The 121,896-nt window shown below is 36.9% G+C and overlaps 2 protein-coding genes across 2 annotated transcripts; both read left to right on the top strand.

Annotated features, from left to right (window-relative positions):
• Positions 1–12,104: 12,104 nt before the first annotated feature.
• hrh1 (histamine receptor H1) lies at positions 12,105–18,844 on the top strand. Its single transcript, XM_048173657.1, has 2 exons — positions 12,105–12,378; positions 16,798–18,844. Exon 2 carries the CDS (start codon positions 16,841–16,843, stop codon positions 18,479–18,481), a length of 1,641 nt encoding a protein of 546 aa, XP_048029614.1. The 5' UTR covers positions 12,105–12,378; positions 16,798–16,840; the 3' UTR covers positions 18,482–18,844.
• A 5,408-nt stretch (positions 18,845–24,252) lies between these two features.
• Positions 24,253–121,377, top strand: atg7 (ATG7 autophagy related 7 homolog (S. cerevisiae)). Its single transcript, XM_048172227.1, has 20 exons — positions 24,253–24,867; positions 25,690–25,867; positions 30,358–30,412; positions 32,227–32,344; positions 33,379–33,456; positions 33,544–33,660; positions 34,178–34,324; positions 35,686–35,774; positions 37,869–37,990; positions 41,949–42,039; positions 42,111–42,255; positions 43,191–43,349; positions 56,330–56,524; positions 58,042–58,195; positions 60,349–60,425; positions 60,675–60,790; positions 69,296–69,371; positions 80,757–80,837; positions 89,277–89,399; positions 119,735–121,377. The coding sequence occupies exons 2-20, from the start codon at positions 25,720–25,722 to the stop codon at positions 119,765–119,767; spliced, it is 2,124 nt and encodes a 707-aa protein (XP_048028184.1). The 5' UTR covers positions 24,253–24,867; positions 25,690–25,719; the 3' UTR covers positions 119,768–121,377.
• Positions 121,378–121,896: the final 519 nt, after the last annotated feature.

Genomic DNA, 121,896 nt, shown 5'->3' on the forward strand with positions numbered 1-121,896 from the left:
AGTAATTAATGACAGAATTTTCATTTTTGGGTGAACTAACCCTTTAATACTGAAGCCACTTTTTCAAAACTCTTCACACATTCTGCATTACCAAAATGAATCTTGGCCAAACAGTTAGTTTTTTACGATTGCTTACACACTAAAATTAAAAATAACACACAGTTAGTGAAACCCTTCAATCAAGGAGCAAAACCTCAGCCCAGATCTGCACAACTTCACATAGCCTCACACTTTTTGCAAAACACTAAACACACTTAGACACAGAAATCCATCATGATGTCACTTCTTTGCCATTTCAAGACAAAATACCACACCTATGAACCAACTGACCAAACATAGCCGTCAGGTGTGCAGACACTTAGGTGCTTAACTGTAAACTCAACAATCAGGTGTAAGTATTATAAAAAAGGCAATAGGTGAGTTTATGTGTCTTCAACAAAAATGCAATGTTGCAGTAAGAGGGAGAGGGAGAAACATCATTGGTCACAGAGCTATTTTAAATGTCCTGGACCAATGTGGTGGTCACATCACAATGTGCGTTGCAATCACGCAGAATGGGGTCCTCCACCGGCATGCCAACTTAGGCCCTACAACACGGCCCACACGTTCACATTTTAGACAGACTACACAACATCATCACAGCAGAAGACCACATGGATGCAGAGCAGATCTTGTCACCTGGGATTTAATTCCTGCAGAATCATTCTGATCTGAATGTGCTTTTATCAGTTTTGAAAGCAGTGTGTTAGCATTTGAAAACTGTGCTGCAAATATATGTTTGCAGATGGTGAAGTATGAATGACAAAAGTGTTCATGGATTTTGACAAATGTGGTTATTGAATGCATTTTGTGTGAAAGCAATGAAAAATTATTCACAGTTTGGTTCGCATACTCCATTGAGGGACACTGGAAGCCATCAGAGACAGAAGGTGTTGGAATAACTCCTCCATATTGAATTTGATATATTTGTTTACTGATTTGTTTTGCTCTTTAAAGGATTAGTTCACTTTCAAATAAAATTTCCTGATAATTTACTCACCCCCATGTCATCCAAGATCAGTTCATGTCTTTCTTTCTTCAGTCGAAAAGAAATGAAGGTTTTTGAGCCCACATGGAAAGAACCTATATGTGGATATATGCGCATATATGAAACCTATATGCAGTGTATATGTACATATATGCTGCATATATGCGTATATATGCCACATATAGGCAAAATTGAGGTGCATATATGTGCATATACAGGAAATATAGGTCTCCTGTATTGCTTCTTCATATCCATATATATGCCCTATACATACAAGATATGTCTTCTATATAGCTAATGGCAGGATCTGGTCATTTTGTAGCTCATATCTCATTTTTGACTGTCATACATGATGCCTAGCTCATATTTTCTATTATCAAGGCAAAAACTAAGAATTAACGAAAAAAATTATGCAAGAACTTATGTATGTGCGAATGTAGCAGTTATGTATTTAGACAATTATTTTGTGATTCCACTTGCCATGACCATATTTGGGGTTTCCTGCCGCCATGCTGACTTGGGGTGTTGACGCACTTTGCTGCTTCCCAGTCTGCATGAGACATCACAGCGGTAGGTCGCACAAAGTTTTTGCGGTGATTCAATTAAGGCCGTGTTTCATGTAACAGCTGAATTCACATGATATATTTGTATGATTGTAATCCAAAACCCCTCTGTGATGTACATTCAGATGTTTCGTTGATTATTTTTCTTTACTTAAGTTACTTTTAATATCTCTCTTTCTCAGCGTTGTGCGTTGCTGCCGCATGCTGTTTGTATGCTGCACAAGTCCTCATATATTGCCATTTGTGTTATACAGAATAAAGTGAGGACCTGATGGCAAGATTTTTCGCAGTCTGTCTTTGATTACGACACAACGCAGAAAACACACCGCTACACGAACACGTGAAATTGGTCCCACATGGAAAAAACCTATATAAACATATATGTTTCAATATAGGTTTGATATAGGTTTTTAATATATGTGACATATAAAATTGGCCGTTTTCCTATATTATGTGTACATATATGTACATATATGTGTATATATATATATATATGTGTGCATATATGTGTACATATATGTGTGCATATATGTGTGCATATATGTACATATATGTACATATAATATAGGAAAACGGCCAATTTTATATATGTCACATATATTAAAAACCTATATCAAACCTATATTGAAACATATATGTTTATATAGGTTTTTTCCATGTGGGAGGATAACATTCCAGGATTTTTCTCCATATAGTGGACTTCACTGGGGTTCAACGGGTTGAAGGTCCAAATGTCAGTTTCAGTGCAGCTTCAAAGAGCTCTACATGATCCCAGACGAGGAATAAGAGTCTGATCTAGAGAAACCATCGCTCATTTTCTAAAAAAAAAAAAATTAAAAATTATATACGTTTTAACCACAAATGCTCGTCTTGAAATCTTCTTCTTTATTAGAATTCTGGCAGTGTAGACACTGCTTAGTGTATTACTGCCCTCCACAGGTCAAAGTTTGAAATAATTGTTATATACTTGCACTATCATATTGTATATGACAATAAAGTTCAAACTTTGACCTGAGGAGGGCAGTAATACACTTAGCAGCGTCTACACTGTCGGAGACCGTAGGGTGTCTTTTTAAGTTCCAGAAGGGTGCTCGCGAGTGATATGCGCCCTCAATGCACACTTTTGCCGGGCTGCACTGAAGCGAGCTCCACAGCAAACTTCTACTCAACAGTAGAATGCGGAAAAGTAAGTATACCTGGGCCTCTACCCCATATTGACAACATGCCCCACTGCTGTAACCTGTCTCTTTTGTCCTGGTCAAGCTTTTTTGTTGTCAAAGACTTTAAGGTATGTGTCCATACGGATGTGGACTAGTCTCAGTCTCCTCTCAGTAGGCTACTCTCATACAGTGACTATGTTTATCCCATTAGATCTAAAGTAAAGTTGATGAATAGTGACATGTAAATCAGCTGATATATTACAATAAAAAACAAACATCTACAAAATATATTTTTTTGAGCATTACACACTAAACCAGAGTCAAATTTGTGAAATAGTTCAGTTTCAGTATCCTGTATAACTATCCGTAGTAAGTCATGGAGACCCATAGCAAACGAATAGTGCTGTTTCCTGAGAATGACCTCGGCTTTGAAACTTTGAAATGCACATTTCTGAAACAGCTAACCGACCTTCAGATATGCTAAGCAGCCAGATCTAGAACTGTTTTTAATGGTGCATGCATACAATGCCAAAGACTACAACAACAAATGCAGGGCTGGAACTGGGAGGAAGGAAACTGGGTCTGGGGAGGGAATTTCAAAGGAAAGATGCATTCCATAAAAAAGCTAGTTACATTTTTTAGGGAAATTAAAAGGCTTTCTATCCTTTTATCTATGTTTTATCCAATCAATAGCCTACAAAATCTCTGCACAAATGTAGAGGGATTGTCTGTATCTGTTTGAAGGAAGATCTATTCTGCTTTTTCCATGTTCATGTTGCTGTTTGATCATGAAAAAGCTCTGCAAAGTTCCAAAGTCCCTCCAGCGGGAGTTCTTCTCTATATCAGTGTCAGTGTTTCTGAACTCCCTGAAACGCCTCCATTATAGTCTTGAGTTTTCTTCCGGAAACAATCACATTGCAATATTCCTCATTTAAATAATTCCCACCCAAGAAATACACAAATTAACCCTTGTGCGGTCTTCGTTTAAAGGACTACACTCGTGGTCTTCGGGGTCTCGGGAGAAAATGCAATTTTGTAACAATATAATATATTTTTTTAAAAACAATGTAATTTTACTCTGTTTATTAATGTTTTTACTCGACATTTGTGCAGTTTTTGGAGGATTTGTGATATCTTTTAAATTTATATAAATAAATTTAAAAAAAAAATTTTTAAATAGGTTTTTATGCAAAAACAGGTTTTTATGTAAAATTCACTTTATAAAAGGCCCAGATTTCTAACTTTTATTCATGTGGATAACATGAACATGACATGGTTTAGTGTAAGATTTTTTGCCTATCTTTTGGAAAATGCAGTTATAAAAGTAAAAAAACTAACATTTTTACCAGTAGATGGCTACTATTTGTTATGTGCTATTTGAATGACTGAAAGACATCTTTTCACAGGTTTTTTTTTTCAGTTGGGTTCATATCTAAATGTTATGAAATCACAATTATAACAATAAAAATTATATTGTCAAAGTTTAGCATTTTTTGTACTGAAAAAAATCAGTTTTTCAATAATATCATCAATAATGTAACCCACAGAGACCCCACTTAGAAACTGGACAAAATCCATTCTCAAAATCAGAAACAACGCACAACACACACAGACAGAAATGAAGTGGCACACTTCCAAAAATGCAAAAAACATCCTCAATACAAAATGGACATGCTCACACACACACACACACACGCACGCACACAAAAATAAAAATTATTTATTTTATTATTTTTTTATTATCTTTATTATTATTATTATTGAAAAAACAATTTTGCCCTGCACAAAAAATGCTAAACTTTGACCAAGTAATTTTTATTGTTATAATTGTGATTTCATAACATTTAGATATCAATCCAACTGAAAAAAAAAACTTGTGAAAAGACGTCTTTCAGTCATTCAAATAGCACATAGCAAATAGTGGAGCTTTGCTGCCATCTACTGGTAAAAATTTTATTTTTTTTACTTTTAAAACTGCATTTTTCAAAAGATGGGCAAAAATCTTACACTAAACCATGTCATGTTCACGTTATCCACATGAATGAAAGTTAGAAATCTGGGCCTTTTATAAAGTGAATTTTACATAAAAAGCTGTTCATGCATAAAAACCTATTTCAAAAAATATTTTTTAATTTATTTATATAAATTTCAAAGATATCACAAATCCTCCAAAAGCTGCACAAATGTTGAGAAAATAAACAGAGTAAAATTACATTGGTTATTAAAAAATATATTATATTGTTACAAAATTACATTTTGTTGCCCGGGGTCTCCAGAGATCCTGAAAACCACGAACGTAACAATTTTTTTTTTTTAGCACTAACATAAAAACAAGATATCACTCCAATTTTTTTTTTATTTGTAGATCTTAAAAGTGTTAACCACCGTACAAAGTCTCATGCCATTTGGACAAAGAGAAATTTTTTTTTAATTTGAGCAAACATCATTTGCGGGTCAAAAAGACCCTGAAGACCGCACAAGGGTTAAAAGGGCGGGGCCTGGTTGAGTTAGTAGTGTGTTGTGGGTATGGTAAGAGGCGGGACACGCTCAATGTTTTGTCATTATATATTATTTAAGTATTTACAGTATATTTGAATTGTTCATAATTAAGAAAAGTGAATCTCTGCCATTTACAACACTGCAATTGCCCAATATGAGAAAATAGTCATAAAGTGATGCATCGACCTTCTGCCATCAGGTGTGGCCATGTGAGACTAGACTGCTTTTAATCAGAATTTCTATTGACTTAAACTTATTTTGCACTGGAACAGGCTTCATGCTGGGCACGTGCCTATGATGCATTAAAAAGCGTCCTCCAGGGGCAGTTCACTAGAGCAATTATATGGTGTCAGCTAGATGTGTGTGGTGTCATGAGTCACTGATGATTGTGCTGTTTGTTTATATGATGTTCGATGCTCTAGTACACTATAAACAGTTCAAACACGTTCTCTTCATGAATTGGACTTTTCAAAGATAATAATGTCTTCGTAAAGACCTCCTCTGGGGAAGAATCACCTCACAATAGACACAACTGGTTTGTTGCTATTCCAAAAACATATTAATTTTCAACTGCTGCATATTCCTATGCATTTTAATTGTAGAATGTGACGTACAATGAGCAGGAGAGTCTATCACAGCACAGACTGGGAATGAAGTTTTTGTTATGATTCATGTTGTTCGAAACCTGTGTGACTTTCTTTGTTACCATCTTCCTTCTCAATCTTTAACATGTTTTGCATGGGAAAGAACTTAGCTTGCATGGATTGCGGGTCCAATAGCAAGACTATTTCGACTCAATTCAGTACAGCCAATCATGCTGATTTGATTTCATGTTGACTATGTATTCTCTTTTAGTTGTGAATATCAAAGTTCATAATTAGGGCTCTTGTATATGCTCTTATTCACAAACAAATTAGAGTATGATTTGGTTCATTGACTGGCAATACGGTCCTGTACACAAGAGGTATAGGATGCTGGCTCTTGAATGAAAGGTTGTTCAATCGAGACACAAGTACGCTTGACAGATGAGACATTTCGATTCAAGAGACACGTCCAGTTCATTAGCCCTGACACAGCTGCTGTGTAACACAATCTGTGCACAAACGACAAATTAATGGTCAGTAGGACCTGGAAATAGTGAGAAGTCTCCTCCATCATCTGCTTTTTCTACCATAAGGCGTTTTCATTCATCATTTCAATGTTGCATTTCCCTTTAAATATGGTACCGGGTACCGTCAAGGTACCGTCAATCTGACAATGTCCAACTCCATTGGATCAGAGCACTGTCATCTCTGCCTGTCCCCGAAAGAAAAATCAAAAGTGAGATCTCTTTAACGTCTCAAATGTTTCTCCTAGACAGAAAACAGGTTACTTTGACATCAAATGGAGACTTTTGCTTGAGTCTCCTGCTTCTCACATTTGACACCTTAAAAGCTTCAGAAGAGATCAGATGCTGCCTCTTTAACTGCAGATTTGAATGAAGATGTCGACCAAGGTGAGCACTTTTTAATAACAGGACCTAACATTACCATTTGCCCGTCACTGTATGTCATGGGAGAAACAGTCAGTCACACACAGGAGTAAAGCTGCATAATTCTGGATGAATTGAGAATTATGATTTTTTTTTTTTTTCTCAAATAGAGATCACGATTCTGAACAGACACACAAAAGAGCATGTAATTGACTAGAGGTTCTGACACAATGTTAATTGCTGCAGTCTATTTCATTTTTTAAATATGAATTATTTAAAATAATGAATGATTCAATGACTCACTTGTTTCATTACTGGATGATTCAGTGTTTTTGAACAAATCTCTTGAATAATTGATTCATTTTCATTAAGAGAGAAAGATGAAATTCAACTTTTCTCTTCTTTTTTTAATGCATCCCACACCACAAGAGAGCCTGCTTTCAATATAATATGCATCTCAACTACTTTAATGCTTCCATTATTTTGACAGCTATACCTGTAGGTTAACTCAGTGAGTGAGGCTGTTTGCAATTCTCATGTCAATGAACTAAATTCAGTAATGTTCAGGTTATGGTAATTGTTTCCATTGTTACATTTATAGCCCATAATTAAATCACTGAAGCACATTCTTTTTGTAGACACCAGTAATGATTGGCCAGACCTGTGGACAGCCAAACAAAAAGAAGATTTTAAATCTAGGATACAAAAACAAAAAAAATGGGTAAGTTTAGGTAGATTGTTAGATTTGGCAGCTTCTAAAACAGTGAACAGAGGAATATACAGTATGTGGGAGACTACATGCATACAAATATGAATACAGTAATAAATGAAAGGCAGTTTTCTCATATTTGTTACAAAAATTACAATTTACATTTATTCATTTTTAACATTTTTCTAATGAATGATTTGCAGGATAAAAGCCTGTTAATAAGCTTATAAGAAACTTCTTTAATCTTATTTCTAAGATGATATTTCTGCAAATTTTCTCCAGCAAATCAATTTTCCATTTAATAAGGAGATCCAATGTGACAAAACATACGGCACAGTAACAATTTCTCTTTGGAAAAGAGTATGAATAGCTCTATTATTATTCTTTGGATTTGGGATTTAATATTGCTGTCAAACCAATTCTTAAAAAAAGAGATGTGGAAGGCAGATAACTTTGTTGGCATTTTATCTATATTATAATTACACAGCAAAATAAAACTGAGACCACCAATATTTGAAACAAAAAAATTAGATAAACTTTCACAAAAAACTAAAAGAAGAAGAGGGGCTTGCTGCTCAACAAATAATTTATAAAATTCAGACGTTAGACCGACAGTTCCAGGACACTTATTATTTTTTAAGTTATAATTGAATGGATTATTTCTTCTAAACTAATAGTCTACGGTAAAATGTGGAGCAATACTCTGAAATCTCTTTAGTGTCCTTTGATATTTTATCATTAATTTGTAATTGATGAATAGTATTTAATGTAGCCTGATTTTATAAGTATCCAACCATCTTTTCCAAGGCTCCTTCAGCCTTTTTTCTATAGATGTTGTCCAACTCATTTTGTAAATCTGCCATGTTTATTTTATCTATATCTGAAAAATTTTTTAGGAGTGAGGTTATTTCAAACATAATTTGTTTTTTCCTGTTATGAACTCTACCAACACGTCTTAAATATTTAGAAGCCTCAAATTTAAAAAAGTTCCCAATAGTGCAATTTATTTTTTCTGTAGCCTTTAAAAAAAAAAGTAATATCTATTTTTACAGATTCCGTTTTCAATAAGGAATTATTACGTTTGCAATAAGATTTTGCCGGGCTGTAATAAGTCACGACCACATCTTCCAAAGTTTCCATTTTCCCTTTCTTAGAAGCAGGCTTATTTGTAGTGTCTAGAAGATGAGTTGAGCCGTCACGGTCACTGTCATGTGCTTCTCTGTTCCCGCCACTCATCAGTCACCATGGACACTAATCATCTTCACAGCTGTTCGTCATTTACCTGTGTGTATTTAAGTTCCTGCCTGAGTTCAGTTCTTTGTCCAGTATGTATGTGTTTCCTGTCTGGTTATATGTTTTGAGAATCTTCGTCTTCCTCGCCTGTTTTCCTGCAGCAGTACCTGACATGAGCAAAGATCCAGGGTATTTTCCAGTCTGGATCAGTAACTGCAGAAAGTGCATCTACAGCTACATCCATCAGATTTTTCACCCATTCTTTGTTTTTCAGCACTTTTTGGCATATTTAAATATTAATTAAATCCTTAATAAAACACACAAGGAATACATAAAGTGACCTGTTGAAAGCAGACCGTTTATGTGAATTATAATATTTCTTGTCAGCAGAGTTACTAAAAGTTATCTTAACGCTGTCATCTAGGGAGTATTGCTGTATTGTTCCTGGTATTGATTACAACAGTTCGTACTGGTTCTCGATTCTTTTTCCAGCCATGCGATATTCTACCAGTATCAACGCAGGAACCGTTTCACTGTTCGTATCAATTTCTCTCAGAAATGTAGCATTTCTCTCACAGCGAGTGTCATGGCGGATGAGCAAACACCATATTTTACAAATGCACATATATTGGTGTCACAAAATGTAATTTTAAGACTTTTCTAAGTGAAAATGTATTTATTTTAAGTTATAAAGTTTCATAACTTTATACTTTATATATTTTGTATATTCACTGTCATGGGAAATTCCCTTAAAGGTGCGATTTGTAATATTTTTGCAGTAAAATATCCAAAAAGCACTAGGCCAGTGTTATATATTTTGTTCACTTGAGTACTTACAATATCCCAAATGTTTCCAACTATTTGTAAATCGTGAGAAAATAGCAATTTTAACCAACCCTGCGTTCCAATGTCCATACTATCCATCCTAAATAGTATGTGAGTTTAAAATAAGTGTGTCCCAAAGCATAGTATGTTGAAAAGAGTATGCCAAAAGTCCCCGGATGGTCTACTATTTCCGGTAGATTTTCGAAGTGTGGATCCGTGCACACTATAAAGGCTAATATTGCCCACAACCCATTGCGCGTTGGACGAGGATTCAGTTCAGAACTACAAACACGAGTGAAAAGTGTTAAAAAACTACAAAACATGGCGGATACGCGCGATCGACGCTGAGAGGTTTGAGTGACTAATAATCAATATATATTTCATGTTATCCGTGTTATTTTTCATCTGCAAATACCAATGTGGACTTTTATAAAGATCCGAATGGCCATTAACTTTTAAATGCATCATTATGCATTAATATGAGGAGAGTTCTCCACATGAAAGACTCGCGACTGTATATCAACATGCTGCATTTCTCTCCGATACGGTATGAAATTAAGTAAATGAAATGTGGAGGATGTAAGATGATTGACAGGCCAGTTTACGGTGACAGGATGCGACAGAGAGAAAAGACGCGATTGTATGACGTGTTAGTATGTCCCAAAGCTTGTCTACTCTTTTGCTACACACTCAAAAGTAAGTACTTTTTGTTCACAGAAAGAGTACATACTTTTAGGGCGTAGTATAAGTAGGCGAATTGGGACGCAGCTCAAGTGTGTGAGGAGTCGCCTGTCAATTGCGTCATACCCGCGTTACCCTCGGTTTCCGGTTTATTTTGTAGAAACCATGGAAACACCTTTAATATTTACATGTTTTATAGACAAGGGAACAACTGTTTTGATATATTTATAGACAAAAAACTAATTATTGTTATAAAGCTCAACACGTTTAGTCTTATTGTTTAAATCTAATTTTCTTGATTGTTTGCGAGTCTCATGCTTTACCACGCCTCAGAGAAAAACACTATTTTGTGAAGTAGCTAACATAGCATAATGAGATCCAGCTTTATTTTTAGTTACAGTAATACAGCATTTTCTCCATCATTCAATACGTTTTAAAATTAATTGCATGTCATTTATCAACACAATCATCCAGCATTTAATATGATATTGTAAAATCGATCTATCTTACTGCAGTGTGTAACAGTGTCTCACAGCAGCCGCGAGCGAACGCACAGAGTAACGTTATAACATCATTTTCAACACTCTCAAATGTATCTAATATGATAAACAGAGCTGCGTTACCTCATACTCATGACCGGAAAAGCGGCAGCGGCGCCGGCGACTGTGTCATAATAAAAGTCCCGCTGCTCGTGAGGCGTGTGTTGATCAATCGCTCCAGCTCCTCGTTCAGCTCCACAACACTCGCTCCTGCTCTGCTTCACACTACAGTAACGTTAATAATCACATCCATGAACATGATTTCTGCCTGAGTCCAATCCCTATTCTTTTGCACCGTCCGTTGATGTGAAGACCACATGTCCCAAGATTCCATTCTAAAATGTGGCGTCATCAAGCTACGCCTTTGTTCTGAATAGACCTCTAGCGACCTCTAGTGGATAAAATTATTATGGGAAGTGTCTCTACAAGTGCAAACTCACATTAGATGCTTTTAACATTAAATAAAGCACATAAACAGTACCTGAGATCATCATTGCCAAACTTTGTTTGATGTTGTTCCATCTGCGACTTTGCATAAATAGAAAAGGTTTCTAAAATAGAAATGTCAAGTATTGCCATCGTGGCTGGTTAGGACAAAAGTTTCGATTAACATGGAAAAGATGGCTTTTTCAGGACACGATGTTAGTCTCCGTTGTCTGTTTTCCCTGTATTCTAGTTCTTTCCTTAGTTGCCATAGTCCCTGATTAGTGTCACACCTGTTCCCTGTTCCCATTACCTTCCTCAGAGTATTTAAGCATTCGTTCTTCATCAGTTATGTGTCTTGTGTTAACGTTACAAATAGTGAGTGTTGCTGTATTGTTCCTGATGTTTATGAAAAATTACTTTATCATCTTTCTGTCATGCATCTTTGTTTGGATCACCGCTACTGCTGACCCGTTTATTTACATGATGTATAATTATTTTACAGTTATATGATGATATTTGATATTATTTGCCATAAATGTGAATAAGATGTGCTTTGAAAATAATGCTAAAAAAGGATAGCCATTTCAAACCTGTACACACACACACACAGGTTTGTTTTTGACATTCTGTCCCTCTACACTACCAATTACCACACATACATATTTTATGTTATATTTGTGTGTACATATAAGATTAAGTCAGTTTATTTATTTTTGATTGTGTAAGGAATGGATTAAATGTAAATGCTTTAAAATGTGTGTGTGTGTGTGTGTGTGTGTGTGTGTGTGTGTGTGTGTGTGTGTGGTTCAGGTATTCCCAATGTTATGGGTACAAACTGTTCCCACAAAGATGGCAATATTCAAAATCCTTGTTCTTGTGAGAATATTTTTAGTCGCCATGAGGAAAACAGCTTATAAATCACAAGTGATGTTTTTGTAAAATATAAAAATGCAGAAAGTTTTCTGTTCTGTGATGGGTAGGTTTAGTGTAGGGGGATAGAATAAATAGTATACAAATTATTACGTCTATGGAAATACCCCATAAAACATGGAAACCCAGTGTGTGTGTGTGTGTGTGTGTGTGTGTGTGTGTGTGTCATCGGTCCATCTATGAGACATCCATGAGACATCCATGAGACTCTTCAGAGCAGTAAAGCGTCACTCAGCGTCCAGTTGACTCGAAGTGAACACCAAATCTGTGGAGATAAACATCATTCCTGCCGGGATTTTACTGCCAGTCGGAAGGGTAAGTTTCCATTCGTGCTTATAATTATAACCTAATCGCATTTAGAGCTAATTTAACGTCAATGAAGAGAAACGATTAGTGTAAAAGTGACTAGTGTTTGTCCCGGTGAATGGTGGACGGACACCGCGCGCTTGGATAGAATTATTCGACTTTCTCGCGCAGATGGCACGCATTCCACAGGTGTCGACCGAAGCTTCTCCGCGAACACCAGCCGTCGTGCGCAGATCTTCATCCAGTGAGAATCAAATAACGTTTTGTCAGTGAAAATAGAGAGATGAACATTTTATTCACAACTCTTCAGAAAAAGACGTGTAAGTTTTATGCATTGGTGGGATGAAGTGCTCGGCTTCCCTTTACATTACGCGTCGAGAAATCATTACATGTTTGGATAATCTACAAAAGGTTTACATCGAGTGCAGCGATGTAAACCTTTAAGCTCTCAAGTTTACAGAAAAGGGTAAATATTTGGTGCAAGTGTATGCGTGGATTTTTTGTGTTTATACTAATAAAAAAAGCTAAATCAGACTTGAGTGCTTGATTTTCATGTCGCTGTACTGTGCGATGGAAAGATGCAATAATTCTTATTTATGGTGAAATATCAGTTCTTTCTAACGCCACTTCTTTAGATACAGCGTGATTGATGACCATGACAAGTGTAAAAAAGGCTTTTCCTCAGAAACATGTTACATTTTTGTGCAAACATTAAAGAGTAATGTGCAGGGTTAAAAACAACCCAAGTTGGGTTGAAAATGTACAAACCCAGTGGTTGAGAACTATTGTTTTACAAATGACTGGCTGGCTAAAATGAACCCAAAATAGGTTGGAAATTAAAAATCAGACACATAATTACTATGAGGCAACAATAATAATCTAAAGGTGAACATTTATTAATAAGCAATTTAATAAATGTTTAATTATTATTAATTAAATGCATTAATGTTCATTTATTAACATTTTAATAAACATGTTAATTTTAAGCGAGAAATATAGTAATTTTTAAACAATAGTTGAGTTAAATAGCATGTTGGTCAAACATTTAACCCAACCGCTGGGTTTGTTCATTTTCAACCCAACTTGGGTTGTTTTTAACCCAGCATTTTTGTGTAGCATAAGATTCTTCAATTTTCAAAACCTAAAATTCAGATTAAAGTGAACATTAAAGGTACAGTTCAGCCTAAAACCAACATTCTGTCACAATTTACTCACTAAACAGACGTCCAAAATGACATGCGCACTATATTTAAGGTTTTCTGAATGACATATCATACAGTATATCATTGATAATCTCTTCTGCTGTTATTATTCAGAGCAGAAATTCTGCTTAATTTCTCATTTTGGAAGAAATAAAATGATAGAGTTTTGGAATTACAAGGAAAACGTTTATAAAATAGATTTAAGAATTAATATAAATCACATTATTTACTATATCACTACGGTTGCACCTGTTCTCATCTAAATTTGTCATTTTACAAATGCAAAAATGCAATTGATAAATAAAAGTAAATGTGTGCAAACATGCACTTTATGTTCTCAGTTCTGGAATATGAATTAGTTATGAATAGCCCTGAAAGCAACAACATAATACACTTATTGGGTCGATGTCTGAAACTTCCAGAGAGACAGAATACAGATCTAACCTGAGATGAGAGGCTAGACAAGACACAGCATGGATGGAAACCATCTCTCTTAGCAACAAGACACTGTTTGACTCACATATTTTCTGAACATCCATGGTCTCAGCAACGGCTGCTTAATGAACCCGCTTGCGTCTATGCTGTCGTAAGCACATGACATTTCAGAAATGTGGATTGGATAACTCACTGACACCATCAAAAACATGAATGTCTCCATACACTGCCTTAAGGGTTAGTTCACCCAAAAATGAAATTTCTGTCATTAATTACTCACCTTCATGTCATTCCAGACCCGTAAGACCTTCATTCATCTTCAGAACACAAATTAAGATATTTTTGATGAAATCTGAGAGGTGACTTGTCCATAGACAGCAATATAATCAACACTTTCAAGGTCCAGAAAGGAACTAAAGACATCGTTAAAACAGTCATGTGACTGCAGTGGTTCAACCTTAATGTTATGAAGAGACGAGAATACTTTTTGTGCACCAAAAAAAAAAAAAAAATAACAACTTTATTCAACAATCTCAGTATTGGCCAGCACGACACATGCACAGGATGAACTAACCCTTTAAAGACCCAGGTGAAAAAAAAGTACACTTCTATAATGTACTTAAAGTGCTCTATTTTTGTGCACTAATTTACTTAATATACTAAAAATTCTTCTTTAGTACTAATTAAGATAAGAACATCCAAGTGTACTAAACTGTGCTATTTTAGACACCATGAAATATGAACTAAAATGTGCTTTTAATATACTATCACTGTATTTAAAAAAATGTATTTATAGTACATTTGAACCCATAGTGTACTACAAATGGTAACTAAATATATTTTTTAAATACACTGATAGTATATTAAAAGCACATTTTAGTTCGTATTTTAAAGGTGTCTCAAAATAGCACAGTTTATTACACTTGGATATTCTTAAGATTATCTTAAGAAGTACTAAAGAAGAATTTTTAGTATATTAAGTACAAAATTAGTGCACAAAAATAGAGCACTTTAAGATATAAAGTCCCTTTAAGACAAGTCATTTCACTCGGCGGCCATCTTTGAAACGCCTCTCGGGCATCCTGGGCATCATGCAATCTCTTTGAATGGGGAAACATCAAATTCTCCAAAACTGTTCGCCAACCTTACGATTAAATTTCATATTTGAAATCACCAATGAAATCTAACAACAACCGGCTCATAAATTTAGTTTCTAAACGCTGGAATCATGACAAAAAAAATGTATTTTTCAGGCTGCATGCGCAGACCTAAATGCGCGTCTCTTTGGTGGCGCGCGTCTGACTGTTTCTATAGGCCTATTTACTGTTTGTAAACATTCGGGATGCGCGCGCATCGTGGTTGCAGAAAACCCGGGAGTGATAACCAGTACGACTAGAGAGTTACGACGAAGCGGTTCAAAGTAGTTAAGATTTAGAAACATTATAGAATATTTTGATTTGTTATTTTTTTAAAATGTTGTCGGCATATCACAGCAGCTTCACCCAGCGATAAGCACTGTTATTTCAAAAAAATTAACATTATCGAGTGGGATACAGCTTACGGATCCGTTTGCCATAGCACCTTGTCAGTGGTTAAATGATGAAACGAAATGGCCAAGCATCCAGTGGCCAGAGATATATATTTACCTGATTGACACCTCAAGTGTATAGCCTATACTCAGGAGAAGCTAAAAGCGTATAAGTCTCTTGACGCGTACAACTTTGTTTTGTTTTTGTTTGTCATGAATTAAAAGAATAAAAAGTTAATTTCGAGTTTATATCTCACAATTCTGACTTTTATTTCTCGCAAATCTGAGTTTATATCTCACATTTCTTACAAAGAAAAACAATTGTGAGATATACTCGTTATTCTGTCTTTTCTGAATTGCAATTTATCCCGCAATTCTGACTTTTTCCCCCTCAGAATTTTGAAATAAACTCACAATTGCGAGGAATAAAGTCCGAACTGGGAGTAATAAACACGCAAATGCAAGAAAAAAGTCAGAATTGTGAAATTAAAATTGTATAGACTGTTTAAAAGTTATCTATGTGAAATGTTATAGGTTTAAATATTATTTCAATGCTGTAACTGCTATGTATGTATGTCCTCTGAACTGCATATGTGAATATTATGTAGACTTACTGTTTACATCAAATTCCTGCTTTAATAGTAGACTAATCCTTGCAGGTGTCATCAGTCCAGTCTGTGAAACGTCTCCGTTTAGCTTCAAAGGACGTTTTCAACGATGGTTTTCTTTAAAAATTAAGACTATATTTTTTGATTTCCGATTCCAACATCCAGAGGCACAACAAAACATTTTTCTCGTATTCTCTTATTTTCCTCCAATTGCTACCGCTATTTTTCTGCAACCACTATGCGCGCGCAGCTGCAAGTGACGTCATTGTGACGTCTGCTCCAAAGTGGTCTATAGAAACCGGCGATTCTAACGGCCGCTGAAGTGACGCGATGACTTTACCAGTCGGCGATTGGCTCTTATTTAGAAGGCGGGACTTATTCCGCCATATTGCGCGTTACACTTTCTCCCATTCAAAACAATACGAGTGACACGTCTTGTGTTATTCTATAGTCTTTGACTTTAAGTGCATTATAGAAGTGTACCTTTTTTTCACCTGGGGAGCAATTTTTACCTGATTTAACCCATAAAAATGTTGGTGGTATAAATGATTGTACAGTATTTAGGTTGATTCAGTGACACTAAATAATATTTTGTTGATTTGAATTTTTGTGCACAATGCACCAGTTTGATGCATTCTCTGTTTTTGTTTTTCAGAAACTCCATTCTTCGGATATGAATTTTAAAACCCAAAGTGACTATGTGCTTCCTCACAACTTTGACATCATGTGACACGTCGGACTGCCCAATGGAGGCCGCTACAATACTTAACGCCACAAACAGCCAAGTCAAGAGGATCCTTCAAGATCCTCCCGAGCCCAACGTCACGACTCCCGTGAATGCGTCTGTCCCTTTCCATCATCACATGAACAATGCGGTGCTGGGGATCCTCCTCGGCACGCTGTCCCTCATGACGGTCGTCATGAACCTGCTGGTCCTTTTTGCCGTCAGAAAGGAACGGACTTTACACACGGTCGGGAACCTCTACATCGTCAGCCTGTCGGTCGCTGACCTGATTGTCGGGGCTACCGTCATGCCCTTGAATCTGGTCTACCTTCTTGAGGACGAGTGGAAACTCGGACACGTTATTTGCCAGTTCTGGCTCGTCATGGACTATGTGGCGAGCACGGCTTCCATTTTCAGTTTGTTCATCCTTTGCTTGGACCGGTACCGCTCCGTACGACACCCCTTACAGTATCTGAAGTATCGGACACGAGGGAGAGCCACGTTGTTGATTTGTAGTGCCTGGCTTCTCTCCATGACATGGATCATTCCCATCCTGGGCTGGCGGATATTCGCTCGGGTCGACCGGAAGCCAGAGCTGGAGAACCTGTGCGACACGGACTTTCGCTTTGTGACGTGGTTCAAAGTTCTGACCGCCATCCTCAACTTCTACATCCCTTCCTTTCTGATGCTCCTGTTCTACTCGCAGATTTTCATCGCAGTCCGCGACCATTACAGAGAATGGGAGAACTTCGCCGGTCCCATGGTGAAAACGGAAGCAGATGATACGTTGGCAAACGGACTGCAGCTGAAGATAACCAATGCCTCGGAGCGAGAGAGGGCCAATTCTCAAAACGAGGGTCTGCTGGATCAGTACAGTCTGGCGCAGCCGTACAACTCGAGGGACATTAACGAGGACAACCCCGATTCCTTGTCTGAGACAAAGAGGAAGAGTTGCTTTAAGAAGAAACCAATGTTCAGTCTTTCGAAACGCATGAGAAAGAGCATACAAGACTCTGAGATTTCATTTCAGAGCGACGATGGGGAAACTGTCGCCGAATGCCCGCTGAGACAGCCATCCTTATCTCTCGCCTTTCTGCAGTCCGACAACAACACCCAGCCCAAAACCTTCATAAATGTGAATGACTGTAACGTGTTAGTGCCAAACTCCGTTGGGAACATTTGCGAGAGCGCGCAGACGGTGGATATTCACAATTACACCTCGGTTCTCTGCAATCACAGCACTCCACCATCGCCACCGTCGCCGTGGGCCGAGAGCAGCCCTCCGCTGGACGCCGCCGACGCGCTGCCTGCGAAACAAACATGGCAGAAGCTGTGCGAACAGTCTAAGCAGAGCATCCACAGCATGCGCATCCGGAAGGAGAGGAAAGCCGCCAGGCAGCTGGGCTTCATCATTGGTGTCTTTATGGTGTGCTGGATCCCATACTTCATCACCTTCATGGTCATGGCTTTGTGTGAGACTTGTGTCCATCACGACCTTCATATGTTCACCATTTGGCTAGGGTACATCAACTCCACTCTCAATCCCTTCATATACCCACTGTGCAATGAAAACTTCAAAAGGGTGTTCAAAAAGATCTTTCGTATGAATAGATAAGGAGGCGTGAAACTGTTAGCCTTTCTGCTCCATTGGTGTTTTTTTGTGACTAGTTCTTGTGATCTTGTAAGTACAGAGCAATTTTTGTTATTTATTGCTGAGTGTCTGCAATCTGCATCAGATTACATGATGAATTTATTCAATCCAGAGTGTTTTAAAACTGGTTGTATTGAAGCACCTATGTTGCTTGGAAGACTTTCAGCACTAAAACAACTCTAGAATGACCATTTCCAACTATATCAGTGTTTCTGAACTCCATCTTGAGTTTTCTTCACAATATTCCTCATTTGAATAATTCATGCGCAGAATAAAGGGGCGGGGCCTGGTTGAGTTAGTTAGTAGTGTGTTGAAACTGGCGGTTATGGTAAGGGGCGGGGCATTTCCCAAACACCAATCACAACACACTGCTCCAGCTGACCAATCAGAGCGCATTGTGATTTTCAGAAGGAGGGGCTTCATAGAGACAGGAACTAAACAGGGGTGCGTTTCCCAACGTAACTTGCTGCTTCACTACTATAGTACGATGTTGAACAAATCATGTAGCTAGGCACGACTGTTTCCCGAAAGCGTATTGACGCAGTTATAACTTCTTGAAATGAATCCGTTTGAGATCAAATTAATGCTAGATTTTTTGCTTTAAATTACGGACATGGCATCGGAGGACTACTTCTCGTTTTTCTCAGTTATTTTGCTTTATTTCTAGATTCAATCATAGGCTTGTTCTTACGTGGGTCATTGACGAATAAGGTTTTTAAAAGTGTAAAAAAAACATAATGGAGATATAATTTTATTAAGTGTTAACAATGAGATTATGTGGTTTTTATAATCAATTCACTCTGCTTTTGTCATTTTTTACAAGATGGACAAAATTTGCCACCAAAAAAGTCATTCGGTTTAACCAAAATTTCAGTTTTGCCGAATGATGATATTTTCAAACAATGCTAACAGGCTGATATCTAGCAAAAGGACAATCAAACATTTTATATTTAGTACAAGTTTTTAAAATATTCCAACATTTTCCATGTTTTACAGCGGTTGCACCGAATGACCTGATGTTTCGGGACATGCGTATGATCAAGAGAAAACATGAATTTATCAAATAGTTAAGAGAGAGTTAGTTACTTTGCTTCATGACCATGTGGTCCTTTGCAGGTGTCTGAATGATGTCACATCCTGTCACATGATATTGACCGCATGACTTGATCCAAAACGGTCCCTTTATATCGGTTACTCCGAATGACATCAATGAAATTCATTCATTCTCATAACAAAGCAACGACTTCTACACATAATTTTATTGTCATTTTGCACTATGTTGATATATGATGTTATAAAATCATGCCAGAATAAAAAAAAATATACATTTATTACATTTTAAGATATTTTAATCACAAATGAACGGTTGGACGGTTAAACCGAATGACCTTTTGACACTTCAAAATCTTTAAAATATCTTTATATGTAGAAAAATATAATTAAAACCTCTCTAGTTATCTAGTTGTACTACCTTACATACTTTTGATGTCATATCTTTGTTTTTATTATTATTAAAAGCTTTGGACAGAAAAATGACCCATCATGTCACTGACCCACGTATGTACGCACTCTCCAAAAACGGTCCTAAAATCTCTTGACAAAGTAAAATATGTAAATGACATTTGTACATATTCAAAATAAAAGATACATATTGTACTTAATGTCAGCTTGCTTATTTTGCTCAAGATAAAGATTTATTAAGTCCACATGTGATAAAAACAAGAAACTATGCTTCTATCACAGCTCGATAGCTGTCGTTCAACCACAAGTTTGCAATGCAGTTAGTGAATGTTCGTTTGAACACCAAATCATTGAACTATATTAGTAACGATGGAACTTGCAATGTTAGTTGGCTAATGATGCTTTTGGGAAACGCACCCCAGAGCGTTACTGACAGACTGGGAAGAGAGGAGCTGCAACAATGGAGAATATGAGGAAAATAATCAACATTCAAGCATCAAAACCTGCTCTAGTAGAGCACAAAAACAACACTGAACACTGATTTCTGTGTGTATGATAATCAAGTATGTTGGGAATGGCATGCTAGGATGGTCTATGTACACAAATTGCCTGTATACGTGGAACTCTTGGATGATTTACAGTGCAATGGATAAAAAAGTGCTTAAATGACAAACAGTGATGAATGAAACAAAACTGTAACATCTAATGTAACTCATTATTTGATTAAACTGTGAAATGCAAAGACATTAAAACATTTTTAATACATTTTTAGACATAACTGGATGCCTGAACAATGTAAGACTGAGGTCATGTGAAACACTGCCTCTATATCACAGAAAAAAACTTGCAATAAACAATATAAGACAGAACGCTGGTGTCCGTTTCAGACTGTATTTTGCAGGCCGATGCAATGACAAGGTGATGACGAAACTGACTACAAAGTTATGGAAAAGCAATTATACTATATATAACACTAACAGCTCTTTCATATATCATTTCTTCTAACAGTAGCCCTCAATTAGTGCCTGTCACTTTCTGTTAAAGCACATGATTGGCTGACTCTGTCTATAACTGAGCTCAATCAGATGGTTTTCTTAAAATAAACTGAGAAGTATGTTTTCAGTATTTTGGGTCTTTATTGGGGGAAATCGAGTCTTTGCGATGAGGTCTGTGTAGGAGTTTACAGTAAGTGGGAAATGAGTAATGTAATTTAATTAAGCCTTAATTAATTTTATTAAGCCTGATGTCACGTCACTGTTTCCGCATCTAAACGCCAAAATTAGACAACATATGGTGCTAAAATACACTCACAGTGTGCTGCAATAATAACGAAAAATGACGTGTAGAGGCGTCCGGTCTGTTATGCTGCTTGATATTGCAAACTGTTATCATATTCTAATTCATTATCGTAATCATAAACACAACTAATTACTAATTAATTCATTTACATTATTTACATTTTGTTATTTCCCCATTTCAGCTATATTTTCACTTCTTCATTGAAAAAATGAGATGGAGAACATTTAAATTTATGCTGAAATCTGAGATGGCCAGACAGTAATTCAGCTCCTATGAATCAGTATAATAGACGTCGTGAAACAAAAACATGATTTGTGTACAGTGAAGTACAGGCATTCAAATCAAACATCTTTGTTAAAACATATACATTATTATAGGCCTAACTATACTACAATGAATTAATGATTCAGTAAAAGGTCTTATTTGATCTGCAAGGTTACTACAAGTGTGACTACTTTACTAGGTAGATGAACTTGTGTTTATACATTATTAACATACTTTATATCCTGTGGGTGAAGATTGCTTTATTGAAATATTGCGAATTATTTCCAGTTGAAAAATTACTTGCTAACATGCACAATATTATGAATATACTTCAACACACTGACAGTTTCATACTGGTGTCATTTATTTGTGATCCCACTTATCTATTTAAATGGTTGGATTTGCATTAATTCCCTAAAGCATCTCATTCAGATCAGTTAATAATCACAGAGAAAGAACTGGATTGAGTCAAACCTGTGGAAGCTTGTTTCTGCCATGGAATAAAAAAAGGTCATTTAGAATTTTTATATCAAAATTCTGACTTTTTTTTAGCACGACTGTGAGATATAAACTTAAAAAAGGCAGGATTGCAAGATGTTAACTCACAATTACGAGAAAACAAGTCACAATCAGCTTTTAATCTTGTTATTTTATGATGGAAAAATAATTAATTGCGAGATGTAAACTAAAGATTTTGATGGAAAAAAGTAAAAATTGTGCAATGTCAACTCAAAATTCTAAGATAAAAGTCAGAATTGCTAGACTTAAAGGGTTGGTTCACCCAAAAATGAAAATTCTGTCATTTATTACCCGTAAGACCTTCATTCATCTTCAGAACACAAATTAAGATATTTTTGATGAAATCCGATGGCTCGGTGAGGCCTGCATAGCCAGCAATGACATTTCCTCTCTCAAGATCCATTAATGTACTAAAAACATATTTAAATCAGTTCATGTGAGTACAGTGGTTCAATATTAATATTATAAAGCCATGAGAATATTTTTGGTGCACCAAAAAAGCAAAATAATGACTTATTTAGTGATGGCCGATTTCAAAACACTGCTTCAGGAAGCTTCTGAGCGTTATGAATCTTTTGTGTCGAATCAGCGGTTCGGAGCGCCAAAGTCACGTGATCTCAGCAGTTTGGCGGTTTGACATGCGATCCGAATCATGATTCGACACAAAAGATTCATAACGCTCCGAAAGCTTCCTGAAGCAGTGTTTTGAAATCAGCCATCACTATATAAGTCGTTATTTTGCTTTTTTTGGCGCTCCAAAAATATTCTCGTGGCTTTATAATATTAATATTGAACCACTGTACTCACATGAACTGATTTAAATATGTTTTTAGTGCATTAATGGATCTTGAGAGAGGAAATGTCATTGCTGGCTATGCAGGCCTCACTGAGCCATCGGATTTCAACAAAAATATCTTAATTTGTGTTCTGAAGATGAACGAAGGTCATACGGGTGTGGAACGACATGAGGGTGAGTAATTAATGATATTTTTGGGTGAACTAACCCTTTAAACTCAGAATTCTGGTGGGGAAAAAATCTAAATTTTCAGGATTGTGAGATGTAAACTCACTATTATAAGAAAAACAATCTTTTTTTAAAAGAAATTTGTCATTCAGTGATGGGAAAAAAAGAGATGTAAACTCAAAATTCTAAGATAAAAGTCCTATTTGTGCAATGTAAACTCAGAATTCAAAAAAATAAATAAAATAATAATAATTAAAACTGCACGACGTAAACTTAGAATTCTGACAAAAAAGTCAGGATTGCAAGATGTAAACTCACAATTATGAGAAAAAAAGTCACAATTAGCTTTTAATCTTTTTATTCCATGATGGAAAAAAAAGAATTGTGAGGTGTAAAGTAAAAATTCAGAGGAAAAAAAGTGAAAACTGTGCAATGAAACCTCAAAATTCTAAGAAAAAAGTCAGGATTGAGTGATGTAAACTCAGAAGTACAAGAAAAATAGACAAAATTGGACAACATAAGCTTAGAATTCTGACAAAAAAGTCAGGATTGCAAGATGTAAACTCACAATTATGAGAAAAAAGTCAAAAAAAGTGTAAACTAAAAATTCGGAGGAAAAAAGTAAAAATTGCACAATGTAAACAAAATTCTGAGGTAAAAAGTCAGGATTGCGAGATATAAACTCAGAATTAAAAGAAAAAAAGTCAAAATTGTACAACGTAAACTCAGAATTCTGATGAAAAATTCATGATCACAAGATGTAAACTCACTATTACAAGAAAAACAATCTTTTATTTATTTATTTATTTATTATTATTATTATTTTTAATTTTGTCATTCAATGACGGGGGAAAAAAAGAGTTGTAAAGTCAAAATTCTAAGAAAAAAAGGCAAAATTGCGCAATGTAAACTCAGAATTCTAAAATAAAATAAATAATAATAATTAAAATTCCACAACATAAACTTAGAATTCTGACAAAAAAAGTCGCACAGAATTTCCTCAATTCTGAGGAAAGTTTATCTTGTAAACTCAAAATTAACTGTGAGATGTAAACACTGTTTGATGAGTTTGTACCTTGCATTTAGGAGCTATTAAAAAAAAACAGAATTGTGAGATATAAACTCAGAATTCAGAGGAAAAACGTCAAAATTGTGAGATGTAAAAACGTTAGAAAACGTATAAAAACGATTCTAAAGTGGTTATAAAAGTAATGTTGTTCTGTGGTGGAGGACAGAGAGCTGAAGCTGTGTCAGTGTCAGTCAGGTTTTTCTGGCTCGTTCACTTTCATCCTGACAAATGAACTGATTCATCTTCCACAGGGTTAACAATGAAAAGGAACAGCGTTTATAAGTTTCTGTCCGTGTTTTCTTGTCTAATTGTCTGTGTTTTCCTTTTGTTTTGGGTTTTTGTCTTTTATTCGATGGTTTTGGCACCATAAGCCTCTTTTGGACATTCTCATGAACGCAACGCAAGAGGTTTGACGGCATCTAACCCGTTTAAACGACTGTTTCACCTTATTTACCAGCATCTGCTCGTCGTTTATATAACTGCAGGACAGTATAACGCTTTAAAACATTTATAACTCATCAGAAAAGCGTTTCTGCTAACACTGAACTCAAGTCAAACCCTGAAGATCACTCAATCTTACAGATAGTTAGCTTCTCCTAGTCGATACACCCGCGGAAACTGCAGCACGACTTTCACGATGCCGGTATTTTGATTTTTAAATTAATTTTTAAGTCATTTGTAAACTCTAGCTGCAACGAATACGAAAACAAACCGACTGCGCATGCGTGGAGGATGACCGTGATCACATGACGCCGACTAGGAAGTGCTTGTCTGGTAAGTGATGTTTCTATCATGTGTGTTTAGTGCTGTGTTTATCATTTACATGAATATAATTGACACTAATCACAAGTCAGATATTATGCTATTTACTGCAGCATGTGAAAACAGACAAACAAACAAACAAAAACACTGACAGACTCGATGTTTTACGGAAGCAGACAGAAGTTACTAACATTACAATAATAAACAACGCAGATTTTACTTGTATTATCTTGACAGACGTTTTGTCAGATTAATACAATGATTATTTTCCTATTGATTGAAAGCCAAGCCTGTTGAAGAGAGAAAAAGAGGAACTACTTTTTCAAAACTATCACTTCCACAAATCTAATCTAACAGGAATTTTAATGTTATTATAAGAAAATAATCTATCAGTCTATCAGCATCGAGAGTGTATTTTAAGAGTGCATTTTACTATTTAAAATGTTATTTTATTTTGACATATCAAGATATCTTGTCATTTTATCACTGTGAATTAGAATCTTGTTGTGTTGAGTGCTTTGAAACTGAAAAAAATTAAATTATATTATAATTATTTTTTATCAGATCAAAATATTTGTGTTTACAGCACCTAAAGATTCAACAAAAATACTTAATGACTGAATACAGTGATCTCATGTTGTCTTGATATTGCATTATTTTTCCTTGTCTTTCATATCGTCTTGATATTGCATTATTTTTCATTCTTTTTCTGTGTCTTGTCTTTCATATCATCTTGATATTGCATTATTTTGCATTCTTTTTCTGTGTCTTGTCTTTCATATCATCTTGATATTGCATTATTTTGCATTATTTTTCTGTCTTGTCTTTCATAAGAGTGTGTGAGGAATCCAAACATCAGTCCTGATGGCAGCTGAATCGACGGCGAAGCTGCAGTTTGCCCCGTTCTGCAGTGCCCTGGAGGCGGGATTCTGGCATCAGCTGACCCAGAAGAAACTCAACGACTACCACTTAGACGAAAGTCCAAAAAACATCAAAGGCTATTACTATAACGGTGAGTAAGGGAAATGTAATTCTGACAGCATAATACGGAAGTTGCACTGGTCTTTTCTTGTCTATTGTGCCGTATATCAGAGTGAAACGCTTTGCAAACAAGAACAAATGTAGGGCGGGGCTTGATTTTGTCTGTGGGGAATTGATTGGATGGTTGTGGTTTGCTATTGGTGGATCTTATGTGAGTGACAGGTTGCCCCGCCCTCATCATCAGAGAAGAGATGCTGCAAGAGGGAGGAGAAGATAATCTGATTCAACATGAATTTAACACAGTAATGATGCACATTTATAAATCATTTATAATAAGCAGTGTAATATTCCATTAATAAAGTAAGAATTGTCCATTTTGATTTTATGATGACTTCAAGTTTTGACATAAGGATTATTGTTTCTGGATCCAAGCTTTTTAAATCTTAGCATACACTACAGTCTCTGGGCTCATGGCGTCGCAGACACAAATATTTTAATGATTCATAAAAGATGAATCACTGTCTGGCCATCTGAGATTGTGATATGGAGTTAAAGGTTATCGTGATATTTTGGTGTCTGATAAAGTGTTTGGACATGTGACAAGCTAAATGGAGATCATTCAGGCATTCAGCTGCGCCATTCTGATTAAATTGAGAATCAAATTTTTTTTTGTAAACAGATCACAATTCTAAATAGACAGCTAAACAAAACAATTTACTAAAAAATGTTAATTGCTGCAGTCTATTTAAAACATTTAATCTGTTTGAATGAATGATTCAATGACTCACTCATAAACACTTCATTTGTTTCATTACTGGATAAATTAGCGTTTTTGAATGAATCTCTTGAATGAATGATTCAATGACTCACTCATAAAGACTTCACTTGTTTCATTACTGGATAAATTAGCATTTTTGAACGAATCTCTTGAATGAATGATTCAATGACTCACTCATAAACACTTCATTTGTTTCATTACTGGATAAATTAGCGTTTTTGAACGAATCTCTTGAATGAATGATTCAATGACTCACTCATAAACACTTCATTTGTTTCATTACTGGATAAATTAGCGTTTTTGAATGAATCTCTTGAATGAATGATTCAATGACTCACTCATAAAGACTTCACTTGTTTCATTACTGGATAAATTAGCATTTTTGAACGAATCTCTTGAATGAATGATTCAATGACTCACTCATAAAGACTTCACTTGTTTCATTACTGGATAAATTAGCATTTTTGAACGAATCTCTTGAATGAATGATTCAATGACTCACTCATAAACACTTCATTTGTTTCATTACTGGATAAATTAGCATTTTTGAACGAATCTCTTGAATGAATGATTCAATGACTCACTCATAAAGACTTCACTTGTTTCATTACTGGATAAATTAGCATTTTTGAACGAATCTCTTGAATGAATGATTCAATGACTCACTCATAAACACTTCATTTGTTTCATTACTGGATAAATTAGCATTTTTGAACGAATCTCTTGAATGAATGATTCAATGACTCACTCATAAACACTTCATTTGTTTCATTACTGGATAAATTAGCATTTTTGAACGAATCTCTTGAATGAATGATTCAATGACTCACTCATATGGCCTGCGTTCCACTCCAGTTTTAGACACACTCGCAAACTTCCTTGAGCACTTCCCCTCAAGGGAATCCCTGCTGCCATTTTGAAGTGCGTTCCAATTTGTGAAGTGGACAAGATAAGTTTAAATGGACAGACCCTCGCTCCCTCGATTTGACACTTCAGGCAGCTCCATATACCACAATGCAACACGGTTGTGACATCACCGCACATCGCATCTAATTTACCCCACCACAAACAACTCTACGATATTAATTACTTTTTAAAAGTATTTAAAACAACTCAAACACTCTTATATATACAGTTGCAAGAAAAAGTATGTGAACCACTTGCAGAATCTGTGAAAATGTGAATAATTTTAACAAAATAAGAGAGATCATTCAAAATGCATGTTATTTTTTATATAGTACTGTCCTGAGTAAGATATTTTACATAAAAGATGTTTATATATAGTTCACAAGACAAAAAATAGCTGAATTTATTAAAATAAACCCATTCATAAGTATGTGAACCCTTGATTCTCAATACTGTGTGTGGTTACCTGATGATCCACGACTGTTTTTTTGTTTTGTGATGGTTGTTCATGAGTCTCTTGTTTGTCCTGAGCAGTTAAACTGAGCTCTGTTCTTCAGAAAAATCCTCCAGCTCCTGCAGATTCTTCAGTTTTCAAGCATTTTTGCATATTTGAACCCTTTCCAGCAGTGACTGAATGATATTGAGATCCGTCTTTTCACACTGAGGACAACTGAGGGACTCAAACTCAACTATTAAAAAAGGTTCAAACATTCACTGATGCTCCAGAAGGAAACACGATGCATTAAGAGTCGGGGGGTGAAAACTTTTGAATTCAAATATCAAGGTAAATTGTATTTAATTTGTCTTCCGGGAAACATGCAAGTATCTTCTGTTGGTTCTGAAGGGCAGTACTAAATGAAAAACAATGATATTTAAACAAAATGAGAAAAATTGTGACATCTTCATCCTGTTCAAAAGTTTTCACCCCCGACTCTTAATGCATCGTGTTTCCTTCTGGAGCATCAGTGAATGTTTGAACCTTTTTTAATAGTTGAGTTTGAGTCCCTCAGTTGTCCTCAGTGTGAAAAGACGAATCTCAAAATCATACAGTCACTGCTGGAAAGGGTTCAAATATGCAAAAGATGCTTGAAAACTGAAGAATCTGCAGGATCTGGAGGATTTTTCTGAAGAACAGAGCTCAGTTTAACTGCTCAGGACAAACAAGAGACTCATGAACAACCATCACAAAACACAAAAACAGTCGTGGATCATCAGGTGACCACACACAGTATTGAGAATCAATGCTTCACATACTTATGAATGGGGTTATTTTAATAAATTCAGCTATTTTTTTGCCTTATGGATTATATGTAAACATATTTTATGTAAAATATCTTACTCAGGACAGTACTAAATAAAAATAACATGCATTTTGTATGATCTCTCTTATTTTGTTAACATTTTTCACATTTTCAAAGATTCTGCAACTGGTTCACATACTTTTTCTTGCAACTGTGTATATATATATATATATATATATATATATATATATATATATATATATATATATATATTCAATAATAAATCAACTCCATATAGCGGATTCTATGGGATTCTGATCAAGGGCCTAGTACATTTCAATTCAGCCCATTGCAAGGGTTCCACCAGTAGTGGGCACTCATGCAACGTAAACAATGACGTACATCTGAGTCAGCGAGACTGAGGGAAGTTAGCGAGGGAATGGCATAAAAAAATGAACTAGAACGCAGCCAAAGACTTGAATTGTTTCATTACTGGATGAATCAGTGTTTTTGAATGAATCTTTTGAATGAATGATTCAATGACAAATTACAGGGTTTTTTTTTTAACAGTCACTTATCGCCACCTACTGGTGTAACAATCTTATTGATACAATCTTTATTTGAAGCATCGAGTTTCTTTCAAAAGGTGATTTACTCTATTTTGATCGCTCTCATAGACATCAGTGTTTATATCCGAACTATAATCTTTTATCTCAGTACTTCTGTGATAATCTGAATTATTGTGAGACAGAAATAATGACACTGTGTGGTTGCGAAGACTGTTTGTGAAGCTGTTTCATATCTATACATGACAACTGCTCTGGATCAGAACAGATCTGAATGTTCGCTGTGATCAGACTGCATAACCTGATTTTACTGAGTTCAACATGTTCCTGGGTCAATATTTTTGTTGATTCTGGAGCAACATTCAAATCAACCAATCAGATTTGAGGGACAAGTTTACAGATTATGTCAAGTTTAGGCTTAAAATCATGAATTGGTGCTTCTACATCAGCGTTATTCATCTATCATTTCCCTCTGATTTTTGGGATAACTTGGTTAGGGTTAAGTTTAGGGGTAGGAATAGGGTTAAGACTAAATTTTCAGACTGGAATGTTGTTCAAAATATGTTGACCCAGGAACGCATCTAGCTCCGCAATATCAGGACGTGCGATCGTACTTGTCAAAGCTTTAATAGACAGAGTCGAATCGCTGTCATTTAGGAACAAGATTGCGTGTATGTTTTTGGATCGAGATCGGCATCTTTTAACGATTAATTGTGCAGCTCTAGCATGTACATTCTGCCTACAATATACATGCTGCATACTGCAGGAATATTAATAGTATAGTAGTGTGTTATATTTCACTTACACTTCCTAAACAACCAATATGACATTTTCTCTTGGATTTATACTGACACAGTCAGCTTGGATTCAGCATCATTTAAAGGTGTTAAGTTACAGATGCCATTGTAGCAATGCTCTGCTTTCCTGTAACCGATGAATCATTTATTTATTTCACAACCGAACGTGTCTGAGAATACTTAATGCACCTTTAAGCTGTAATATAATGCAAATGTTTTGTTATATATTGCAGGTGATGCTGTTGGCTTGCCGACTCGCTTGACACTGGAGTTCAGCGCATTTGATGCGTAAGTTTTGTGTAATAAAAGCATGTAATGTAGTGGGTTATTCTGCAAGCCTTGGATAATGGCCCCAATATCACGTCTGTTACTTGTGAAATTAATGATTTTTCTTGCCAGTTAAATCCTTAAGGATTGTTTCAGTAGAATTCATTTCACATTCATGATGGCTGAGTAATTGCACAGGCCACACAGCACAGCTTGCAGCGCAGTAGTCTGATGGAGCCGTCACTTCTGACCGGCTCCATTCTCAACTAAACATAAAATTGCTTCTTTTTTCTTGTTTTTTATTAAACCGTGGTTTATTGAACAAACTCTGTCTCTCTCTTTAAATAAATTCAATTATAATTAACATTTTCTTAAGGATAAAAAATCTATATCAGCTAAACTGTAAACTATAGGTGCACTTTCTTGCACATTACTATAATATTAAAGGTTACAATTAACAAAAGAGACCAAACTATTAACCCTCTGGTGCTCTTCGGTCATTTTTGACTGAAAAATGTTACTTTTTCTCTACTTTTTAAGGATTTTTTACTTCATCGAAATGGTACGAAACTTGGTAAAGGTTTTGGCACTTGGACAAAAAAAAAAATAAAAATCATGTACATGATTCGAAAGCTTAAATGGTCCTGAAAAAAATAGTCACACTTGTGCTCCTCGTGGTCAAAAACTGCATTGGAAATGAATGGGAGATGAATTTCATCTAGTGGAAGCGTTTGGTACTGCGCCAAACAAAATCTGATTGAAAGCTAATTTTTTAAGAAATCAAGCTCAGATTTGGAACACAACTTGTTTGGATTTATGCCTTTGATTTTCTTGCAGTTTTAGAGTAAAACATGTTTTTGCAAATATATTTCATATAAAAATTGAAAAATTGTATTTTTGAGCATTTTTCATAACAATAATTGTAAAATTCTGTAACTTTTTTCAAGTTAACTTTTTAAAAACTTTTTTCACTTAAGCAATAATTTGCCAGTGTCATCTTTAAAAAGAGACCAAAGTTAAGTCTTTGCTCCAAAGCATTCAAAAGTTATTTTTAAGTTGGAAATTTCATTTTCTGGTCTATGATCAAAAAGTGAATAAATGGATAATAACTACAGCATAAATATAATTTAGTACCATAAAATCCCTTAAAAATACAAAATATTTGATGAAAAACATTATTGAACTAAAATATAGTACATTCATTTCATTGAAAAAAAACAAACAAAATCAGCCGTTTTTGACCGACACGCGAAGGGTTAAATTCAGTTGCTTTTTTTTTAGATATAATAATCAACACTCAAAACAAAACAAAAAAACAACACAAACATGTACTGTAAGCTGCACATAAGGCAGGATTTGCATTAACTTCTAATTATAAAATTACTTTTCAATTATTTTTCTACTTCAATTCATTTTTGAAATATAATAATTTACACAGTTTCTGTCATAACTTGTCTTCATGACAAATTTATTTAAACATATTAAATAAGACATTACTAACATGTATATATAATGAATATATAAGCTAATATAGTGCATATATTTAGTGAAATGCTCCCTCTAGAGTTCATTTCTCTTGTGAACTAACATGCTGTGGACACTGAATGACTTACCTGAGGTAAATGTAATGATATTATTTTCCAGCTGTTTCAATGATGTCTTTCCATGGATGAAACACTGGTTTTCTAAATAACAAACCCTGGTTGAAGAGCTAGCTTGCTAATATTAATACGTGAGGGCTGCAAATAGTATATATACAATGAACTGAATATTGCATATAGTGAATGTAATATTCCCAAACGTAATTAATGCAGTGTATGAATGTCATGTTTCAGTGATGGACCCACACCTGCTCGCTGCTGTCCAGCTCCTGGAACTCTCTACAACACCAACACATTAGAAGCCTTCAAATCCACTGACAAGAAGGCTCTCCTGGATCAAGCAGCCAATGAGGTGGAGGCCTTTGATTCACTCATAATTAATTGTGCCTGCTGATAGCATGTTTTATTTGCACACGCTAAATTAATTATACACTTTCTTTCACTGCGTATCTGGATGCTGAACATCTTTCTCCATCATTTGATAAATTACTGTTGTCTTCTTAATACGATTCTGTTGGCCGCCTGCTTTCTTATACACAGTGATAATCGCATTGGCCAAATAACTGAATTTTGTGAATAAGGCCCAGTCTGTTGTAACCCCCAATGTTTTAAGAAAAAATGACAATGTCTTAATTCAAATGCTCTGAAATGCTGTGCGCAAAAGTGCTGCAGTTGTTTAGTGAATTTGGCCCAGAATGTGTTTCACTGTGTGAATGCACAACATTTTTACTATTGCATTTGCATTAACCAGGGGGCTTTTATTTTGATGGAAACTGCAGCTTTTATTTTGGTGGAAAACTATAGTTTCTTTGAAAACAGCTTCATCTCATTACAAATCTAGTGAAATCTTCCTACAAAAATGTCTGAAATTATGTGAATGTACATGCAGAGATGGAATGCATTCACTGTGAACTGAGCCTTTCTGAGCCATGGAAAACATCGGATCATGTGCTGGTTGTGTGAGCAAAGTGCACGCTTCGCTCTGAAACACGCAGAGCAAACAGACTATATACTTGTTTAATAAAATGGCAGTCTTTTGCAATTTGATAACAGCACAAAGCCATATTGCACTATTGATTTTAGTTCGTTTGACAGATACTTTGCCCAAGCAATGGCGCAAAAAACTTTAGAGACCTTTTACGTTCTTATGAGAATTTTTAAAATATTTTGGGTTCGTTATGAAACTGTGATGGTACAGATATATAGCGGGCCACCAGAGTCTAGGTAATTCATACATAACAATTTATAGCTGCCTTTTAAATTTGAGGAAGAGGATGAGGGTCTGTTGCATCTAAAAGATTGAGAACCCCTGGCGTTAACTATATCGGAAATAATTTCTGGTACATCTCAGTTTAATTAATACTAGTAGTGTTGTCTTCTTCACAGATTTGGAGCGCTATTCAGTCAGGCGCTGCGGTGAACGACTCCTCAATTCTTAACAAATTCATCCTCTTGACATTTGCGGTTTGTATGCCATCATCTTAGAAAATGTCCCTATAAATTAATGTCCTTTCATCTATGTGTTTCTGACTGGTCTTTTTGTTGATCCAGGATCTGAAGAAATATCATTTCTATTATTGGTTCTGCTTTCCTGCCCTTTGCTTTCTGGAGGGAGTCCAACTGGTGCAGGAGCCGCTGTCATTAGAGAAGAGTTTCTCTGACAAACAGGTGCGCTGATAACACACTACTGACGAGGACGTTTTGTGTGAAGGATAATGAGCCATTAGTCAGTGCATTATGGGAAGCATGTGCTGATTAGAATTATTAATTCAATGTTGATTATTTGAATACATAATATCATATAGGCCTGATGTAGCGTACAGAGTGGCACCAAAGAGTATATAGAAAAAGGTGTGCTATTATGCAGTTTCACAAAGTCTTAATGTTGTTCTTGTGCTCTACTAGAACAGATTTTCATGCTTGAATGTTGATTATTTTCCTCATATTCTCCACTGTTGCGTCTGTCAGAAAGTCTGTCTTTAGTTCCAGTCTCAATGAAGATTAATAAATGCTTTAGAAGTGTTGTTCATTGTTAATTCTTGTTAACTAAAGTTAACAAATATTGTAAAGTGTTACCAGACATTTTTATGTTTGACTTAAGTGTCTAAAATTAGTTTTGGAGCCGCTGTAAAAGTTTGATGTCATTGTGTTTCATGAGATTGTTTTGGATTGATCTGTTTCACAGATATTGAGCTTGCAAGCGGCGTATGACAATCTCTGCGCCTCAAGCGGTACGACGGCTGTCCCGCATTTCTTGCTCAAGTACACAGATGAAAGTGTTGAAGTCGCTCCTCTGAAAGACTTGAACTCCTTCTTCCCAGACCTAAAGAAGGTAATTTCCAGGATAAAGCAGTGGTATTTTACTTTTTATTTTTAGATTTATTACTATTTTGTATTAGCTTTTATTTTTATATTTTTAATTTTCGTGTTAATTTTAGTTTAGATGTTTTAGTTTTAGTTTTTAGATGTGCTTTTGTCATATTATACGTTTTGCTTATTTAGGTTTATTAAGTTTTTAGTTAGTTTTAGTTTTTATTTATTTCCAGTTAATACTTTTAGTGCTTCAACTTAAACCTATTTCAGTTTAAAGCAACATTTCTCATTTTTGTTTAGTTTAAATTTTTCAACTTCATTTTATGTTTAATTTCAATTGACAGAAATGTTTTTGAATATTTTGTTAGTTTTAGATAATAATAACCCTAAAGTTTAATCATTATTAATGGAATATTCTTGGTTAAAGGGTTAGTTCACCCAAAAATGAAAATAATGTCATTAATTACTCACCCTCATGCCGTTCCACACCCGTAAGACCTTCGTTCATCTTCAGGACACAAATTAAGACATTTTTGATGAAATCCGATGGCTCAGTGAGGCCTGCATAGCCAGCAATGACATTTCCTCTCTCAAGATCCATTAATGAACTAAAAACATATTTAAATCAGTTCATGTGAGTACAGTGGTTCAATATTAATATTATAAAGCGACGAGAATATTTTTGGTGCGTCAAAAAAACAAAATAACAACTTATATAGTGATGGCTGATTTCAAAACACTGCTTCAGGAAGCTTCGGAGCGTTATGAATCAGTGTATTGAATCATGATTCAGATCGCGTGTCAAACCGCCAAACTGCTGAAATCATGTGACTTTGGTGCTCCGAACCGCTATTCATGAGATATTGTTAAAAAGTTTTTGTTTTTTTGGCGCACCAAAAATATTCTCGTCGCTTTATAATATTAATATTGAACCACTGTACTCACATGAACTGATTTAAATATGTTTTTAGTACATTAATGGATCTTGAGAGAGGAAATGTCATCGCTGGCTATGCAGGCCTCACTGAGCCATCGGATTTCATCAAAAATATCTTGATTTGTGTTCTGAAGATGAATGAAGGTCTTACGGGTGTGGAACGACATGAGGGTGAGTAATAAATGACATTATTTTCATTTTTGGGTGAACTAACCCTTTAACTTAATTTCTGTCAGCAACATTTGTGGCATGCTGTAGATTATCATATTTAATAATTGGACTATCTATGAAACGAATCAAAGTTGTGCTCTGTGGAGGCTGAGTAAGTGTCACAGATGATGCTCAAGTATTTAACCCAGAATATCCCTTGTAATAATTGGATTGGCATTTAATTCTTGACAGTATGTCAGTATAATATGGAGGTGTTCTGGTATGTTTTCTAGATTACTGTGGGTGTGTATGACCCGTGCTCACTGCCTCAACATCCGGGCTGGCCGCTCAGAAACCTCCTCATCCTCCTCGCAAAAAAATGGTACGTCTGTTATAGTGAGCTTTTCCAACACGCATCCCACTGGTGTTAAATTATAGCCCTGCTTCCACAGCTCCACTCGTTTCCTCCTGACGTTACTTTCAATCTCAAACGTGTTTGTTCTGCAACTGAATGAATGTGAGAAAATATGATTTCCAACCATCTGCTAATATTGTGGGTTTGTGAGAATGTATTGCACTGATCACGGGTGTCGATTCATTGACTTTATGTCTGAAGTTTGATATGTGTATACTCAAATTATGTACAGTACTATGATGTTGATTATTTGTTAGTCATGTAGCAGACACCCTTACAAAAATACAGTGGCGGCACACTGTAAAATCTGTGAAATTTTACTATAAAAAATGGCAACTGAGCAACATTTTAAGTTTTATTAGCTGAAATTATGAAATAGCTGAAATATCAGTTATAATTTATTAACAGTCATATTAAAAGGGAACCTATAACACCCCTTTCACAAGATGTAATATCAGTCTCTGTTGTCTCCAGAATGTGTCTGTGAAGTTTCAGCTCAAAATCCCCCACAGATCATTTATTATAGCTTGTCAAATTTGCCTCTATTTGGGTGTGAGCAAAAACACGCCGTTTTTGTGTGTGTCCCTTTAAATGCAAATGAGCTGCTGCTCCCGCCCCCTTTCCAGAAGAGGGCGGAGCTTTAACAGCTCAACAACAACAAAGCTGGAGAATCTCACGCAGCCAAAATGAGGATTGTCAGTAACGGTGTTCAGCCTTACATTGTTCAAACCGGAGTCGACACTGATGGAGAGACTCAGGAAGAAGTTACAACTTTTAGACGTTTCTGAATGGTTAGTGGATAAATTGATGTAGTTGCTGTGGAGTTGATTCAACTCATCCACTAGCATGTGCCGTCATGTTCATCTTTTGTGTTGAATTGACCCTCGTTTGTGAAGCAGTCCGGCGTAAAATGACGGCATGTCAACAACACTCTACTACAACAACTCTTCCTCTTCTCTAAAGCAGCCCAACATGGACCCGCCCCCTTTGTTGTGTGTTCTCGGGGGCGGGGTTTATGTAAATTTTGGGGTTTGTGATGTCACAAACCTGGGAAGAAGCTCGTTATAAGTCACTACCAGCCGTTTAAAAAGTGATTTCTGTAAAAGAAAATATTTCTCTTTGCATTGAACTTTGAGCGTCGTTACTGCAGATGTTGTTTATGATCAAACAGCAACATTACAAAAGAAAGACAAAGCCATGCTTTTTTCCCCCACAAACTGAGGTAAATACTAATATATATATAGAAGATGCACACAATGTAATACGCACAAATACGAAACACCATCATGATAACACACGACACTAAAATAATGCAATACACAGTCATTTAACAACATAAGATTAAACCCTATGCATATACTGAAAACTAAGAATAACCCGATATTTCACTGTGTCAAAAGTGTCTCACAGGGAATTCTGGGAATGTCAGTATTTTACTGTGAAATTACACTAATGTCCCAGTAGATCTTTTACAGTTTTTCACCATATAGATTATTAACCACTCAGTTTTTACCGTAGCATTTACCATTAAAATCACCAAGACATTTAGCTGTCACTTCAGAGAATACTATAGTACATACCATGCTACATGTCCAAAACACATGGTATTACCTTGGTTCTACATCCATTAAATTGTGGGGTTATTTATACTTGATCAGTTCATGTGTTTCGATCGATTGGATTGCTATCTGACTTGATGCAATAAAAATATCTGCGCAAAATCCTGGGAGAATATAGTACTCAGCGATTGTAATGAGGATAACTGGGTGTCGGACTTCAGGATTTCCTATGCATCTGCTCACAAATCATCCCTCCTTCCCAAAAACCTCCCATTTCACATCTATAAAACGCCCAGAAAAACTGCACTACAAACTTGAAGTGTAGTGCAGGTGGAAGATTGTGGAGATATGGCTGCATTTTTCAGTTTTCCAGTGTTGAAATGTCATAGCAGTCCATCTGTGCTGACTCTTCTAGCCGTCGTCTCTTTGTAATGGTAAGTTTAAGGTCACTCAAAGACCATGTGTGCTCATAGTGCTGTGTGTTTGTCCGTGTGAATGCCAGGGGTTCACAGCTGGATGTTCTGGAGGTTTTGTGCTTCAGAGACAGAACTCTACAAGGGACCCGCTCCGTTCGGCACAGCATCATCTTTCGGGTCAAGCTCCCAGACCTCACGACTTCTGCAGGTAATTTATCATCTTCAGTCGAGTGAGTCAGAACAGCAGCACAAAGGCTGGGCTTTTATCTGGCTTCAGTCCTCAGTCTCTCTGCCATAGGTTAACATTTTTTTTTAAAGTGATATGAACTGTAAGTGAACTCTTCCTGCCAATTTATACAGTCTACTAACTATAGGTAACTAGTAGCAGTCATTAGAGTATTAGTACACTCAGGGTCTTCGGGGTCTCCACAGACCCCAGGCAACAAAATGCAATTTTGTAACAAAATGCTTGTTTTTTTTAAACAAATGTAATTTTACTCTGTTTATTAATGTTTTTACTCCACATTTGTGCAGTTTTTGGAGTATTTATCTTATTTTTTAAATTTATATAAATAAATTAAAAAATATTTTTTTTATACAAAACAGCTTTTTATGTAAAATTCACTTTATAAAAGACCCACATTTCTAAATTTCATTCATGGGCATAACATGGATAATTTGACATGGTTTAGTGTATGATTTTTGCCCATCTTTTGGAAAATGCAGTTATAAAAGTAAAAAAACTATAATTTTCACCAGTAGATGCTGCAGAGCTCCACTATGTGCTATTTGACTGACTGAAAGACATCTTTTCACAAGTATTTTTCAGTTGGATTCATATCTAAATATTCTGAAATCACAATTATAACAATAAAGGCTACTTTTTGTCAAAGTTTAGTATTTTTGTAATGAAAAAAATCAGTTTTCAATATTGTTCCATTATGATAAGACCCCGCTTAGAACAAATTGGACAAAATTCATCCTCAAAATCAACATTTTTGAAAAACTTTTTTTTTCAGTACAAAAAAATGCTAAACTTTGACAAAAAGTAATTTTTATTGTCTTTTATTGTCATAATTGTGATTTCATAATATTTAGATATAAATCCAACTGAAAAATACTTGTGAAAAGATGTCTTTCAGTCAGTCAAACAGCACATAGCAAATAGTGGAGCTCTGCAGCCATCTACTGGTAAAAGTGATATTTTTTTACTATTAAAACTGCATTTTCCAAAAGATGGGCAAAACTCTCACACTAAACCATGTCAAATTATCCATGTTATCCCCATGAATGAAAGTTAGAAATGTGGATCTTTTATAAAGTGAATTTTACATAAAAAGCTGTTTTTGTATAAAAAAATATTTATTTATTTATTTATATAAATTTAAAAGACATGACAAATCCTCCAAAAACTGCACAGATATGAAGTAAAAACATTAATAAACAGAGTAAAATTACATTTGTTTTTTAAAAAATAATTATTTTGTTACAAAATTACATTTTGTTGCCTGGGGTCTGCGGAGACCCTGAAGACCCTGAGTGTGACCCTTTTTTTTACACTAACATAAAAACAAGATATCACTCCATTTTTTTTTTCTTTGTAGATCTAGAAAGCGTTAACAACTGTACAAAGTTTCGTGTCATTTGGACAAAGAGAACTTTTTTTTTTATTTGAGCAAACGTCGTTTGGGGTTTGTGCAGACCCCAAAGACCCTATAAGGGTTAATATCTGCTAACACTTTATTTTGATGCTCCCAAACAGACATTCGACTGACTATGAGTAACTTTACCACTATGTCAACTTATTCTACTAATGGTTTCTGGTCAAACAGGGAGTGGAATATGGTCATGAAAAACAAAATTAGGGTTAGGCAAATTACTGAACAGGTGGTGCATCAGCTCAAAAATCTGCATCTCCAATATTTAAAATAAGTCACAGTCCTGTCTGTGTAAATCAGGCTAATTACAGACTGCGCTATATTCACAATATTATGTGTTATTTCATGGTATCCACCTGAATGTGTCTGGCTTTTGGTGTAATTAATTTCTGTTCATTTTAGCTGAACAAAAGCAGCCCATTATGCTGATTGATGTTGCAAACTGGTATTTATTTTCATATTATTTTACTTTATTATTGTAATCATACTGCACTTTATTATTATTCTTGTTTTTTACCTATAGCGGCTAATGTAAAAAAATATTTTTCTAATTCGTAAATAAATAAAAAAAATTATTAGAGGATGTTTTACAAGAAAGTACTATTTCTTGTCTTTCAAAATTTCATGTTTAATTCAATGTTCTGTTTATTTGTAATTATTTGGGTCATTGATGAATAAAGTTTTTAAAAGTGTAAAAAAACAATAGTGGAGATATAATTAATTTTGAAGTTTTATTAAGTGTTAACAATGAGATTATGTGGTTTTTATAATCAATTAACACTGATTTTGTCTTTTTTTTTTTTTTTTTACAAGATGGACAAAATTTGTAACCAAAAAAGTCCAAAATTTCGGTTTTACCGAATGACGATATTTTCGAACAATGCTAACAGGCTGATAGCTAGCAAAAGGACAATCATTAAAACATTTTATATTTAGTACAAGTTTTTAAAATATTACAACATTTTCCATATTTTATAGCGGTTGCACCGAATGACCTGATGTTTCAGGACATGCGTATGATCAAGAGAAAACATGAATTTATCAAATAGTTAAGAGAGAGTTAGTTACTTTGCTTCATGACCATGTGGTCCTTTGCAGGTGTCTGAATGATGTCACATCCTGTCACATGATATTGACCGCATGACTTGATCCAAAATGGTCCCTTTATATCGGTTACTCCGAATGACATCAATGAAATTAATTCTTTCTCATAACAAAGCGACGACTTCTACACATAATTTTAATATCATTTTGCACTATGTTGATATATGATGTTATAAAATCATGCCAGAATAAAAATATATACATTTATTATATTTTAAGATATTTTAATAAAAAATGAACGGTTGGACGGTTAAACCGAATGAATCGTTAAACCACTTCAGAATCTTTAAAATACCTTTATATGAAGCAAAATATAATCAAAACCTTCTGGATCCAATAAAAGACATACTTTGGATGTCATATCTTTGTTATTTATTATTATTAAGGCCTTTGGACAAAAGGTCACATCATTGACCCGTTTAAGAAATTCACTTGATTTCTGAGCAAAAATTGTTTCAAAGTAAGCCCTACACCAAGGTTTCTCAGTGTAGATCGTGGCGAGCTCAACCTGATTTTCTGTGTATGTTCAGTCAGTTGTTGAGGTCACAGCAGAAGATCGAGTAGAGTTTATTCTTCCTCAGCTAGGACATATCTGCTCAAACCCTTCGTCCATCCGACTGGCTTCATCGGTCATGAACTGATGGTGGAGATTCCCTGACATTCAGCTTCATCACACATCAGACTTGTGAATTCCTGTGGGAGTCTCTGCGCTGATGCTGTGAATTGCTGTGTGAATTGGGGCGAAACTGCCGGCTTTGAAAGGACAGCCTTATCGAAAGACCTTCCTGACCGAAATACAGTTATTCTATTTTCACATAGATGGCCTCTTTCATCGCTCTCTTAAACACTTACACCGCTGTCCTTGACGTGTGGTCTTTCCTCTTCTACATGGATGTCTTCACACTTCAGCGAGGTTTGCTTATGTGAATTGCACTAAAAAGTCCTATGATCTCAGAGTGTGTGATTGAAATCTGGGTAATCCAACATTATTTCACAAACTACATATGAGAGATAAAGTATCTCGTGTTCATGCGTTAAAAAACAGCTAGTCGGTTTGTGCAACTAATCATTTTTACTAGTTGCCAAGTCAGTTCTTTATGCAAATGAAAACAGTCTTTGCACCAATGGTCTGCTGCCATCATAGCAAATAAGCACAGCTGAAGTCATGTGATCGCCTCATGATTGAACTCCTACTAGCTTCAGTACAATTACAGCTATTGTTAGTTCATGTTAATTAATGCATTGACCAATGTTAATTAATAGGAGTGCATGGTAAAGTGTTATCTTATTTTCCAAGATTTTATGAAGTGAGAGAATTATGATAAAAACACCAAAATTTTATAAATAAAACTGAAGTCTGTTTACTTTTGCGTCATGTTTAAGTTGAATTACTTGTTTATGCAGTATGTCCAAAGAGCGTGGGTTGGGAGAAGAACCCGAAAGGGGCGATGGGACCCAGAAGTGTCAATCTCAGCGAATGTATGGACCCTAAAAGGTACTAAACGCGGGACGGACGTTTATACACTTTTGAAATGGTTTTCTCAGTGATTTTATTATTTCTTCAAGGCTGGCTGAGTCATCTGTCGATCTCAACCTGAAGCTGATGCGTTGGAGGCTGGTCCCGTCTCTGGATCTGGATAAGGTCGTGTCGACGAGGTGTCTGTTACTGGGAGCTGGAACTCTGGGATGCAATGTGGCAAGAACACTGATGGTGAGAGCCATTTACTTGGGATTTTCAGCAATTTATCTCATCTGACAGGTGATGGAAAAGCTTTCTTTGGCTTCAGTAAGGATTCCTTGGCTTGCTTTATGTCATTTAAGTGCTTATTTGCTTTCGCCATAATTGCTTCTTAATGGTTTTCGAAATAGTCGTAAGCTTAGGACTGTAATTATAGTCAGTAAGACGCAGATGCTGCCATTTCAAAATGATCATAAGATAAACATGTTGACAGAATGAAAATGAAAACGTCTTCATGCCAGTTAATTGCAACTTTAAGAGAGTTTTCACACTTGGTTCCAAAAATGGTTCTTAGTAATTGTGGCTTATATGTGAACGATCCAAATGAACCCAGACCCTTTTATTTATAGTGGTTCACTTATTATAGCGTGCCTTGTGAATGCAAAGTGTGTTTTTTTTTTTTTATGCATTTCATTTTTGACTATTGCAATGAAGACTTGAGGGTTTAACCTAATTGCCTTTCAAAGTCACATCAAAGTGACAGAAATATATTAATACTGCTTTAAAATAATATTCTAATATTCAATTTATTAGCAGCAGTATTATCACTCATAATAACTCATAATAATCATGATTCAAAATCTAGTGGTACAGATTTGAACAGTTTGAAGCAAAAGTGGCACCAGTTCACGTCTGAAATGGATCAAAATTAGTGCAATTTTAGAGTCAGGAACAGTGCGAAAATGAAGAAAACTTGTTTCACTTATTGAGGTCTGAGTTTTCTTCTTTTAAAGTCGGCGTGAAAGGGAAGATGCTCTAGTCTTTTCTTCACTGTTGTGACTTATATCCAAGTGAACAAATGTAGGGCGGGGCTTGATTTTGTCTGTGGGGAAGGTACTGAAATACTGCAAACTGCACAAGTGTTTAGTGAAGTTCTGGCTACATGTTTTCTGCTCTGTTTGTTTAAGGGCTGGGGTGTGAGGCACATCACTTTTGTGGACAACGCAAAGATCTCCTACTCGAACCCGGTGCGACAGCCGCTCTATGAGTTTGAAGACTGTCTGAGCGGTGGGAAGGTGAAAGCTCTCGCAGCGGTGGAAAGACTACAGAAGATCTTTCCTGGTGTGGTGAGGACTTTGAAATCTTTCAACAATATATAAAAGAGTGGAAAATGTAATGGACCAGGGGTCTCAAACTCAAATGCCTGAGAAGCACTGATATTAGAGCTGCACTATTAATCGTTAAAAGATTGTGGTCTTTATTCAAACACCCTCAAGATATTATTCCAAATGACAATGATTCACCTATTAAACCTTTGACAAGTATAATCACAGCAAACATTCAGATCTGTGTTGGCGCTGCAGATGTCATGTATAGATATGAAACAGCTTCATAAACAGTCACACAGTATTATTATTTCTGTCTCACAGTAATTCAGATTATCACAGAATACTGGGATAAAAGTTTATAGTTTGGATATAAACACTGATGTCTACAGTAGCGAAATAGAGTAAATCACCTTTTAAACGGAATTGGAGGCTTCAAATAAAGATTGAAGTGGCGACAAGTGACTATTAAAAATCATTCGTTCAAGAGATTAGTTCAAAAACGCAATTCATCCTGTAATGAAACAAGTGAAGTCTTTATGAGTGAGTCATTGAATCATTCATTCAAGAGATTCGTTCAAAAACTCTGATTCATCCAGTAATGAAACAAGTGAAGTCTTTATGAGTGAGTCATTGAATCATTCATTCAGTAGATTCGTTCAAAACTCTGATTCATCCAGTAATGAAACAAGCGACTTCTTTATGAGCCATTTGATCATTCATTCAAGAGATTTGTTCAAAAACGCGATTCATCCTGTAATGAAACAAGTGAAGTCTTTATGAGTGAGTCATTGAATCATTCATTCAAGAGATTCATTCAAAAACGCAATTCATCCTGTAATGAAACAAGTGAAGTCTTTATGAGTGAGTCATTGAATCATTCATTCAGTAGATTCGTTCAAAACTCTGATTCATCCAGTAATGAAACAAGCGACTTCTTTATGAGCCATTTGATCATTCATTCAAGAGATTTGTTCAAAAACGCGATTCATCCAGTAATGAAACAAGTGAAGTCTTTATGAGTGAGTGAGTCACTGTATCATTCATTTAAGAGATTCATTCAAAACTCTGATTCATCCAGTAATTAAACAAGTGAATTCTTTGAGTCATTTAATCATTCATTCAAGAGATTTGTTCAAAAACGCAATTCATCCTGTAATGAAACAAGTGAAGTCTTTATGAGTGAGTCACTGAATCATTCATTCAAGAGATTCGTTCAAAACTCTGATTCATCCTGTAATGAAACAAGTGAAGTCTTTATGAGTGAGTCATTGAATCATTCATTCAAGAGATTCGTTCAAAACTCTGATTCATCCAGTAATGAAACAAGTGAATTCTTTATGAGTCATTTGATCATTCATTCAAGAGATTTGTTCAAAAACGCGATTCATCCAGTAATGAAACAAGTGAAGTCTTTATGAGTGAGTCACTGAATCATTCATTCAAGAGATTTGTTCAAAACTCTGATTCATACAGTAATGAAACAAGTGAATTCTTTGAGTCATTTGATCATTCATTCAAGAGATTTGTTCAAAAATGCGATTCATCCAGTAATGAAACAAGTGAAGTCTTTATGAGTGAGTCACTGAATCATTCATTCAAGAGATTCGTTCAAAACTCTGATTCATCCTGTAATGAAACAAGTGAAGTCTTTATGAGTGAGTCATTGAATCATTCATTCAAGAGATTCGTTCAAAACTCTGATTCATCCTGTAATGAAACAAGTGAATTCTTTATGAGTCATTTGATCATTCATTCAAGAGATTTGTTCAAAAACGCGATTCATCCAGTAATGAAACAAGTGAAGTCTTTATGAGTGAGTCACTGAATCATTCATTCAAGAGATTCGTTCAAAACTCTGATTCATCCAGTAATGAAACAAGTGAATTCTTTGAGTCATTTGATCATTCATTCAAGAGATTTGTTCAAAAACGCGATTCATCCAGTAATGAAACAAGTGAAGTCTTTATGAGTGAGTCATTGAATCATTCATTCAAGAGATTTGTTCAAAACTCTGATTCATCCTGTAATGAAACAAGTGAAGTCTTTATGAGTGAGTCATTGAATCATTCATTCAAGAGATTCGTTCAAAACTCTGATTCATCCAGTAATGAAACAAGTGAATTCTTTATGAGTCATTTGATCATTCATTCAAGAGATTTGTTCAAAAACGTGATTTATCCAGTAATGAAACAAGTGAAGTCTTTATGAGTGAGTCACTGAATCATTCATTCAAGAGATTTGTTCAAAACTCTGATTCATCCTGTAATGAAACAAGTGAAGTCTTTATGAGTGAGTCATTGAATCATTCATTCAAGAGATTCGTTCAAAACTCTGATTCATCCAGTAATGAAACAAGTGAATTCTTTATGAGTCATTTGATCATTCATTCAAGAGATTTGTTCAAAAACGTGATTTATCCAGTAATGAAACAAGTGAAGTCTTTATGAGTGAGTCACTGAATCATTCATTCAAGAGATTTGTTCAAAACTCTGATTCATACAGTAATGAAACAAGTGAATTCTTTGAGTCATTTGATCATTCATTCAAGAGATTTGTTCAAAAACACGATTCATCCTGTAATGAAACAAGTGAAGTCTTTATGAGTGAGTCATTGAATCATTCATTCAAGAGATTCGTTCAAAACTCTGATTCATCCTGTAATGAAACAAGTGAAGTCTTTATGAGTGAGTCATTGAATCATTCATTCAAGAGATTTGTTCAAAACTCTGATTCATCCAGTAATGAAACAAGTAAATTCTTTATGAGTCATTTGATCATTCATTCAAGAGATTTGTTCAAAAACGCGATTCATCCAGTAATGAAACAAGTGAAGTCTTTATGGGTGAGTCACTGAATCATTCATTCAAGAGATTCGTTCAAAACTCTGATTCATCCTGTAATGAAACAAGTGAAGTCTTTATGAGTGAGTCATTGAATCATTCATTCAAGAGATTCGTTCAAAACTCTGATTCATCCAGTAATGAAACAAGTGAATTCTTTATGAGTCATTTGATCATTCATTCAAGAGATTTGTTCAAAAACGCGATTCATCCAGTAATGAAACAAGTGAAGTCTTTATGAGTGAGTCATTGAATCATTCATTCAAGAGATTTGTTCAAAACTCTGATTCATCCTGTAAGGAAACAAGTGAAGTCTTTATGAGTGAGTCATTGAATCATTCATTCAAGAGATTCGTTCAAAACTCTGATTCATCCTGTAATGAAACAAGTGAAGTCTTTATGAGTGAGTCATTGAATCATTCATTCAAGAGATTCGTTCAAAACTCTGATTCATCCAGTAATGAAAAAAGTGAATTCTTTATGAGTCATTTGATCATTCATTCAAGAGATTTGTTCAAAAACGCGATTCATCCAGTAATGAAACAAGTGAAGTCTTTATGAGTGAGTCACTGAATCATTCATTCAAGAGATTCGTTCAAAACTCTGATTCATCCAGTAATGAAACAAGTGAATTCTTTGAGTCATTTGATCATTCATTCAAGAGATTTGTTCAAAAACGCGATTCATCCAGTAATGAAACAAGTGAAGTCTTTATGAGTGAGTCATTGAATCATTCATTCAAGAGATTTGTTCAAAACTCTGATTCATCCTGTAATGAAACAAGTGAATTCTTTGAGTCATTTGATCATTCATTCAAGAGATTTGTTCAAAAACACGATTCATCCTGTAATGAAACAAGTGAAGTCTTTATGAGTGAGTCACTGAATCATTCATTCAAGAGATTCGTTCAAAACTCTGATTCATCCAGTAATGAAACAAGTGAATTCTTTATGAGTCATTTGATCATTCATTCAAGAGATTTGTTCAAAAACGCGATTCATCCAGTAATGAAACAAGTGAAGTCTTTATGAGTGAGTCACTGAATCATTCATTCAAGAGATTCGTTCAAAACTCTGATTCATCCAGTAATGAAACAAGTGAAGTCTTTATGAGTGAGTCATTGAATCATTCATTCAATCAGATAAAAAAAAAAAAAAAAAATTATAAATTAAATAGACTGAAGCAATTAACATTTTGTCAGAACCTGTAGTAAATTACGTAAATTTTGTTTAGTTGTCAATTCAGAATTGTGGGAGAATTTTTTGTTTAACATGAAAAACAACAAACTATTGAACAGTAACAAATAAAAATGTTTTACAATCATCAGTTTGAACTATGATTCAGTGTACTATTGGATCAGACTGCTCTGTGTTTTTAATTGGACTAATGATGCCTGACTAAACTATTAACACCTGACAGGCTGAATGAACCAATGCTGCGGGTCGTTAGTTTTGAGACCCCTGGATTAATCGGTAGGACTCAATTTCAACATGCAATTATCTAGAACAATGAAGTCTGAATTATTCATTTTAATATTGGTGTTTGGCTGCTCTGCAGATAAATGAAATAAAAAGCCAAACAATGTATTCGACGTGTCTAAATGACTGATGTTCATTATCTTTGAGGAGTCTCATTGCATTTAATCCCACTATGTTCAATATAACCCATATTTATATGAAATGTGGCCTCATTTATATTCATCTACTCAGTGATTTTCTGATGCATCACTGAGCACACCAGTGTTAGGTGTGGTAGACAACATGCATAAAGGAGGAATATCAATCAAAAATAGTCTTTATTTAAATAAACTAAGCGAGAACCGACAAGAGACTGGACTAAACAGGGTATATATGCTTTCACGTCATGTCGTAAAAAGTGTTCATGTCCTCGTAGAACTTCCAGAGAGCTCCTACTTGCCATAGAAATGCATAATTCACAGTTTGAGGATGTGAACAGATGTAGAACGTCACATGTTTTCACCATGAAATTACGACAGTAGGTTGCAATGGGAACAGATGAGATCCCACTAGGTCAGTCAAGACAAACAGGAACTAAACACAGTAACTGTGAACACATAAAACTAAACCAAAGCGGAACATAATCCTGACAATCAGACGATGAGGGCCGGCACTTGTGGCTTCATTCACATGCAAATGAGCTTTTTCTGTTTTCACTGCAGTTGAATTAGAAGAAAGCAAGAAAGATTTTACTCAGATTTTTATCACAAATTTGATTTAGGTTTGCCTGGATAAATAAAGTTAAACAAGCAAACAAACAAGAACTTCATCTGCTGTAGAAGGTTAAATGAGGAAGTGTGCTCAACAAACCATGTGTAATCTCGAGTTTGCCAGGGCAAAATTACATATTTTCAAAATCAACTTGTTCTTTAGGGTTTTAGTTGGGTTGTTCTTTGTAAAACTGATTAAAACAATATGCATTGTATAACAAATACACTGTGCAAACATTGAAATATTTTTATTTGACAACTGAAAGTCCTGGAAGTAAAAACTCCATTCAATTTCTCCATAGGGAAATAGATTTTTAACGATACCTTACAAACCTTTACTATGAGCAACAAGGCTGTTAATCGATGGCTTTAAATCAGATGTTATGATTTCACCTTGTAGCTGGTTGGCTTAGTTCATGGATTATAGCTCTTTTATAGCTCATGGATTATAGCCAACTCTGAATCCGATTCAGCGTAAGCAAACCCAGCTGAAGCGGTATCATGCAATTTCATGGGATCTCTGGTAATTCCCACCCCTACAATTTACTAGATAATCGGTGGATGACTAGTCAACTAGCTGACCATCCTGTTCCATCCCTAATTCTTACTATTCCAAACTAGCCATCTCATCAGTTTCTTCATATAGAGAGACTTTTTCTCAGATATGTTTCCATTGCTAAGCAACAAAATCAGTTTCGGTACATGTTGTCCTTGTGTTTTATGCTAAGCGGTAGCATCAGACTCATGTGACTCAGACTTTAGCTGGGCTTCATATTCATGAGTCTGTGTGGGAACGCTGTTGGCAGGTATTTACATCCACGAGGCCTGTGAATCCTCTCTGATATCATATCCACTTCACTTCCCATGATTCATCATGCCGGGAAGCTTCAACTAATGTCATTCCAAAAGCCATTCCAGAAAAAGTTTTCCAAGTTTGGCCATTCACAACCAAGAAGAAAGTTTGCCAGACTAAATTAGAAACATGTCCTGATATGTTATTTTGATGATCATTTTTTTTTTAGTTGATCTTGAGATCAATACAATGAGTTGTCACTTTTTTTGAGATAGAAAGTATATTCTCAACTGATTGTGCTTTAGGATCCAGTGAATAAAACACCTTTGTACAAAGATTTGTATTGTATAAAAGTAATGAAAATGTCCTCACAATCAAGAGGACCTGCTTTTCTTAAGTGTTTATCTGTCTTTAGTGTGTAATGTTGCTGTTTGAGCATGAAATAGCTAGTTAGTTAGTAGTGTGTTGAAACTGGCGGTTATGGTAAGGAGCGGGACATTTCCCAAACACCAATCACAACACACTGCTCCAGCCGACCAATCAGAGAGCATTGTGCTTTTCAGAAGGAGGGGCTTCATAGAGACAGGAACTAAACAGAGCGTTACTGACAGACTGGGAAGACCCAATTTTGTAAATGCATAAACAAAAGCAGAAGATTTCGATCCTGAAGTGTTGCGTTGAACGGCTACAGGTGATATGAGAGGATGCAGTGACTCTGCGTTGCTGTGATTGGATGATCAGTGGCCACCTGTGATGTTTGTTGCTGGTCTGCAAATATGCATGAATGAGTCTTTTTGAAAACAACTCAGACATCATCACTTTTAATCACATCTGAAACTAAATAAGTGTGAAAACACTTTGTGTTTTCAAACACAGTGTGGTGGTTATTAATTAGCATTCCACTCAATTAAAGCTTCACCTCCTGCAAATATGCATCATTTATCAAGGATTTGCTGACTAATGAATCTCCAAAATGAAGATGATAGCCAGTTCACTGTTTCACAGTTTCATTTAATTAAAGTGGGATAAAAGTAAACAAACATCCTGATAGCAATCAATAATAGAAGTGGTCTAAATATTAAAACATGTAAATATATCGTCTGTGGAAGTCTCAGGACTGAATGCAATGATACAATGTCCTAACTGGCTGTCAACATATGTACAAACCCGATTCCAAAAAAGTTGGGACACTGCACAAATTGTGAATAAAAAAGGAATGCAATAATTTACAGATCTCATAAACTTATATTTTATTCACAATAGAATATAGATAACTTATCAAATGTTGAAAGTGAGACATTTTGAAATGTCATGCCAAATATTGGCTCATTTTGGATTTCATGAGAGCTACACATTCCAAAAAAGTTGGGACAGGTAGCAATAAGAGGCCGGAAAAGTTAAATGTACATATAAGGAACAGCTGGAGGACCAATTTGCAACTTATGTAAATTGGCAACATGATTGGGTATAAAAAGAGCCTCTCAGAGTGGCAGTGTCTCTCAGAAGTCAAGATGGGCAGAGGATCACCAATTCCCCCAATGCTGCGGCCAAAAATAGTGGAGCAATATCAGAAAGGAGTTTCTCAGAGAAAAATTGCAAAGAGTTTGAAGTTATCATCATCTACAGTGCATAATATCATCCAAAGATTCAGAGAATCTGGAACAATCTCTGTGCGTAAGGGTCAAGGCCGGAAAACCATACTGGATGTCTGTGATCTTCGGGCCCTTAGACGGCACTGCATCACATACAGGAATGCTACTGTAATGGAAATCACAACATGGGCTCAGGAATACTTCCAGAAAACATTGTCGGTGAACACAATCCACCGTGCCATTCGCCGTTGCCGGCTAAAACTCTATAGGTCAAAAAAGAAGCCATATCTAAACATGATCCAGAAGCGCAGGCGTTTTCTCTGGGCCAAGGCTCATTTAAAATGGACTGTGGCAAAGTGGAAAACTGTTCTGTGGTCAGAAGAATCAAAATTTGAAGTTCTTTTTGGAAAACTGGGACGCCATGTCATCCGGACTAAAGAGGACAAGGACAACCCAAGTTGTTATCAGCGCTCAGTTCAGAAGCCTGCATCTCTGATGGTATGGGGTTGCATGAGTGCGTGTGGCATGGGCAGCTTACACATCTGGAAAGGCACCATCAATGCTGAAAGGTATATCCAAGTTCTAGAACAACATATGCTCCCATCCAGACGTCGTCTCTTTCAGGGAAGACCTTGCATTTTCCAACATGACAATGCCAGACCACATACTGCATCAATTACAACATCATGGCTGCGTAGAAGAAGGATCCGGGTACTGAAATGGCCAGCCTGCAGTCCAGATCTTTCACCCATAGAAAACATTTGGCGCATCATAAAGAGGAAGATGCGACAAAGAAGACCTAAGACAGTTGAGCAACTAGAAGCCTGTATTAGACAAGAATGGGACAACATTCCTATTCCTAAACTTGAGCAACTTGTCTCCTCAGTCCCCAGACGTTTGCAGACTGTTATAAAAAGAAGAGGGGATGCCACACAGTGGTAAACATGGCCTTGTCCCAACTTTTTTGAGATGTGTTGATGCCATGAAATTTAAAATCAACTTATTTTACCCTTAAAAAGATACATTTTCTCAGTTTAAACATTTGATATGTCATCTATGTTGTATTCTGAATAAAATATTGAAATTTGAAACTTCCACATCATTGCATTCTGTTTTTATTCACAATTTGTACAGTGTCCCAACTTTTTTGGAATTGGGTTTGTATTTCAATACCGCCACAGACCTGCTCACGCAGATATCACACGTCATCAGTGCGTTCCGTAAGGCTGTAGACAGACAGTCGCTGAGCGCCACAAAGAAACAGCTGCCATCTTTTACAGTTATTCCTGAACCAAAACAACAAGCTTATGCTGCGTTCGTGCCATGTTGTATCCGTAATTTAGAGACAGCAACCCGTGACATCCTATCCGGAGCTGTTCATGTCCTCAGACTTGGATTTATGCATTTCTATGTCAACACTATCAACGGTGAAATTAATCTGCAGCAGTCAGGTGTAACAGCTCTGTAAGTGGTTTACATTCACTATTATTGTAATGTTTTGTGCTTTGAGATATGAGGTAATTTAATGCAGTTTCTCGTGACGCTCTGGCGGTGTGTGTTCATGTGTTTTGGAGGAGGCGTGGCTTTGGAGATGCTCTGAAGGGTCTATTGTCTGCAAGCCACTCCGAAATTGCCTACCCTACCCAGACATCCCAACCTGCAAAAAGTCATTTCAGGGAGGTACCCCCCCCCCCCCCCCCAAAAAAAAAGAACATGACTTTACTTGTATACCGAAATACAGCTGAATATAACAGAACAATGAAGTAACTATTTACATACACGCCAAATGTAGGCTACATGTAGGCCTAGGCCTATTTCCTATGCCTTTGTTTTAACATGTTGTGATCCCTAAAAGAAATAAAAGCATAAAATATTATTTCTATACGCTAAAGGCCTATCAAATTATTTGTTAATTATGTTTAAATATGTAGATTACTTTTACTATTTATATAAGCTGCTTATACTTTTTATGTAAACTGCTTTTATTTATTTTCCATTGCAACTTTAAACAGGGGTACACTATGGTGTAGTCTGCCATAAAATGTGTCTTATACTTTTTTTTTTTTGGTGGCACTCTCCTTCTGCTATGGTGCTCCTGTTTCTAGATAGACATAACTGATTAATTTGGTACGGGAGAAGAGATAAAAGCCCGCCCACACTGACAATTGATTGGTTGATTTGCCGAAACAGGCCAATCGGGATTCTCTCTGTCTTACATGCCCTTCGCACACAAGCCCACTAGCACACAAACGCAAGGTCTCTCGCTCCCTCTTCCTCTCTGCCGTGCGCGCGCTACACGGTTTGAAACACAGTCTCTGGGTGTGTATCAATCAGCTCCCTAGTTCAGTAGTCAGGGCACTGATCAGGGAATCAGCCACATTCATTTACATTAATACTAATTCACGACCTAGGGAGCTAGGGAGCTGATTGAGACGCAGGTTCTGTCTCGCATGCGCGCTCTTGCTCGCTCGCTCTAGATTCCGGGAGATTTTAACTAATTTGCGGGTATCAGGGAGTCGCTATCAATATGCGGGAGACTCCCGGAACTTCTGGGAGACTTGGGATGTCTGCCTACCTTTAATCAAATGAGGACTACACATTTCATACACAATAGTAAACAGAGATACTGTAGCTGTTGTGTGTGTTGCGATTGACCAGATTAAATAAATTTCACACCATCGGAGTAGTACAGTGTTAGAGTAGAAGGAAAATGTGTGTGTGTGGTTGCGGTTTTTCAAAGAAATGTGTTTTTCATGAATTAATAGCGGCCTAACCCTGCACAATGACTGAATAGTGGTATTTAAATGGCTAATGGCTATATAATGAAATGCATTGTTGTTACCTTACTGATTTCACTGATTAGTTGTTGTAAACGTCAATGTGTTCACCATCATTTCTGCATCAAGTTGATGGGTCACTGTATGGTCACTGTCACTTTAGTTTCTGTCAAAATGATGAAATGGATGCAGAAATCTCCATCATTCTTGTTGGTCAAGTTATTATCTGATCACACCTCAGAAGGGCCTCATTATAAAAGTGTCTTTCATGCCAGTTTCTTCATTTGCTCCAAATGTTATTTTTCCCGAGTGCAAAGAACGAGGTGCTAAAACAAGAGCGAGAGTGATATCCTTATGTAAGACACGCACCATCTGATCAGTTGAGCTGTGTGTGTGTGTGTGTGTGTGTGTGTGTGTGTGTGTGTGTGTGCAATATTTCAATACACCTGGCTAAATAATCTTTGCTTTTCTATCATGTCTGTGTTGGCCGTGAGCCGTCTGCTGTGTTTACTCTGTGGTCATCATTAATTCATCTGCTCATCCTGTATCGATCTGCTCCCCGTTCAGCTAATTACGCCACACATTTTACCTTCACAGAACCCCTGCGTGTGTCGGGCCAATTAGATGAACCGGATATCCACGCAGTAATTACGACTCTCTCTCACCCACACGCTCTCTTTCACTCAGACATGAGATGAGATGATGTCTGATTCACTGCTCACCTCGCAAAACTCAAGTCATGTCTTCCGCTACAGCAAATGTTGACACACACGCCGAACTGATGCTGGATTTGTGGTCATGTTGACACTGCTATATTTTCTTAGCTTTGATGCTTGTCTGAAAGCTTTATGATCATGTTGTTAGATTTACAGTAAAGTTCTTAATTCTTTAGTCTTATTTCTTCTTGAATTTAAAGCTTTACTCTCACTATATCAGTTTCTGATAATGTATGGAAATCCTTTTGATTCACCAATCGGACTAAATGTCAATGTGTTGTGACGGTCCTGAGCAGGCAGTGGCCCAAGAACTCTCATTTAAATCCTTAAACTTTAAGTTTAAATTGAATATGTAGTATATATAGACTTTTAAAGGTGCCCTAGAATCAAAAATTGAATTTACCTCGGCATAGTTGAATAACAAGAGTTCAGTACATGGAAATGACATACAGTGAGTCTCAAACTCCATTGTTTCCTCCTTCTTATATAAATCTCATTTGTTTAAAAGACCTCCGGAAAACAGGCGAATCTCAACATAACACCGACTGTTACGTAACAGTCGGGATCATTAATATGTACGCCCCCAATATTTGCATATGCCAGCTCATGTTCAAGGCATTACACAAGGGCAGCCAGTATTAACGTCTGGATCTGTGCACAGCTGAATCATCAGACTAGGTAAGCAAGCAAGAACAATAGTGAAAAATGGCAGATGGAGCAATAATAACTGACATGATCCATGATATCATGATATTTTTAGTGATATTTGTAAATTGTCTTTCTAAATGTTTCGTTAGCATGTTGCTAATGTACTGTTAAATGTGGTTAAAGTTACCATCGTTTCTTACTGTATTCACGGAGACAAGAGCCGTTGCTATTTTCATTTTTAAACACTTGCAGTCTGTATAATTCATAAACACAACTTCATTCTTTATAAATCTCTCCAACAGTGTGTAATGTTAGCTTTAGCCACGGAGCACCATCAAACTCATTCAGAATCAAATGTAAACATCCAAATAAATACTATACTCACATGATCTGAAGCATGTATGCAGCATGCATAACGAACACTTTGTAAAGATCCATTTGAGGGTTATATTAGCTGTGTGAACTTGGTTAATGCACTGTATTATAGTCAAGAGCTCGGGGGGGTGGGGAGCGCGAGAATTAAAGGAGCCGCAGCCTGAATCAGCGCATAGTTAATGATGCCCCAAAATAGGCTGTTAAAAAAATGTATTAAAAAAAAATCTATGGGGTATTTTGAGCTGAAACTTCACAGACACATTCAGGGGACACCTTAGACTTATATTACATCTTGTGAAAAGACGTTCTAGGGCACCTTTAAAAGTTTTTCCTTTTCATCTCAAGTATGGTGTCTTTGCCAAATTAAATGAATATCTGTTTGATGATAATCTACACAAGAAACTCAAATTTTCATTCTAAACATGCTACAGAAACAGCATTTGTTTGAAATGTGAACAATCAGAGACTGATTTGTGTGTGCCGATAAACAATACGTATAGATTTGCTTGATATTAGCGCAGCCTTTGATATAATGCAGGATATTATTCTCATTCATTGACTGTAACTGTCTAACTGTCAAAGCTGGTTAGATTGTTCAGGAACTCTTAGTAGAATAACTTAAATCCTGGTTTATGTATAGTTTTTTTGCTGGTTTGTTTTGAGGAAAATGTAGGTTTTTGTGGAGTCCCACAGGGCTCAGTTTTGGGACCTCTGCTGTTTACATTTACATGCTTTAGGTAAAGTAATCAGGAAGCATGGGATACACTTCCAGAGCTGTGCAGATGATTGTGTTTATTTTCAATCCCTCTGAACTACAGAACTTTGTAAACAGCCTGACCATTTGCTTCGTAAATACTTTAGAATGAATGTACCAAAATGTCTCTTGTTAACAGTTTTATTGATAGTCGGTGTAAAAAATCTCTTGCAGGATTTGGTGTTCAAAATCATTTTTACGCATAATGTTTTATCTTTTAAATGACTGAACATTTTGCATGTCACCTGTCGTGAATATATCATTCGTCCCATTCAGAACGCGGAGGGCTTCAACATGAGCATCCCAATGCCTGGCCATCCGGTGAACTTTTCCGAGTTGACAATGGCTCAAGCTCGGCAGGATGTGGAACAGCTGGAGAAGCTTATCTCTGAACATGATGTGGTCTTCCTGTTGATGGACACTCGTGAGAGCCGCTGGCTTCCGACAGTCATCGCTGCTAGCCAGAGAAAGGTAGCTTCCTCCCCTCAGTCTTTCATCTTTTATTTATTTATTTATTTATTTATTTTCTCCTCCTGTGCCTGCCTGCCTTTTTATATAGTATGTTATTGTCACAGGGTTTGTTCTTTATATCTGATTTAAGAACACTTAACCTCAAATAGGATGCTTCTATATTTGCAACACTTCACCCTACAATAGGCATAATTAAATTATAATAGATTGCGCTAGCAATGAGCATTAATATTACTTAGTATTTATATAATTATGTTGTAAAGACCTATGTACAGAAAATGCACTGAGAATCTTGGGCCTTGGGTGATGTCTAAGAATTTTTATGAATATTTACCAATAATCAATTAGCGTCGCAAAAAAAAAGTTCTTTATTGGCAACTTTTCGATCGTATGATCTTCATCGATCGAAATGTTGCCAATAAAGAATTTTTTTACGGTTTTGCAAGTTGATAGTGTGCGGGATTTTCCTTGTTTTTTTTATAAATATTTACCAAAAAAGTAAATATTTCTCCCAACTGGATATGAATATCAAAAAGAAGTTTTATCAGGTTTTTATTTATTTATTTATTTTTTACATTTAGACATGCATGTATGGCACATAAGGCCTTTTGACTGAGAAAACATGCAGGATTTATCTTAACACTATCTTAAGAAAAGTATATTTTGCTCAAAGTAATAAACTACTAAAAAACAAACAACTTAAATAATAAAAATCAAAACTCTCATCAAAAGTACAAAACAAAGTTAACTAGTAATTTCAAAGTTTTTTGTCTTCCCTTGACATCTCTAAAGAATTTTCCAAATTATATTATATTATATTATATTATATTATATTATATTATATTATATTATATTATATTATATTATTATTACATTATATTATATTATATTATCTAAAGATGCCACGAGTTAACTTGTCACAAACTTAGTTTAGTTAATCCTTCAGAGTCATCTGCTTGACAAATAAAAATAATGTGTAATTGTTTTGAAAGAAATTAATATTTTTATATTGCATGGAAGCAATAAATTGATCAAAAGTGATGTTAAAGATGTTCTAAAAGATTTTTATTTCAAATAAACACCGTTCTTTCTATTCTTCAAAAAATCCTGAAAAATAATGGATCAACTGTTTTCAACATTGATAATAATCATAAATGTTTCTTGTCCAAATCATCATATCAGAATGATTTCTGAAGGATCATGTGACACTGAAGACTGGAGTAATGATGCTGAAAATTCAGGAATAAATTACACTTTAATATATATTCACATTTTGATCAAATAAATGCATAAGAGATTTCTTTCAAAAACATAAAAAATCTTTCAAACCCCAAACCTTTAACAGTAGTGTAGGAATATGTCATTTAATTATTAGTAAAAATAGTATTACATCTGCTAGGTCCTGAGAGCAAGTCCAAACTAAAGTCCACTTTAAACCTGGAAATAATACGTTTTAGAATTGTTTTGCCTTTTATTTTAATCATATCCAAGAGTTCAATATGTCTGTCTCTCTGCAGTTGATAGTTAACGCTGCTCTGGGATTCGACACGTTTGTGGTAATGAGGCACGGCCTTAAGAAACCCAAAGAGTCACAGTCTGAGGAGTCCAGCCCCATGTCTGCTTCCTCCAACTCCTCGTCTTCCTCCACACCGGCAGCCGCCATCACACCAGGTGCGTCTGGAACATTTCTGCTTTTGTTGCTGTTTAGATCAAGTGTGTTGTAAAAGCGACATGTGAACACAAAGCAGAGGTCTACAGTGGCGCTGTATGAGTTTATTGCCAAGGCAACATTTCTAATTTTTGTTTAGTTCTGGTTTTAAACTAATATGCATGTTTAATTTTATTTCACAGAACAGAAATTTTTAGTTTTAGTTTTAGTAAACAATAATAACGCTGGTATTATATATCTGGGGAATTGCAGTAGAGGTGGACAGATTTGGCCCTTATGTTGCATCTTATTGCTTTTCGGCGTCTCGCCGTGTTTTCAAGACTGTGTCAAGCTACAACTTGGAAATTCAAGACCCCTGCTTTCTGTTCTGTTCTTTTTCACTCCGTCGAGCTGTGAACACAAGAGCACATCTGTGCGAACGGCTCGTGACTCATTCTGTCAGTAAGCGTGAGGCGCGATGCCTGTCGGAGCAGGTGTGACTCATGAAAAATCATGAAGGTGATACTTCAAGCATGAATTGGCCCTATGGTTTTATGGAAAATCCATAATTACTTATGGGTCATGATTACTTGCTCTTTTTCATGCTTTTATATATAACATAATTATTAATATATTCATTTTACAGCCATTTTTATTAATAGTTCGGTACAATTAGGTACTGCAGGCAACTAATTAGGTGCATTTATTACATTGTATGGAGTCTACCAATCAGCTTTATTTATGCAATACCTACTCAAAAGAAATCTGCGAAATGTTTAGAATGTATGATGGAGTATGTTCATGCCAAGAACTGTATTCTGAGTAATTTCATCAAACATGCTTATATGTGTAAAAATAGAAAAGCTAAAAGTTTTGTAGCAGGCTTATGATAAAAAATGCATGTGAACTTAATGTGTAGTTATTTTTTAGTTACATTTGTCTGATGTTCAGACACAATTGGTAAAAAGTCTTGGTAACAGTTTGTTTTACGGTAACTGTTACATCTGTTACATGTACTTACTGTAGTAATGACAGTAAATTATGCATAATTACATACTAACCAAACCCTATTCCTAACTCTATAGTACACGCTGTTAATTAATATTTCTCAGTACTTAAATATGTAATTACACTGTAAAGGTCCTTTCACACTGAGTCTGAAATTGAGATTTTTCATATTCATCATCCTAAAATCCTTTGAAGTTTTATTATGTGTTAACAATTAAATTATGTGGTTTTTATAATCAATTAACACTGATTTTGTCATTTTTTACAAGATGGACAAAATTTCGGTTCTACAGAATGACACTTTTGGTTTTACCGAATGACGATATTTTCAAATGATGCTAACAGGCTGATATCTAGCAAAAGGACAATCATTAAAACATTTTATATTTAGTACAAATTTTTAAAATATTACAACATTTTCCATGTTTTATAGCGGTTGCACCGAATGACCTGATGTTTCGGGACATGCGTATGATCAAGAGAAAACATGAATTTATCAAATAGTTAAGAGAGAGTTAGTTACTTTGCTTCATGACCATGTGGTCCTTTGCAGGTGTCTGAATGATGTCACATCCTGTCACATGATACTGACCACATGACTTGATCCAAAAATGGTCCCTTTATATTGGTTACTCCGAATGACATCAATGAAATTCATTCATTCTCATTACAAAGCGACGACTTCTACACATAATTTTAATATCATTTTGCACTATGTTGATATATGATGTTATAAAATCATGCCAGAATAAAAAATATATACATTTATTTCATTTTAACAATATTTTAATCACAAATGAAATGGCTGTATTAAAAGGCCTGCAATATCTGCGTTCAACTAACAGATCCAATCCTGTAATGATGATTGGAAATGAGCAATTCTTCTGTAATATAATATAATATAATATAATATAATTCAAATGCAGAACTGTAATCTAATGAGAAAAGTTCACATTGACTTCCATCTTCCAAAAAAAAAAAAATGCTTTTGGAGACGTTTGTACACTAACAAGTGCAATATGATACACATGATCCACTTCAATATATCCAAATCTATTAATTCACAGCATTCATATGTCAAAAGGTGTGTGAACTTGTATAGGGATTCTGCAGAGTTTGAGATGCTGTATTCTGAGATGTTATAAGCATAACTTATATTCATTCACAGGAGCGTCTTTATTCTCCAACATACCGGGACACCGTCTTGGCTGCTACTTCTGTAATGATGTGGTCGCCCCTGGAGACGTGAGTTTTAATCAAGCACTTTCATAGCCGTAGTTAAATTAACTTTTCCTCAGGACACGTATTATATTATAAGCTGAAACCAGTCAATCATATGCTGAAGTGCCTTGAATTCAATCGACACTCTTATCATAACATACTGAGTTTATCCATCACTTAGCCAAAATAGAAAATTTTTACAAACTGAAGTATGTTTGGTTTCCATGATTTATGGTTTCAGCTGTTACTAATAAACTCTTATCCATCTGTTAGTCCACCAGAGACAGGACTCTGGACCAGCAGTGCACAGTGAGCCGTCCTGGTCTGGCCATGATCGCTGGAGCTCTGGCTGTGGAGCTGATGGTGTCTGTTCTCCAGCACCCTGAGGGGTATGTGTTCGACTTCACTCAAAAAACATAACACTTCAGCTACTGTACGTCATGACTTGCTTCTGTCCATATAGTGTGCCAGAGCATTCATGCATTGAAAAAATTGATAAAGAATGTATGACTGAAAAAATGAGCAGCTAGCCACTTTTGTAGCATAAAAAACGTGATTCACACTGGAAATTCCATCAAGATTCCATCACTTATTGTAAATAAAGAGGCCATATTATGCAGTTTTACAAAGTCTTGATGTTGTTTTTAGGTTTTCCTGCTTGAATGTTGATTATTTTCCTCATATTCTCCATTCTGCACCATCGCCACAAACTCCTCATGAGAGCTGTTAGGGAGCAAATCAAACATCTTGAACGTCTCGCCACGATAATCACACAAACACACAACAGTGAGTCCAAAACATGTGATCTTACCACTTGAACTGCTTTAGAAATATATTCAGGTTCCGATTCTTCTTGGCATCAATAAAGGAAATCTGAGAAACAGGAGAAAAAGCGATGAATGTTTTTTTACTAAATTAATTTGATATAACCCCATTTATTTAGTTGATGTTCCTGCTCTGATTGTGAACTGATTTCATCAGCTGAAACCCTTTAAACTCAAATTTACTTGAATCCCTTTGAGATTGAGTTAATATTTCAGCAAAAAAAAAAAAGAAAACACACACACACACAAAAAAATGGCCCTACAAAAATTAATTTACTTAATATATATAATTAAAGTAATATACATAATATGGAAGCATGTTTCTGCCATGAAATAAAAAAATGCAGAATTGTGAGACGTAAACTCGGAATTCCGAGGGAAAAATGCAGAATTGCAAGACGTGTAAACAATTCCGAGGTGTAAAAAAAGAAGGAAAAAAAAAAAGCAGAATTGCTAGATGTAAACGTGGAATTCCGAGGGGAAAAAAAACAGCAGAATTGCGAGACACTTCGGAATTCCGAGGGGGGGAAAAAATGGCAGAATTGTGAGACGTAAACTTGGAATTCCGAGGGGGAAAAAAAAAACCCGCAGAATTGCGAGACGTAAACTCGGAATTCCGAGGGAAAAATGCAGAATTGCGAGACGTGTAAACAATTCCGAGGTGTAAAAAAAGAAGGAAAAAAAAAAGCAGAATTGCTAGATGTAAACGTGGAATTCCGAGGGGAAAAAAAACAGCAGAATTGCGAGACACTTCGGAATTCCGAGGGGGGGGAAAAATGGCAGAATTGTGAGACGTAAACTTGGAATTCCGAGGGGAAAAAAAAAAAATGGCAGAATTGCGAGACGTAAACTCGGAATTCCGAGGGAAAAATGCAGAATTGCGAGACGTAAACTTGGAATTCCGAGGGGAAAAAAAAAAACGGCAGAAAAAAAAACGGCAGAATTGCGAGACGTAAACTCGGAATTCCGAGGGGAAAAAAAACGGCAGAATTGCGAGACGTAAACTCAGAATTCCGAGGGGAAAAATGCAGAATTGAGAGACAGGGACAACAATTCCAAGGCAAAAAAAAAAATGCAGAATTGTGACTTTATTTTCAATTGTGAATTGAAACTCGAAATTCTGAGGGGAAAAAACACAATTGCGAGATGTAAACAATTCCGAAGGGTAAAAAAAAGAAAGAAAGAAAGAAAGAAAGAAAGAAAAAAAACAGAATTGAGAGACATAAACTCGGAATTCCGATGAAGTATGAAGTCATAGTTTGTCCTAGTTCAAGCTTGCAAATTTTAAATCTGTTAGCATCCTTAAAGTTAAAAAGTGTAATGTTTTTTTTTTTCTGTTTTAATACTCACTTCAATCCCATATTAATATGCAGCGACAGCTATAAATAAGACATTTGTGTTTGTTTCTTTTGAAAAGTGTAACACTGTGACACTAGGGTGCTTTCATAACATCGATCTGTGTGATCGATCAGCAGCACTGTGAGTTTGTGGCGCGGCTCTCTGTTTGACCAACCAAAGGCAGATGTGGGGAACGTTCAAAACTTGCTTAAAATATAGCTTTCCTGTGAAATACATAGTAATAATAATAATGCAAAAAAAAACAAACAAAAAAAACAGAATTGCCATCCATTTGATCAAAGCACCCTCATAATTTGTTGACATTAGTGAGAAATGTCACACTTCACCTTTAATAGGCTCATACCATCTTAGTTCCATCTTAGCTTCATTTCCAACCTTGAGTTTAAGTCGCGCTGAAAAGTAACAGCACTAATAGCAATTACACTCTAATGTCATGTCTGAAGTGCAAAAAGCCTGTATGTTGCTTTTTATGTATTTCCAGTTGGATGAGAGGGTGTAGAACGCTTTCATTGATGTTTACTATTGAAGGAAGCAGGGGCCATTCCTCTCAGTGCCCTAGATAGTGCTGGCATCCTACCGACAGTCTCTCTTCAGATGCATTAAGCTGTTATAGGGCTGATGGAGCCTTTTCTATGCCTGGATAAAAGCCTGCAGATATGGTGCAACAGAGGATGGCACCCTTGTATGATAAGAGCTCCACTTCTGCAGGGGGCTTTCAGCTGTCAAACTGTTACAGGAGAACACTTCGACTTCAGAAACTGCTGTAAAGTCAGAGAATATTTCTTTGATTAATAATTTTTGGGATTATGAAAAACCTTTTCCTATCCCATTTTTTTTTTTTTTTTTTTTTTAGTAGACGCTCTGGTGCAGCAGTTTATATGCCTTCCTGCTGATATGCCTGCTTTCCACTGTTCTTTTGGGAGTGTGGGAAGACAGAGTGCGTGTTCTGTTCGTAGCTCCATTGACCATCCCTAATTTATAAACTCCTTGACAAGTTCTGGTCGACCTCAGGCCTGGGTAGGGGTGTGATGAGACGGGTAGCTCACGAGATGAGATTTTTGCACAGTATTTTTAAGAAATCCTCAATGACGAAATACATGGCTAGAAAAATAGCCTGCAGGTGCATTTGAAATTGTTTAACTAATCATCTTGTAATAAATGTCATTTCAGTTCTACTTTCTGAGTTTGAATTATTGTATGCAGTAAAAGCTCCAACACACCTGCCTGGAAGTTTCTAGCATGCCTACTAAGACCTTAATTAGCTGGTTCAGTTTGTTTAGTTGGGGTTGGAGCTGAACCATAATTAGCCTTTAATACAGGTGTGTCAAACATACGGCCCACAAAGGTGTCCAATCCGGCCCGGGGAATGAATTGAACAATAATAAAAAAAAATAGAGAATCCCAACGGTTTTTAGTTTTATTTTGGCCAATCTCTATTCTGGACTTGAAAGCAAACTGCTTTGCAATCATTTCCCAGGCTGTCATTTGTGTGGAAATATTATGAAGTCTGTAAACAGGACGTTCAAACAGGCAAACACTGAATACGTACACAAAGAGGAGGACACAAATGCACCAGCGGAGGCTGGGCACATGCTCACTGGTTGCGAAATATAGGAAGAAAAATATAAATATTGAGGTTTATATGAATGTATCTCTGAAGTGAACTGACTGAAAAGTATCGAAGGAATTTTCTTTATCTCCGTATGAAGTTGTGTTTTCAAGCGCAGCGCTGCTTTAGTTTACAGCGGTAACCAAGGAAACACTACTGTATATCGCTGCTGTTCCATAAGCGCCACCTACTGACAGAGAGTGAATTTGCATTTTCATTCAGTCCATCTGCAATTTTTGTTTTGTGCAGGTGTCCTTATGTAGCATAATTCCACAAAACTATAGTCAGACCATGCTGTTTTTGCTGTAAATATTGAAATTATATAATCAAATTTAAATCAAAAACACATAACTACAGAATCGGCAAATTTGCTTGTAAAAATAATTGGACTTAGGCCATGAAAAATCAAAATCAGTGCATCACTAATAAAAAAAAATTAAATAAAAGTAAATAAAAAGTAATACTTTTATTAAATACTTATAAAATATATTAAATAAAAATGTAATAAAGTCTTTTCGCTGTAAAAACAAATGCTGTTTTCAAAGAGCATTGTGTTTTTCTAGTTTTCTTGCAAATTAATTTGTAGTTTGTTGGGTTAATATTAAATGTAACTGTCAGCACACTAAGTTTTAAAAAAGGTAATTCGGTTACATTTTTTCCTATCCGGCCCTCAACCTAAAATGAGTTTGACGCCCCTGCTTTAATAGGTGTAATATATAGCCTATTCCACACTCAAGTGCATGTGTAATAGGGATGGGCAATATATCGCATGCGATTCTCACGCGCATTTTGTCAGTAAAGCCGGTTCCCTGATTACCGCTAAATCGCCATCACCTGCTTTCAAATGGAGCGCCATTTAACAGACAGAGCCGTAGTTCACTGATAAGCCACGCAAATATCGCGTTCATTATCGAAGGCGATTCATCTGAGAATCGCATGCGATATATTGCCCATCCCTAATGTGTAAAGCTTGCCGCAAAGCACCAGCAAACATAATGATTATGAATGTGTCAGGAAAAAATAGCACTCAGGCTGGGATCCATTTGCATGCTTTTAATAATAAAGGGTAGTCGTACAGGCAAGGTCAAACAGGAGCAAACAGGAATGACAGGGACAGGCAGAATCGTGGTCAAGGTAACAGGCAGACAGGTCAGGACAGGCAGATATCACTCACAGATCGTTATACCAGGCAAGGGTCAGAGGCAGGCAGAAATGGGTAGCAAGAGATAATCAGACAGGGATATAAACACTCAGAAGTGTTCACCAAGGCAAAACAAGACTTCGTGATAAGAGGGTGCATGAGAGAGTCAGGTGATGGGTAACAGCTGGAGCCGTAATCAGTCCAAGGCATGGGCTTATGGGAAATGTAGTGTGTGTGTGTCAGTATTCGGGAGAAGGCTCCCTCCGATGGCCAGAGGAGGGAACCACGGAGTTCGTCTCTGTGACACAAGGAGACATTTTAATTATTTATTACTAAACTAGAGTCAGTGTCGGCTGCAAAGATGAAGTTGACAATGCCATCTTCGCATTATAGTGAATGCGCTTATAGAGAGAAATTCAATTTTCATTTGGATTACATAATCAGAGAGTAGAAAATTTGAATTGGTTTGTTTAAAAGTAGACATTTCAAGCTTTCTATAGATATATTTCTCTCATGTCTGTGAGGCAAGTATACGCTGAATTTCGGTTCATTTTTGTGACACGCTCTAGTTCACATAGACCGAGACGGCAGAAAGTGCATCCTGTTTATTTTACAAACCTTTTTTATGTTTTTTTTTGTTATTGTGAGTTTACACAAATAAAAGTACAGTTTGGAATGATGTATTACTCTTATCTGTATGAACCAAAATTGACAGAGTATTTTAAGCTGTTTCCACTGTTATCAGGAAAAAATGCAAGTGATCGTGCCAGCGCCTCCATGTCTTGCATTAAGTGCACTAATACTTCCACACTCCGCACAAACACTTGGATATGCACTTAATAATTTATCTATGTTAACGTTAGAGTGAGCAGCCAAGTTACTTAGATGTTCCAGTTGATAAGCTGTATTTGAGGTCGATGGATGATAGGTGAACGCTTGGATTTTCTGCCCGACATATAATTGCCACAAGGACCCGCCGTTAACAATCTGTCCCTCACGGACTGTGTGACTTCTCCGTGGAGCTTTTTTTTTTTCTGCGACTAACCACCAAAAACAATGTTGGTTGACTAAGCCTCTTCTCTTCGAACTACTCTGGACATTCATGCACACTTTACTAGGTGTTGCTTCTTCCCATATTTTGATAAGAAGAGTGTTTTTGGAGGTTATTTGTGTGGCCTCTCCTCACACTTTTATCAGATTTAAAACCTAGCCAATGGTTTGTAGGCTTTGTAGTATGGCGCTGTGGTATACTGTTCCCATAGTGTCAGCTACTGGCACAGCGTTGAGTGCACTTATGAAAGGGAATGTCTTGGTTATGGATGTAACCTTGGTTCCCTGAGTAGGGAACAAGATGCTGCTTGCTTGCCATACTCCTCAGTCCTGCTGCAAGCTTTCTTCGTGGAGAAATCTGAGTATTGACAGCACGAGCACATTCTTGATAGGCTCTGGTGACAGGATGCCTAAGTGGGCGGTGTTAACACCATCAGCCAATGAATTAGCATGATTCTATTCAGGCTTCAGACAGTCGCCCCACCTGGAGGGTGTGCATCATCTACTGACAGCATTGCGTTCCCTCAGTGAACTCAGGGAATCAAGGTTATATACATAACCGAGGCGATTGGCCCCTGTGGCTCTGGGGCGCTATTAGACATCCCAGCATGTCAGCTTCTTTGGTTTGAAATAGTTTGGATTTGATGTATTGAAGCCTTCCTTAAATTTAACACATGGGATTAGTAATTATTGGGGCGTGGCATTACACAGCAAAATCCCCAGAGTTAAATCGACTCTGCTCAGAGAACATATGGTCCCTCTCTACATAGAGTTAAAATAACACTGAAGCAGAGTTAAAGTTAATATGATGATAATATGCTGTTTGTGGAGTTGTTTTATCAGATCTTGAGAGATTGAATGCCTTTTATCTTCAGTTTATTTCATCTAAGGCTGTGGCTGGAAGTCAGTTGTAGTTCTTGTGTTTCTCGTCGTGATTCTGCTTGTTAACAGCAGGTGTTCATCACTAATGCTCAATCATCGCTTAACACTCTGAGGTCTGAGGTATCGCCGGCGATACCACCGTGGTTTTTTTTCTTACTAGTGTGAAAGAGACTCAAAATACTCCATCAATGTTGCACATACAATTAAGAGCTATACACCATTTTACTCAGAGTAAAAACAAAATGTTGTGCTTTTTGTAAAATAAAGAAAACTAACATGATGCGTGATCTCTCGTCTCCCTCTGAAGGAAGTCCAATCTGATAGTTCTCAGAAAATGAACTGTAACTTAGTGAATACTAATGACACAAAAATGAGACTTGTGTCTAAAGAAACGTTGAAATGTCAGGTTTTAAATCGTGTAAGTCAAATCGAAAACAAATATTCTGTGTTTATGTAATCTGTATGAAAAGAGAGCCATGTCAGAAGTCCGTGATTCAGCTCATTATCCGCTAATGCGGCCATGCCCACGGAGCCAGCGCTATTCAGACGCAAATTAAGTCAATACATGCATACATCGTCTCAATCGTGTATTTATTGTCTTGAAAAGTGTTTTGAATAGCCATAGTTAGCGATCTCTGGCCTCTGTTAGTTCAGTTCCTGGATTGTCACATGACCTGCTCTTCTTTAGGAGATATTTGTGGACTAAAGGTGTACAGAGCGCCCTCCGGCTGCAAGTATGAATTGAAAACACAGTATCCAGCGCTTATAGTGATGACAATAAATATTGAATAAATATTACTCCTCTGTGAATCTTGAGTCTTAGATCTTTTTGATGATGTATAGTTTGTCAACTGGACATTAACATTTAGGCTCTATAATATAACAAATATAGTAGCCTATATGAAATGCCATAGAGGTAGGAATGTTCAGATGCTTTGATTCACAGAAATACATTATATTTTAAAGTATATTAAAATAGAAAACCATTATTTGGTTAGAGACTTAAGACTTTAAAAAAAAAAAAAAAAATGTCCAATCTTTTGACTGGTACTGTAATCTAACATAGGGCTATACAAAATTTTCTTCACATCATGTGCGATAATACGTGCATGCATGAGATCACAAAAATCATGTTTGTTTTTTTTTTTATCAAGAGTGGACATTAATCCTGTTATCAGCATGATCACAGAGGGTTTTTTCACAGCCTACCTGACTGAAAGAGCTCATTATTTATGCAGGTCATTACAACTCATTATGTGATTCTTTTGTCTTCTCACGTGTAAATCACCCATTATTCATGATGATTCATGCCTCCACGTATACTGTGTTTCTTGACAAAAAGTGTTTTAGAAAATTTAAATCTCTCTATTGTTTTATATGGCAGGTGTAGGCAGAATAATTCTTACATCATTTTGAAGCAAAAACTCTAGACTACAACCTCCAATACCCAGAAGTCTTATGAACACAGATTTAATATATATTTTTGGCCTTATTTCAGTGACTTAAGTTTTTTGTTTTTTCAATAACCACGCATAAACGTTATTCCTTCAAGAACACAAACATGTACATACATGTTCCTCACATATTATGGTAGCCTAGTTTGTGCTGAATACAGTGTAATGACACTTTTTCCATTAATATATTTATGAACAACTGAAAAAAGTACAAATGTCAGGGCATGTCAAAACTTCTCCAGGGCCCCAAAAATCCTCAGACCCCTGAGGGTTAATTATCTCATTAACTTTAACTCTGCTTCAGTGTTATTTTAACACTATATAGAGAGGGACCATATGTAATCTGAGCAGAGTTGATTTAACTCTGGGGATTTTGCTGTGTAGTAATGCACACAGCTTTCAGTTGGCAACATACAGTGTTCATCTTTGACTATTTCTGACACTTTGACTCGCTGCCTTTTGAATCAAACTTATGGTCTCAGGATTTGTGATTAAATCAGACTAAACCCAGGAGCAGCTCCTTCCCCCAACCACACACACAGTAACTAATCATAAAACTCTGTTTTTTCTGTCAGAGGTTACGCGGTGGCCAGCAGCAGTGATGACCGGATGAATGAACCTCCAACCTCACTGGGTCTCGTCCCCCATCAGGTCAGTTATGAGCTCCTGTCCATCTGATATATATATATATATATATATATATATATATATTTGTTGTTATAATAATGAACTTTATTATTATATAATTACTCTGCTGAACAGACCAGCATTGCTGATTGTGAACATGTTGTGTTTTGTTACATTGTGAGAATATTTCATCCTCAGCATGAGATGAACTGGCATTGAAATTCATGCTGGTCTATTCTGCTCTCTTCACCAGGATCTAAAGTCACTTTTTGTCTCTTCTGTGATTTACTTCTCTGCCACAGTAATGTTATTGTCTTTGAATGATCTGCATTTGGAGATCTTCTTAGCAAATATCAATATATGCAATTAATCACAATTAGTTAACTGGATTAAAAATTGTAGTCGATTGACAATTTGTCCACACTAAAACAAACAACAAATATGCTGCACAGAATGTATTTGATAATTAAAGTGCCCCTATTATGCTGTTTTAAAGGTTTCTAATTTAGTTTCGAAGGTCTCCTACAAGAGATTTGCATGCATTCAAAGTCAAAAAACACTTTAATTTTAAAACTCTTAAAAATCAGCTCTTTTCTCATGGTGTCTGAAAGGTTCGATAAAGGATTCAGTTTCTCTAAATCCCCTCCTTCCTGAGAACCTGCTCTGCTCTGATTGGTCAAATGGCCCAGTCTGTTGTGATTGGTCGACCACCTACAGTGTGTGTCAGAAACCAAACGCCCGTTAGCATATCTGAGTGGATTTTGGACCAATGATATTTCACTGTGGAACAACAAAGACAGAGAAATCAAACAATCACCACAATGCCCTGCTGCTCGTCACGGTTGTAGTGTGTTCATCCTTTCTTTATTTTCGTATTTCTAAAGTCACAATATGAAACACTGAACATCTGAAACATTACAGGAAATGGCTGCAAAAAGATGCTTAGTAGCTTATAGCAGGCATGTGACATTCAGACGTGCAGCAGGTGGCGTCACATAATCTGTGAAGAGCAAACAGTTGCAGAGATCTCGTCTTTTTTTATCTGTCAACACAGTATCATTTGTCAAAGCCCTGATGATATGTCTGAAGTGAACAGATCCACAGTCATCTCATTTCCTCAAGTCACATATCCTCAATCGCACACTGTACTCTCGTGACCTTCAAGCGCCTTCTGCACCGCCAGGAAGGCCACTGCCCAATGTGGAACCGTTCTGCACATTTCCACGGCAGACAAAGCTGGAAAAATCAACTCTATGCCAGTCCCTAAAACCGGCTGATCTCCATCCAGGAACTGTTAACATCATAACCTGAGGGTGGGATAAAGTCCTCACCAAGATTGTGATTGTTAACAAAAGCTGTTATGGGGACAAGAATTAGCAGCTTTGTTATCTCAAATAAATAAGATAATAATCAGGAGCTTGCAAAAAACAAAACAAAAGCTAAATATGATTATAGAAAAGATGGCTTGTTTTTTCAATCAGTGCTGGGAGGTCTGATCAAAGGTGAAGTATGCACTTTTTATGTTAAAATACTTCATCTTAACCCAGTATTAGTATGCCATTAGTTTATCTCCCCCATAAGTGTAAACATTGAGCCTCCCAGACACCATCTAAACACTGAGAGCATCCGCTCAGATCCATCAATCATTTTCCAGCTCAGCCTACAGTAATAGTTTGGGGTGTGGCTACTGTAGAAGTCTGAGAGTTTGGTGCGTGGCTACTGTAGCATGATTAGGGTTTGGGGCGTGGCTACTGTAGCAGGTGGAGAGTTTGGGGTGTGGCTACTGTAGCGGGGGGTGTTTGGGGCGTGGCTACTGTAGAAGTCTGAGAGTTTGGTGCGTGGCTACTGTAGCATGATTAGGGTTTGGGGCGTGGCTACTGTAGCATGATTAGGGTTTGGGGCGTGGCTACTGTAGCATGATTAGGGTTTGGGGCGTGGCTACTGTAGCAGGTGGAGAGTTTGGGGTGTGGCTACTGTAGCGGGGGGGTGTTTGGGGCGTGGCTACTGTAGAAGTCTGAGAGTTTGGTGCGTGGCTACTGTAGCATGATTAGGGTTTGGGGCGTGGCTACTGTAGCATGATTAGGGTTTGGGGCGTGGCTACTGTAGCAGGTGGAGAGTTTGGGGTGTGGCTACTGTAGCAGGCTGGGGTTTGGGGCGTGGCTACTGTAGAAGTCTGAGAGTTTGGTGCGTGGCTACTGTAGCATGATTAGGGTTTGGGGCGTGGCTACTGTAGCAGGCTTAGGGTTTGGGGCGTAGCTACTGTAGCAGGTGGATAGTTTGGGGCGTGGCTACTGTAGCATGATTAGGGTTTGGGGCGTGGCTACTGTAGCAGGCTTAGGGTTTGGGGCGTGGCTACTATAGCAGGCTTATGGTTTGGGGTGTGGCTACTGTATCAGGTGGAGAGTTTGGGCTGTGGCTTCTGTATCAGGTGGATAGTTTTGGGCGTGGCTACTGTAGCAGGTGGAAAGTTTGGGGGTGTGGCTACTGTAGCCGGCTGAGGGTTTCGGGCGTGGTTACTGTAGCAGGCTGAGAGTTTGGGGGTGTGGCTACTGTAGCAGGTGGAGAATTTGGGGTGTGGCTACTGTATCAGGTGGATAGTTTTGGGTGTGGCTACTGTAGCAGGTGAGAGTTTGGGGGTGTGGCTCCTTTAGCAGGCTGAGGGTTTGGGGCGTGGCTACTGTAGCAGGCTGAGAGTTTGAGGCGTGGCTACTGTAGCAGGCTGAGGGTTTGGGGGTGTGGCTACTGTAGCACGTGGAGAATTTGGGGTGTGGCTACTGTAGCAGGTGGAGAGTTTGGGCCGTGGTTACTGTTGCATGATTAGGGTTTGGGGTGTGGCTAGTGTAGCAGGCTGAGGGTTTAGGGGTATGGCTATTGTAGCAGGCGGAGAGTTTGGGGCGTGGCTACTGTAGTATGATTAGGATTTGGGGCGTGGTTACTGTAGCAGGCTGAGGGTTTGGGGGTGTGGCTACTGTAGCAGGCTGAGGGTTTGGGGGTGTGGCTGTAGCAGGCGGAGAGTTTGGGTGTGTGGCTACTGTAGTCTGATTAGGATTTGGGGCGTGGCTACTGTAGCAGGGGATTTGGGGCGTGGTTACTGTAGCAGGCTGAGGGTTTGGGGGTGTGGCTACTGTAGCAGGCTGAGGGTTTGGGGCGTGGCTACTGTAGCAGGCTGAGGGTTTGGGGCGTGGCTACTGTAGCATGATGAGGGTTTGGGGTGTGGCTACTGTAGCAGGCGTAAAGTTTGGGGTGTTGCTACTGTAGCAGGCTCAAAGTTTGGGGCGTGGCTACTGTAGCAGGTGGAGAGTTTGGGGCGTGGCTACTGTAGCATGATTAGGGTTTGGGGCGTGGCTACTGTAGCATGATTAGGGTTTGGGGCGTGGCTACTATAGCATGATTGGGGTTTGGGGTGTGGCTACTGTAGCAGGTGGAGAGTTTGGGGCGTGGCTACTGTAGCATGATTAGGGTTTGGGGTGTGGATACTGTAGTAGGCTGAGGGTTTGGGGGTATGGCTATTGTAGCAGGTGGAGAGTTTGGGGCGTGGCTACTGTAGCATGATTAGGGTTTGGGGCGTGGCTACTATAGCATGATTGGGGTTTGGGGTGTGGCTACTGTAGCAGGCTGAGGGTTTGGGGGTATGGCTATTGTAGCAGGCGGAGAGTTTGGGGCGTGGCTACTGTAGCATGATTAGGGTTTGGGGTGTGGATACTGTAGTAGGCTGAGGGTTTGGGGCGTGGCTACTGTAGCAGGTGTAAAGTTTGGGGTGTGGCTACTGTAGCAGGTGGAGATTTTGGGGTGTGGCTACTGTAGTAGGTGGAGCCAGAGGGTGTTCAGTTGGTGTGGGACCATGACTGATGTGTCACATGGGAAAAGACATTCAGCTTCGGTTAAAGAAGTGCAAGCCAGAATTTGCTGCATTTAGACCTTCAGAGATTAAACGGGTCATGAACACGTCAAAGTGAACGGGGCATTGCTTTGCAGCTCACTACAATAAACACTTCAGTGCCATACAGCATCATCATGCACCCCTTTAGAAAGACACATGCACCAGTTTATAATGTTTACTTTGATGTGTCCAGTGTAGACAGACTCAAACCGCTGTGGTGCGTCATGTCAAAAAATGTGTGGGGTACAGATGCGTTGGATGGGTGTATTATAAGCAAGACGCTGCCATTCAAGTATTCACCTTACTTAATTACTTCCTCATGACACATAGCAACACAGCTATGGTATTCCTAATATGTTGGACCTTTTAGTGAAAGTAGTCTACTTTTACCTGTAACAATACAATTTTAACATACAATATAAGATTTTACATCAATTTAAAGACAAATGTAGAAAATTAAAAAAGTGAAATTGTACATTGAATGTTACCAAATTCATGAGACTAGTTAACAAAGACTGCGGTGCAGCATGTTTATTTGCTGTGTAGAAAATGTAGTCAGTCACACCATCGTTTGGCTCGATGAAAACGCGGGTCGGTTCTGGAGCGGTTCCCCTGATACAGCACCAAAGGGGAATGTTGTTTCCCTCTCTAATGTCTCCTGTGTCACTGGATAGCCATTGAAGAAGGAAACAGGACATTAACAGGAGCAAATCCGTGGCCTAATCCTTCATGAAAGTGTTTGGTGGCTCATGCTGAAGGGCTGCAGCGCTGGCCTTGTTTGTCTTTGACGCTTATCATTGTATGCTTGGGGACGTTCACCAGCTTTATGAGTCTCTGGAGTCAGAGAGAATGAGGAAAAGGAGGGAAGGTGGAAGTGTGTTTGGATGAAGAGAAAGTATTTAAATCTGTTCTGTTCATACTCCTTTTGACCTGAAACTCCGAATGGCCTCATTTTCATTGTCTGAACGGATTGACGCTGGCAGGAAGATGCAGCATGATGACACTTTTCACGGGCATAAACAGTATTAAAAGGGTCATGTCCTGTGCTTTTTATCATTTGTTTCCTCCCTGAGTTCAAATTATAATGTCTGTCAAGGTTTTTACAGCAGAAACATGACTATTTTATTTCTACCATCTCTCTCACGGATCTGGAACCGCATGAGTTTGAGTTGACTGAGCTGTTCCTTTAAATTCCTGTAGAACTATAGATCAACGGCAAGGTCATGGGTTCAATCCTCAGAGAATGCATCTGATTAAATGCACATTATGAATTTAATGTAATAACACTTTGGATAAAAGCATCTGCCAAGTACATACATGTAAATGTTTAAACAGGCAGTTTTGCAAAGGGAATAATTAACATTCGGTCAACCTTTACTCATCATGTTGTTCCAAACCTGAATGACTTTCTTCCTTCTGTGGAACATAAAGAGGTTATTTTGAGAATGGATGATGACATCATTTTAATTTTGGGGGGAAATATGCCTTTAAGGCTTAAGCATTTAAATGACCTCTGATATGATTGGCTAACCTCTGCATAGGTGTAATTCAGTGGGAGGAGCCAGGTGCTGAATACTAAAGTGTTGCTGATGTGAGATCATGATATGTTAATGAGCTAATAGCTTTGATGTCATAGCCATGATTTTTGAATGTTTTTGCCATTTAGTTAAAAAAAATAAAACTGTATTGATGGGATTCGTGTGGAACTGATTCTGATTCCATTTAACAATCCCCTTTTCCCCTAATTATCTGCTGTTAATAAATCTTTCTGATAGATTCTTTCAAAAGAAATGACTCAAAAACAAGTGATTATGAATCAGACTTCAGTGAATTCAGTGTAGAATTCAGTACAAATATTGAAACATTCTTAAATCAACATACATTTACTGAAGAAACAAAATGACTGAAGATATTAAGTCTTGTTTTCTCAAAAATGTTGAGTTTCTGCTTAAAATAAGAACAAATATCTGTCAATGGAGTCAGAAAAATAGTCTTTTTCCCAATTATTTTGACCCCTTTAGCAGATATTTGTTGTTATGTCAAAAGGTTAGTAAATTCTGTCATTAATTACTCTCCCTCATGTCGTTCCACACCCCTAAGACCTTCGTTCATCTTCAGAACACAAATTAAGATATTTTTGATGAAATCTGATGGCTCAGTGAGGCCTGCATTGAAAGCAAGTAAATTAACACTTTCAGATGTCCAGAAAGCTACTAAAAACATATTCAAAACAGTTCATGTCACTACAGTGGTTCAACCTTGATGATATAAAGTGACAAGAATACTTTTTGTGCACCAAAAAACAAAATAATGACTTTATTCAACAATATCTAGTGATGGGCGATTTCAAAACACTGATTCATGAAGATTCAAAGCTTTATGAATCTTTTGTTTCGAATCATTTGTTCGGAGCGCGTACCAAACTGCCAAAGTCACGTCAACCGTTACAATTTTGAAACACTTATGACGTAACGAAGCCTCGTTTACTGAAATCACGTGACGTTGGCACTCCGAACCACTGATTTGAAACAAAAAATTTGTAAAGCTTCAGTGTTTTGAAACCGCCCATAACTAGATATTGTTGAATAAAGTCGCTATTTTGTTTTTTTTGCGCACAAAAAGTATTCTCGTCTCTTCATAACATTAAGGTTGACCCACTGCAGTCACATGACTGTTTTAACGATGTCTTTAGTTCCTTTCTGGACCTTGAAAGTGTTGATCATATTGCCTATGGACGAGTCATAAACCTCTCAGATTTCATCAAAAATATCTTAATTTGTGTTCTGAAGATGAATGAAGGTCTTACGGGTGTGGAACGACATGAGGGCGAGTAATTAATGACAGAAATGTCATTTTTGGGTGAACTAACCCTTTAAACATGAAGTCACTTAATTTTGTTGTTTTTGTCATTTTTCCATATAACAAGACTTAATATAAAGGCATTGGGCTCTATCATAAACCCGGCGCAATGCGAAGTGTTTTTTGCTAGTTTCAGTTCGACGCAGTTATCATTTTCACGCCCTGCTCCACGTTGTTTAAACAGCAAATGCACTCGCACCCATCTGTTCGCCCATGGGCGTGCTGGTCTGAAAACAAGGTGTGTTCAGGTGCATTGTTGGCGTGTTGCTATTTTGAGGCAACTGAAAACGACTGCGTCATTGACCAACTGAAACCTGGTCTAAAGTCAATGGCGCAGTATTTTTTAGTTATTTAAAGGCTGTGTTAGTAATATGCATACAATACACGTACACTCTGATTATTACACACACAGGGACACACAGCAGCACTCAAACATGCCAAATATTAAAAATAAAAGGATTACAATGTAAATGATTATTATTGTGTACATAAAGATAAAAATGGATAGTCATTGCATGTATCAGAATTACCTATTTTCAGTAATGATGAATGAAATTGGCTAATTATTTGACCAATACACACATGTCAGGTTGAGGGTGTCTACATTCTGCCATGTAAATAGTGAATCCACCATGGTGTGAGCGCAACTGGCTTTTAAAGGGAATGGCAAATGAGACTCTGATTGGTTTATTGCACATTACGGCCAAAACACACACATGACTCTTTAAGAGAATAGGGACAACCCTTTTGGACCATGCACCTGGTGAGGCGACCGTTTTTTTCGTCGTTGAACTGGCAAAAGAGGATTCGGACACACCCTAAGTGCATCTGCGCCGTGAGCTTCAGACCAATAGGGCCCTAAATGTCATTTTGCTGCTCCAGTAAATGTGTCTTGATTTAAGAATGTGCTGAATTCTACACTGAAGTCTGATTCATAATCACTTCTTTTTGGATGTTTGTACTGGAAAACAAGGCAAAAATACTTTAGAGAATATCGTTTTTAGCAGTCCAAATGATCCTGTTTTTCACATGGTGTGCATGTGTCAAATAAAACAAAGATTATTTGGAATATATTTTACAAGAACATTCTATTTTAGTCTCACTAATTCAAAATCTCATGTTTAATTCAAAAATTTCTTTGAAATTATTTCTAAGTGAAAATTGTTCCTCACCATTTTTTTTTCCCACCATGGAAAAGCACCAACATATTTGGCTGTGCTTGTGTGCACTTGTATTTATGATACATATTACATGTAGTTGTTTATATTGTTGAAACTTCCAATCTTACAGGCTCGGTATAATTCATAAAGTGGCACAGCAGGACCCCCTGCCTGTGTGCTGAAGCTTAGAGCCCTCCCGCATTCAATAAAACACACACACACACACACACACACACACACACACACACACACACACACACACACACACACACACACACACAGGGACTAATGACGCAGCTACAGACGTCAAAGAGCTGCTCTCTGGGTTATTAGCTCCACCAGCGTACAGCATGCGTATCCCCTCCTCAAGAACCCCTAATTGCAAATATGCGACTCCTTGCTCATAATGCGATTAATCAGGAAAGCTCTCCTGACTGTGACTATCCAGCATCACAATATGAGGACACATGTGACGACTGGGTCATTGTTATCCCTGACCTCATAAATCGATCTCGATGGGATTTAGTCTCATGATGATTTTTGTACTAATGTTGCATGACAACATGTGTGATTCATTTGAGTGGGAAGAGTCTCATTAGCTCACACTGACCCCTGCTGAATGAACACGGTACTGCAGCAGATCTGCTCTGAAGGTTTAGGTTTCAGTCATTCTTGTATATTATATTCTTGTGTTTATATATATGTAAAATCAGGAGATCTGTCACCATCTAGTAAGCAATATTATCATAGTGTGAATGAGAGTAGTGCTCGTCAGCTGCGTGTCTCAGGAGAACTGTGGTGTGATGAAGCTGTAAACAAGCAACAGGACATTTTATTGATCGTTTGGTTTCTATTTCCGTAGTGTTGTGTTGTGTTCGGCAGCTCCGCTCACTGTGAAATCTCGTAGATACAAAATCCCACTCCACATAAATGTACATTTTCATTGAAAAGTTTGCTGATGTAAATCAATCAAAAGTGACAGTAAAGACATTTATAATGTTAAAAAGATTCTGTTTCAAATTAATGCTGTTCTTTTGAACTTTCTGAAAAACTCCTGAAACCTGTTTTCAACATTGATAATAATCATAAATGTTTCTTGAGCATCAAATCATCATATCAGAATGATTTCTGAAGGATCATGTGACACTGAAGACTGGACTAATGATGCTGAAAATTCAGGAATAAATTACACTTTACTATATATTCACATAGAAAACATTGGAATAATATTTACTGTTTTACTGTATTTTTGATCAAATAAAAGCAGAAGAGACTTCTTTCAACAACATAACAAAATCCCTAAACTTTTGAACGGTAGTGTGTTTTGACCATCAAATTATCTTCCCACAATAGTTTCATTAATTGCAGCGTTAACAAACCTGTGTGTTCAGAGGAGTGATTGTTTTCCTTCGCATGTCTGTGACATTACAATGGCTGTTATTTGAGTAGCTGCATATAAACAAGTTTAAACCTTAACTAACTTGAAGTTAATGACATTGGATGAATTTCTAAATATGAATCTCTCTTATTTTGTGGATTTGACACCACGAATGTGATTTGTGATTTACATCAAAGTGTCTTGAGCTCGAGCGCAAGGATTCATGGGTAATGCGTAATGCATCAGCCGCCTGTAAATTCCTCGTAATCTTCATGCCGATGCCTCAACCCCTCTTATCTTCCCCTCGGGCTCTTTCTTTAATTTGCTTTCAATTAAGATCGGCCGGCAACAGGAACTCTTGAGAGTGTGTACTCTGAGAGAGACGCGTGACTGTAATTGAACACACATATATATATATATATATACATCACCAGAAAGCATTGTGCTGTCAGATGAGTGTGGCCTTCATACGGAAACCACCGATAATTGCAGATTGGAAGTGTGTGTGGTTCATGAGAGTTTTTTATTTTAGATTTATTGAATGATTTTGTTTTTATAATGATGTATTTAAAGAGGAACCTCATACTTTGGCACAAAATCAAAAATTTTTTTTTTTTTTTTGCAAAAATATACAAATTTGTACCTTCCCTGCCAAAATGTTCTCTGTCCCTGAACTAAAATAGGTGTGTTTCCTAAAATATTACTTTTATTTAGAGAAATTATTTTGTCAGGTTGTTAATTAGGCTTCATTTGCAGTATGCAAAAAAAAAAAAGTTTATCCTTTGTTTGCATAATTATTTTTTTTTAAGCTTAGAACATTTGGTAACACTTTAGTATGGAGAACACATATTCAACATTACTACGACTTTTGCCTCAATAAACACCTAATTTACTGCTTATTGATAGTTAGTAAGGTAGATTTGTAGCGTTTAAGTTTAGGTATTGGGTAGGATTTAGAGATGCACAATAATGCATTAATATGTGCTTAATAAGTACAAAATAAACAGCCAATATTCTAGTAATATGCAAGATAATAAGCAACTAGTTAAAAGTAAAAATAATTTTCCATACTAAATTGTTACCAAAATGTGTGAAATATGGGTAACACTTTAGTATAGGGAACATGTATTCACTATTAACTATGACTTTTCCCTCAATAAGCTCCTAATTTACTGCTTATTAATAGTTAATATGGTAGTTTTGTAGCGTTTAAGTTTAGGTATTGGGTAGGATTATGAATGTAGAATAAGGTCATGCAGAATAAGGCATTAATATGTGCTTAATAATTACTAATAAACAGCCAATATTCTAGTAATATGCATGCTAATAAGCAAGTTAAAAGACCCTAAAATAAAGTGTTATCTATGGAGTCAAATTAATGCCTTAAAGTTTTGCACAAAAATAAAGTTTTGCAAAACACAAAAAATAAAAAAAGCAATAAAAAAATGTTTTGCAAACAAAAATAAAGAATTGCAAAATAAAATAAAGTATAAATAAAATGAGCGTTGCAAATGATTTAGTAGGTTTGAGCATGAAAAATATGTGGCAAAGATAAAATAGGATTACAGCTGTCATTGATTTTTGTAATTGATTATATTTTTATTTTTGCACTACGTTATTTTATTTTGCAATTCTTTATTTTTGTTTGCAAAACATTTTTTTTTGTGCAAAACTTTAAGGCATTAATTTGACTCCATAGTTAATATATGACACTCCATAATCGAAATATGACACTTTTGACAAAACATAATCAACAATACATCTTAAGCAAAATTTGTATCATTAAAAAATTATAACAGTTCTTTATATTGAAGATTTGTTCAAATTCATTGTGTATTTTTCTCTGAGACCTCAAACATAAGTAATGTAGCATTTTTCATGGACAATGTGTGACAAATATGATCAAGTTGGAAGTTTATTAATACTCCTTTTATATAAGATTAGGAAAATCCATGAAATATCACACTGATGCTTCAGTATTAAGTATGTTTTTGACATATTAAAATGGCTGTAGGGTCTCTCAGACCCCAAACTGAACATGTTGTTACTGCCACACACCAGGTGGCGCTAGAGATTGAGGAATATTTTTCTATACTGTTTATTTATCTTAAAAATATTTGTTGTCTTTCCAGATTCGGGGATTCCTGTCAAGATTTGACAACGTCCTTCCTGCAAGTTTGGCGTTCGACAAATGCACTGCATGCTCACCAGTAGTAAGTGCTTTTGATTTGGGATTGAGAAAAATTATTAAAAATGTTACGCAGTGCCAGAGTTGAAGCACTGAGGTTGAAGATTAAGAAAAGGTTTTGTTATTACAACAAAATCATTTACAATCAAATACTACGCTTGTGTAATTAGTGTCAGTCTAATGGTATCTCAAGCATGCTTCTTCTGCAGATATGTGAAGTATCTGTGGATGATGCATGTGTGTTAGAGAGGCCATGTGTTGTGAATTAGGCTCCTTGTTGATGTCACAACCGTATGTGAGTAATCAGGGCTGAATTGAAGTGTTTTTTCCCAGCGGGTACGCTGTTGTCGACGGGTTCACGTCTCATAAATCAGAGTTTGGCCGCTCGATCTCTTCTGCATGTGTGTATGTGCTCTCCCAGTGGTTTTTTAACCCACCCTCGCTCTTATTTAGTAGCTCCGGAGCCACTCCTTCCTCCCAAACACACACTCGTACGTGAATACAGCGAGTCTGAAGGCTCACAGTGAGTCGTAAGTGTTCCCTTCCCCCTCTTCTGCTGGCGGTCGAGTTGCACTCACTTTCTCTCCCAAGTTTTCTCTCGCTCTCTTTCTATTTTCTTTGCGCTGTAAAGACATAAAAGCCTCATAAAATGTCTCAGATCTTTACACTTTGATGTAAGACTGTTAGGAAACTGTGTGAGGTCAATGTCTAGCGGTTCCTATACATGTCTTTTAAAGAAATAGTTCACCTAAAAATCTAAATTTTATCATCAACACACAGACATTCAGGCACAATAAAGGTGGTACAATGCCACAGGTTCTAGAGAAGTTTATTAACTCTTACCCATTGTTTACAAACATGTGTTTCCAAAAACATACCAGTAGATCTTGAGTAAACACTGCAGCTGCATGTGTGTTTATTAGATGTTTTAAGTGTAGACATGTGCCGATATTCGGTAATACGATATATCACGGTAATGAATATACACGATATTGTTATCGTGGGCACCTCAAAATACTGTGAAAAATTATTTATTACGAATTATTTGAATTTTTATATTACATTTTAAGAATACTTTAACTATCAACCATATAAAATCCACAATACCGCTGTATGTGCCATCAAAGAGGCAAGTGCACTATGTAAACAAACCCAAGGTGCATGAGAAGCACATGGCAGAACGAATGAAAGAGACACTCTCTGACAGCAGAGGGCGCTGATAGAACAGCAGAAATGCAGCGGTTACCCCGGAAACTCCGTAAACAAAGCAGCTGTATTTACTACAGTATTTAAAATGCTTTGTATTCGCAATGTTGTTCATCACAGCACCAAATACTCAATACTTAAAGACTTAACTGGCTATTTATTTTCAAACTTTATCCGATAAAAAATGTGTGCGTATTCACAGAAACGCATCTCCGTGTGGACGGGGCCTTAAACATTTTTATATTTTAATATGCACTACAACATGCCCTATAATGATTGAACATTTTCTGCTTATTTGTTATTGTTCAGTAACACTTGATGACTAAATGATTAATGAAGGCTTCATTAGTTAACATGTTAATTCATTATTACCAAACTGACAATGAAAAAATACTTTTATTATAGCATTTAAAATAGCATTTATTAATGTTAGTTAATGTTAATTTCTAGAGATTATTAAATTATTTTACTTTAATTTTATTATTATTATTAAATTAAATTATTATTTTTTATTATTTTTATTAAATTAAAGTTTATTAAATTATTTAACTTTATTATTCAAGTTTATTAACATTACTAAAGTCAAAAGTTGTAATTATTATTTAATGGACCTAAAACTAACAATGATCAATTGTATTTTTTAACTAATATTAACAAAAAATAATACCTTCTGTAACAAATGTAGCTATTGCTCATTCTTAATTTTAGTTAATGCATTAAATAATGAGACCTTATATAGTGTTTCCTGTTGTTCTTTATAATGCATTTTTGCACTTTAATCTGTTTTAAACATTTTACTTTATAATTTGTGTACTGCGTTGTTGTATTTAAATGTTCAGATTTTTTTTTGTCATAAGAAAAAGAGTTCTTAAACCTGTTATACTATCACAACACTTTTTTTGCAACTTATTTCAATATTGCGATAATACCATATACCGTGATAAAAGCCTAAGCAATTATCGCAACATGAAAATTTGATACCGTCACATGCCTAATTAAGTGGTAAATGTGTGTTTAATTCACAAAAAACGCATGCATTCAGTCTGTCAGCCTCCATAGTGATATTACAATTGTGTCAAAATTATTGTGCATCCTACAAATAATCATGAGGATGGATAGATAATGGTGTGTGTTATATAAGCTATAGTAACAGTAGCTGAGCTGACAAATGAACATATGATCTTCATCAGGCAGCGTGTGGAGAAACAGTTGTGTGTCAGAGATGTTAGTGATGTTGCTCTCCATCAGCTGTGTGTGAGCCTGTAACCATGGAAACCAAACACTTGAGTCGTCCACAGACAAACGCTTGTAAATTTAGAGACGTTGTGTGTTATCCGTACTGAAGACAGATTGAAACAGTGTCCCTTTGAAATAAAACACTCCAGCGCACGTGAGGAGCTTACACCTCCAGAAGATGATTCGAAACACTAATCACATGATTCACATGATTTGCTGCTTAATGGGTTATGGTATCCCAAACATCACACCTTCACTTTAACACACACACACACACACACATACATTAGTAAACATTAGTAAAAGTCCCTAAAAACACCCGTGCAATAGTTTCCACAACAGGCACACCAGTGTAGCATTATCAGTTTTCTGTATTTTCTGTATTTCTTCAGGGTTAAAAGTTAAACGCTACTTTTCCCCAGCTCTGACCTCACAGGAGGAGCAGTCGTACGTGCAGTTCTGGCAGACATGGCGGCTGCATAACGATCTGAGGTTTTTATCTGCATGGAGCAAAAACCTCCACCATCTCTTCAAACAATTACAGGGGAAGTTACAAGAAGCAGTGGGAGGAGCCGGAGGAGAGCGCTGCTGTATGTAAACCAGATGTGCTGCTCGCCCTCCAAATCTCTCGCAAACACACACACTGCGTCAGTGATTTAATGGGCTTCATAAGTCAAAGGCTCCAATTTAAGGAGGTCCACTCTTGGAAAACACAATTAAATCTTGTTTAGCTGCTCCTCCTGCTGTTACGTTGCTAGGCAAGAAAGCAAGTTTATGCTCGTGATCTGTTTCAAATACAGTGTGATGTTTGTTCAAAGAAGATAAATACGTGTGCTTTGACAGAGAAAATGATTTGGTTTTGTAGTTTTGGTCTGTGTAAGCTTTATACGGTAGATTCTCAAAGGTTTTCAAGTAGTCTGTTTGTTTTTTTAGTAAAAGACGCTACATAAAAATCTCCTGCAATGGCATTTGTTTGACAGTTCACCTCAACGTTTTCTGGCGAGTGCATAAAAGATCTCTGTGAGCATTTGGTCATATTATCTACTTTTGCTAAATGTTTCTTCCTGAGGTCCAACAATAATGTTAGTCTGGTGTTCTTGCCTCAAAAACAATAATAGGGCTATAACTAATGATAATTTTGTTGATTGATTAATCTGTTGATAATTTTTTTTAAGTCATTTTAAAGATTAATCCTTTAGTTAACCTCATACAAAATACAAATAAAAAAAAAAATGAAAGTGCCAAGAATTAAAAGGCATCTATCAGTAATACAAACATCAACAGCGGTGAGAAAACAGCAGTTCAGAAAACATCTGATCATAGTGATGTTGATGTTTGCACCAGCTCGGCAATTTAGTACTTCAGTCACATGACATTTATTAATAAAGCACTTTAAAGGTGACCTAGAACGTTTTTTCACAAGTTGTAATATAAGTCTAAGGTGTCCCCTGAATGTACAGCTCAAAATACCCCATAGATGTTTTTTAATGAATTTTTTTAACTGCCTATTTTGGGGCATCATTAAATATGCACCGATTCAGCGCGCGTCCCCTTTAAATCTCTTGCTTCCTGCCCCCCTGAGCTCTTGACTCGAATACATTGCATTTACAAAGTTCACACAGCTAATATAACCCTCAAAATGGATCTTTACAAAGTGTTCATCATGCATGCTTCGGATCATGTGAGTATAGTATTTATTTGGATGTTTACATTTGATTCTGAATGAGTTTGATAGTGCTCCGTGGCTAAAGCTAACATTACACACTGTTGGAGAGATTTATAAAGAATGAAGATGTGTTTATGAATTATACAGACTGCAAGTGTTTAAAAATGAAAATAGCGACGGCTCTTGTCTCTGTGAATACAGTAAGAAACGATGGTAACTTTAACCACATTTAACAGTACATTAGCAACATGCTAACGAAACATTTAGAAAGACAGTTCACAAATATCACTAAAAATATCATGATATCATGGATCATGTCAGTTATTATTGCTCCATCTGCCATTTTTCGCTGTTATTCTTGCTTGCTTACCTAGTCTGATGATTCAGCTGTGCACAGATCCAGACGTTAATACTGGCTGCCCTTGTCTAATGCCTTGAACATGGGCTGGCATATGCAAATATTGGGGTCATACATATTAATGATCCTGACTGTTACGTAACAGTCGGTGTTATGTTGAGATTCGCCTGTTCTTCGGAGGTCTTTTAAACAAATGAGATTTATATAAGAAGGAGGAAACAATGGAGTTTGAGACTCACTGTATGTCATTTCCATGTACTGAACAACTATGCCAAGGTAAGTTCAATTTTCGATTCTATGGCACCTTTAAAGCAGCGGCTTTACAGTATTAAACATGAAAAACAGTGTCAATGTTGCTTTAAATTAGAATTACAGCTTCAGTTTTTACTATGAATCAGCTTTCCAGTGAGTTCATGTTTTTACTCGTGTCTGACCTCTACTGACTAAACAGGATGAATTTGGTGGCACAATAAACCTCACAAGAATCGAAAATGGGCTACTTTCCCATAGACTGGAGCCATAGACGTCTCTGGATCTGTGATCTTTCTTGCCATGACACATCAGCTTCAGTTCACACAGAGCGCACGTGAACCGATCATCTCTTCCCCTTTACAACACGAAATAAACATGAATGAATATCCGAAGGTATGATGAAAGATACAGTACAACTTACTGAAATCCGTATTATGTCACATTAATTGATCAATCCGTGTTTCAGCCGCGGAAAAGCGTCAAAAAAACAGCTTGTAAAAATGTCACATTTACCTCAGAAAAGCCATTCAATGTCCAAAAACTCATTAGTCAGCTACAAAAATGAACTTAGAGAGCGGTATTTTGATATATATCCACTGTGACTATAGGCTGTTGCATATTTATTGTACTTAACGTGTGCTTCAATACTGAATGTATGACAGCCACCATTTAAATGTTTTATATTAAATATTAAAAATGAGTAGAAACATAGTTATGTCATTAAAAATGTATTATAACGTTATTATAAAAAACTTCTTTATGTGTATTTTATATGTAAGTAGCTTACAAATAAATGAATTTTAACCTTTAATAATATAAAGATGTACCATCTGCGGTTCCCTGTATAGTTTCCAGCATTAGTTGCGAGATATTTTTTCTTTGAGGAAATTTGCCATGTATGCTGTACCTCATAGGCCCCAAATTAATCATTATTGAATTGAAGGTAATCAAATAGCAAGCTTCTGAATCAAAATCTAATCCAATTGTGAAATGTGTGCCAATGCCCAGCCCTAGTGTCAATGAATGTTTGTTTTTTGTTTTTTTTACTTCAAACAAATGTTGTTTTTTCCACTTGTTTTCTTGTCAGAGTGCACCAGAATGCTTAGTTTATATGTTAAAATCACAAAAAAAAAAATTTCTACTAGTCAACCAGAAAAATCTTTAGCCGAGGGCAGCCATACTCCAGACGTTTTGAGCAATAAAAATCATTTCATTCAAGCGCTCATCAACACAGGCATCTGTTGTTGCTTCTCCAGTTGTTGTTGTTCAGTCTCATCCCTTTCTTTTTCTAACTGTGAAACAACTGCGAACTGTGAAACAAGCCAGTGTCACCACTTTGTGGATCAACTAATTAGTACTAGTACATTCAAGGTGCGCTCGAGCTGAGCTCACATAGTACGTACTGGCTGCACACGTACAGTATGCACTCATACTACAGTGTGTTGATTGTGAAATTGATGTCACACTGTATGCACACCTTAGTGTATGTGTAGTATACTTTGGGCTTTAGAATTAAAGGGGACTTATAATGCCCCTTTTACAAGATATAATATAAGTTTCAGCTCTAAATCCCCCACAGGTCATTTATTATAGCTTGTCAAATTTACCCCTATTTTGTGAGCAAAAACACACCGTTTTTGTGTGTGTCCCTTTAAATGCAAATGAGCTGCTGCTCTTCTGGAAAGGGGGCGGAGCTTTAACAGCTCAACAACAACAAAGCTGGAGAATCTCACGCAGCCAAAATGAGGATTGTCAGTAACGGTGTTCAGCCTTACATTGTTCAAACCGGAGTCGACACTGATGGAGAGACTCAGGAAGAAGTTACAACTTTTAGACGTTTCTGTTAGTGGATAAATTGATGTAGTTGCTGTGGAGTTGATTCAACTCATCCACTAGCATGTGCCGTCATGTTCATCTTTTGTGTTGAATTGACCCTCGTTTGGTGTAAAATGACGGCATGTCAACAACACTCCACTACAACAACTCTTCCTCTTCTCTAAAGCAGCCCAACATGGACCCGCCCCCTTTGTTGCGTGTTCTCGTGGGCGGGGTTTATGTAAATTTTAGGGTTAGTGATGTCACAAACCCGGGATGAAGCTCGTTGTAGTCCCTACCAGCCATTTAAAAAGTGATTTCTGTAAAAGAAAATATCTCTCTTTGCATTGAACTTTGAGCGTCGTAACTTTGCAGATGTTGTTTATGCTCAAACAGCAACATTACACACTAACTAAAGTCAAAACCAGTACCACCCCTTTAAACAGGATGTTTTTGCTGTTTTCACGCCAGTTTCAACACACTCAACCAGGCCCCGCCCCTTTATTCTGCATATGAATTATTTAAATGAGGAATATTGTGACGTGTTCGTTCCTGGAAGAAAACTTCAGGGAGTTCAGAAACACTGAAATAGAGAATAACTCTTTGTGCTTTGGAACTTTGCAGAGCTTTTTCATGCTCAAACAGCAGCATTACACACTAAAGACAGACGAACATGGACAAAAGCAGAATAGGTCCTCTTTAAAGAACCATCTGAGTTCATGGAGCTTGGATAGATGAGCTCCTGTCTACTCTCGCCCGTTCTCTAACCCTCTCTGTCAGTCAAGTCATCCATGTCTGGTTCATTGAAAGCAGACGTCACTCTCCCCCTCAACTCAACAGTGCCGCCCATTCATCAGCCTCCGGCAGAAACTCGATCTCCTCTGAGAATGAGCTGTGTGAAAGGAGCCAGTGTGATTGTGGAGGGCTGTCTGTCTGAGGAGCGTCACTGAGATGGAGCTTGAGTGCTCTCAGCCCAACGGACAGTGGTGCCAGATGTCTGCCTCTCCCGCCCGGCCTCCCTTTGTGCACGGGGCACAGTGCCATGTTACCACAGTTTGAGATTGTGTTATCACTGTGTTTGGATGTGCACTGGTCCAACACGCCAGCTGTATTAGCAGATACCAGCTTCTCGGATATTACTGCACATCCGTATTTCACATCTGAACATTTTGAATCGGTCAATGTCAACTTCTAAACAAAATAGCATTGTGATTGTGCGTTTACAGCAAAGTTGGAGTCAAACACAAATAACCAAAGTAACTTTCAAGGAAAATCTGTTCACGCATTGGCCATATTTTCAGCGCCCAAACCAGATCTTCTCTACTTGAAAAGGGAAATACTGAAATTTCAAAAACAATTTAAATAGCATATTACATATCAGCACCAAAATCTGACATGAACTGCTGTTTCTTATGGTCAAATAGCATTAAAAATGCCAATACAGATGTGCAGTCCTAAAATCCCCAGAGTTAAATCAACTCTGCTCAGATTATATATGGTCCCTCTCTATATAGATACTTTCAGTGTGAAAGTTAATGAGATAATTAAGTGATTAAGTTATGATTGAGCATTAGTGATGAACACCTGCTGTTAACAAGCATAATCACTGAAAAGAAACACAATAACTACAAAGGATTCCAGTTACAGCCTCTCAAGATCTGATTAAACAACTCCACAAACAGCATATTATCTCAATAACTTTAACTCTGCTTCAGTGTTATTTTAACTTTTTGTTTTAAAAACGTGGCACTTACTGATTGGATCTTTTATTTAGAAGGCGGGGCTTATTCCACATTGCACTTTCTCTCAAACATAGTAATATGAATACTCTGACCACTTAAGACCCAGACCAATGAACTGAAACCCTGAGCCACTGCTGCTGTTATATATGAGGTAGTGCCATTAATTAACCATCATTTTGTTTTTGACAGGTTCTTGAGAATTATGAGCGAGAAGGTTTCCAGTTCCTTGCGAAGGTCTTCAACTCATCCCATTCCTTCCTGGAGGATCTGACAGGCTTGACTTTACTCCATCAGGAGACACAGGCAGCTGAGGTTAGACTATCTATATCAACCTATGTGTGCTTGTGGTGGTATTCAGCCTTGATCAGATTACTGCCAGGTATCATCATGTCTGATCAGATCCATTTGCACATATAAACTTGGAAATATACTAATCACAGACGGTTACAGAGGAAAGAGGTTCCAGCCTGCAACCTTCAAGTCCACTAGTCACATCTTGACTGATGCACCTAGTTCAGGATCAGACTGATTGTTTAGAGATGAGTGAATGATGATCTGTTCACTGTCAACTCAGACACAAGCACCAAAGCTTACAGCACATTGAAGAAATATGATCATGCTGATCAGTTTAAAAAGAAAAGAGGAACTCCTTTGAAGCATTAAATTACTGACGGCCACAACGGCTGTTGACGCGACATATGGTGTATATATGACACGATCCAGAGCCCACCTCACAAAACTCACATCAAACATGGGCAGTCAAGCCTCAAATTGGCTTCTCTGATCGCTAATATTCAATATCTGTCTGTAATGTTGCTACAGTACACAGCCAAATCTCCAGCTCTGCTTGGAGTACATATGGTCCCTCTCTAGATAGTGTTAAAGTAACACTTAACCAGAGTTAAAGTTAATGAGATAATTAAGTGATGATTGAGCGTTAGTGATGAACACCTGCTGTTAACAAGGAGAATCACTGAAGAAAAGAGAAACACAAGAACTACAAGTGACCTTAGCCACAGTCTTAGATGAAATAAACTGAAGATAAAATACATTATATCTCTCAAGATCTCAGTAGAGGAGGATTATATTTTCTTGATTCAGAGATTCTGCTTGTTAACAGCAGGTGTTCATCACTAATGCTCATTCATCACTGAATTAATCGCTTAATTATCTCATTAACTTTAGCTCCTCTTCAATGTTGCTTTAACACTATTTAGAGAGGGACCATATGTACTCCGAGCAGAGTTGATTTTGCTGTGTATGCAGCAGTATCTGTGCAAATTCATTGAGGGTTTCTGAGGTTTATTTGCATTTACATTTGTGCGTTTATCAGACACTTTCATCGAAAGCGACTCAAGGTCCGTTCACACCAAGAACTATAATGATAGAAATTTAGTTCTAAATTGTTTTAAATATAAAAGAATAGCAAAATTTACACCACAACTGTAACAATAAAGGCACAAAGAAACATTGGAATCATTTTCAGAACATTTTTTTTTTTCCTGCTGATGAACGATAAAAACAGCCAATCTGAATCCATCCTGCTTTAAAGAGCGCAAAGATTCATTGAAGGAGGAGGAATTCATTGAAGAAAAAGATGGAGATTTGTTTGTGTGTGTGTGTGTGTGCATTGGATTAAGGGTGTGGGGTTGTTGCAAGAGGTTTGTCTTCATCTGCTTCTTGAAGGATGTGAACAGAGAGAGTGAAGGGTCTGGAAAGCGACCTCGTTGTGAAGGAACAGCAAGGTGTCGCTCGTTCAGTGAGCGAAGCTGAATGATTACAGTACAAATACTATGAAACATGCATTTTGGGAAACAGCTGGAGCCTGTAGAACTCTGTGAATCTCTCTGTGGTGTTACAGTTACATCTTTCACACTATTCAGATTAGATTCGTTTCTGTGAGAAGGTTAGGTAGATTCATATTTCATTCTCATCCAGATTCATTAAGGAGACTCCTGTAAACAGAAGTGGCTACTTTAGAAGTAGCATCAGATGAGTCCACAGCTGATGCTAAATGTCTGAATGCCGTTTGTGGAAGTCTTAAATTTGTTGATGGAAACTTTTTTTAAAGGCCCGGATATACTTCGATTTCCACGTTCCGCTCCGTCTTGCGCACAAGTTAAGTGCGCGAGCCTTTCAACGTATATTCCTTTCGCGAGCACACTATCTAGTGGACTTTGTTTTCAAGCCTTGAAGTCAGTCGCACATGCTCTGTTGTACACACAGACGTCCGCGGATCCTCCTGATGATGACAATTATGTCACATGGACCGTTGCGGAACGCAGATAACTGAAGTATACTTTGGGCTTAAGGCTGGCTTTGAGGTACAGATACAGTGCTGCTGTTATGTAAAGGAAATGGCATCAGAACCACCTTTGAAAGATCATGAAATATAAGAGCTCACTGTACTATATAAAAAATCCTGCTAGTTTCATACCTCAAAAATTCCTCCAAAGAGCATTTGTTGAAACCAAGCTGCCAAACTACATTTTTCCTATTTCCTCCACATTGTGACGCCACTCTGTTGTAGACATTTGCATCGCTTTCGCAACACAGTAACGCCTACTTTACCTTATCAGATGACGTCAGCCAATCAGAACAGTGGGCGTTTACTGACAAGTCTTAAAGGAGACACAGAAGGAAGGAGGAAAAGAAAAATCATGTTTTGAACATCAAGAAACAATATTTAAATTTTAAAAACCCTTTAATCATTCTCATTCAGTGTGCAGGAATCAACATTAAAGCATGTGGTATATATGCACTGATTCAGATACTATGTTAGATGTATTTGAGAAACTTCTTAACTGTATGTTCCTTTATTTAAGATTTCTGATCTTTCGCTAGAATCATTGTTTGCTCCAAATTATTGTAGTCTGAAAGAAACTGAATATATTGATGTGGAGCTAAAACATAACTAACTACATATTTGTCTTCGTTTGTTGTCGTATGTTATTTTTTTGCATTAAAAATTCTTAATATGTTCTAAGTTCCCTTGAACTTGCAGAGGATGCTGAAATTCCAAACCTGGACTTTAATATACGAAACTTTAATAATCGCAACACAAACCTCATTTAGAAAACGAATCCCATCCAAATGCTACATTTGTAATTCTTCCCGTTTAAGAAAAATACCCATAATGCAGTCAGTTCTTGCTATTCCTGGCTCCTATCCCAAACTTCACTTCTGCTCGCTCTGGAGATCATGTGTTCCAAAAATATCTCAGTACACTGCTGATCCAGGAACAGTTTTTTCTTAGTTTGCGCTGATCTCAGTCACTTTACCCTAATGAGTCAAAGTGACCCAGGAACAGTGTTTGGATTCTGGGAACGGTCCCTCACCGGGACTCTCCAGTGACAAACACGGCCAGTTCGAAGACTGAAACTGTGGGAAAGTCCCACATCAGCAGTCCTCTGCTCTCCAGAGCGGTTTAGAGGCGCAAACGCAGTCCAACCCAAAATGAGAGGATATGTGCTCTTGCATTTGCCCACGCTTATTGTCTGAAGCCTTCAGATTCATTTCATTTGGATCTGCAGTCAAGCACTTTATATTCCCATGTTGACGTCTTGTATTTTTAACTTGCGTGTGTTCGTGTTGCCTCAGGATTGATGGCAAGCTGTGAAATGAATGGAAATGTACCACTTCTAGTTTGGAAGTGGTGGTTTTGTGTGTTATTTGTGTGGGGAAAGACACATCTCTCATTACTTCTGGACCGTTTGGTTCAGTAGGATATTTTCTGTGGAAATGGCTAGCAACTCGAAGGTTTAAAATGTGTCTTTTCTTTATTTTCTTTGCCATTTTCCATGAATATGGTACGATTTGGTGTCCCATGAGCATTATAGGCAGAAATCATACATTTTTCTTGTTTGATATGTTTAATCTATCAAGTTAATCTAGCATAAAAACACACAAAATGTGTAAAACAGCAGCATCCCCACTAAAATTTGGGATTTTGATGTGTCCCACTTCGAGACCTTCTTGAATGTACCTTAAAACATTTAAAATCATACAAGAACATCATAATTTTGACAATCTAATGAATTAATATTCAATCCATAGTTGATGAGTACAATTTTGCTAATTATTAACAAATTGTATTTATCAAGAGCATAACTTTTTTTACTCTGTTGCCACATGATTTTCTTTTTATTGCAATGTTCAAAAACTTTATTTGGACATTTCTACAGCATCTTTATTTTATTTTCATGTCTAATAATTCTTATACTTATTTTATGTGTATTCCTAGAAAATTTGGATGAAGAAAATCACAGAAATTAACCCAAATTTAGACAACTAATTTTGGCAACAGGGTTGCAAACGGAAATAAATAAAACAATTCTAAAGTTTAAACGCCTCCTTCCACTAAAACTTTGTTTTGAACTCTATTCATGGAAAGCACCAGTTTATTTTTGGATTTAACATGCTTTATTTTGTTAAAAGAGCACAATATGAGTGAAATTGCACAATAATGTGCTCTTGTTCCTGCTGCTGTTGTGAAACTCAATGGAAATAAACAGCTTCATCCAATCAGCTGATGAGCCTTGAGGAAAGCTGGTCTGAGCTTAAAACATGAAGTTAACTATGAAAAGGGCATCAAACAGTCCTAATAATTCTGCAGCTCAGATCTGTTGATGGTGTAATCTGCTGGTGTTGAATATAGTCATAACCTCTAGCGGAAGCCACTTGAGTCTTTATGAAGGTTTAATGACTTTTTAAGCATGTTTAGACCTGATAATCAAGAGTCAACATTCACAACCCATTTTGCTTCCGCAATAGACTTCCATCTGTGACAGGATGTTCACTAAATAAAAATGTAGGCCAACATTTGAGAAAAGAGGGCATTTCTTGCTAATGGCAAATTAATATGTTGTCTTTATGTTTTAAACAGCTGTAATGTGTAACTGTAAGAGACAAAGAGCCAGTCAATATCAAATTTATACTCCAAGCTTTTTTGGCAATACTCTTTGTACACGGCTAAAATTTAGAAGCATTACTTCTAGAAAACAAAAAGTGATGGTAGCCTTTCTTTTCACGTGTAGTCAAAATAGGCATAAAATGCTTTATTAACACCTCTTACAGTAATATTCACTGGACTGACACATCTTTGTGCAATGATTTTTTTGATGGAACATCTTTGCCAAAGTTCTCCAGGGTCTGCTTCATACATTCTTATTTAAATTGCACAGTAAAGTCCACACTATATTAGAGACATAGTAAATACGAGCTAGTTTGTAACTGTATTTTATTCCATTTGTTCTAAAGGCAGAATGTAGCTAGCAGGTCATAAGCTGTTTGTACAGTAATGCATAGTCTCATAATATGACATTTACCTTCATTGGTCCATCAGCATTCTTCAATTACGTGAGCAGAAGTTGCTGTGAATTTCAGTTTAACCCTGATTCTTATTTTGCCTCATGTAACTAATGGTAAAAATAACATAATGGGTATCCTTATATTTTAATGAAATTCTGATATTGTATTTTAAAGGGGACCTATAATGCCCCTTTCACAAGATGTAATATCAGTCTCTGGTGTCTCTAGAATGTGTCTGTGAAGTTTCAGCTCAAAATCCCCCACAGATCATTTATTATAGCTTGTCAAATTTGCCCCTATTTGGGTGTGAGCAAAAACATGCCGTGTTTGTGTGTGTCCCTTTAAATGCAAATGAGCTCCGCTTTCCAGAAGAGGGCGGAGCTTTAACAGCTCAACAACAACAAAGCTGGAGAATCTCACGCAGCCAAAATGAGGATTGTGAGTAACGGTGTTCAGCCTTACATTGTTCAAACCGGAGTCGACACTGATGGAGAGACTCAGGAAGAAGTTACAACTTTTAGAATGAAACTGGACGTTTCTGAATGGTTAGAGGATAAATTGATGTAGTTGACTGTAAATAGCTAACGAGACTCTAAATAGTGTTCAGTGCTCGTCTGTGCAGGCAACGACAGAACAGTTGGCAGGTTGTGTTCGAACTTTTGCCATGACGTTAGAGCTGGTACACTGTTGTTCCTTGTGAAAACAAAATGGTGACACTGTGGGTGGAAACATGCAGATTAAGGGGTGGTAATATTATAATAAGTTCCCCCTACTACGTCACTAGGTGAGTGAAATCTGAGCAGGTCACATGCTTGCAGAGAAAGTCTTGCCAAAACAAAGTAACTGTCCTTTTTCAGGTTTTCTGTGGTGGTAGATGCACTGATTATAGCACTTAAACATGGAGAAAGTCAGATTTTCATGATATGTCCCCTTTAAGTTAATAAGGAGCAATAAATAAATACCGATATAAATGAGCAACATCACATCATCTGTGTGCACTAATGAAAGCGATATCTTTGTCGTAGCATCCTTTCAAGGGTTAAGGGGGTTTGATATGACCGGCGTCAGCGCTTATAAACGCATTGAAGCATCAGATGTAGTGTTACCCCAGGGCCGCGGTTCACTCCTAAAGACAGTCCTTGCCGTCACAGAGTGCGTAAAACAAATGGTTAAAGGGATAGTTCACCCAAAAATGAAAATTTTGGGAAACTATGTCCAACTGCGTTCAGCACTCGCTTAGTGAGGTCTGATTGTGCTCTGATGACGGCAGTGATGTCTTGTATTTCAATGAGACATTACTTCCGCTGTCAGAGCGAGATCAGACCTCACTAACCGAGTGCTGAACGCAGTTGGACATAGTGGTGTTTCAGAGGTAAAAAATGATATAAATACTGTTTGGTTTCTCGCACAAACCGATCGTTTCGCGTCTTAGGACATCAATGTGTCGTCACGAGCCGCAGGGTTTAATTTGGATTTGTCTGTGCATGTTTTTTTGACTCTTATATATGAAGTTCCCATTGACATGCATTATACGACTGACAGACGGTTGGAGTTAAAAATCATCATTTGTGTTCTACTGAAGAAACAAAGTCACCTACATCTTGGATGCGCTGGGGGTAAGCAGATAAACATCAAATTTTCATTTTTGGGTGAACTATCCCTTTAACCATTTGTGTCACGCACTCGGTGACGGCAAGGACTGTCTTTAGGAGTGAACCGCGGCCCTGGGGTAACGCTAAATCTGATGCTTCAATGCGTTAATAATAAGCGCTGACGCGGTCATATCAAATCCCCTTAACCCTTGAAAGGATGTTACGACAAAGATATCACTTTCATTAGTGCACACAGATGATGTGATGTTGCTCATATCAGTATTTATTGAACTATCCCTTTAACAGTCCCCAATATCTCATGGGATAGTTCACCTAAAAATGATAATTCTGTTGTTAAGTACTCACTCTCATGTCATTCCCAAAACACTAATGAAGATATTTTTAATGAAATCTGAGAGATTTTTGTTCCTCCATTGAAAGTATATTCAACCAAAACACTGATGCATCAAAACATTCATAAAGAGATTGTAAAATAAGTCCATAAGACGTCTTCTGACACAATCGGGGACAGAAATCTAAGTAATTGATAATTTTTGGGGGAGTTATCCTTTTAAGGATTGAAGTTTGTCTGGTAAAGCATGAGCCGTTACTCTCGTAATTAGTTTGAAGGTACAGTTACGTTTTAACTATGTTTAATAGTGAATGCAAAAATATTTAGTAGTGCACAAGTTGTAACTTAACCTCTTTATGTTGCAACTAGGCAAACAGTTCTTACTTGTGAAATTAGTCAACAAAACAGACACTTTTATCCAAAGTGACAGTATGCATTTTTCATTGTGTGTTCGAAGTCATGACTTTGTTCTTGCCGGAGTCTGTGTGCTCTTGTGCACATCAATTCAATTTAGTGATCAGTCACAGTGTTTACGGCTCAGGTGCGGATCTGAGATGACACGTTTAACCAGCCCTGCCAGCATATAGTAGGTTGTTAGTCAAATGTTTCTTCCGATAAAGTAGATGCGTGGGAGTTTGTTGTCCTGTTATCATATGTTTAACTGCATTAGACACTGATGACACTAGGATTAAACCTCTCTGGATATATGCTGTATGTCCTATCCTGATTTTTGCTGTCTCAATTTAATTACTCTCAATTTATTGCACCATTTTGTCTCTGTTCTGTCCAGCTCACGGCCTTAGATTTTATAAACAAGCGTCAGCAAAGATATTAGGTTGTGTAAAATTGCTGATCCTCCTACACTGCTGTATGTTTCTGTCCTCCAGACGCTGCTGTCATAATATTTGGACACTCGGCTTACACAGACACTCTTGTGTTGAAGGTGTAGGTAGGGGGCAGTTTTGGGGGGGTCATATTTGCTGTCACCCCACTGAAGCGCTGAAGGAATGTGTACGTGGGTTGGACTGAGCGTGTCCGTGTGGAAGATATGAAGGAAACCATGGTTTAACCCACTGGACAGGAAGAGCAGCATAGCCTACACATGGCTTTCTCATTTATATCCTGTGTGGTCTGACTTTCTGTCAGGCAGAAATACATTTAAAACCAGCCTGCTTCTCTGGAAATGCATCGCGGCAAAGAAATGTGTGAAGATCAGAGCTCATGTTCATGTCTCTTTAGTGTGTAATGTTGCTGTTTGATCATGAAAAAGTTCTGCAAAGTTCCAGTTCTTCTCTATATCAGTGTTTCTGAACTCCATCTTGAGTTTTCTTCACAATATTCCTCATTTAAATAATTCATACGCAGAATAAAGGGGCGGGGCCTGGGTGAGTTACAGTGGGTACGGAAAGTATTCAGACCCCCTTAAGTTTTTCACTCTTTGTTATATTGCAGCCATTTGCTAAAATCATTTAAGTTCATTTTTTTCCTCATTAATGTACACACAGCACCCCATATTGACAGAAAAACACAGAATTGTTGACATTTTTGCAGATTTATTAAAAAAGAAAAACTGAAATATCCTAAGTATTCAGACCCTTTGCTGTGACACACATATATTTAACTCAGGTGCTGTCCATTTCTTCTGATCATCCTTGAGATGGTTCTACACCTTCATTTGAGTCCAGCTGTGTTTGATTATACTGATTGGACTTGATTAGGAAAGCCACACACCTGTCTATATAAGACCTTACAGCTCACAGTGCATGTCAGAGCAAATGAGAATCATGAGGTCAAAGGAACTGCCTGAAGAGCTTAGAGACAGAATTGTGGCAAGGTACAGATCTGGCCAAGGTTACAAAAACATTTCTGCTGCACTTAAGGTTCCTAAGAGCACAGTGGCCTCCATAATCCTTAAATGGAAGACGTTTGGGACGACCAGAACCCTTCCTAGAGCTGGCCGTCCGGCCAAACTGAGCTATCGGGGGAGAAAAGCCTTGGTGAGAGAGGTAAAGAAGAACCCAAAGATCACTGTGGCTGAGCTCCAGAGATGCAGTCGGGAGATGGGAGAAAGTTGTAGAAAGTCAACCATCACTGCAGCCCTCCACCAGTCGGGGCTTTATGGCAGAGTGGCCCGACGGAAGCCTCTCCTCAGTGCAAGACACATGAAAGCCCGCATGGAGTTTGCCAAGATGGTGAGAAATAAGATTCTCTGGTCTGATGAGACCAAGATAGAACTTTTTGGCCTTAATTCTAAGCGGTATGTGTGGAGAAAACCAGGAACTGCTCATCACCTGTCTAATACAGTCCCAACAGTGAAGCATGGTGGTGGTGGCATCATGCTGTGGGGGTGTTTTTCAGCTGCAGGGACAGGACGACTGGTTGCAATCGAGGGAAAGATGAATGCGGCCAAGTACAGGGATATCCTGGATGAAAACCTTCTCCAGAGTGCTCAGGACCTCAGACTGGGCCGAAGGTTTACCTTCCAACAAGACAATGACCCTAAGCACACAGCTAAAATAATGAAGGAGTGGCTTCACAACAACTCCGTGACTGTTCTTGAATGGCCCAGCCAGAGCCCTGACTTAAACCCAATTAAGCATCTCTGGAGAGACCTAAAAATGGCTGTCCACCAACGGTTACCATCCAACCTGAAAGAACTGGAGAGGATCTGCAAGGAGGAATGGCAGAGGATCCCCAAATCCAGGTGTGAAAAACTTGTTGCATCTTTCCCAAAAAGACTCATGGCTGTATTAGATCAAAAGGGTGCTTCTACTAAATACTGAGCAAAGGGTCTGAATACTTAGGACCATGTGATATTTCAGTTTTTCTTTTTTAATAAATCTGCAAAAATGTCAACAATTCTGTGTTTTTCTGTCAATATGGGGTGCTGTGTGTACATTAATGAGGAAAAAAATGAACTTAAATGATTTTAGCAAATTGCTGCAATATAACAAAGAGTGAAAAATTAAGGGGGTCTGAATACTTTCCGTACTCACTGTAGTTCGTAGTGTGTTGAAACTGGCAGTTATGGTAAGGGGTGGGACATTTCCCAAACACCAATCACAACACTCTGCTCCAGCTGACCAATCAGAGTTAGTGACAGACTGGTTTATTCACCTTTGGATTATAAGGTTATAGATTGTATATATATATATAGATTCATGGTAACCTAATGTTCTTCACACATTTGAGCTCCCGCAGCGCTCCTCGTTGAAGAGTAAAGCTGATGGTTTGTTCAGCGGGAGTTTTATCGGATAAGTCAAGCTTTAGGGAGTAAGATCTTCTTAGCTGGATCATTTGTTTACTTTGCCTGGGATCTCACTGCCGTTCATAACCTGTGTGAAGAAGTCTATCCGTTCAGAGATCTGATCTGCTCGAGTTCTCCATCACAATAACAGAGTGTGATGAAAGATGTTGGGAAATGATGCTTGTCAGACTTGAACTTGTGCAGCCCGCATGAGTCCCACAGGGACAGCACTGACCCTATATTGTTTATTTTCTAAAAGTATTATGGCTTTTCACATATGACCTTTCATACAGTGTGTGATTGAGCTGTTTGTGAATGTAAAAGATCTGCAAAGATCAAAGAGAAATAGAGTTTTTGTCTTCCCAAAGTGAACTGAAATGAGTCGTCAGTAATTCGGTCTCACTTCCTGCTCGTAGGTTTGTAACTAATTTGCATAATGCCCGCCTCTGGTCTTGATTGGCTGAACAGCGTCTCTTTGCCCCGCCCTCAATCACTGTAGTTGTATCTGAGACTGGAAGAGTTTGGTTCGTCAAGTCAAATTTATTTATATAGCGCTTTTACAATTGGTAATTGTTTCAAAGCAGCTTTACATATTAGAAGCACAGAAAAAAGGGAAGTGGTTAAAAATGAGCTGTACAAACAAGCGTGGTAATATGTAACATATACAAGATGGTGCTACATTAAGCCAACGTCGGCTGACTCCCAGGGGTGGAAAAAAACCCCTAGGAGAAAAACCCAGCGTGCTAACACTGGGAAAAAAGTCCTAGGAGGGAAAAAACCCCTTGGAAGATATATATAATATATGTAAATGGATATGGAGATCAAAATCTGAATTATACATTTTTATTATAGAGATTAAAAATAGATTATATATAAATATATGTAAGCGGATACGGGGATTAAAAATCTGAATTATAGATGCAGCCAGAACTGGATCTGTAGGCCCATTGTCTCCTGGGCTACGTTGTAGTCAGGTCCAGACACAGGTTCTCCATCTGATCTGGATACGGCCTGGATCCAGCACCCGGCAAACCTCAGGATAAGCAGAGAGACTGATATTAGCGTAGATGCCATTCTTATTCTGATGTACAGGTATATCTAGTGTTATAGGAAATGTTCTCGGTTCCGGCCGACCTAATTATTGCAGCGTAACAATCCTTTAACGTATTTGAAAAATGTAAATGTATTGATAATGTGTTATGTGTATGCAAGAGCAAAGAGATGTGTTTTTAGTCTAGATTTAAACTGACAGAGTGTGTCTGCTTCCCGAACAATGCTAGGAAGATTGTTCCAGAGTTTAGGTGCTAAATAGGAAAAGGATCTGCCGCCTTCAGTTGATTTTGATATTCTGGGTATTATCAACTGGCCTGAATTCTGAGATCGCAATAAACGTGAAGGACTATAATGCATTAAGAGCTCACTTAGATACTGGGGAGCTAAACCATTTAGAGCTTTATAAGTAAGTAGCAAGATTTTAAAATCTATACGATGTTTAATAGGGAGCCAATGTAATGTTGACAGAACTGGGCTAATATGGTCATACTTTCTGGTTCTAGTAAGAACTCTAGCTGCCGCATTTTGGACCAACTGTAGTCTGTTTAAAAGCCGAGCAGAACAACCACCCAGTAGAGCGTTACAATAATCTAGTCTTGAGGTCATGAATGCATGAATCAACTGTTCCGCATTTGTCATTGAGAGCATATGTCGTAATTTAGATATATTTTTTAGATGGAAGAAGGCGGTTTTACAGATACTAGAAACATGACTTTCAAATGAAAGATTGGTATCGAAGAGCACACCCAGTTCTAACTGAGGACGAAGGTTTAATGGAGCACCCGTCAAGTGTTAGGGAGTATTCAAGGTTTTTTCGTGAGGAAGTTTTTGGTCCAAAGATTAGGATATCAGTTTTTTCTGAATTTAATAATAAGAAATTTCTTGTCATCCAGTTTTTAATGTCAGCTATGCATTCTGTTAGTTTTGTGAATTTGTAGGTTTCGTCAGGGCGCGAGGAAATATAGAGCTGAGTATCATCAGCGTAGCAGTGAAAACTAACACCATGCTTCCTAATTATCTCTCCTAAGGGCAGCATGTACAGAGTTCGTGTCGTTCATGTCGAGAAGACGCTGTTTTCTGCTGAGATTGATACGGTAAAACCGACGCCGTCGTTACTGTTCGTATCACTGCGAATCAAGAGCTGAGATTCAGATATGATAATGAGCGTTTGGTTTCTGACCAATCACAGCAGAGCAGCTCTCAGAAAGGCGGGGTTTAGAGAGACCGAATCCTTGATGGAAGCGTTTCAGACACTGAGAGAAAAGAGCTGATGCTGCAGTGGATATTATGAGAGAATTAAAGTGTTTTTGATCTCGGATGAATGTGAACCTGTTGTAGGAGACGAGAAACAACATTAGAAACCTTTAAAACAGCAGAAGAGGGCACTTTAATGTACGTTCATGGTCTTTGTTCACCATTCATTAAGATTTTGTAAAGAGTTAAGTCAGTAATCTTTCATCACAATGTTATAACTTCATCTCTGAAATGACTTTCCTTTTCGGTTGAGCAAACTCTGGGATTGAATTTTCACTTTCATCATTCAATCAAGTCCTGATGGATCAAATCAAGCCCTTTGAATATCCTGTTGCACACTTCACATTATGGAAGTAAAGGCAGTTTCATCTTAGACGTTTGTCGACTAGCTGTTTAATTTCAGGATCTTTTTTATGGCAGATAGTGAATAGCTTATGGCTACTTTCAGCTCATTTAAGTCGTCATTGAACAAAATTAGATCTGGACACACAAGCTGATTGACTGAGAAACACAACACACCGAGTCTTCATCTGTTTCCATCATGTCGACGAGAGTTTTTCCCGTCAGCGAGGGCTGTCGTCCTTCCTCGAGTTTGGTAAATGATCTTGTTATCTGCGGTTAGAGGCGGTAATATATGGCCACAAGAGTTCTCCTGACGGATCACACAATGGCTCTCTGTGAGCTCAGACACATTCACATTCACTGCCCTTCATTTCTGATTCCATCCATCACTGCGATAAAGATGGCATTGTGTGTTTGCAGCGAGATGATACAGTTCCTCTGCTGGCGTTACGATGTGCCACACAAACCTGTCAGACGCGCCCGTTCCAGGAAACCTGATTTATTCACACTAACATCTAGCCAATGTCAAGCTTATCAGCGAAAGTACCAAACTGTACATCGAGGAAGGCTTTTTTGATTTCGGTAACAGTGTTTTATTACATGTTACATGTACTTATTGTAGTAATAACAGTAAATGATGTGTAATTACAAGCAGCTAACCCTAAACCAAACCCTTGTCTCACTATATAAACCATTTCATCTGAGATACACACAAGCTCTTCGCTGCAACCCGCCAGAATAAAAGTTTGGTTTAATTGTGATAGAAATATATTACTATTGTACAGTAGAATGTGCCTCTCAAAGTATTAACTATAATAAAACACAGTTTATTAAAAAAAAATTTCATCAATGTTTTCATTTAAACAAACTTGTGCATGACCTTGTTTGCCAAAACATGAAAGGAATTGTTCAAATTTCATTTGATTGCATTTTAAAAGATTAATTAGAAAATGATTTTTTGAAGTTGTAAATAAAACAAAGAATATTGGATATTATTTCAGTTTCAAAATTCCATTTTTATTTCAATGTGTTTCTTTGTAATTGTTTGTGAAATTTACTAGCAGTGAAAAAATTTTCTACACCAAATATTTTTTCAGTGTTGTTAAAGTTTTAGAAAGTTTTACATGGCAAAAAATGCTATTCTTACTTAGAGTTTCTAGTCCAAAAATTCTTAAATCAAGAAGCATTTTCTATACAAGTAAAAATTATTGTCTTGTTTTCAGAAAAAATAAGTCAAAATGGGGAAAAAATGGGGTAAGCATTTATTTCAAACTGAAAACAAGATTATTTTGCTTACCCCATTGGTAGATTATTTTCCTTGTTTTAAGGAAAAACTCACTTAATTTTGACTTATTTTTTCTGAAAACAAGACAATGATTTTTACTTGTCTAGATAATGCTTCTTGATTCTTGATTTTTTTTTTTTTTTTTTTTTTTTTTTTTAAGATATTTGGACTAGAAACTACACAAAAGCTCTTTTTTGCAGTTAAAGAAAGTATCTTTTTTTTTTTTTTAAAGTTGTGTTAAAGCATTCATCTTCACTGTAAAAAATCAAAAGTTGAGAAAACTTAAAAGTTTAAGGCAACAAACGTCAGCAGATTTTTGATTTTTCTCAACTTTTTGTTGTATAAACTGAACTACAAGTTGAGAAAACTCAAAAACCTGCTGAAGTTTGTTGCCTTAAACTTTTAAGTTTTCTCAACTTTTGATCTTTTACAGTGTTATTGCCTCTGGTTTTGATCAAATTTTTATTTACAATGTTTATTAAACCATAAAACACAGAAAAACACAGAAAAAGTCAACATTTAAAATTTGACCAATAATAAATTATTAAATTGTCAAAGTTTCATGAATTCAAGAGATTGGACATCCTTTTTGATTAATAAAATTTAAAATGGAATCCAGGAAAATGAAAACTTTAAACACAGAATTTGTGAAAAAAATCAAGTGGATTAACCGTACAAAGAATTAGTTTGAAATAAAGTGTTGTCAGCGTTGTTCAGTTGAACGCCGATAAACTGAACCACTTCGTTCATCCAAACACAACCTATATGATGGAGATTAATCATAACATAAACACAATATTATAATGTGTGAATTAGATTGTGTAATTGTGCCGTAACAACAAATACAGATAATCAATCTTCACATCCTGTCAGTAAATGTGAAATACATCTTCTAAAATGTTTGCTCACACAATTTTGCACATTATCTTTAACTTTATAAAATGATACTGTTGTTGACGATGTGTCATTAGAGTCAGTCAGATGTATATTGACTATAATAACTGAATGTGATGAAAAGAAATAAATAGTGTAGAAGTGAGCAGATGATTTTGTGTGATTCTGAGGGTGGGTGGTGCTCCCGATATCACTTTAATGTAGTTGTTTTCAGACTTATACAAGGATTGATGTTGTGTCAGAGGTGTTGACAGAGCCATTCGTCATTCTGACCTGAGGAGAGCCGTCTTTTTAGGTCTTAATAACACTTCGGCTCTGTTACAAAACCTAGCGAGTTATCAAAGACACTCCTGATGCAGCGGCCGTTCCTGACGGTCACGCTGCGTATGAATTATTTAAATGAGGAATATTGTGAAGAAACTCAAGATGGAGTTCAGAAACACTGACACTGATATAGAGAAGAACTGGAACTTTGCAGAGCTTTTTTCATGATCAAAAAGCAACATTACGCACTAAAGACAGATGGAAACAAGCAGAACAGAGCTTCTTTAATAAAGTGTTGCTCATGAGCTTTAAACTTGATCGCCACAAAACGAATCGGTTGATAACTGTACCTGCTGGGCTGAGAATAAGAGTTCAAATAATGTCATTAAAATGTTTTATGTCTTTGAAAACCCCATTGAGCGTCTCCCATTGAAGCAGTCGAGCACATGCTCTCTTTTCTCAGAAGTGTTTTGTTAACCATATCTGCGTGTTGTTACGATCGCATCGGTGTAAAGCCAGCTGTGTTATGTTTACAACGACTCTTAGTTAAACATATTTGTCTTTCATCAAGAGGCTTAAACCTCCTAAACTTCCTTACAAGCGAGTACGTCTCTTCTCATTCATGGATTTACTGTCTGCGGGCCAATGTTTAGATTATTCACCTCTCTGTTTCTGCTCTTGGAACTGTTTTGACCTTGATTTGATTTTAAGTAGGCCAGTCTGTGGAGAAACTCAACACTAATAGAGTTTAATCAAGCCTCTACGGACACAATGAAGATCGAGTCGCCGTTGGCTAGTAAATGCTTTATTTCACTCGCCAGACTTTTTACATGGAATGCAAGAACATTGCAAATGAAAAAAATATAATATAAATATAAAATATCAATTTCAGACACTATTAAAGTGAACTAAACAGTCTGTAACAAAATAAGGACAAATAATCAAACTACAAGCAGCAATAATAAAAGGACAAAGATGCAAATGAAATAAATTTTCTTTTTCAGGACGATCTGACAGTACAGATTAGGTACAGAAATTGAATCATGTAATCAAATGTAAAATTAAACATAGATGAATCCTTATTAAAGTTACAAAAGTTGTGATTATTTTACAGTGAGTCATGTGCACAGTATCAGTGTATTGGATCCGTGCATTATATCTTAAAGTGACAGCAGCCTAAAATTCCTGCTGCTGTGTTTTTATTGTTAATCAAACATGTTCACATGTTCATGTTCAAGAAATGACAGCGGCTATAGCATTTCTAATGTAAAGAAGTGGCCAAATATTAAAGATTAAGTGGAGATTTGAATTAAATGTCGTTTGGTCAATATTAAACAAGGATTTGATCTGCTGTAAAGTGTAACAACAGAAGGCCTTTGGCGCCCTCTGCAGGCATCTGATATAATACATAACATACATAAGATGATTGTTTATATTATGTATATTATGTACTTTAACAGTTTTGTTTTATATAACCATATGATTACTTGCTTTTGATACTTTATTTGAAAAAAATAATATTGCCTCATTGTTTTTATATATGTACTTTAAGTCATTTTACAGGCTTATGTCTTTGCTTAGGTATATTTTTATTACACACACACAAAAATCTGATCACTCGATTAATCATCAAAATATTTGGCTGATTACTCAAATAATTTTCAAAATAATTGACTGGTTACTCAATTAATCATCTAAATAATCGACCGATTACTCAATTGCCAAATTAATTATTAGTGACAGCTGTGTGCATTATTGTTATGTATTTTTAGTCCTTATATATATTGTATATAACTGACCATTAAATTAAAGACAGAGCATGATGTTTCTGTCCATGCATCAGTAACTGTACACAGGCTGAATACACACTAATATTAATATTATATCATTAATATTATATATTTGAATGGCATATTAAATTTCCATCCAATTTTAACATAAACTAATAAACTTAAAGGGTTAGTTCACCCACAAATGAAAATTCAGTCATTAATTACTCTCCCTCATGTCGTTCCACACCTGTAAGAACACAAATTAAGATATTTTTGATGAAATCTGATGACTCAGTGAGGCCTGCATTGAGAGCAAGATAATTAACACTTTCAATGCCCAGAAAGCTACTAATGACATGTTTAAAACAGTCATGTGACTGCAGTGGTTCAACCCTAATATTATAAAGCAAATAGAATACTTTATGTGCGGCAAAAAAAAACAAAAAAAAAAACAGCCACTTTCAAACAAATTGTGATTTATTGATGATAAATATACAAACCTGGTTATTGTGTATTTAAAACACAATCTTACCCATTTAATTTATGTATGCATCACATTAACAATATGCATCACATTTAGGTTAATAGTTGGTTTATGTGAAAACTGTATAATACAAATTGTGCATTATGCATGTCAAATACATAAATCCTAAATTTAGGCCTAAATATTTTTCAGTGTATTCAATCTACACAAAACCTGTTTAAGCTTGCAGTCAAGACTTTGTTTGCCATAATGAGCCGTTTCTAATTTAGTCGAGTGCCGTTCAGGATTAAATCTGCTGATTTACTATGATGGCTCATTCTCCAGCTCACAAACACATGAAGCAGAAACGCGAGTCTTCTGTAGATCTGATATCTTCACAGCGTGAGCGACCCATATATAACACTAGAGCTGCCATTAAAGATTGATCGCCTCCTATAGTGAGCGATCACATGACAGTCATTCTCTAGTGTGAGTGAATGTGTTTCTAGATGCGTTTTATCACCGTATTAGCCGCTTTCAGCACCTGCAGATGTGCCGACAACTCTACAGGAGGAAATCAGTCTGTTTCATCAACAATATGCCAAACTCTTACTATTCAAAACATGCTGTCCGTATTAAGTTTCATTGCGTTAAATTTGTGTTAATATCCATTGCATCAAGCAACAAAAACTAATCTCTGTTAGTCGGAATCAAACTTGTGAGCAGTAGAAATGAAGCAGTGATGGTGAGGCGATGAGCGCTGATAGCTGTCAACTCACGATTACAGCTCATGGCGACTGATCTAACAGTGTTCTGGCAGAAAGTGTTTGGAAATGTTGGGCGTTTTATCTGTTCTCACGGGTCCAGATGGAGCACAACTGATCCTGGCACCGGACGACAGTGCCGTAATCTCCTCTGAAGCCTTCAGGGGCCACATCACTGCTCCTTATCTTCAAGCGACGCATGGGAGCGAAAGATAGGATCGTCCCCATGTTTGGGTTTTCCACTGTTTTTAGGCTAGTTACAGATAAAGGTAAAGGTTTTAAACCATGACTGTTTAATTATCTCCACCTATTGTGGGTTGTCATTGCAAACTGCATATTATGGATTGTTGTCAGCCCACATAATGTTTTAAATGCAGAATATACGCCATCCACAAATGATTGCTCATATGAAATCTATCATTTTCCCGTGGTGTGATTTAGCCTTTAGCTAGTGCACACAGTAATTAGTGGTGTTTGCTAAGGCAAGGCTCTCTATTACTGCTGCTCATAGTGTCGGTCATGTGATCAAACCTCTAACAGTATGTATTAAACATTGTGTGGCGACGTTTACATCACTGTGAAAAAATCCAACTCGCAAAAATGTTTACAAAAGTAGCTAGAGTCAGTTATTTTGAACAAGAATATTCTAAAAATGTTTCTAACAAAAGTTGTTTCATTGACCTTACTTAGACGCTCAAGTATTTGGTAAAGACTTTCCAAATGTTGTCCCAGCATTCCAAACTGAGTCATCAGAACAAACGATTTTACTCTTAACAATGTTTTGCAATTTTTTTTTTTCTATGTATTCAGGGAAATATGTTTGTGTTTAATTTTAAGAGGTAAGTAATGCCCATATCATGTAGTTGGAAATCAAACATAAAGGTGAAAAAATGTTTGCTCAATGCTAAACAATTTTTGGTTGCTTTGACAAGAATGAAAAAAATCAGTAAACTGTTATTTATTAGATCGCTTGTTTCAACATGAAACAAAGATGAAGATGCTAAATTGAGCACGATTATAGGATATCTCAAACGGCGAGGGATTAAAATAAGGACAAAAAAGGGAAACAGGAAGGGTCTCATATCTGGTAAAATCATTGTTTGATTTAAATTAAATTAAGATTGCATGATCGGTAATTGACCCTGAATGAATTTAAATGAATATACTGACATCTCTGATGTGTGTGTCGAGTTTCATTCAATTTGAAGCATGATGAGAGTCTCAAAACCCCCCAAAAAGATGATTAATGTTTGACATGTTGCCGTGGAAACAGTATTTAAGATATCAAGAATCCTTTCTCACGTCTACATCTGCTGTGTTATTGACTGTCTACATATTCATTTAAAAAAATATTCCGAGTGCCATTAAAAGTTTTATGATTATGAATATGACCAAAACAGCAATTTCCAGCCTCTAAATTTATTGAGAACATATATTACACATTATGAGCAGAAACCTCAGCACACGGAATTGGATTGGATGGCAGATATTAAGCCTTTTGAGAAGGGATCGGTATTTCTGGAGTCCGACATCCCCAGAAACATTTAAATGAATACGGATATATCTGTGGAGACATGGAAATCATGCATTGACAATATTCTTAATAGTTTGGGTCTAATGCAATTTAAAGTCATTCACAGACTCCACTTCTCCCAATGAAGGTTGTCTAAATTCTCTCCAGAGATATCACCTTTGTGTCCAAAATGTTCAGCTGCAGAAGGGACACTTAGCCATCAATTCCTCATGTGTCGCAAGCTCGACACCTTCTGGAACTTGTTGTTTGGTGATCTTTCTGAGGTATATAACAGAACTATAAAGCATTGTTTGGTGTGGTGTACGAATATGAAGCACAAGCTGTTTCCTTGTGCATGTTACTTGCAAAATGTCTGATTTTGCAACATTGGAAGTCTGAAGCAGTACTTAAGTTTGATATGTGGACCATGGACAAGATTTTGCATTTGGAAAGAATTCATTTTATTAAGGAAAGGGAAGAGCATGTTTTACTAATTTGATGGGCAAATCTGCAGATTGTGCTGGTGCATAACAGTTGCTGTAACATTTTTACTCAGATATCTTCTTGTGTTGTTGTCATTGTTTGTTTTTATTGTCCCTGTCCTTTAAGTATGCAACCACCATATGTAAGGAATGGTATTATAAAACAATTAATTAAATGGAAAAAAAAAAATGTTGGTGCTGGATGGCAGCTTAAAAATAAAACGCTGGCAGGGAGAGAGTTAATGTGTTCTTCAGAATGTAAAAACATCTAGTGTGCTCCACTTTTGCCCTGGCATGACAAAAAACAGTTGTGAAACTTGAGAAATTTCATGGACTAAGAAGGTCCAATGTCCGTTTCCAATAGTATAGCACCAATAGTATGATGCAAAATCCGAAATGTTTCGCCTCATGTGAAAATGGCAGATTCCTATTAAGACGCCCGCAGAGTTTCTCCGTGCAGTGTTAAGCTTGACGGCACACTTCATTCTCAGTGACCAAGAAAAATTGGATACACCATCCCAGAAGTTTGGCCTCCTCAGCCTTCCTGAGCTCTTTTGATAAACTCAGAGCCACTGGAGCCGTCAGAAGCTCATATTGTGTTCCTCAGGACGAACGCACATCAAAACGACCAAACAAAGATCATAACTGTGCAGAAGTCGTCGGAGCAGGATCACCTCTCGTTCTGCGGTTAGGGCTTATTCTCTGGAACAAGAGCTTGTGTTTGATCTGGGGTAAAGCTCCCCTAAAAAGCTCCTCTCTGGTTTCAAATGATTTGCCCTCGTCTTTGAAAGTCTTCCAGTCTTTCTCATTAAAAGATCTTTTTCTCAAATCCTGGCTTTAAGGAGGTCTAGAGTGTGTGTGTGATTTCCAGTCTGACCACACTTCAGCGGCTGCTCGTCACACTCGTAATTAAACGGGGCAGGTTTCTGCCCGCACACGCCCTGTGTAGGGTTTCTGTTTCTTACATTTGATTAGCACCCTCGACTCGGCTGTATCTCACATTCAAGCGTCCTCTCAGAGATGCTGCGATAAACTCAACTGCACCTGCCAAAGCAACATGTGTGGACGTATAGCCTGTGTACATGTTTAGACCTGCTGCACCTCCAGATATGACATCTGAAACACACCTGGCTCGTCCTCCAGAGCACATCAAACCATACGTTCCATGTGATAGTGTGCACAAACACAGGCGCTCAACACATGTGCACTAGGAAGTCCAGTGTCTGCGTTTTTTCTCCCCAGAAGTATCTCCTAATCCACAGATCTGATATACACATGCTATTTCTTTCCCTGCTGTTTACGTTCACAGACGTAACCCACTGTGTTTGTGAACTTTGTGTGTTTTTGACATAACTCGCAATAAGATGTGTAAGAGAAATCAGTTTAATACTCACGGGACGTGCCATCTGACAGCCAGCTTTCTGTGCGCGTGCTTCGGAAAACCACATATCAGAAGTTTAAACTGATATTGCTTTAAAACGCATTCAGAATATAATTTTCATGATGATGAAGAACTGCAATGCCGAGTGTGACCGCGATAGAGATGATAATCGCAACCAAACAGATGTTTTGTTCGTTTTTGGAATTCATTTGAAAAAACGCAAGGTCTATAGACGCATTTTAACTTGAGTGCCGCGTTTTTAGAACGCAATGTCAAGCGCGAGACGCTGCAAAAGATGCAAGACGCGAACGCAACGGTTTTGCACGTCCGTCTAGCGCGTTTACATAGAAAAAGAATGGAAAAGTAGTGCTTTGGAATGGAAAAACACGTTTTGTGTGAACGGCCCCTAACTGAGGCTGTACAGGCTCCGCCCTCTTCTGGAAAGGGGGTGGGGAGCAGCGGCTCATTTGCATTTAAAGACACATGCACGAAAAAAGCATGTTTTTGCTTCCAGTCAAAAAACAAGCTATAATAAATGATCTGTGAGCTGAAACTTCACAGACACATTCTGGGGACACCAGAGACTACATCTTGTAAAAGGGGGATATTAGGTCCTCCCTGCGGTTTTCCGCCAGAAACAAGAACAGCAGAACTGTACCTTTATTTTTTTATTGCATTTAAAATCACAATGGCAATTTTTATCAGAACAATCACAATTACATTTTTCTCCAACTCGTGCAGCCGTCGCCTCACTTTCATTGTTGCTTGAACATTCTGTTAAACATCTGATTTTGTGGTTTTGAGCTCATCTGAAAGATTGATTAAACAATGAGAGAATTTTCACTTTGAGATGAATGTTTCCTTTAAAACTTCTCAAGGCAAACCACCCTTTTTTTCCTTCTGGTGGGAAGAAAGCTCGCTCCGGAAGGTGCGGGACCCTAAAATTGCCTTTCCCTTGATATGTGGGGCAGGAAATGTGTCACAGAGGGAGATAGAGCCAGGATGGGGGCCTCCATCTATCCCAGCAACAACAAACCGCAGCTGCAGCTCGCTACGCCACCACACCCTAGAGAGACGCACTTTGTTTTGCTAGCTGGTATTTATGTGAATCTGCTTGACGCTGAGAGAAGGGAAGAGCACCAGAAAGACTTCCTTCTGCGCTCGCTAGTTTTAGGATATTCACTTCCTGCCTGCTAGTTTCTCTGGTCTACTACAGTATACTTACAGTAGAAATGAGTTTGCTTCCATAAAGGCTTCTATGCTGTGTGTGTGTGTGTGTGTGTGTGTGTGTGTGTGTGTGTGTGTGTGTGTGTGTTTATGGCTGTGTTTTGGGCTAAAGTGAGTGACTCATTCTCCTGAGGGAGAGTAGAGATGTAGAAATGAGTTTTGGAGCTGGCGAGGGGAGGAGTTTCACAGATGTCAACAGATCAGCGAGGAGGGAAAAACCCAACCCGTCTCCTGCAACCGGTCTGGAAAACTTCCCCTTCCACGTCGGCCTGTGAGGAGAGAAACCTCCGGCTTTCACTAGCAGGCCTCTTCTGCTGGTCATGTGGTCAGAAGAAACTGCAGTAACATGACGTCTGATGTGACAACATCAACATGAATTGAATTTGAATTTGAAATTAAACAGCTATAAAGAGTTATAAAGTCAGAATTGCGAGTTATAAAGTCGGAATCGCGAGTTATAAAGTCGGAATTGTGAGTTATAAACTTGGAATCGCGAGTTATAAAGTCGGAATTGCGAGATATAAAGTCGGAATTGTGAGATATAAAGTCGGAATTGCAAGTTATAAAGTCGGAATCGTGAGATATAAAGTCGGAATTGCGAGTTATAAAGTCGGAATCGTGAGATATAAAGTCAGAATCGTGAGTTATAAAATCGGAATCGCGAGATATAAAGTCGGAATTGCGAGTTATAAAGTCGGAATCGCGAGATATAAAGTTGGAATTGCGAGTTTATAGTCGGAATTGTGAGATATAAAGTCGGAATCGTGAGTTATAAAGTCGGAATCGCAAGATATAAAGTTGGAATTGCGAGTTATATAGTCGGAATCATGAGTTATAAAGTCGGAATCGCGAGTTATAAAGTGGAAATTGTGAGATATAAAGTCGGAATTGTGAGTTATAAACTTGGAATTGCGAGTTATAAAGTCGGAATCGTGAGATATAAAGTCGGAATTGCGAGTTATAAAGTCGGAATTGTGAGATATAAAGTCGGAATCGTGAGTTATAAAGTCGGAATCGCAAGATATAAAGTTGGAATTGCGAGTTATAAAGTCGGAATTGTGAGATATAAAGTCGGAATCGTGAGTTATAAAGTCGGAATCGCGAGTTATAAAGTGGAAATCGTGAGATATAAAGTCGGAATTGTGAGTTATAAACTTGGAATCGCGAGTTATAAAGTCGGAATCGCGAGTTATAAAGTCGGAATCGTGAGATATAAAGTCAGAATCGTGAGTTATAAAGTCGGAATCGCGAGTTATAAAGTGGAAATCGTGAGTTATAAAGTCGGAATCGCGAGATATAAAGTCGGAATTGCGAGTTATAATGTCGGAATTGTGAGATATAAAGTCGGAATTGTGAGTTATAAACTTGGAATTGCGAGTTATAAAGTCGGAATTGTGAGATATAAAGTCGGAATTGTGAGATATAAAGTCGGAATCGTGAGTTATAAAGTGGAAATCGTGAGATATAAAGTCGGAATTGCGAGTTATAAAGTCGGAATTGTGAGATATAAAGTCGGAATTGTGAGTTATAAACTTGGAATTGCGAGTTATAAAGTCGGAATCGCGAGTTATAAAGTGGAAATCGTGAGATATAAAGTCGGAATTGTGAGTTATAAACTTGGAATCGCGAGTTATAAAGTCGGAATCGTGAGATATAAAGTCGGAATTGCGAGTTATAAAGTCGGAATTGTGAGATATAAAGTCGGAATCGTGAGTTATAAAGTCGGAATCGCAAGATATAAAGTTGGAATTGCGAGTTATAAAGTCGGAATTGTGAGATATAAAGTCGGAATCGTGAGTTATAAAGTCGGAATCGCAAGATATAAAGTTGGAATTGCGAGTTATAAAGTCGGAATTGTGAGATATAAAGTCGGAATTGTGAGTTATAAACTTGGAATCACGAGTTATAAAGCCGGAATCGCGAGATATAAAGTTGGAATCGCGAGTTATAAAGTCGGAATTGTGAGTTATAAAGTTGGAATCGAGAGTTATAAAGCCGGAATCGCGAGATATAAAGTTGGAATCGCGAGTTATAAAGCTGATATAATGTTTTTGTCAGGAATGGAAGCTCTTTCAGGGCGTGTTGGTGTCAGAACCAGAAGCCTTGTTTACCTGCTGGATGACAAACTCATCTGCTGAGAAGACTTGATGAGAGTTTGTTATGGGAACACCTGGCAAAATGACCTCTGGGAGCTAATTTGCTTTGCTCTGTATCTCATTTATCCAGGACTGTTGGGCTCTTTCCATGAAGGAATGGCATGTTCCCAGCTAAAGCTCAGTGTGTTCCTTCCTGGGACATGAAGACAAAAGCAGCGCTCCATACCAACCCAACCAAACCAATGGATGTGCCGACACAGTCGTTCCTGGACTCGTTCCTCTACTTCCATCTTGGCATGAACAAATAAGGCCTCCTCTGTCAAAGCAGCTCCCGCCGTGACTCAAACGTTAAGGCTTTGATGCCATTTCTTCTAAATGAATTGCCAGTATGAGAAGGATCACATTATGTGTCCTGGTTGATTTGAACAGACATGATTTGTCTTTTTATGAGCTCTGTTACTGCTCATGTATCTCCGGTGCTCATTTTTGCCCTTTAGCGATTCCAAGAGAAATAGTTAGTCCGAGCTGGAGTGATTGAGTGGAGGCGGGGACTAATTTACATATTAATGGTTCCACGAATACCAAATGAAGCAACTATTTGAAGACATGAAAAAATATATTTTTACAGGAAAAAAATGTTTAAATGTGTCATTTTGGTGATCAAAGATGAGTTTTAAGGGATAAAATTGACTGCGGAGGACTTCTGTTTCAATCTAAAAAATATCTATCAGTATCTGTCCCAGAATGAAGCTTGTTCCTCCAGCTGAATCTCCTCATTCAAACACCTGTGTGCTTCAGACCTGACCTGACATGTTCTCCAGCAGCTGAACTGCTCCAGATTTCATGCAAAAGCTTTGTTTGTCCTCCGGCAACCCAACAATCCAGCAAAATTACAGCTCTTCTAGCTCCAGGACTCATCTTTGTTTATACTAATATCATTTTAAATATTTCACTGTTTGTAATAATTAAACCAAGCTGTCACTGTTACAGGTAACTCGTCCTTCATCCATAACTGGCTTATTTTACAGTTCTGCTGGAGATCTTTCCATATTGAGATGATTGTGTTGAGGATAATGAAAAGCATCTTGACTCGAGTCACATTAAAGGAATATCATGTTTAGAGATGAACTGGCCAAGCAAACCCACTGAGGAATATGGAAGCTTGTTTCCGCCATGAAATAATAAAAAATGAAATTGTAACTTTTTATCTCACAATTCTGACATTTTTTCTTGGAATTGTGTGATATAAAGTCAGAATTTTGAGTTATAGAGTTGGAATTGTGAGTTATAAAGTCGGAATCGTGAGATATAAAGTTGGAATCGTGAGTTATAAAGTCGGAATTGCAAGATATAAAGTCAGAATCGTGAGTTATAAAGTTGGAATCGCGAGATATAAAGTCAGAACTGAGAGATATAAAGTCGGAATTGTGAGTTATAAAGTCGGAATCGCGAGTTATAAAGTGGAAATCGTGAGATATAAAGTCAGAATTGTGAGATATAAAGTCGGAATTGTGAGTTATAAAGTCAGAATTGTGAGATATAAAGTCGGAATTGTGAGTTATAAAGTCGGAATCGCGAGTTATAAAGTGGAAATCGTGAGATATAAAGTCAGAATTGTGAGATATAAAGTCGGAATTGTGAGTTATAAAGTCGGAATCGCGAGTTATAAAGTGGAAATCGTGAGATATAAAGTCGGAATTGTGAGTTATAAACTTGGAATCACGAGTTATAAAGTCGGAATCACGTGATATAAAGTTGGAATTGCGAGTTATAAAGTCGCAATTGCGAGTTATATAGTCGGAATCACGAGTTATAAATTGGAAATCGTGAGATATGAAGTCGGAATCGTGAGATATAAAGTCAGAATTGCGAGTCATAAAGTCGGAATTGCGAGTTATAAAGTCGGAATTGTGAGTTATAAACTTGGAATCGCGAGTTATAAAGTCGGAATCGCGTGATATAAAGTTGGAATTGCGAGTTATAAAGTCAGAATTGTGAGTTATAAACTTGGAATCGCGAGTTATAAAGTCGGAATCGCGTAATATAAAGTTGGAATTGTGAGTTATAAAGTCGGAATTGTGAGTTATAAAGTCGGAATTGTGAGATATAAAGTTGGAATCGTGAGTTATAAAGTGGAAATCGTGAGATATAAAGTCGGAATTGCGAGTTATAAAGTCAGAATTGTGAGTTATAAACTTGGAATCGCGAGTTATAAAGTCGGAATCGCGTGATATAAAGTTGGAATTGCGAGTTATAAAGTCAGAATTGTGAGTTATAAACTTGGAATCGCGAGTTATAAAGTCGGAATCGCGTGATATAAAGTTGGAATTGCGAGTTATAAAGTCAGAATTGTGAGTTATAAACTTGGAATCGAGAGTTATAAAGCCGGAATCGTGAGATATAAAGTTGGAATTGTGAGTTATAAAGTCGGAATTGTGAGTTATAAAGTCGGAATTGTGAGATATAAAGTTGGAATCGTGAGTTATAAAGTGGAAATCGTGAGATATAAAGTGGAAATCGTGAGATATAAAGTCGGAATTGTGAGTTATAAACTTGGAATCACGAGTTATAAAGTCGGAATCACGTGATATAAAGTTGGAATTGCGAGTTATAAAGTCGGAATTGCGAGTTATATAGTCGGAATCACGAGTTATAAATTGGAAATCGTGAGATATGAAGTCGGAATCGTGAGATATAAAGTCAGAATTGCGAGTCATAAAGTCGGAATTGTGAGATATAAAGTCGGAATTGTGAGTTATAAACTTGGAATCGCGAGTTATAAAGTCGGAATCGCGTGATATAAAGTTGGAATTGTGAGATATAAAGTCGGAATTGTGAGTTATAAACTTGTAATCGCGAGTTATAAAGTCGGAATCGCGTAATATAAAGTTGGAATCGTGAGTTATAAAGCCGGAATCGCGAGATATAAAGTCGGAATCGTGAGTTATAAAGTCGGAATCGCGAGTTATAAAGTCAGAATTGCGAGTTATAAAGTCGGAATCGCAAATTATAAAGTGGAAATCGTGAGATATAAAGTCGGAATTGTGAGTTATAAACTTGGAATCGTGAGTTATAAAGTCGGAATCGCGTGATATGAAGTTGGAATTGCGAGTTATAAAGTCGGAATTGCGAGTTATATAGTCGGAATCACGAGTTATAAATTGGAAATCGTGAGATATGAAGTCGGAATCGTGAGATATAAAGTCAGAATTGCGAGTCATAAAGTCGGAATCGTGAGTTATAAAGTGGAAATCGTGAGATATGAAGTCAGAATTGTGAGATATAAAGTCGGAATTGTGAGTTATAAACTTGGAATCGCGAGTTATAAAGCCGGAATCGCGAGATATAAAGTCAGAATTGTGAGTTATGTCCAATTATGAAGGAAAATACTTTTTTTCTCAGAATTGTGAGTATATGTCTCACAAGTCACAAATACTTTTTTTTTTTTTTTTTTTTTTGTGGCAGAAACGAGCTTCCGTAGAGGATCAAATCCTAATCCTAGAAAGAAGTCAGTTATGTGAATTATGAAACAAGCCTGCAGATTCATACATCAGATTCAGTGTTATTTTTATTTTATCAATATTTGCAGTTAGCTTTTATTCATTTACTTTGTTTTCATGTTAATTTTAGTTAAATTTAGTGATTTCGTTATTTCGTTTTTGTCATTATACAGTAACATCATGGGAGCACAAGACTGGATGAAGCAAGAGTTTTGGTTTCAGTAGAAGATCCACTCTTTCTCTCTCTCTGGTTTTGGTTGTTCTTTGATTTAAATCATGATTTTCTTGTGTTTCTGAAGTGAGACGTGTTCAACTACAGTAAACTGAGTGCAAAACAATTTCAGATTTGATATTCTGAGCGACTGGAAATATTATAATAAAGTGAAGCTCAAAGAGTTGAAATGAAGTCAGTGTGATTGGACAGACATATGTTTGAGGATGTTATCGCTTCATAAACCCTCGTCTTGATATCGCAGGACTCGTCTGCGCAGGGTTTGTGGAAGCTTCAGTCAGAATGAATGAATGAATGAACGGATGGATCCACCTGACGCGTATTTGAATGTGTGCTTTTGGTTTCGGAGCCAGCAACCGTACTTCATAGTTTGTTCATGTCTTGTGTCTTCTAAAGCAAATATGATTTTTATAATGTTTGTCATTGTGTGAATCATGAATCAGAAGCTGAAGGTCTTTGAGAGGAACACGGATGGCAGTGATTTCATCTGCACTGGTTGTAATGACAGCTTCAGGTTAATGTGAGCGGGAAATGAAGATGGACTGTTTACACGTACGTTCTGCTCTCAGTCATGACTTCAGAATGAAAAGACTGGCAAAAAGCATTCTGCGTTAGGAAGACAAACAGAAGATCACGTGCGATTCAGTCAGCGTTAGATTAGAAGAATATTCCGTATGTTTTTCTCTCTCACACACACACACATCTCGAGGGCGAACGTATTGATGTGTGTAACATGTTTGACATGCGGTCACACGCCCATGCGTCGACTCTACAGCGCTGATATAATTGAATGATTCATGCACTACACTGTTATTAAGATGATTCGCGTAATTACAGCCCTAAACCGCTGCTACAGACAAAAGCGAGCGCTCACTGAGGCAGAGCAGTGGATAAAAAAAGAGTTAGGATAATAATATTTCACTGCTTTTACTGTAGTTTTGATCAAATAAACACAGTCTGTGACTTTCTGATTGTATTTCACACACATGACTTTCTCATACAGGCGTGTGTATACCCAGTGTGTGTTGTACAGCATCTGAGGGTCAGTAGTTTCACTCGTCCTCCTCTCACTTATCTCTCAGAGGTTTTGTTTTTTTTGACTTGGCGCAGACTTCAAAGTGACGAGCCGCTGAAGTTGTTTTTTTGTTCAGCTTTTATTAGCATGTCAATGACACGGAGCTTTTGACAGCCAGGTGTGCCGCAGAAGAAAGCGCCGCGGCCGCGTCTGGAGCGTTTGTCTGTTTTACATGCAGCGTGAGTTTAGTTCAGTCTTCAGACGCGTGTTTGCGAAGAGCTTTAGCTGTATGTTCAGATGTTCACGTGACGATAATTCTGCACACCTGCAGCATTAAACATCACAATCACACCGGATGACAAACTACATCAGATTCTCACTTCATTGTCTGATGATACTTAGAGTTTTGGATTATTTTATGTCATTGAAAGAGTCTCTTCTGCTCATCAAGGCTGCATTTATTTGATCAAAAATACAGTAAAAATAGTGAAATATTCATAATATTGAATAAATGCAGAAGAGACTCTTTCAGAAACATTATTGCAGACTGTTGACTGGTATGCATTTGAACATCTTTCTAACAGCCTGATCTCTTCTTCTGTTCTTCAGATCTGGGACATGAGTGACGATGACAGCATTTGAAGGACTCCGGGTCAAACTTCATTGGCCGTGACTTTCATGGCAGCTTGTCTGTGATCTTATACTCACTGTTAAGTGAACAGTCTCATGCACATGTATCTTTCATCATGTACTTGTTGAAATATTTGTCTTAAGCGTTCGCACTATATCTGTCTGTGGATCTGTCGGGATTATAGATGCCGTCATTAAAGAAACTGATGCAGCGATCGCTCTGGTCCAGTGTTGTTCTGTCCTGAAGTGAGCTCACCCAAAAAATGCACTCATGTCGTTCAAACCCACTCATTCATCTTTAGAACAAATGCATTTATTGTTAATGAAACCTGAGATTTCTGTCCTTCCATTGAAACTTTCATACATTAAAACATAGAAAGAGATCCTGAAATGAATCCGTATGAATGGAGCAGTGTTATTGATCACTGATGCTCAGATTAAATTTAGGCTATAATGTTTTATATATTTTGATCAATGCACAAACACAGCACATCACATCACATGTTAACAGACACTCAATAGTGAAGTTCATCTCAAGCAATCATATTTATTTGTAACATGAGAGTGTGAATTTTGGGTGAACTATCTTTTTTTAATGTGTTTGTCCACTGGACAGTTTTTGGGAAAACTTTCATAATATTATAATATATTATTACAGTTCCATCAGCCAAAAATATAATCATTTTAACAGAGTGTTAAATACGGCATCTTCCTTAATACTAATACCCCTTGTCCTAACCTAAGACCTACGGGAATTTTTTTTTTGTTTTGTTTTAATTTAGTATTTTTTTATGTCATTACATTGTTTAGAGCATAAGAAACAAACTGGAGAAAAAAAAAAAAACATTTTTGAAAAATTATATTTTAATTCATATGATATGCTGTGTCCACAGTGGACACCAGGACTCGGTTGTTTAAAAAAAAAAATGACATGTATAGGGAAAAACTTCTTTTTTTTACACAAATTTTTAGGTTTCAGGATTTCTTTTCTTTAACCCAACTTTGTCTAATGATTCTCAACTATGTTATGAAAGATATAACAGAATGAATTTATATACCATTTTACTTTATGCAATATGTGTGTAAAATGGCCATGCATGGGTTTTCCCATTCAATGCAATGTATCTGTACACTATCTAATTTGCATATTAATGTGTTCTTGGAGCAACATGTAATGAAACAGAAGTGTAATAATATAGTATGAAATCAATGTCTTGTTTTGTAAGTCATATTTTGATTTGAAAAAATTTGAGATGTTGATTTATACTATTTGAAAATTAGATTTAAATGATAATTACAAATTTGATCATTGTCATTTTTAAAGCAGTTGTCTTAAACCTCCAAACATTTGGGATCACTGAAGCCCTGAATGTGCTCTTTACTAAAATATAATGTCAGAGGGACCCCGGAGGTTAAAGCATTTGTGTGTCCTAGTGTCAGGGTCTTCAGAGGTCAGTGAACTGGACGATTGTGCTGCAGGTGTTTCAGCTCTGAACTCCTGGATCAGTGTCATCAGGAACTGGACATCCAGTCTCTCAACGTCTGCTCTACATCAATGCACTGTAAATGTCTAGTAACATGGGATTTTTCTCACAATAAACATGGACTATATTCACACAGTATGTGCTTGGTAATATTTGCTTGCTTTTATTCACTGAGGTAAGTGGGTTAATAATACCAACTCTGCATCCATGTGCTGGAATTACCATTATCATAAGTAGGGCTGTCACGATTCCTCGATTACATTTGAGTACTTGATTTTAAAACATCCTCAATTTCATTGTATCCGTGTCAAGTAACTGACAAAATACCGGAAGTGACTCATTCCATGAACGAGAATCCACAAACCGCATTATTAAAGTGTTTTCTAATGCTGCAATGATGTATTAAAACCATTCAAAATCATACTATAGCATAGTGCTATTGTGAATTCACAAAGGCTGCAATTTCATTAAATAAATATATGCCCTGCAGGTGTTATATTATATATATATATATATATATATATATATATAAAAATAAATAAATAAAAGTTTAAACCCTCGCTTGTGAGTTTACATGTCTTGATTTTGAATTAAATGTCATTTGGTCAATATTAAACAAGGATTTGATCTGCTGTAAAGTGCCATTGGCACCCTCTT

Source organism: Megalobrama amblycephala, linkage group LG21 (genome assembly GCF_018812025.1).
Source record: "Megalobrama amblycephala isolate DHTTF-2021 linkage group LG21, ASM1881202v1, whole genome shotgun sequence".
Classification (NCBI taxonomy): Eukaryota; Metazoa; Chordata; class Actinopteri; order Cypriniformes; family Xenocyprididae; genus Megalobrama; species Megalobrama amblycephala.

Excerpts from the sequence above, each read along its gene's own strand:
- hrh1 (XM_048173657.1), top strand. The coding sequence starts at position 16,841 with ATGTGCTTCCTCACAACTTTGACATCATGTGACACGTCGGACTGCCCA.
- atg7 (XM_048172227.1), top strand. The coding sequence starts at position 25,720 with ATGGCAGCTGAATCGACGGCGAAGCTGCAGTTTGCCCCGTTCTGCAGT. Across the intron at positions 35,775-37,868 it reads ATCCTCCTCGCAAAAAAATG|GGGTTCACAGCTGGATGTTC; the intron begins GTACGTCTGTTA and ends TGTGAATGCCAG. Across the intron at positions 37,991-41,948 it reads AGACCTCACGACTTCTGCAG|TATGTCCAAAGAGCGTGGGT; the intron begins GTAATTTATCAT and ends TTGTTTATGCAG.